The sequence below is a fragment of the Momordica charantia genome (genome assembly GCF_013281855.1).
Source record: "Momordica charantia cultivar OHB3-1 chromosome 1 unlocalized genomic scaffold, Mcharantia_2.0 BLBB01000001.1, whole genome shotgun sequence".
NCBI classification, from domain to species: Eukaryota; Viridiplantae; Streptophyta; class Magnoliopsida; order Cucurbitales; family Cucurbitaceae; genus Momordica; species Momordica charantia.
Window position 1 is genome coordinate 17,150,665 of NW_028275157.1, and position 118,612 is coordinate 17,269,276.

A 118,612-nucleotide genomic window follows, 5' to 3' on the forward strand; every position below is an offset into this window, starting at 1 on the left:
GTTAATTGGTTTATAAACGAGAAAGATTTTTAATTTCTAGTTGACAATGCTGGTTACATTGTCCATTGGATGCGATGTTTTACAATGCTTATATGGTTCTGTTCTTTTCGCCCCATCTGGGTATGCAATGCCTATAGAAAAGAAAGTATTCCGATTAGAGGCCTAGAAATGGCGGCGGAGGTCCGAGGAGTTAACGACCGGACATACTACAACCTAGTTTTTGCTCATCATATAAACCTGCCATATAGCTTAGAATTTCCGAGCAATTGGAAGCATTAGGCATTGGAAAGGTGCTTAATTCTGAGGGCGCTTTGAAGAGTAGGAAAGGGAAGCATACATAGTACAATAGGTCAGAAAGCTGCTATAAGGAACTTGAAGCAAGCATGACAGATTTAATTTCCATTTTTGATGATAATATGGACAATAGCTGCCAACAAATATAGCAATCATGAACTTCCCATTATTTCATTTTAAACTACGATCACAAATTTAGTAATTACTACATGTAAGTTGGAATGTGACATCGATCAATCTAGAACTTCTTTCATTAGCTTTCTTCGTTCACTTATGTAGATTTTCCTGTGTCATTTGTTACTTTAGTTGACTTTTCTTAATTTTCAAGGTTGCTTTCTTCGGCTGCTTATCTTCATGTCTTAATTTCAAATTGAAGGTCATATGTATTGATGTAAAGCTACATATGCAATTTCTTATTTGATTTGATTGCTAGTCGAAGTTTTCTAGTAACTTGTTGTAGAATTCAGCATCTTCAGGTCACTTTCAGTCTCTGTCAGATTTGTCTGTTCAGTGGAAAAAAAAAGGCATGATATCATCATTCAACCAAAATAAAAGAAGGTCAAGTTTCAGCATTTCTTGTCTCTTCGTTGTAGGTAGTTGAAAATTTCAGCACATCCATGACGACCAATTATGATTCCCATTGAAAGAAACAGACTCTAAAGCCAAATAAAAAGAAATGAGTGTATCGGAATTACCAACTAAGGAGGCTAACGTCCTCAAGGGGCATGAAGGTGCAGTTCTAGCCGCGAGGTTCAATGCAGATGGCAATTATTGCCTCAGCTGTGGCAAGGACCGCACTATTCGCCTTTGGAATCCTCACCGTGGTATCCACATTAAGACCTACAAATCACATGGCCGTGAAGTCCGTGATGTCCATGTCACCCTGTATTTTCTCTATCTTCTTGCTCTTTGTATAATTAAGCCATTTTGAGCTTAGAGAGTTCTCATAGATTTAAATTTTAGGGCTATGTTGCACTGTGGCTGATCACTGTTATATGTGCTCCCCTATTTGCTTTAGAGACAACTCCAAGTTATGTTCTTGCGGTGGTGATCGGCAAGTCTTCTATTGGGATGTAGCTACAGGTCGTGTAATTCGAAAGTTCCGTGGTCATGATGGCGAGGTTCACTGCTTCCCCTAATGATATAACTTTTCAGCAAATTTGGTGTCACGATGTTGGGTAGTTGTTATGTCATGCAACTTGTATTTTTTTTTTTTTTTACTTTGTTTACTCTATTTAGCTCAGTTATAATTAATGTCAACATTCTGTCAAAGCATCTAGATAAAGAATTAGTGATTTAATTCCTCATACTCCAATTACAAAAAGAAAAAAAAAAATCTCCGTCCACAATTTTTATTTCCTTTTACTGTAAGCAAAATGCCTTTGAAAGGATTCATCTAATTTCATTTCATTTATTGTTGTAATATCTTGTAATTATCTACATTCCTCTATTTTAGGTGAATGCTGTGAAATTTAATGAGTATTCTTCTGTAGTAGTCTCAGCAGGCTATGATCAATCATTGCGTGCTTGGGATTGCAGATCCCACAGCACTGAGCCAATTCAGGTTTGACGTTCTACTTCTTACTTCACTCATCAAAAAGGTCCATTAGCTGTCAGTCTAGCTGATTGTTTATCTGATCTACTTATTCTTCAGATCATTGATACATTTTCAGACAGTGTAATGTCTGTTTGCTTAACAAAAAGTGAAATTATTGGAGGAAGTGTTGATGGCACAGTTCGAACATTTGACATACGAATCGGCAGGTAAGGGGTCATGTAGTTTGGGAAGGAAAAAACACCACGAACATGAATATTCTAATTGAATTTCAATTGCTATGACAATATTTCGAGAATTTTCCAATGAAGATCAATTGAGTTTTTTCCACTTCTTACAGACCATAATTTCAGCCATGATAATATTTTAGATGATTTTATTAATAAGATGGTTTTGTTCTTTCTGATTCCCTCAAAGGATTCTTGTTCAATAATTTGGCTGTGTGCAGCGGGGGAGGATATCTTCTGTTCCCACTTTCTTTCATATATGATTCTGGTTTAATACATTATTTCTCATCCAAGAAAAATGATTTTGAATATTAGTTATTAAACAATGCAAAAGTGAGAAGCCACATGCCTTCACTAATGATGACTCTTCTTTTGTTTTACAAATAGAGAAATATCAGATAACTTGGGGCAGCCTGTAAACTGTATCTCCATGTCCAATGATGCTAATTGCATATTAGCTAGTTGCTTAGATTCCACTCTCCGTCTATTGGACAGGTACGTCCAACTTTTGTAATAATGATGTAAATGGTTCTTCATCACAGTGTTTTATTTAGTTCTCAAAATTCTCAAACTGGTTTTTTCGTGTTTTAAGGTATTCTGGCGAGCTATTACAGGAATATAAAGGCCATACTTGTAAGGTTAGCATGATTTGAATCTTGGCAATGCCATACTCATTTAATTTCATCTGTTTAACAATCAATTTTCTAACGACAATGGGTATGTCTTCATCATGATTTTAATGTACTTTTTTATTCTTGTTGTGCTCTAGTAGATTTAAAAATATATATATATATATATATTAGACGCCTTCAATTCTTTTCTAAATCTTGACTTTCATACTTTATAAGTCATTACATCTCTTGTATTTTCACTACAGTCTTACAAGCTGGATTGCTGCCTTACCAATAATGATGCACATGTAACTGGCGGATCTGAAGATGGATACATTTATTTTTGGGATTTAGTAGATGCATCTGTTGTCTCCAGTTTCCGAGCCCATTCCTCTGTTGTAAGTTTGTATTCCTTCAACTTCTCAGCCTTATGTGATTCAGGTTAATACATTATTGTAGTGAGTTTTTCTCTCTCTCTTAGGTATTCTTGGTGTTTATTGATAAAGTGCATAGGTTCAAAAAGATGCATATTCATTGCATAATTGTTATTCTAAACCTTTGTTTTTTGGACGAGTAGAATGGGGCTAGAAAATGAGCTCCTGCTTAGCTAAGTGACTCCAGTAACAGCATCTCTCCCACCAGGCATTCGATTTGTTCTTCTACACCTTAGTAATGTTGATGATGTCTAAGGTTAACTGGGAGCGGTGTCCCTTCCTTTTTTGACTTTTTTTTCCCTTTATCAAGGGGTGTTCCTTCCTTCAACACTATGCGTCATTTGATTTGATCTGAGTTCCGGTAGCTTCCTTCAACTCTGTCCTAAAAGAAACTTCCCGTGCAATTGATTTTCAAAAAGTTGGAAAAGATAAGAAGATGCTTAATCAGAAAGAAACTTTGCCAATCAGTATAAGTTATTAGTGGAGTCTCAAGTAGTTTCTTGGGTTCGCTGACACTTTAGAAGACCTTGGGCTAACACCCTCCAACTTAAAGTTCTTCAGATTGGTGATATTGATAGGATTGTTATCCATAGGATAGATTAGGGTTATTGTTATGGTATCAAGGGTATATTAGTAATCGGGTTTGGGTTTGGTTATAAATACAATGAGGGGGTAAGAATGAAGGTAGACAATTGGTAGTATGGTTTAGGCTTGAGATCGGGTTTGGGTTTGATTATAAATACAGGAGGGGGTAAGAATGAAGGTAGACAATTGGTAGTATGGTTTAGGCTTGAGTAAGAGTATACCTAGTGTTCGGGTTCAAGTACCTCGAATTACTTGGTAGTTATTGTAGTTATTCTATCTTTTATATTTCAATATACAACTAGTGTTCGGGAGCAACCAGTTCCATGGGGTAATGCTTTTCAATGGGTCTTTCTTGAGTAGGTTGGAAATATACAACTAGTGTTCGGGTTCTACCAAATAAAATAGACAACTTTGCAAAAGTAACTATTTTCTCAACAATGGAAAGGAGAACATTGTTATTCCTTTCAATGGTTAAAAAACTTGAGATAAGCATACCTATAAGGCTTGGCTTTTTAAATCCAGTTGACACAAGTCTAATTCGTGAGAGGAATATTGCCTCGGATTTTGGAATAATTTGTTGGAAGAGGGTATTATGATCACTTGGAGGTGTTTTCAAAACAATTCTCTTCATTGTTAGCAGCAAAAAGAACTTCTTTATTAACTCTTACCAACTGGATAAAGCATTGTTAAAATATCCCGAATAAGCTCAGTTATTAGTTAAAAATGAGGAGTGTGCGAGAGCCCTAATAGAGGTAGTTTGGGAATAGTATTAATATTGTAGTTAAGGGTGTTATGGTTATTAGTTAAGGGTGAATTGGGTATGAATAGAAGTATTAGGGAGAGAGATGAGGTATCTTGGAGAATAGTATTTTGGTAAAGAACTTGAGAGAGTTCTTTGGGAGAGAGATAGCCCTCTCGAAAGGCTATCGGTTCTTGTAATTACTCTTTGGTATTGCAATATAGTGTTCTTGTTAGGTTCTTGTATTCGGGTACCTAACAGAGTGGTTGACCGATGGATGTCTCTCTCTAAAGTTTGAATAATGGGATGAAAAGTTGCATGGCAGAATGAATGTTGTTCCCTTGTATGGGGGATGATTTAAATTTCGTAAATTCTTTTGAGTCAATTGAGCATTGAAACATCCGCTTGTTCATTAATCTTAGATGCCCATGCACCTGAAAGTCTGTTTTTTTTTCCATATATTTTTTTTAAATGAAAAGTCGAGCTTTCATAGAGAAAAATGAAAGAATACAAAAGGACATATATAAAAACAGCCCAACAAAAGGAGCAAAACTAAAGGAACGGGCTCCAATCTAGTAAGATCAAACTTAAGGAGCAATTGCAAAAAACTTTGGACACCGATGCCCAAAGGAAAATGTTAAAACGAGCAAGGGCCCACACCTCCTCTCAAGATTTCTCCACCCTTCAAAAGATCTTGTTGTTTCTCTCATTCCACAAATCCCATAGAATGACTAAGAAACCCAAAAGTATGCTAGTGCAAGAATATAGGACGGCTATACGGGGACATTCAAAGTTTATCATCTTATAACATTTTTGTTGTTCATTTTTTCTTCCTTACATATTTTCTCCCATTGATTCTCTTTATTCCTTGTTTTCAATTTCATATTTCTTTTAACTGACTATATGCAAGTAACTTATATTTGTAAACCAAATTTATATATAAAATGAAATTATGTAAATTTAAATTTAAACTAAATGAGTTTATAATTTACTTATTGATTAAATATGAAAATTTGTTATAAAATGTTTAGTATGAATTAATTAGCATAGAAAATTAATTGAACATTGAGTATAATGCAGCATAATTAGGGTATTACTTTTGTCGAAGAAACAAGAATATTATGAAAATTGCATGTATCTATATATTCTCGTATTCAATGAAATGATGGTGATGGCTCCAAAATACAAATATTTACAGAGAGCTCATGTCCTTTTCACAGGTGACAAGTGTGAGTTACCACCCGAAAGATAAATGTATGATAACTGCATCGGTAGATGGGACGATTCGGGTTTGGAAGACATGAGAGGAAGAACACGAATTTCTTCCTCAGCTTATAATGCACATTATGCTCTGAGGTATTGAATTCTTCACTTCTTGATACAATTTAATGCAGTTATTGGAATCTTGAATTATTAGTGAGTTGAGTTCGAAACTTGTGGTGTTTAAGGATCTTGATAATGGTGGTGAACATTAATTTGTCAGTCAATATCAAATTGACATAGACTGGTGGATCATGCTCCAACAATAAGAGTCCTTACCAGTACAATAATTCAGAATTTTGAATGAAGTTGCTTGATAAAGTTGAATAACTTGATAGAAAAGTAGTTTCTTATTCTTTGGGTCTCAATCTTGAATTTTGTTTACTCTACAAGTCCTAGCTGTACAAGATCAATCAGATTTCCTTTTTTTCTCTATTATTATATTATTATTTTTGTGTCAGGTTAGCTTACACACCTCAACTAATCTCACGAACAACTAAACAATTGCAAAACCCTACAACATGCGTTGCTAAGAACCCCCCGCAATTTATTGTTCTTACCTTCACCAACGCAATCCCGTCATGTGAACTTCTTAGGGTAACCAGCCTATATTGTCTAGAGTTGGCTAGTATAGGAACCACACGGGGTTGAAAGTTCAATCTCGAAACTAAACGTTTTAAATGGAATAAGTTGAAGGTCCTTCCATTCTCCGAAAGATTGCAAATGGTAACTTTGGAATTATTGACATTGATCTCTTTTATGCTTGTTTCAGGTTCTGCAGAATGCCAATCAAAACTCAAATATAATATCTGGTTGGTTTTTGACTAATCCAAAGCCTCTCTATATTCCAACCTTGTCTTTGATGATGAGTTTCAACTAAAGCTCATAAAGTTGTTTGTTGTCGATATGAATTTCAAGCTCCGATTATGAATCCGTAATTTGTAAATTAGACGACGTCTTTTTTGCACATTCATTGACCCTTCAAGTTGAAGTTTTCATCTTTCATATCAGTCTCAGAATCAACAATCAGATCATTTGATATCCTTTGCAAAGTCAAATACATGGTTGATTCCTTAAATCTGGTGTACCAAATTTACAAGAATGGAGTGGGCGTTGCATTGGCCAACACTGACAAAAAGAAGTAAATGCAAAATTGTGTTGAACAGAAGTCAGTAGTTGGACCTGCCTTCTAAATTCAATAAATTTCCATCATAATTTCATCTGGAAATTCATTTCTTCATTTGACATCATTTCCCATGTCCTCTTCTGCCTTTACCCAACCCACCATTATTGATTATAATCTCACTTAGCTTACTCATCTTCATCTGTTTTTGGATTTTTTCACTCTCTAACTTAAAAGATGGTAGTTATGCTTGCTCGATACTATATTTATTTATTATTAGGACAGTTGCAAATATATCACAAACATTTAGTAAAATTAGCAAAGTGGTCACTACATTTAGTTTTTTCAAATATAGTACTTAAAAAAAATGAAGGTTCAATATTAAAATGATAACTTTATCCAAATGATATGCATCTATAATAATATATATGTATATATATGACTACTAATATATATATATATATATGTAATATACATCTAATATTGTACTAATATGAGTGTCTGATAAACGTGTAGTATTTATATAATATACATTTGATATACCACTGATGTGAGTGCTTGGGCAATATATATGTGATATACATCTAATATACTATGAGTGTTTGATATATTATTGATATAAGTGAAAATTTTGCTATATTTGAAAATTTAAACAACAGGTGACATATTTTGAAATATATAAAATATTTTTTCTACCCACCGCAATTTTCCTATATATTATGAATGAGAAATAAAAAGTAGGACAAAATATACTTTTGGCCTCTAGATTTGGATTTAGTTTCTAGTTGGTCTTTACAATTTAAGAAATGACACTTCAAACCCTTAGGTTTAGGGAAAAGAGGGAGAAAAAGAGCCCCCAAATAAAATTTTAATATAAAGTTGCAAAATTTTGTCCAATCATTTAAAATTGTACATGTCAGCAAGTTCTATTAGGTTAATTTATCTAAACTATTTTTCTAAACCACAACGACTAAAGTGTCACTTTTGAAGCTAAAACAAACACAGTTCAGCGGTATATATCTCTATTAAGAGGTTGTGAGTTCGATCCCCCACCCCATATATTGTACTTAAAAAAAAGTGTCACTTTTGAAATTTTCAAAAGACTAAATGGAAATAAATTGCAATTTGTCCTAAAAAAAATTTTTAATAGTATATATATTAAAATAAAAAATAAGAATCAAAAGAGGTGTGTTATAAATAGCTTTGTTTACTAACGTTTGGAATGAGAATCAATTCAAAATTAAATATGGGCCCATAATATCTATATCTATATCTATACTATATTATCTATACTATATTAAAATGGGAGGATCTCGGAAAAACATTTTTGGACGCTTTTGTCCCTTCCTTAATTTATTAATTTACAAATTATGTCATTAATAATTTATTATAAATATTAAATTAGTTATTGATTATTAATTATCAATAATAATAAATGTACATGCTCTAAACAAGGTTAGAATGCAAAATGTTAGAATACAAAAGGTTTTCTACACCATTAAATTAAATGATTTTCATTAATTACAATTTATAATAGAGTTACAAAACTACAAAAGTTTTGTAACGTTTTATCTCCTAATGCTATAAAAACATACTTTCTTTCACTATTTTTTCACAACACTTTAATCTCTCAAAACATTGCTCTCAAATATTACTCAATCTCAAAAACATCTCAAAATCATGTTGGCGACATATTCATTAAGTTGTAGAGAATACATGTGTCGACACTATATCTTGAATCTAAGGCTTGCGAGATCATCGTTCCATAATTTATGAGGTAAAATAATAGTGATTGTTAAGCATCAACATATTTTAGATTAGTGTATTGATAAACTTTGATTTTTTTTTTTTTTGTTACTATTGTTTTTGTATTGTTCTTTTATATTTAGTATTTCATGTATTTAGAATGTTTTTTTAGAAAATAATAATAATGTATTGATCTATTACAAGCTCATGTTGATTTTGTTGAAAAAAAATGTGTGTAAGGACATAAAATTTTAATTAATTGTAAATAGTAAATTAATAAATTAATTATGTACAATAATTTGTATGAAATCTAAAAAATTGGAATATATAACTTTTTGTCTCTCCCTTTTCTAATAATATAATATAATTTAAAGATTTTTTTTAATAATTTTAATTATAATATGAATTTAAATCAGTATAAACTAAAATGTTTAATATCTAACGAAATGTTAAGCTTGAAATTTTTTTAGAATTTTTAATAAACAAACAAAATATTTTTAGAAAATAATGGACCAAATTAGATAAAATAACATTGTTAAAATAAAAAATTAAAGTGCTTATACATTTCTTAATCAATATATTAAAAATATGAAATGTAGCATAAAATTCTTTAAGAAGAAGGGTACGAAACAATGCAATTTAAATACACTCAAAGATTAAATGATTAAATTAGTAAATTACATATATTTTAATGAAGTTTGTATATATACATCTTAATTTTTTTCTTTTTTTGTTTATTATTATTATTATACTATTAATGGTATTGTTTTTTCTCATTTATTTATGTTATTATAAAATTAAGTTAAATAGAAAATATTCGTGCATTTGCAGGAGGTATCGAACTAGTAGAAATAAAAAGATGGTATTAAATGAATAGATCAAGGGGAAGTTATGAAATTTGAAGTCAAAATAAGTGTGAAAGTAGGATCAACCATTATAATTTACACTATAGATTTGGTTCACTGACTATTGAGTCGGGATCCTTGTTACACTATCTCAGTGATTAAAGACTTGTTTGTGAATGATTTTAAAATAAGTGATTTCAGCAAAATAGAAGACGTAATTGATTTTAAGAAAGATTAAAATCACTTTAAATTGATTTTTAAGGGATGATTTTGAAAAATCAATTATATCTCTCTTCTCAACATCACTTCCAAACACATCATTAATTAATCTCATCTTTTATTTTTTTTATACAACAATATGAGGTGAGGAATTGAACCTCATCGCTAAAAGAGCAAGATATAGTTTTAACCCTAAATTATATTTATGTTGGTCTCTTGATGTTTTCTAATATAAAACTAAATTTCAATTATAATGTTTTTCAGAGGGAATCTCTTTTAACTTTATCTAGATGGATAACCAAAACCATTCTTCCTTTCAAAATCATAAACTTATAAATAATCATTTCAAAGTGTCCAAGAATTGTTGTGAATCCATTTCATATAAAGAAGTAAAAAAGAAAGATTAAATATAAAAGTATAAATTATAGTTAGGTAAATAGTTTCTTATTAACTGTTCGTGTGACAGTCGTGTAGTACAAAAGTTAATCTTTATTATAAATTAATAATAATTACGGATTGGTTCATTTGTCTAAATGATATGTTTATTTGGTAATAAAAAATAATAAGGTCAGGCGTAGTTGTCTCATGAGATTAATCGTCGAAATGCATTCAACGGGACTCGAAAACTCAATGATATAAAAAAATGGTTTTTTTTTATTTTATCTTATTCGAAAATTCAATTTGTCCTATTGATAAGATATTAATGTAGACTGTAGTTCATACCCCCACCAATTAAAGTAAAACTGACATGCTAAGTCTTTTTTTTTCTCTCTCTCTCTCTCTTTTTAAGTACAGCAAAGGACATGGTAAGATATTATTATCACAAAATATTTCAAGAGAAATATGGCCAGTTCATTATTCAATTTCCAAAGTTGTTATTGACAAGGGATTTTGATTAATAATTTTCAAACAATGGAAAAAAAATCGAAAAATAATGTACACTTTTTTATTTTTTAAATAATGTACGCTTTCACCAAATATTTTTTTAGTACACCAAGTGATTTATTTAATCTATAAAAAGAATGAAATAGTCGGATAATCGAAACAAATAATGTCAAATTGGACAAAATATACTTTTGCCCCTTTGTAATTTTGTAGTTTTCCACTTGGTCCTTTTCCAAAACAACATTTTGATTTCTGCATATATAGTTTATGAAATATACATTTTTGATCCCTAGTATTTTAATTTTCTTGATTGTTACATTACATTGTAGTTAACTATTGATGTAATTGTTATAAATTCTATTTAGGTTTAATCCACTTCTCAATTTTTTGTCCAGTTTAGTTCACTTACTTTCAAGAGGGACAAAACTTTTTTAGTTTACATACTTTCAAAACATTCAATCTTAAGAGACGGTTTTGTATATTTATTTCTAATACGGATTTTATATCCAATGAAAATAATTTGATACAAAATTGCATAATATTTCTAAAAGTTGTGGTATCGGCTCATTCACATACCTCTCCTCTCTAGTTGGGCGTTACACGTTCGCAGTGTCTGCTTTCCACCACCCCGCTTCTTGCTCCATGATATTTGGAGTATGCCACAATCTGGGGAGAAGATATTGAGGACAGTTATTACCTGGCTATGAAATGCCTATAAATGCTGAACGTAAACTCGTTTACAGGTACCCGTGAATCTCAACTCATCTTAGAGATTAATCAGTTCGGACATCTACTAACTTGAGCGTTTTAGTACTCATCCGTTTTTTGCATGTCCTTTTCTCCATTAGGATTCATGAGACGTTTGAGTGCTTATTTCGTGTCCAAACAAAGTTTATTGAGTATGTTATTGTGCTAAAGCTATAGTTGAAATGAAACAAAAAAAAAATTATTAGAACAGACACTTTTTTTTAATGTACATGGACCAAAATAAACATGTTCAAAACACAAAGTTGGAAATAAAAGACAAAATGAATGTTTTGAACCTAAGAACGAGCGTGTGAGGCGAGAGTCCTTTATGCTATACTCACAGGAGAGAAAGAATCAACTCGAATCTAATTGGTTGATCTTGTCCCTCGGTGTAGGCCGTGCAATCTTAGATCAATATCAAACCTTCCAATTTACAGATATAGCCTATAAAAATCATGAATTGCCAACAAAATTGTAGAAAGAGGGTCTGGTGCTAGGCTGGAACCCTCAAAATCAAACACATGGGGCTGCCCCTGCCCCTCCCCCTCCAGCTTTCTCTCTCTCTCTCTCTACAATCCAGTGGTTTTCAATTTCACTTTCCACCCAAGCAACAGCGCTCTCCCCTGACAGCTGTCTTCTCATGGCCAGGCTCCCCTACGCCCGCCCCCCCACTGTAACAAATATGTTCCCGTGGTCCATCCACGTGGCCTGCTCCCATTGGGAAACCTCTCTTGGTCTTTATCTATGATGCCTAAATCACGAATTAAGTATGATTACGATTATGATTACTGTAATGGTTTGGTGTTGGTGGGGCCCACTTGAAGCACTTTTCATGAGTGGCGTCCGGTGATTGGTTTGAAACCTAAACCTTGTAATTTTTAACTCTCCCCCTTTTCTCCTACTAGATTACACTTTCATTGCAATTTTCATATTAAATCTTCTTTTTATTTCTCTCTCTCTTTACTTTAATTTATAATAGTTTTGAGTTTTGACATCATCGAGTCCTACTTAATATGCGGTGAAGTGTTGGATTATTTTTGGTACACTTTCTAATTTAATCCCCTTCATTTTTTAAAAAGTATACTTTTTCTTAAAACAATTTCAATAGTGTTTGGTTACAGTTTATTCACATTACAAGACATTTACAAATAATTCTACAAATGCTAAATTATCATAAAATGAGTCTAATATATTTTATGTGATTATTCAAAAAATTATTATAAACCAAATTCATTTTAATTTGTTACTCAAACCTTCTAGATTTAATATATATAGAAGGTTTGATTCCAAGTGTGCAAAGGAGCTGCACCAAATCAATCCCACATAAAATATTTATTCAACTACACATCTTAAATTATTTATTTTTTTTAAAGTAAAGTAAAAATGACATTATTTAGGGACAAGAAAGATGATGGAGTATAAATTGAAGTGAGTTGGTATATATTAGGAAAAAAAAAAAAAAATGAACATTGATTTGGAAGTTCCAAGTGACTGAATGTTGAAGAAAAGTGAAGAGAAAAGAATGGGGGGGCCAAAAACTTCACATGGATTGTTTTGTTATTGTTGTACAGAGAGTGGACGGTCTTTGCTTCCTTTGGGGTCACGTCCTCCTAAAAAAGCAAAACCCCCCATTTTCATTTCTTTCACCTTCCTTACACGTGTGAGCCCCTAATCATTTCTCACCCCCAATTACCATTTCCCACCTCCCCATTTTTCTTTATAACATTTTCGTATCTCTTTGAAAATTTGAATCCCCAACCCCAACGAAGAAGTATGCATTATCATGTAAATAACTAACTCTTTCTCTAAAATTACGAGGTCAATCTCACATCATGTTGTGACTTATAATACAAGTTTAACTATTTGTAGTTAATTTGAGCTTATATCGACTTGTTAATATATTATTGACTACGATGCATAACCAATCAATAAATTGCATTTGTTTTCTAAATATTAGGTTATTGGAGCACATCCGATCATTATCTCCTCGTGGCTCCGTCATCGTTCCTAGGATTCATCAATGCCTCCCGTCAAAGTACTTTTCTTTTCACAGAGATTGCATCCACAAATCGGGTGGAAAGGACATAAGCATATAAGCATCTTAAACCTCGCATTCAATGGATAATGGAAGCATTTCCATGAAGATTTAAGTTTTGTCATCCGTGGCATAACTCGAGTGGTAAAATATTTATTTTTTCTGTTTCACCTTTATTTGTAACCTAATATTATTTATGTTAAATTATAAAATTAAGATTGTGTCTAGAATATCTCTGCAATAGATTCATGAACTTTAAATATGCCTAATAAATTCATAAATTTTCAAGTTTATTTCTAATATAATCTTAATCTATTAGACATTTTAAAATGTTGCGACTTATTAGACACAGACTTATTAGACACAAATTTAGAAATATATGAATTTATTAGATACTCTTAAAATTCAAAAATCTATCCAATTCATTACAAAATTCATTGTTTAGCTTCAATTTACACAATTATACTAAAAAAAAAGCCTTAAATTAACACAATTGAAATGTTTTTTCCTTTTCCAAAGAAAGCACAGGGGCAAAACGATAATATAATAAAGTGACCTTGATACAGTAATCATTCAGGTTGCAAGGCCCAAAACTTTACATAAAAAGGAAACCTTTTGCACGTAAATTGTTTTTTTTTAATAATATAATATAAATAACAAAAAGCTACGTGTCTAATCTAATTAAACGTACGTTTCGCTTATTTGATCCACCGACAGCGGTTGGTACCACGTGGCATTTTACTAATTCAATAATAATATATCATTGCGTTAATTTTAATTGGGAAGAAATGAAATATAATAATAATACTAAATAGCTCGGGGAAAAAAAAAATGATTTATTAAATTCCTCCCCTCACCAGTTTCTCTTATTTGTAAACAAACAGTTTAGTATTTTGTAATAAATAATAATAAACAGTGGTGGGGCCCACCTGATATCGTAATCTGACACCTATCGGTGTCATTTCTGGTCGACTCCGTGACTTCCCCTCGTCTTTCGGTCAATTCAATTTAATTAATTTATATACTTAATTACGCTTCTCGCATCTGCGGCTTCGTTAATTTCCGCGCTACCATTTCTTTTAGGGTAAATTTAAATAACGCGATAAGGTTTTTATTTTATTTTAATAAAATAAGACAATTTTATTGACATATATACTTTTTAAGTATTTCGATCTCCCAATTTTTTTTAGTTGCCTTATTTTGTTGTTCTATGCTCTAGCTAATTATTAATATTTTGATTTCGTTTATTATAAGTTCGATTTTTTTTTATATATTGCCACTAAAAATTTAACAATTCATTGCTCTTTTAAAATATAAAGAATATTTTTATTCTTACATCTTTCTCTCTTATTCGTCAATAATTTAACAATGATCAACAAAAAATGATGTTGACTCACCATAATCTAAATATTTCCTTTTATTTTCTAACTCAAACATAGCATTTGTTTTTTTTTTTATTTAACAGTTGAAAGATTTGGAGGCTGAACTATTGAATAATAGAAGACTTAGATATCTATTTCTCTGCTAAAGAAAAAGCATCTTCTAACAAGCTGCAGGTTGAAACCTATAATTAATAAAAAAAATTAACATATATATATATATATATATATATATTTCTACGTTTACAGTAAATTCTATGATTAAATTTTAACAACTAGCATGAGCGTAACTTAACTAATTAAGACATATTATGGACTAAAAGATTGGAAGTTCCGGCACATATTGTTAAGCTAAAAAAATATATTATATTTTAAAGTTTATTTAATTGATCATAATTTTGTTTCAAGAAAAAATTGAATCATAATTTAATTGAATTAAAAATTGCTCTATATCACACCAAAATCGTTTAGTAAAAAAAGCTTAAAATTCAACAAATATCTAAATCCAACAATAAAATATTTAAACAAAGTCACGAAACAAATTTAAGTACAAAGAGTGTCCAAACTCAATAATAATATATATTAGAACTCGCTCTAGCTACAAGAATGCTCACAAAAATTCACAAGGCTCTGTAACAAATCAACATTTAAATTAATTGATCTTATTAATTTCTACATTATTTTAAAGTTAAATTGAAATTTAAAATTATGTACAAATGTGAATTAACTCAACTAATTAAGAAATACATTTATGACTAAAAAGTGGGGAGTCAATCTCCACCCCAAACTAATAAAAACCTTAATCCATTAATTTTGTAAATAAGAAATCTCAAAATATTATTCAACTCAAAATCTCACATCATCAATTAATAAATGGAAAAATGTTGAAAGCGCACCTTTGAAATTGTATTTGACAACACATATTCTCAAATATCATGCATGCCAATATATAAATAATATCAATCAATTTCTTATGATATACATGGCAAGTCAAACAACATATCTTTAGAATATTTGTTTCCCATTTCATTCCAAATACTAAAGTATTACATTCTAAAAAAGGCAGTGACGAAATCATAACATATAAAAAATACCAATACTAAAATATCACAATTAACTTATATTTTAATAAATAAGAAAAATACAATAGTCAAAGAGTAATATCGAGTTTTTAAATTAAAATAAATCTTATATAAAATGAATTTTTGAGGTGCAAAATTAAATGTTAATATATTGGCTTAGGGAATTATTGGTGGGGATCGTCATAATAATTGTTGATTAAGAAAGGTTTAGAACTTAGGTGGAATGAGTTATTTCTATGGAGACTAAACTTTAATTCACTCAACAAAGTGCCCTAAATCATTAAACTTATGACCCTTCCCTTTAATTAATTTGGTTGTTCTTCACATATACAATCCTTTGACAAAATTAGTTGCAAGTCCCTCCCCTTTCCAAATCCATTATTTTGGTTGTTTGATGTAGGATTCTTACTAAAGTTATACGTTAGTAAGATACTCAACTTCGAAGTATAATATGATGTGAGCTAATAAGCAACTAACGACATAACTTTGTATCAATGTAGTGCTCGGCCACGTATACTCTAAAGATAAAGTTAATACTTAGTATGAGCCTGTATCAAGTCGAACTTAATTGAATGCAAAGAGATTGTGTACTTTTGAGAAGGTGAGACTCTGTTTTTTATAGGAGTATTAGAAAACGTGGCTCTAAAATTACGATGTTCATGTTCATCATCTAGTGGATCTTCCATCTAGAATTATAATCATCTACCAGTGGAATTGACATTCTATCTGCTATCAGTGAATTTCTCTTTATCGATCAAAATCTTCTTTTTAAGTTGGAGCAGAGCTAAGCTTTACTTTTAAGCACGTTTCCTGCTTACTCTATGTCTTTAACACGTCTAAGTTGAAGTCGAACACACGTGTCTTAGCAGGAACGAACCATGTATTTACACTTGATTTTACCTCTAACATCAGGTAATAATCTTCTAAAGATGAAAATTTGCTATAATTCTAATGAAACGCTACTTTTTAATAATCAAACTTCCAACAATGAGATTGAATAGAGTTGATAAATCAAAACCAAAACTTCGTGAAATTTTAAACGAAACGAGATAAATAAAAATCGCTTAAGAAACTTGTAAAAAAAAACACACACCTGAAACGATAGAACGCTATTTATGTCATTATTATTATTTTGGAAATTACCTTAACAAAGAAAAATTATATAAATAAGCGGGTGTCAGGTTTGACCCAAATCCGAGAATCGGATGAGAAACTGAACTGAAAACATGTAAAATGTAATGTAATAGAAAGAACCATATGGTCAAATAAAATTAAATAGTCAACTCAACTCCGTGGGCTCGGTAACGCTCCATTCGCTTTTAGCCCTAAATTTTCCAATCCGCTCGCGGTTCGTTTAGCCCTAAATTTTCTAATCCGAAGAACAAGAACAAAAAAAAGAACAAGAACAAGAATCCGGGAAAAACATGGAGAGAGAAAAAATTTACAACAAACAATTACACCCAAAAAGTTAAGAAACGCGTATGCCAGCAAGCACCACCACTTCTAAGTATTCTCTCTCACACAGCACAGAAGAAAAAGGACATAATCTACGCCGCGTGAGCAGATCCTACTTCCCCTCTCTCTCTAAAGCATTTTCATTTCTCCTAATCCATTGATTTGCATTTGGGTTTCTGATGATTCTTCTTCCTCGCACCCACCGGAACTTTGCGAGTGAGATAAAGCAACCCAGTTAAAGCCAAAATCAAAACAAACCCACAGCTCTCTTTCTTTCTCTGATCGACCCCTTTTGTTCCGTTCCCATTAGAACTCCCAGTTTTTGTTTGTGGGTTTCGTTTCTATACTTTTCTTCTCTCTTCCCCTTTCGCCACCAACTCCGGTGGTGGGCTCTGCCTTGCCCCTGCGCCACCACCACACTTCTGGGCCCACCTCCTCTCTCTCTTTTTCCATCTCTTATTATCTCCTTCTTCTCTTCTACGCCTTCTCATTTCCACACAAAAATACAATCTCTCTCTTTCTTCTTCGCTTCCTCTCCTCTCCTCTCTCCCCTTTTTCTTGTTTATCCCTTTGGCACTGGCGCGGATTGAGACAGCCCAGCCAGTTTTGCTAAGGGGGACTCACTTGCTCTGTGCCGGAATCCACATTCCAACCCGACCCATCCAAGGAAAAACATGGATTTCTAGTCGATTGCCGTATGGTGGGGGCTGAAAAATGAGTTTTTTGAGGCAAAGATGAGTTTTTTTTTTTTGAGTGATTTGTGAGAGGCGGACTCGTTCGCTGCGAGATCGGCTTCTAATTGGGATTTCCCTCTTTCGGTAATCTGGGTTTGTTTCAGTCGAGGAGCTGAAATTTGGCACTGCTTTTTTTTGTTTTTTTTTTTATTTTGTGGTAAGCGATGGACACCGCTGGTAGACTCATCGCCGGGTCTCACAATAGAAATGAGTTTGTTCTGATCAATGCAGATGAGACTGCACGGGTAAGATCAAGACTCCTCAACGCCCTCGTGTTGGGGCACATTGATTTATGTTATGAATTTTCCGACTTTGCTGCGAGTTTGATTTCCGTTTAACTTTGGGGTTTTCTCTGGAAATGGAACAATTTGGGGGTTACGATTCTTCGTCTTGCGAGGATTTCTTCTGTAGGTGTTTGCTTTGCTTTCTCCCGAAGGAAAGACGACTGCTTTCTATCATCTCATTTTCCTTTTTCCGTTATTTTTCCACTCATAGGAAAGCAACAGAAAAAGAAAGCAAAAGACCAAGTCTTTCCCGGATTTCTGTGCATGTCAAGTTGGAGAAACTTAGTTATGTTCTTAGTTCATCTTGAATTTTGATCATCCAATTTTTTTTTTCAAATGCTTTCTAGAAATCTGTGAGCTTTCTTGCTGCTTTGTGTTACAAAATTTCACCTTTTTAACATGTTTGGATAGTCTTTCAGATCTACTCTGATTATATCTACAGCAAAATCCGTCTCTCGGCTCAATTTGATTATACTATTTTAGTTTTATTGGTCCAGTTTAATAATTAGAAGTGATTTTACGGGAAGGTGATTAGTACTGGTCTCTTTTAGCCGCCACTGCTCAGTTTAAGTCCTTATTCTATTGTTTCCATTTTTGTTTGGTGTTTCCAGATCAAGTCTGTGAAGGAATTGAGTGGGCAAATATGTCAGATTTGCGGAGATGAGGTAGAGATAACTGTTGAAGGAGAGCTCTTTGTTGCCTGTAATGAGTGTGCTTTCCCAGTTTGTAGACCTTGCTACGAGTATGAGAGAAGAGAGGGAAATCAAGCTTGTCCACAGTGTAAAACCAGATACAAACGCATTAAGGGTGGGGATTTTATTAAAAAATAAAATCATTCTTCAATTGTCACGTCTTTTTTGGGTGCCATATGTAATCAGTGGTGCAAATTGCAGGTAGTCCTAGAGTTGAAGGTGATGAGGATGAAGATGATATTGATGATTTGGATAATGAGTTCGACTATGGAAACCTCGATTCTTTGGGCCCTCATTATGCTGCAGAGGCAGCATTTGCTTCACGCCTTAATGCTGGCCGTGGTTCCCACCCTAATGCATCTCAAATCCCTGGACAGTCAGAGCACGAACCTTCTCCTCTTGGTTCCGAGATTCCTCTCCTGACATATGGCGAGGAGGTAATTGGAATTCTTCGACGCTCTCTCTCGTTCTTGTAACATTAAATGTCGATCAATAATCATGATCAAGCCCACATAGTGATGCCTTTTCATTTGCTAGGATTATGAGATTTCTTCTGATCAACATGCTCTTGTACCCCATTTTATGGGTCATGGAAACAGAGTCCATCCAATGCCATTCCCTGATCCATCTATACCCTGTAAGTCATAAAGGCATTGAGATGCTTATTTCTATTATGTATGTGGTTATATAATCTTTATGGTTAACATTACAATTTCCATGGCATAGCTCAACCTAGACCAATGGTTCCCCAAAAAGACATTGCAGTGTACGGTTACGGGAGTGTGGCATGGAAGGACAGAATGGAAGATTGGAAGAAGAAGCAAAATGATAAACTTCAAGTGGTGAAGCATCAAGGGGCCGATGATGATGGAAATGATATTGACGATCCTGATTTGCCCATGTAAGCTGCCGTTTGAAGCGTTTTGTCATTTGTGCATGTTGTTTGCATGCATTTTTGTTACACTATCTATTTTCGAATTTTTATTGTCTGTTGTTCTAAACTCGTCACATAGCTTTCATGTATAGTTTGATGTGAACAATTTGACATGTAATACAAACTAAATCCATGTTTTCTTTCTCTCTTGTTGTACCTCTATTTCTTAGTTTCTTCTTTAATCCATGTAATAACCAACCAACCATCTATTTGTGTACCATTCAACAGGATGGATGAAGCTAGGCAGCCGCTATCAAGGAAATTGCCCATCGCCTCAAGCAGAATAAATCCATACAGATTAATCATCTTGCTTCGTCTTGTTATTCTTGGCTTATTCTTCCATTACAGAATTCTTCATCCAGTTAAAGATGCCTATGGTTTGTGGTTGACTTCAGTCATATGTGAAATATGGTTTGCTGTATCATGGATTCTGGATCAGTTCCCAAAATGGTATCCAATTGAAAGGGAGACTTATCTTGATAGGCTGTCACTGAGGTGATGCAGACTCAATCTTCTTAATGCCTCATTTGAACACATTTCAAATTTTTTTTTTTATCAAATGATTGATAACTCTTTTCTGGTAATTCGTAGATTTTTTCCCTTGCTTTGGGAAGCTTTGACTGATTATTTGGTTTTCATATTTTCAGGTATGAAAAAGAAGGGAAGCCTTCTGAATTAGCCAGCGTGGACATATTTGTCAGTACTGTCGATCCATTGAAAGAACCTCCATTGATCACTGCAAACACAGTACTTTCCATTCTTGCAGTTGACTATCCGGTAGATAAAGTTGCATGCTATGTATCAGATGATGGTGCAGCCATGTTAACATTTGAAGCACTCTCTGAGACATCTGAATTTGCTAGGAAATGGGTCCCTTTCTGTAAGAAATTCAATATTGAGCCCCGTGCCCCTGAATTTTATTTCTCTCAAAAGATTGATTATTTGAAGAACAAGGTCCACCCTGCATTTGTCAGGGAAAGGCGAGCAATGAAGGTATGTTACGAGTGCAGTCTCTTGTTTACATTTGATGCAAGTTATTGTAACCTCATTTACAACTCTGGTTAAATTTAGGATGCTGATCTTAATTCTTAAGTATCGTTACATTTCACTGTAAGAATGTTACTGACTTCCTGTTCATTTTGCTTGGAACAGAGAGAATATGAAGAATTTAAGGTTAGGATAAATGCTTTGGTCTCCATGGCTCAAAAGGTTCCTGAGGATGGCTGGACGATGCAAGATGGTACTCCATGGCCTGGGAACAATGTTCGAGACCACCCTGGCATGATTCAGGTAATTTTTGTGTCTTTGTTAACCTCGGCATTGTGTCAATAAGATTGGCTTCCTTGTCTCTTCATCATGTACATTCCTAAGCAAGCTTTTGCCTACATGTTGATCAATGAAGAAGCCTTTTTCTGATAGAACTCATTTTTGCATATACTTGTGTATATTATAGGTCTTCCTTGGCCAGAGTGGAGTTTGCGATGTTGAAGGAAATGAGCTACCGCGTTTGGTTTATGTTTCTCGTGAAAAGCGGCCAGGGTTTGAACATCACAAGAAGGCTGGGGCCATGAATGCACTGGTATGTTTAAGCTTAAATCTTCATCCCCTAAATTTTTAGCTGATTGGCAATCCTGGAAAACTCTTTATGATATTTGTGATGCATCTTGTTACATTTGCTGCACTTAAACCTTACCCTTTTTTGTCTTATTCTTTGAAGGTTCGGGTCTCGGCAATTCTGTCTAATGCTCCTTATCTTCTTAATGTTGACTGTGATCACTACATTAACAATAGTAAGGCGCTTAGAGAAGCTATGTGTTTCATGATGGACCCTACATCAGGGAAGAAAGTTTGTTATGTGCAGTTTCCTCAAAGATTTGATGGGATTGATCGTCACGATCGGTATTCCAATCGGAATGTCGTTTTCTTTGATGTATGTATATGCTTTCTTGGTTGGGCGGTGTACTTTGAATTTGTATATCGTATGCTATTCAAAAGGCTAATGTAAAAAACTTAATGCAGATTAACATGAAAGGATTAGATGGGCTACAAGGGCCAATATATGTTGGTACAGGATGTGTTTTCCGGAGGGTTGCCCTTTATGGATATGATGCTCCTACCAAGAAGAAACCCCCAAGCAAAACATGCAATTGCTTGCCAAAATGGTGTTGTCTTTGTTGTGGGTCTAGAAGGACCAAGAAGGGAAAGGCCAAGAATGAGAAGAAGAAGAAGACAAAGCACAGAGAAGCATCGAAGCAGATCCATGCACTTGAGAATATCGAGGAGGGAATTGAAGGTAATGTATCGATTCAGCAAGAAGTTGTGTTCCTATCATATTAAATTTTTGTAATTTCTGTAGAAATGAGAAATCCAACCTGACTTTCCATGTGTTGATTTTTGCAGAACTAAGCATAGAGAAGTTGAATGTGTCTCAAATAAAATTGGCAAAAAAATTCGGGCAATCTCCCGTGTTTGTGAGCTCGACCCTGTTGGAAAATGGAGGAGTTCCTCATGATGTGAGTGCTGCATCACTCCTAAGAGAAGCCATTCAAGTCATCAGTTGTGGTTATGAAGATAAAACAGAATGGGGGAAAGAGGTCAGTCATAAATGAAATTTTTTTTTTTGTAAAGCTCTATAAGTTGTTTGAATCTTGGATTCTTTTCAGTTTTGGTTTCTGAAATCTTTTGACATGACTTCAGGTGGGGTGGATTTACGGTTCGGTGACTGAAGATATCTTGACTGGATTTAAAATGCACTGTCACGGCTGGCGGTCTGTGTACTGTATTCCTAAGAGACCTGCATTTAAAGGATCGGCTCCTATCAACCTCTCAGATCGTTTACACCAAGTTTTGCGGTGGGCTTTAGGATCTGTTGAGATATTCTTGAGCAGACACTGTCCTATCTGGTACGGCTATGGAGGCGGGTTGAAATGGTTGGAGCGTTTTTCGTACATAAACTCCGTGGTCTATCCTTGGACCTCGATTCCATTGCTTGTTTACTGTAGTCTACCAGCTATCTGTCTCCTCACTGGAAAATTTATCGTTCCTGAGGTAATCCCTTTTCTTCTTCCTTCAATTAAAGGATCCGTATAATGGCTTCTGCTGTGGCTACTCATTTCAGCAGCTAGAACTGACAAGAATTTGTTTTCTTCATTTTGGGCCCTTTGCCTTAAATTTGAGTAAAAATTTGTTCCATTTACTGGTTGACTTAGCCTGGTTTATCTACCATTTCCCCCTTCTAATAGCCAACATATTTCTGAACATTTGCAGATTAGCAACTATGCTAGTCTTATTTTCATGGCACTCTTCATTTCGATTGCTGCGACCGGTATCCTTGAGATGCAGTGGGGTGGTGTTGGAATTGACGACTGGTGGAGAAACGAGCAGTTCTGGGTAATTGGAGGCGTTTCGTCGCATCTTTTTGCTCTCTTCCAAGGTCTACTCAAGGTTTTAGCTGGTGTTAGCACCAACTTCACAGTGACATCCAAAGCAGCCGACGATGGGGAATTTTCAGAACTCTATGTCTTCAAGTGGACATCATTGTTAATACCCCCCACAACCTTGTTGATCATAAACATTGTCGGTGTAATTGTCGGGATCTCGGACGCCATCAATAATGGGTACGACTCCTGGGGTCCTCTCTTCGGAAGGCTATTTTTTGCCCTTTGGGTGATTATCCACCTCTACCCCTTCTTGAAGGGATTGTTAGGGAAACAAGATCGGTTACCGACGATCATTGTTGTCTGGTCAATTCTTTTAGCCTCAATCTTAACATTACTGTGGGTAAGGATCAACCCGTTTGTATCGAAAGACGGTCCTGTTTTAGAAGTTTGCGGGTTGAATTGCGATTAGGAAACAAGCAGGTCGGGACGAGATGAGACGGGTTGGTTATGGTTTTTGCAGAAAAATTTGACTAATTTTTGTTGGAAGAAAGTTAATGCAGCAGTATGATGTAGATAGAGGGGTTGGAGGGTGAGGAATTGTTATTTGTTCTATAGATTTCTTTGATTCTTTTATTAAAATTACTCTGGTCTCTGGGTGCCTGCTTAATTAGCCTTTTACTAAATTGTTCCCTATTTTTGTCCCATGGAAAAACATGAACTTATATAATTTATTCCCTTGTCAAACTTTAGGGGATATGTAAAATTTGTCTCAAACTCTCATTTTTTCTGTGTTCTAATGTAAACCCTTGACATTCTTCATCTGTTCCTCCTTTTCAATGTTGAATTGAATGCCTTTTTAATGACTTTCCATTAGAATTTGAACCTTGAAAGTCATTGTTTTTCTCCTGAAAATTGTGGGTGCCAACTGTACCATATCGGTATTGTTATCGTTAATGCTGATTGGAGGGAGGGTATTTTTGTAAACTTTCCCGACACCGGTCGAAAGAATTCTGTGGTTTTTTTTGTTTTTTTATGGAGAATTTGCAGTGACAAGTTTTGATATGAGTGAATAAATTCTTAAAATTTGACTTTAGAAATGGAGGCATTCTAGTCTCTTAAGAATGTCAAATCAAACGAAAAAACAGCAAAAGAAAATAAGTTTAGAGGCTGGAGCAGGTCAAATTACACCAAGTTTGGGTTGGTTTTGGTTGAACTTGAGGTCCACTTTCTTTCTCCAAGTTAGACTTCTTTCTCTGTTTTTTTTTTCCTTTGCATTTTAAGTTTCAACAACCTCTGTCCAGTTGAATAATGTTCGTGTTGTTGGCGACTATTCACCAAAGATTTGAATCAGTATTTTCATGTCAAAGAGACGAGTTGAATTACGCTTGTGTTAGTCGCAATAGAGAATTTTTGGAAAAAGAAAATTACACTTCTGATCTATGAGTTTTCACTTTGATTTAGAAGTTGAGTTTTCAAAGATACTGAGAAATTGAAGAAGATGTAGGAATGAGTTCGAAACAAACAAAATAGAGGAGGAAAAAGGGGTTAGAAGAAGGGGTCAAAGAAACTAGACAAGGAGAAGAAGGGCTTAAATTAAATCTAATCAAAACAAATTATAAATAATTAAAAGTTTAATTCTTTTGCCATGCCATCATAATAACAAAGTATAAAAGTAATTGTTTAAATATATTTTCAGTTTTTGTTTATTTTAGTTCATCTACTTCAACATTCATTTTGATCATTATAGGCTCATTTTCGTTAGGGGAATGGGGATTCGAATTCACAACTTCTTGTTTAGAATATATATATATATATATATATATATATATATATATATATATATATATATATTTAGTATAACATGTTGAGGAGAGGATTCGAACTCAAGACCTCTTAGTTTGAGGTATATGTCAATTACTACTAAATTATGTTTGCTCCTAACACAAAAGTTAAAAGCATATGAATTGAAGGATAACAAAATTGAAATACCAAAATAATATTTAAACTAAAGTAAATTTTTGCCATCTCAGCACAATTAATATCGTAAAAGTAATCATGAAAATTTCAATTAATCTTCCGGTGTAATAAATCTAATAAAAGGCTAGCATAACAACTCCAACTTACAAGCAACTCATTTTTATATGTACGTCTAAAAAAAATTAAAAAAAAAAGAAAACTAATTTTTAGATGTAGATGTCAATATGTTTTTTTTTTTTGTCATTAGTTAGATGCACACTAAAGACAATAAAAAGAAAACAAAGAAAAAAAAACTACATTACTTATATTTTTTTATTAAAGATTTTAATGACGATGGCTAAATTCAAAGGACCTAAACAGAATTTTTAATCTCTAGGGACAGAATTTCCTTTAAAAAAGAAAACTTTAAGGTTGAAAGGTATGAATTAAAGTAACCAAGTTAAAGAAATTGAATAGTAATTTCCATTTGATGAATATTTTAAAAACAAATTGCAATCTAAAAACAAGAAAAGTAATTTTTTTTTTTTATTTGTTCAAAGCAATTAGTCTTTTACACGCTTAATCTCATTTTGCCAAAGCCCAACCCATAAGAAGGTCAAAAGTCAAAAGTCATCATCCATCTATTTTTCCCGATTAAGCCTTCTTGGAAAAATAGCACACACGAGTTTGACGATTTCCACTCCCTACCCCTATCCAATCAGATTCGTCCGATTTCAAACTTGATCCATCGGACGGCTTAAACCTTCTCCAATTTCCTCGTATAGTTGTTGCTTGTTGGTGGGGTATGATCCTACAATGAGACTGGATGCAGGGGATCCTGTCTCGTGTGAAGAGAGATGCCTTCTTCATTTTTTATTTTAATAATTGTGTGTTTTGTTTTCCTAATACAGAAAAATAAATTTTAATGAGTTTAATTAAGTGAAAATTGATAGAATATGATTTAATTTTATATTCATCTTTTATATATTAGATAGATTCTCATTAATGAAATGATGAATCTAAGGTTGATTATTATCACAGCATTTATAAATGATTTTGTTTGAAAAACTAAAAGACTTCCTAATTTTTAACGACTAAATATATATTACCACATTATTTAAAAATATAAATAATTTGAATATATATTCATTCCATCAAAATTATGATGACTTTATCGAAAAATTAGACTATTTCAAGCTTTTTTAGTCTTAAAAGGGGAAAAATAGTCTTTCAATTTAGTAAATAAATGATGAAAAATAGTACGTAAATAAAGGATAAATTGAGAATATAAATTTATATTTATAATATCATATGTTTTTTTAAGAAAAACTAACATAGACATTTTAAATAAGTGTCTACTAATAAAATGAGATGTTTAAAGTTATTTGAAAACTATACTAAACTAACTATTAAAATTTTTTATAAGATAAGTATTTCGTTTGTAATTACATTTTCGAATCTAAACATAATCCTAAACATATATTCTTAATAAAAAAAAGTCAAAGGTTTGACATAAAACTAGAATGTGAGACTTACTAACTATTTATTAAAATACTTGTTATCCAAGTAACGGCAAAAGATTAAAAAAAAAACCAAAACCAAAATGTGATCAACCACATTGATTATCTTAAGCAAAATTTAATCCATTCTCAAATTTTAATATTGAAAAGAAATCCGACCTAAGAATCAAAAAAATGATATTTGTTCAAAAAAAAAAAAATTAGATACGTTGGATCTTGTAAAGACATAGGTCAACAAAGTCGAGGGACGTTTTAATTTAATCGTAAAAATCCAACGGTGGAGGAACCCACAGCATGATAGTTTAAAATAGAATCGGATGTAGAGAATAAATCCGTGCGGCCTATATCAGAAAATAAAAACAAATAATAATATATCATCATCGTCATCATCTTCCACCCAGCTTCTTCGAACCAACGTTGCATTTCTCTCTCCTCTGTAAACTGCTTTCTCTCTCTAGAAATCTGGAACTGCAACACGTACCCTCATAAAACGCGCTCTTTCAATTTGCCAAATACCCATAAAACCCAAAACAGATCACACACCGAAACCCAAGAGAAAACTCAGAAATTTTATCTCTCTCTCTCTCTCTCTCTCTCTCTCTCTCTCTCTCTCTCTCTCTCTCTAAAGTGAGATTTAAAAAAAAAAAGAAAAAAATGGAAGAAGAATCGTCGTGTTCGCGAAATATGGAGGAGGTATTGGGTGCGGCGCAGCAGTTGATGCAGCTGAGCAACGAGGACGACAGTAGTAGCAATGTCGTCACAGCGGAGAAGAAGAAGAATAATAAGAAGCGCGGCGGCGGCGACGGCGGCGAGGAGGAGGTTGATCAGAAGAGATGCCAAATCGAAGCCTCAATTTGGTCTAAAATTGAAGAGATTTTCGGGAAAGAAGAAGAAGAATTAGAAGAAGACCGTAATTCGATTTGTCGGCCCAAGAAGAGACGATCGCGATTTCGATCCATTCAAAGTATTTACATGACCACCAAGCCCATCATTAATGCAAGATTCTCCGGCAACAGAATCATCCCCACTTTAACGCCCTCATAATTCTAAAATAAATATTGTAGCTTCGAATTTTCACTCTCGTTTTTTTCTTAGAATAGTTTATTGGAAAGGAAAAAAAAAAGAGTGTTCTTGGCTGAGTTTGTGTATTTGCTTCCTGCTGCTTTCATATGGATGGCCATTGGAAAGTTTAGACAAGAGATGCAAATTGTTATTAATTGAATGAAATCCTCCCATGTTTTAATTGTATCTATTATCTTTGTTTTGATTATCTTTGATCACGTAAAAACTTGTAATTATCAATTAGTAGGCTGAGTTTAAGCTGGAATGATTATGATTTGATCTATTTTGGACTGGGATAAAGATTTTAATCAAACCCTGATATTTTTCATGATATTATTAGTGCAAATTCGTGGTTTGATATGATTATTATGTAAAGTAATTAATATCACATGCTGTGAATATACGTACTCATCCCTTTCGTCAATTCTCATAGTTTTTCTGTAAGCTGTTTTTCTTATGTATTTCGAACAAGGAAGAACTTTGTTTCAATGTTAGATATTTGGTATAAGGGATTCTATCCTAGGTAACTGCAGCATGCTCCATTTACATATGGGTTATGGCGGATTGTCAAAGGACATTCTTGGCGCGTGGTCTCACCCTCCGTCACCTACATTCTTGGCACTGCATGGCAAGATGTGCCGCATAATCGAACGGCTCTACTGTAAATCCTAGCGTTGTTCCTTCTGTTGGTCATACATCCGTTGTGGAGTATGACAATCTTATTTTTTAGACTGCATACTAATATTTTATAAATAATAAACTCATCAAATTGAAATATATGGTGAATTTGAAGTTAGCTTAATTGATTGAGACACTGTTGCATTATAAAAAAAATTAAAATATATGGAAATTGCATCAAACTTATTAAAACCAGCTTTTATAAATCCTTGGATGTGTGTTACTATATAAAGTTATATCTAAAAAGAAATTCCTTGATTTTTCTTTTAATTATAAACCCTTCATGCATGTACTGTAGGTTATTGTTATTTTTTATAAATCAAAACAATATCTCAAGTTCTTACCACCAGTTCTCAACAACACACAATACCTAGTTTGAGTACACCTTGATTATGAAATACTTATGAGTAATTTGTTCGAAAAGATGGTGTGCTAGTTTCTAGAAAATTAAGCCAAATTAAGTTTGTTTAATTTCGTTTGATTCCAAACACACCAGAAAACCAGTAAATTTTGAAAAATCAAATCAAGTTAAATTAGTTTAGCTTGTCAACTATTGGTTTGACAAGATCATACAAACTTTAAATGAGAACATTAACCCAATATACAAAGATAAAAATAAAGAGACAAATATAAAAAGAATTAAACATAAAAAACTGAAGTAAAAAGATCGAAGAGATGAACATGAAGCTTAGGGTTTGTTTGCAAAAATTGAATGAAAACATGTATCATTTAATGAAGGCGTGTTGGCATTTTGGTGTTGTGTAACAGTATTATGGGCTTTAGATGGTGTTTCTTAGACTTGATTTACACATTCTCCACATGTTTTTAATTTGGATAACACATTATTAGACAACTGCTAGGCACTTTCGCTCTTGGGGCCTGCTTTAGCCAATCCAAGTATATAGATCCATAAATCGTTTTCTTGAGCTTGCATACCAAGTTAGGATTCCTAGGAGAAGATCAGCCTGGAGTTGGAGGAGGCTGAATAGAAACAGATTCTTGCGGATCCCCGCTTCCCTTATGTTGTTGAAAGGCATTCTTCATGTCAATTTGATTGAAATAAGGGCAACTTTTTGATTGCAACCAAGGCAAGAATGCCACGAATGGTGGTCATTTTAGCGGGCAAATGTTTCCCCTATCTTTTAAGGGGGTCGACTCAAGATTTTGGAAGGAATCCTTTAGCTATCTTTTCTTTAATTTTCAGAACAAATAACACATTTCTTCGAATGTTTTGACAAAATGAGCTCAAGTTATTCATAGAACGATTATCTAAAATTTTTTAGAGGTCGAAAAATACAGATGTCTGGTATCTTTAAATAGTTATGTTTTCTTTTTTCACGAGAATGTCAAAGTTATATATTTTTTTTCAAAAAATAACTTACAGTCATAATTTATAAGTTGCCTTTTGCCAATTTAGTTTATATTGAATTTAAATGTATTTTATAGATCAATTTATATTAATTTGAAATTATTTAAAAATATTTATAGCTATTAATTTCAATTTTGACTTTGAATTTACAATCGGTAGATTTCTGTTCGATTATTTTTTTTACATTATCAAATAAGGAAAAAAATTAAGAGGGACGTATAATATTGGTCTCCAATTAATATAATTTTAAGAGAATCAATAAACCAAATAAATAGATATTATTATTTTATACGAATGTAATACATAAATATTTGCGAAGAATTTTTTTGTAGTATTTAATAGCATAGAATTTTCTATTATTAACGAATGCGTACATTAATCTTTTTAGTTATAAAATTAAAATATCAAAAATTAATTTAAAAAAACATATGAAAAAAGAATAAAAAACAAAAGAATATAATGAGTAAATACGCTCAACTTAGAATGAGCATCCTAGATGTTCGAGTATCCTTGAGAATCTTGAACTCCTACGAAACAAACAAACCTTTGAGGTAAAAAATATCAAAGACATCATTTTGCATTATTTTACATTAAAATAAATGCTCATTAATATGTTTAGTAATATTTAATTAGTTCAAATTTATAAAACAACTAAAAATAAAAGAGCAAATAATTTTTCTATTGATTTCTTCAACTTATATACCTCCTGTTTTTCATGACCCTTTAACTTGAAAATCCTTGGGGTTAAATTATATTATATCCAATTGATGCAACTCTACATAATGATTTTTATTGTCATAAAATAAGAGCAAAAGTTGTAAATCCACTTAAGAATGAAAGAATGTACTGCTACACTACTTCCTATGGAAAAGAGAATATAAGAAAAATAATTTACAGCCATTTGCCTCGGACGTACGTACTTGAAGTTAAAATTAGGAGCTATGGAAAATCTTCCTACCTCAAACTACAGAAACTAAAACTCCTACCTCCATGGCGGCAATTTACCAACTTGAAAATAAAAAAGGGCATCCAAACTATAAAATATCGAGGCCATCGGCAAAATGCAACCACGTTGATCGGCATTCGCTTCTCAAGCAGCGGCTGCTTGCACCGGTCCATCTGATCGATAATAACCACCACGACCACGAGCCCTCCCCCTGCCACGACCACGCCCCGCTGCAAAGCCTTCAGAATAACAAAATATAAGTCCAATTCTAACAATGGGAATAAATGAATGGTGTGCACAGGTTTGAAACGAGAATATTAATGGACAGTTCGATAACGGTGAAGATATCACAAACGAGCTTTTCTACTTGAGACTTTTGAATAACTGATTGACCTGAAAACTTAAGTTATAAGGTCTAAATTTGATCTATTCTCTTGGGTTAAAGTCTCACAGTCAAGTTTTACATCATTTTATAAGCAGCAGAACAAAACTAAGTAAACCAAGAGAAACACAATCACCTTTCTCTTTTGAGTTTAATTATATCACAAATTCTACAACTCACCTCGGCCAGGGACTGGTGGTGCCATAGGTTCACCATAATCATAATATCCACCTGATTGACGACCATAACCACGTCCCCTTCCACGAAATGCACGACCTCTTCCACGTCCTCGACCTCTAGCACCAAAACCTCGCCCACCATCCCATCCATCTCCCTGATACTCAGATGGACCATTGTAGTTCCCTACAGAAACCAGTTTAGTAGCAGTTGGCACAGATAATTAATTTCAATTTTAGGATCATGAAAAGATTTACCTCTCATTAATTCTAAAAAAAATTGCATCATGTACATCAAACGTCTTATTCCTCATTCACAATTGCTGCCATGTATGTGTAACGTGAATTTGTCTTTCAGTTCTGTACTTTAATGTACTTTGGTATAAGTTGCAAGTTATTTGTGTCAATATATTCAGGATTAACTCTGTTCCCAGGGCCCAGGGGCGCTAGCAACGCTAAAACCATATTTACTCTATATAACAATCAAAGAAGTAATATACAGTTGCACTAAAAAAGTTCAAACCAAATATGCCTGAAAATATATGCATACATTATATAATGCATTCTAAGGGAAGAATATTACCTCTACCCCTGCCTCTACCCCTACCACGTCCCCTGCCTCGTATCCTAGGTGATCCCTCTAAATCAAAGTAAATGATGCAAATATAATTCAAAACCAGTTCAATATTATAAGTAAATGAGAACATAAAAACCAGTTTATATCCGTTCACCTCCTTCATCTTCAAATTCATTCCATGGTTTCACTTGGTCAACTGGAAGCGGAGGCTGGTATCTACATAGAAGTAAAACAAATGAAATTAGTGGTCAAGAAACATATTCATTTAAATACTGAGTGCATAGAGCTTGAATATTGAATTCCAACGAAAAAATTAATCAGAAAACCTCAAATAAGACCAAAAAACTACTTCAGAGTTCAAATCACAATGATTAATTGAAAATTACACCCTCATGGCTTTCCTATTTTACAAATCAATCCACAGTATATAATTTGAAAATCGTACTATTAATTAAGTTTTATAAGTGGCATTATTTTATTTCATTAAAGTTAATGATAATCTTAAACAAAATATCACAATTCTTAGATTTGAACCCAGTTTAAATATAGAGGTACAATTTGCAAATTAGACAAACCACATGGGTGTAATTTGTAACTACTATTCCTAAAAACTGTTATAGGTTGAAATCAAACTGAAAATATACAATCCTAAAGAGAATATTTCTTGTAACTAGAAGTTGACATCAAACCTAAAATATTTACCCTGTCGAAGATGTATCTAGCTCCTTCTTGGACAAGGTAATTGACACCATAGAAACATGTCGAGTAGTCTCTAGACTGCACAACAGTAGAGAAAATCAGCTTTCATAAATCAGAACAACTGTCCTACAGAGCTAATATTGGAAAAATTTCGGAAGCATATGGGAGAGTATGAATTCATACGGAAGAAGGCCTTCTTCGAGTGGCTCCCACATGTCAGTTATATCAGTGGATCCAATTGCAGTGTTCTGATGGAGACCAGCAATCCTTCTCTGAACAAAGAAAAGGTAGATAATATGGAGGATATTGCAAGCACACCAAAAAGAAAAACAAGCACAGTGAAAAGAATAACCCCACCTTAATTAGTTCAGCTATCATTACAGTCTTATTGATAGCTCTGCCCATTCCCTTGACAACAATCTCGTTTGACCCTTTCTCCTATGGAAGATACAAGAATCATAAACAACGAAATCAGAAAAAGAATCTTTTGCAAGACTCCACACATGAAAAGAAAGGCCCTGATGCGGACCAGAAAAAGGAAAGCAAATGAGAGAGAAAAGGCTATCTACAGCAATAGGAGAAAGTATCAAGAGTAATATGGTCAAACAACCACGAGTCAGTAGGTGAAACAGAGACAAGCACGGGCAGGAAAAAAGAGTTAGAATTACTAAAAATGAGAACAAAAATAGAAACAAGTTCTGCCCACGTTTAGTACCACCATACAGAAAAAGTGCAAAAGTGTAACAATCAGATTCCGGTATTGATATCAAAAGCAAGTTTTCTATAGTGGACGCAGACAAGGACACGGTTTTCTCTGACCCTTTCAAAGCAAATCGAAAGCATTAACAAATATAGAAAATTCGTAAAACAGAAGTTCTAATTGGCCTCAAATCAGGCATTTGGAGTATTAAAAGCAAAACCACCATGAAATTAGAAGTACCCAGTTCAGCATTCACGCCATTAATTATTACCCACCAAGAATTCAAAAGAAGCAACACATAAGATTATGTAAAAACACCCATCAAACGCAAAGCCGAGAGAAGAGAAGAGATAAACCTGGAGAAGAGTGGTGGCATAAGTAATGTAGTTCCTCATCCTTCCTTGGGTAGTAATGCGAATCTCATTCTCGTTTATAGGAGTATTCTCTGACTTGGGCTTCTCCACTCTCTGGTACCTATCCATATCTGCAAAGGCAAGCAAAGCCGAGCAGAGAGATGATGAATCTCGACAGCCTCGGAAAGGAAGGAAACACAAGTAAAAGAGAAATGAAAGACGAGTGGCATGGTGTACTGGAAAATCAAAGGAGTGAGTGAATCTGGAGAAGCTCAGAATGATAATGTGAAGAACCCCAATCCCACTCCGACTGGCCACTCCCTCCGTTGGCGTGAATCGGAATCGATGGCTGGTTTGAAAAATTAAGCCCCCTCCGAACTCCGAAGGCCCCGTGGGTTTAAAGATTGAAGGAAGATTTTATACGAAAAGAGAGGGAGAAGAAAAGGGATGGCCGAGAGAGAGTAGGGCTTTGAGGTCCCGGTCTTATCGCCGCCGTGACCGCACGAAATCCTCCCCGATCACTGCCACCTCCGCCATCTTCACCATCTCTCTGTTGGGCCCCAATTTCGGCCCATTCAGATTTTACAATTTCTAAATAGTTTAATACTGAATCCAATCAATGATTTAAATGCAATTAATTTTTTTCAAATTAAACATTCAAAATTTTTGTGCTTTTCTTTATGCAGTCAAAAAATGATAAAATAATGTCCCAAAATTTTTACACAACTTTAGAAATGCTTCTAAAAATGGAAGAGAAGAAATACAAACAATTACCAAATTTACTTCTCATAAATTAGAATTTGAAAACAAGTCAGCTCTTAAATACTCTTGCATAACTTTTAAATATTAAATATAGTTTTCGTGGTTAATGGATGATAATGACTAATAGTTAGAAAATAATTAAAGTGAAATCTACTTTCATTTCAACATTATGTAGAAATAATTTCCACGACCTAAAAACATTGATATCATCCATGGTGAACAAAGAAAATGTATTAAATGATATAAATCACGTCCATAAGAAAATATGGTTTTATATTGTATTATTGTTACTCTTGTTAGTGATTAGCAAGGATATTCTTTTAACATTAGCCTCATACTTGTAGTTAAAATTTTTTTGTTTTTTAGTATAATTCAAATATTCTTTTAAAAGTGTCAGTACATTAAACAAATAATTTTGTTAACTAAATAAGTAATCCCGAAAGGCAAATTTAACAACTTATTAAAAATTAGTTTGGATTTGCTTCTTTCTATGATTTTAGTCTTAAACTACTTTTGCTTATCTAAATATTCATAAAAAAAAAACAAAAAAAACAACTTTTAGTTAACATTATCCAACAAACTTTAAAACTAAAATCAAACACCACCCATTTTTATCCTTCATAAACACTTTCTGTGATTTTTTAATAAAGTATTTTTTTATATACACTTTTGGAAGGATTACTAGTCTAAAGTATGTTTAGTACAGATTACTAAATGATTTTCAATGAATAAATTTCTTTTAAGCTTTACTGTTTGATAATAAATGGATAAAATATTTAAAATAAATAGATTGATTAAAAACTCTTTTTGAAAAAATATTTGCAAGATGGATTGTCTGAAAAAATAACTTTAAAATGATTGCTACTATTATAATTTAAGCATTAAAAAATACTTAAAAACTAAAAATAGAATTTCTAAAAATCATGCGCTAACCAAAAATATAATAATCCTACTCAAATTTTCCAAACCATTTCAGTTTATAGAACTCACTCTACAACATAAACAAAATCGTTATAAATTATTAAACTATAGATTTTGTGACAAAAACAAACCATTACAACCGGTTAATAGGGCCTGCTCCAAGAAGAATTTGGAAAACCTGGATATTATTATCATCAGCAATGTAAATGGAGGAAAATCAAATTCTTATAAGAGAAATGAAAGCAACCCATTGATCTACAAAGTGTGAATGCTAATATCTTTAAAAATAAAGCAGCTCCATAAGTTGACACCAAGAGCCTGGTACTGATGTTATAGCGCAGAAACTACAAATAGGTAACCAACATCCACCACAAAGAACACCATTTACTCTTGCTAGTAACATATTTGACTCTCTTTTTACCTCTACTTCTATAAGCACCTGTTACACATAAGAGGGAGACAAAGCAGGGATGGCTACAGAAATCTTCTGATTGCTACTCAATGGTGAGAGCCACGAACGGTACTACTCAAGCTCCTTTAAACTTTGCTTCATATACCTGCGATTGCTGCAACACACACCAAGATGACATTGAGAAGAAGTCGAAACTGAGAAATGTTAAGACTTTCTAAAGGGATAAAAAGTTAAATAACAGACCATGAACAAGACTGATATCTGTCTGCCTGCAAACCATCTCAGGTGCATTGCACGTTGAGCATTTATAGCAGCTTCCACAGCATCATATTGCAGATACACACATCCTGCGCTATTTCTGCACAGAGCAAAGTAATTGGAAAACGATGAAGAAAGTGGCAAATTCTACATAAATAAACATCTATTGAATCACATAATAATAATGCAAATTTTGAAGTTTCATCCTCGGATATAAGGTGGAGTTAACATTACCCTTACCTATAAGAAAATAGGAAAATGAAATGGCACTATGGTTTTGGCTATGCTCATTGGATGTTGAAAACCTTCCAACGGTTTTGTGTAATTAGAGATTAAACGAGACATGTAAGGTTTACTATCGTCATTATCCTTATCATAGATTCAGAAATTGCTTTTAATACAGATTTCAGAATAACGAAAGAACAAGAGGTAAATTACTAAAAAGGGGCCCAAAGATCACCCGGGGGCAGCAGAAAGCAAGAGTCCCAAAAGTAATAATTAATTTGCACACATAAATGGAAAAGGTTGTCAGTCAAGTATAGTTATTAATTTATAATATTGCTAAAATAATTCAGGGCTAGTGTTAGGGTAGGGAATTCCTTTCTGTAACCGTCCTAAAATAAAAGTGGGGAACCAAAAAAAAAAAAAACAAGAATCTCCCATCCATGGAGCCACGAAGGAGTTAGTAATTTTTTTCCATCCCTATTCCGGAAGTATCTGCAAATGAGGATCAAAGATCCAAGTCAATGCCCCAACACGGAGTGAAACATATTTGAGAAAGACGTCAACAGGAGACAGCATCCTGTACGTTATAGCCATAAGTATGACTAAGACTTGAAAAGAAAGCAGAAATATAAATTTTAACCAAAAAAATCTTTAAAAAAAATCACTTGACAATATGACCTGAAATGGCTTATATGATTTATTATGGGGACCAAGGAAAAGAAAGTACTCACTTATCCACATATATATGTTTAACGCGACCATATTTGGAACACTCCTCTTCAACGTCTTCTTTGATTTCCATGTCAAAGTCCGGTGCCGTCTGCAACATAACTTATCTTATAAATAATCCACCTTGAAAGATGAGAACAGAAATACAGGTATCCAGTACCTCCGTCGATGGATCAAACATATTTTTCAGTAGTAGACATTCACTAGGGCTTCCAACAGATTGTAAAACAGGTGGAGTAAAATTAGCTGGAAGTACTGCTGGTGCAGCTACTGCAGCTTGACCATTTAGAGGCAAGCTGGAAGATCTCTGATTTGGGGCTGACCCATTCAACACTGGTGCTCCAAGAGACCCTGCAATACTGAAACCATGAAGCAATAACCATGCAGCAGTTAACTCACATTGATCTGATCTCGCTTGCTTAAGGAAACAAAAGTCCATTTAAAAAGATGGCAGTAGAAAAGAGGGAAGATAACACATCTGCCAATTTAATCACACCAAAGGGAGACAAACCTAGTTGCAATGCCAGTGCGGTCAAGCTTCTGCATAAGCAGAGCTCTTGATTGAGCATTCAATGCCTGCAATTTGACAATACAATTAGCAGACGTTTTTTCTGATAATAAACAAATATTTTATTGAATGATATGAAGTATACAAAAGCTATAGCTAAGGAGTGACCAAAAAGCATTCCAGTTAGTAGTAATCAAAGAGGAAAAAGTAGCAACCAGCATAGTTCAACAGTCCTCAAGTGAATGATATGACACAACCAATATGTCTCATTTTCTTTTCTTTTATCCTCCTTTTTCCTCTATGTATGTGAGAGGAAGAAGAATCTTAAGCAAAGTGTCAGAAATTTGCAATCAATATGTCTGAAAAACTCGGGGTGGTCAACCCCAAGGGAAGAATCATTCTCCCTTAGTGACACCAACGTGTGTCATCAACAGACAATATCAATGTATTCCTTCCATGTGTCGTAATCAGGTACAAGAAAATAAGATAATAATCAATGTATCATGGCTATATCTACAACTTGCGGATGTCAATTCAATATGCTACCCAATCGGTTCCTTCACAGGTGAACAGTTTCAATTTTCTCCAACTTTTTGGCATGTGAAGTCATCCATCTTTCTAGTTTTCAAGGTCAGCCCATGACGCTGAAGAATCCAAGAATGTGCAAGAATTCTACAAGAATCTACAATTTTCCAATGCGCCTTCTAGAGAATGTTGTTCAATTCTATAACTATTCAATTATTTCTATATCACACACTCCAAACTTATTCAAAGGCTCAATACTTTGCCAACTCTGGACTCAATGTGTGTAGCCTCCAACTCTGGATTTTCTAAAAGACTCCATCCAATCTTCAGTAGCTAAGAATCAATCTTTATAAGGAGAAGGTTCAACCTCATTTGGCCATGCATGTCTTCCATTATCATTGAGACATCAAATGAAGAGAGATCATTAATCAAAAAAAAGTCAAATTATAACATACTTTTTGCTGTGTTTCCTCTTGAGAATTTCTCCTTGGACTTCTAACCAAGTTGAAATCACCCCACATAGCCTCAGCACCCTGATATATCCCATAAAGGTCGCCTAACTACTCCCACAACTCATTTAAAGAGGGGCCAACCACAGGCAATTGCATATGTTGCCATGAACACACGCTCATGGTGAGTGCTCAGGCAAGAGAGACTCACCTAATCTCACACATGCCATAATTGAAAGCACAGATATGTATTGAAATCACAACTTTCTATGTCATTTTATCAAGAAAAATAAACTTAAACACATGATCATCATTCATGAGACAGACTGGCACATTAAATTATTGTAAACATCAGCTATAGTAAAAGCCAAGTTCTTGGGTGATATTTGAAGCAAAAGTCCAATTGATTAAGCGATCAATAAAAGGTAGCTCAACTCGAGCCTTAGCATAAGAAAACCGAGAAGAGAAACATGCTAAAATAATTATAACAAGATAGTTATTTATTTCCTAATAATATAGGAAAATTATACACCAACCAGACCGCCCCCTTCATCATCATCAAGGTCATTTGATTTAGCAACACTCTCTTGTGCTCCAATATGATCTGTTACAGATGAAACCTGCACAAACAGTATTATTTTTAAATGCCCAAAACCAAGAATGTCATCATTTTCGAGAGACGTGATAATAAGTAATAACAAACAGATACAAGTACTAGACACAAATCAAAATCTTAAAGGTTCTAGTAGAAGACAACCTTGATGGTTCGGCCAGCAAGTTCTAATTTTCCATTCAAGCTTTGAGCTGACTTAGCATGTTCCAGATGAGCAAACTGGAAACGACTCAAAAATTAGTACAGATAATTATGATGCATATCATATCAAAAGCTTGCAAAAGTTGATCATAAATAAACTACCCACTTGAACAAATCCAAAACCCTTGCAGTGACCAGACTCAAGGTCAAGAGGTAGTTGCACAAGTTCCACAGGACCAAATGCTTCAAAAATCTAATCAGAAAAAGAAGTGATAATCAAAAAAATATTATGGTATAATTATTTAAAATTGAAGAAACCAACTCTGAATCCAAAGACAAGGCATCAATTATCCATTAACTATAATTTTACAACAGTAAAACCATATTCACTGCATATACTTTCGTAATTGATATTGGCGCATAAAATTGTTTCTTGTTCAATGACGGTCTACATTTTTCACTTGTATAGAAAATAACTCCATATGAGAGGAATCAAATGTGAATGGCTTTAGATAAAACTGTATAGATTAGTTGGCCTTAATACCTCTCTAAGGTGAGTCTCAGTCATGTTGAAATGTAAATTTCCAACATAAAGTTTCCTGTCTACTGCACCATATGGCCCTGCACCAGAGGCGCCTGACGTATTTGATTGAACAAGATTCTTTTCAGCCTCTGAAGGTTTAACCATAACAGGTTGGCCAAGAAGTAGTTGACCAGAGAGGGCGATAGCCATGGGCACAGACATTGCATCATAAAATTCAACATACCTGCAGTTTCACCAACGCCTCAAAGTAAACTTATTAGAAAATGAGACAATAAAGATAAGAAACAAAACTTAAAAAGCCTCAGAGAAACAAAATACACAAAGTGCAGAGACCTCTGGGTTTCTTCTGACTGATTAGACAAACAGTTCAGTTCATCAAATAAAGAGGCAACACAGAGCCAAATGGCAGATGACCAGTGTAGACCAGAACTAGAAGAGGGAGGGGATCATACGGTGACTATTCACCCACCTTACTAATCTTTTCAATGAGCACATTTGCATACCGAAATCAATCCCCAAACAAAGTCATTATTGAAAATCATCAGACAATAAGTACTGTGAGGAAGTCTAAATACCATAGAAGACCAATTTCCCTTTTTTTTAATTTTTATAAAAAAGCAAGATGATAGAGGAAAAAACAAGCAAGAGCCCTTGATGCATTCTTCCAAGGAAAAAACAGAAGAAAATAGGGAAGAGAAGCAATGATTGAAGATGATACAAGACCAAGCATGATTATTTTAATAAAGCGTCACAAATCAAGGTCAGAAAGTTAATTTGAACTAGGATATTTTATAGTAGAGTGAGATGAATCTAAAACCAAGACCAGAGATAACAGAGTCATAGGAGTTAGGACTGTTTCTTATCTGCACAAAAACATAGAGGAGCAAAATTAGGAGTACGATGGGGAAAACATCAAAGGAAACCTCAGGTTTATGTTATCTACCTTGAACAAGCAGCATGAATTGATTAAACATGACTGCATTGTATTCCCACCATCCCTCATCATTATCGCATTGCTAGTTCTAGTTCATTTAAAAATACAGTTAAATTTGATACTTGAAAACTATTATGTTAATAAACCATATTAACAAGATTACAAGCATAGGATACAAAAATTACTCATCCCAAAACCACATACCCAACTCCTTTTGACCGTCTAGAATTCCTGTCCATAATCAGCCGTACATCTCTCACCTGAAAATAGAAAGAACGACAAGTGCAGGTTATTAGGAAGCCAGCAAAGAGAAAAAGCAATAAAGGTTCCCATTCTTTACACTCGAGGCAAAGCACCATCCGGCCATCAATGAGATCACGACAGAACTCATATATACATTTTCACTCACCCCATATAAACAGAATGTTGAGATAGAAGAAATTGATTATAGTTTCGAAACTGAAGGCAGAGGAACAGTAACTGCAATACGAAGCAAATCTATCTCAATATGTATGCAATCATAACGTTTGTAGCAATAACATTGCAACAAAAATGTATCTATTCTGCTCCATGTTACAGAGGTGAACATGTGCAGGGGGCATGGCACACAGAAGTTATAGATGAAAGCATGACTGCTCGTATCTTTAATTGTTAAATTTCAACAAAAATTAAAAATAAACACTCAAATGCTTCTCTTCAGTAATAAGTTTCAAATACCTTTCCTGCTTTTGAAAAGAATTCGTAAACATCTCTCTCAGTGGCCTTCAAAGGCATCTGTACGAAGAATATAAAGGATAACGAAAATAATCAGCACAATATAATACGTAAAAGGTGAGGAAATTTACAGAAGAGGACATCAACCTGATAAGCAAATACAGTTCTTTGATCCCTCTCTGGATCAGCTTCAGGCTCCACCATGTCTTTCTTTTCCTTCATTCTCCTGCCATTGGCACATCCAAAACATCAGGGAAAAGATGAAAGACAACATAACAATTTAAACAAAAAAATCTTTAAGAAATTAAAAACGACTCGGCTTTTCTTATTCCCATTAAAAGTTAAAACATTTTTTTATTCCCTTAAATCTATCCCATTCCAAACAAAATTATTATCAAGAAACAGAAGCTTTCACCAGACGAGAAAAAAGAACTTAATGTCCTAGGAGATGAGGAATCCCCTTGCGTAAAAGAGGTAACCAAACACAAGTTGATATTGGAATCAGAGAAGTTATACAAGTGTTGTGTAGCCTGTAGAGCACTCCAAGTTGATGCAGTACACTGTATAATCTCACAAAAATCACAAAAATCAACAAAACTCGTGTTTATCAATGAAAATCCTAATGTTTATTTCTTTTCAACCGAAGCAAACAAAAATAATAATAATCTACTGCCGTTGCCAAGTTTGAAAATGAACCTAATTTCAATCAAATATCTAGTCCTATCAATGTCAGCCCAATGGCCTGGGAATTAGCTCTAATATTTACCCGTTTCAAATCCCAGAGCATAAAACGGATTCTAATCTAACTAGATACAATGCCACGTTGTTTAATATGACAATTTCAAGTTTAAAGAAGATATCAACTAGCAATTACCAAAGTTTACACACCACACTTTTCAAGAATAACGAGTAACAAGCAAACCAATAAATCTATACAAGCAACACCCAACAGTCAACGGATAGCTTTCAAGATCACAGTCAACAAAGAACACAGGATCGAACTGGTACCTGTTCTCTCTGACATCAACTTCACGTTCTCGCTCCCGAACAGACCGACTCCTGCTTCGCCGCGATCTCTCCTCTTCTCTTTCCCGCTCCCTCCTCTCCCTATCTCTCCTTTCTCTCTCTTTCTCCTTCTCCTTCTCCTTCTCCTTCTCCTTCTCCTTATCCTTGTCCCTCTCCTTGTCCCTTCTATCCTTGTCTCTCTCCCTCTCCTTCTCCTTGTGTCTCTCTCTATCTCTATCCTTATCCCTTCTGTCCCTGTCTCTCTCCCTCTCCTTCTCCTTGTGTCTCTCTCTATCTCTATCCTCTCTGTTCCTGTCTCTATCCCTCTCCTTCTCACTGCTACCCCTCTCTCTCGTACGGTTCCTCTCTTTTCCCGCATCTGTTTCTTCCTCTCTATCTCTCCGATGCCGATCCCTCCCTCGGCCCGACTGATCCCTGTCCTCCTTCCCATTTTCATGCTCGCTTCTCGACCTCTTGACCTTCACCTCCTCATCCTCGCGGCCACCGGAACCATCTTCCTCGTCTACCTCTCTCTTTCTGCTGCTTTTCTCATTCCTCTCACTCTCATTCTTCTTCGCCTTCTTGGAGTCCCTATTGTCCTGGTCCTCCACAGCTTTCTCCAAGTAATCATACTCGTCGAAGTCCATCGAATCTTCGGAAATTCACCGGCCCGATTGAAGACCCGCGAAATGGAACCTTGAGATCTCGCCGGAACTTGGATTGGAACAGAATCAGCTGAGCCAGGAGGGTCGAAATTTCGATAAAATTGAAAATTCTAGGGTTTTTTAAGGGGTTTCCAGGAGAAGAACGATTGGTTGGCTTGGAGTTGTCAATAATCCGGCCGCGAGTGAAAGACTTAAGGGGGTTTTTTATACGGATGGGAACAGATCAGATTCTATAATTGAAAATTAGCGTTCACTTAAGAATTGTTTCCGCACAAAAAAAATGTTGGAAGATAACCATTAATATGCTTTGCATTTGTCAGCTTAATAATTATAATTAATTATATCTTTATCCAACAAAAAAAATTATAATTAATTATATTGAAAGTATGTTGGCAAAAGGATTTCGTATATTTCTTTTAAAAACTAATTGCTAACAATAACAACATCTTTTAATAATATATATATTATGTTTCTATTTTTTTTATTAATATAGTTAAATCAAAATGCTATTTTGTAATGCTCTTGAAAAATTGGGAAGTGAGGGAGTTACTTGTTTAGGCTAGTTTAGTAATTATTAGACCGTTCAAAATTTACTAGAAGGGTAACATAAATATATACTCAGCTCAACTAGAAATATAAATCAAATTTCGATTGATTAAGTATGATTATTTTTATAATATATTCATATGCTGATATGTTTGTTTATTGTTTGTTGTTTTCCATTTCATATTTTTGTTTACCATTTCTTAATTTTCAAAACAACAAAACTACGTTTTAACTGTTTAGTTATTTATTGTGAGTCACCACTTCAACAGGAGATCGAACAAAGGAACATGTAATGACATGTTTGAAAACTATTTATTATTGATTGTTATCTACCATTTTAGATTTTAAAAGAGTAAAAATCTAAAAATGAGGGTGAACTGGTAAAAGATTAGGAATAAGCACACATAAAACAGAACTTCATTTGTTATTTTTATAATTTTTAAACAAATATGGAAATGTTTATCAAATTGAGAGACGATAAATAAGAACAGTCACCAAGACTTATATTTTTTATTTATTGAGAATGAGATATAAAAAAAAAAATAAACGAAATGTCACCAAACGAGTCTAAATTAAACTTTACCATTTTGTAGTTTTGACAGATTGAAAATGTTATCGTTGTGAATTAGCTTATTAATTTTTTCTTTTAACTTCTCATTCGAAAAATGTTCTTAAAAACGTTATTATACTGATTCAGTTGCTTCAAAAGAAACCCGTCTAAGCTACAAATACATAATAGAGCCGAGTTATTGATGTGAGATAGATTAAAAGAAAAATAATATAAGGCGCCAGAATGGCATTCTTCACCGAACACAACCTATGGTTTAATTTGAGAGAATTACAATTTAAAGAGTGTTTAGTATAATTTTCTTAATAGTATTGGATAATTAAAGTATTTATTAAAAAAAAATTTACATCAATGGGTAATCAATTAAAAATATTTTGTAAAAATTAAATTGCTTTGAAATACCTATCTGAAGAAACACTTTAGAGATGATTGTCCAAAACATTAATTCAAGAACTTAGGAGATGATTAAAAAACAAAACAAAACAAAACAAGATGCTTAAATTAAAAGATATACCAAATTCACCCTTAGCTGACCATCAAAATGGAGAAGACCCATTTCCATTATTGGTATGCCAAAAGAGGTCCTTAGGTGGTCGATTAGAAACAAAATAATAAATCCTTCCTTATGGGTTCATTTGATAACTGTTTCGTTTCTTGTTTTGTTTCAACCTTTTTCATTTGAGAAACAGTAACCAATATCAAAGAGATCTTGTGTCTTCCATCAAAGGCTTTCTATCATTACTATGAGGATACTACAACAAACACACCCAATCAGCACCTGATTCTACAAGCACATCAATAAACGTACTAACAAATCAAGAACCACCATTTATGACTCACACTTGAACACAAAAATTCAAGATAGGCAAAATGGTTCACCTCCCCAACAAGCCTTTCTTCCCTGTCACATAAGGCTACTACTACAACTTCCTTACTATTTATAGGATAAGAAACTGCCTCCTATAATTACCAGGGATCTCTCATTTTCTCCATGCCCTTTACTTCAGTCTGTTCAAAGTTATTCTCTCAGCCTGTCTATCAACTCTCTCCAATGGAGTAATAACTTGTGGCATCGTCATGCCACCGGAAACGATAATCTCTGCACAAATGCCAGAAATGAGATGAAAATGAATGAGAATTGAAGTTTGACTTAGTTTTGGGTTAAGCGACAGTTTCTCATTCCTCTCACAGTCTCACTTCTCTTACTGAGGTTTTTAGATTTAAATGCAGAATACGTGCAGATGCTAGAAGAAAAATCCAAGTAATCTGTCACATTAGATTAACATTGGGCCTTGGCAAACGCCAAACCTTTCTAGTTTCTGACTTATATGAAAATATAGCACAACTTATGTGGGGCTAAATATAAATAAACAAGCAGTTCAATGCATCAAAACAAACGACTACTTTATGGAATCAAAATTTACAGAGAATATGAAAAACTGAGTGGTAAGTATTGATATGAAAACAGACGAACAAACCTTTTTTAGTGCAGTGTTACATATAACATGACGAAAGCAATAGGTTACAGTGAGCTTTAAATTAAAGAGAAATAACATACCTATTCCTTCCCGTATAGATAAGTTTGGTCTTATGATGTCCTTTGAATTAACGAGGAATATATCCCCAATGTATAGATGATTTGTTGGGACAAAAACACTACATAACTCTTCATCTTCATTCTCTCTCTGCGAGTGAAAATCAATAAGCAATTGTAACATTTCCAAAAAGGCAAAGAAACATTCGTAGAGTAAATTTCCAAAAGTTGACGGGAAAAAGCATACAGTCAATGTTCAGAACAAATAATATATAATCCCCAACTTTGGAACGCACAGCTACCAGTGCCAAAGAAAAAGATGATAACTGAGATCTAAGAAACATGTTAGATGAATCTACCATTTGCCATTTGTGGAGGAAAGAGAAAAAGAAAAAAGAAGAATTCTCATATCCATATTTGGGCTAACTCTGTTTACAATCTCAGCTCCCACCTAAAATCCTGGATGGCTTAAGTATCCAAGAGCTTTAATTTAAGCCCCATCGTCAACATGATATTAGCCTCACTCAAAAGCCTAGTTCCTCTTTAGTATCAAAATATTTGGGGGCCATTCATGATTTTTTTATTTATTAATTTTTTTATTACAAATCTCCTAAGTTAATAAATAAAATTCCTCCCTTTCAATATTCCTCCTAAACCTTTGCATCACACAACCAGGCAAATCATCAATCTGAAAAGATTTTCCCCCAATTTCTTTTATAATGTCTTCTTCAAAAACAGGGTGGGAGAGCCATATTTAAAATTTGAAGGGCATGGGATCCCAAGTCCAACATTCCACGGAGAGAATATTTGTGCACTCTATGGATAGTTTTTGCAGAAGAAATGGAGCGTATCAAAGGTAAATGACAGGAATGCTTTTGGGGTAATTGGTGTAATTAGGACTATTAATAGAATAATAAGGGTATATTAGTAATTAGTTAAGGAATTGGTTTGAAGGGATTTGTTATAAAAACAGTGAGGGGGGCATGGATGAAGACGGGTAATTGTTTAATGTGGTTTAGACTTGAAATAAGAATGTTCAAGAGAAGGGAGGGTGCAAATACCTCGAATTACATGCGAGTTTTGTAGTTCTTATATATTTTATATTTCAATATATTATAGTATTTGGTTCCATCAATAACATACAAAGAATTTTTAGCAAATAAAATATATAGTGCATAAATAGAAGTACCTGAAGATCAGGTTTCTTATTTTAGAAAAAAAAAAGTACCTGAAGGGTAACGGTAGAAGTAATAAAGCCAAATGCATATTCACCGACACGGGGGTGACGAATAATTGCAACTTCTTTGAAAGCTGTAGTGTTTTGATCTGCATAGGAGATAAAGCTGTTAGACTTATTACATTAACGGACATTTGAATTTTGAAACGATAATACACAAAAAGTTACTCATCGGATAATAAAATTGCCATGCAACATTACATAATAGAATATGAGTGCTTTAACAAAATTACCAGGAGAAATTGCTGCACTTATTTGTTTGGAGGCTGAATATAAATGCCTGACAAAAGGCATTCGCTGGATGAACCATTCTCCAAGCCAGAAGAGTGTAGCACCCAACCATGATGAGACAAATATACCAACGAAGAATACAAAGAGTAGAGATGTTATGAACCCAAGTCCTGCATCAAAAACCTGCCTCATGAGACACTTTCAGAAAATGATAAACTTATATGCAAGGCAACAACAACAATATTATGCATGGCAGACTTACAACCATAGGAATTCTAGAAAAGGAAAATTCCAATTTAACTTAAATGTCTACATAGTGCCTTGACTGCCTTCTATTGATGGTAGGCGCCATGCTAACACCATGAAAGCATTGGGTGTTACATAAATTGGATATCGAGTGGTTATAAGAGAAATAGCCAACAGAACTAGTCAACTGGAACCATCCAAGTAAGGTGAGTCTCCTCTTGGCTGGTGTGTTCCGGCAAATAGAAACTCATGGAAGTATTTTACCTTTTTAAACCGTTGGGAACAAATTGTAACTTTCCGGCTTGCAAATTGGAAAAAAACCTTATTTTATAAGGACAGGAGGATGGGTAATAAGTCCCTCAAGGAGACTTTTCCTAGCCTCTAAGACCTCTCAAATCACAAAATAAGAAACATTGAAGAAGCTGGGAACACTATTGTTTCCTGTTAAAATTTGGAGAATAGAAGGTCTCTTGGTGATTTATTAATTAAGGAATGGCATCCCATCTTTGGCAGTTTCACAACCCATGGATATGGAGGATGAAAGAATTTGGAGCAATCGACATGGAAGAGCTCCAAGAAAGTTTTGAGTTTTTTTTCTTCTCTCCTTTTTTTTTTTTTGGGATGGGGAACTTTATCCATCTCAAGGTCAATACTTAAGATAGAAGACAAAAAAAAAAAAAGAATCCAAACTTCACTTCATTCTGTTATTTGTGCATTATTTATCAAAGCAAAGAAGAGACTTGGATCACCTTGGTTTTGAGCTCTTTTGCGGTACTCATGGCACCTTGAGTTTCAAATTTCAACCAATGATTGGGGCCACCCCTGCACAGTTGGAGATTTATTATTTGGTATAGCTGTTTGGGTTTTTAGATAAGAGGAAAACCTTAGGACTTAATCGGATGGAAAGGAATTGATGTAGTCTGAAGACATCTATTTCAACCCCGCAAGATACTTTTCAACAAAAATCATTCTGTATTTCTAAATGGTGTGTCCTTATTAGTTTTTCTCTTTCAAAAGTATTCCTCTTTTGACATCCAAGTCGAATGGGAGTTTTTCTAGAGGGGAAAAACTCATTTGGATTGGTAGTTCATCGGGTGAGTTGGAGGTCCCCTATTCTTCCCCTTGTATTACTCTTGACTTGTAAAATTTTATTTTCTACACACACAAAGGATGAGGAGGAGAAGAGAGGAATCATCCAATTAGAAGAAATATTCTAAAACTCCATTACCCAGCAAAAGGAAATACATGCTCATGTATTCTTATGCTTCAAACACAACTGTCAAGGAACTAACCATATTTGTAAGTGATGCTTCATCTTCTAAACCATAATCTGAAAATTGCTGTTCATTCCTCTTCAGAATGCAAAAACATTCTCGTGTTATTTGCACCAAGGCCAACGTGAAGTTTTAAGATATGTATATCCAAATAAGCATTTTTGTACATAGATCTTCTAAACACTTGGAAGTTAAACCTTACCAAATATGTCAACTCCAAGCCGCTCATAAAGTGGACTAAAGAAACCATCAACAAATTGAATGAACCACCATGTAACAAAAAAGGTAACAGCAACAGGGAAGAGAACCACACTGCAAGATGAACAATTGAACAAAATGTTGGAAATTGTTAGACAGCAAGAGCCACAACACAAAGAAATGTAAGATGATGGGCAGCTCAATTACCATCCAGTCATAAACTTCTTTGACACCCAACTTTGGAGAACATAATAGCAAGCCTGGAAAGGATAGAGGGAATTTAAACGTCAGATGCAAATGAAAGAGAAGAAGAAAATCTAGTATTCACACAATGACAACAACAAAAATAATAATAAATCTAATAAAACAGAAAGAAGAAGAAGAAAGAAAGAAAAGAGAAGACGAAATTAAAAGATATATTATATTCAATATTCAACATACAACCACCAAAAAAAAAAAAGGAAGGAACAGAATGAATTTTACTGTCCAATACTTCTTGCTTCCTACATACTAACTGAACGAGTATATCTCTAAACCCCATACTATGACTTCAAGGATGAGATATCTATTGAAAGTTGAAGCTTTCATAATAAATTCCTTTGACGTGCTTCTTTAAAGTTTTCAATTTATGATAACCTTGTAAGAAACTGAATACAGGTGCAGAATAGCTGGTAATACCGGAGAAGGGAGTGCCAGAGCATTCAACCTAAAAGAAGATATCTTGGATGGGTTTGTAGCTACAAAATTCTAAAGCTTGAGCTGCATAAGAATAAATTAGTGTCGACATTTGTTTTTCATTCTGCAAGAGATCAATCCTGCAGGTTATAGAATGGACATTCCTCGAGACTTTCAGGCCTTCAACAAAAGTTGTCACCAATAAATTGCACTTCTATATTCTGGTTTAAATTGTATCATCAAATTTGTAGAATCGCCATATCAGTTTTCATATTTTGACCCAGTAAAATGTTGTCAAAATCCAAACCAGTCAAATTCGCCTACACCACAAATGTCATGGCCAGCGATTGTTCTACTAATTGTTGCCTGGTGCTGACACTTCTTATGCTAGATTCTACAATTATAGTCTACTTTACAACATGATGAATAATATATTTAACAACAAATCTTCTAGTGAGCTCAATTTTATATATATGGCCCGACTATCATCTGAAGGAAATAATAACTTAACATAATCGAGCCCACATTTTAATTGAGCACCAGAGCGGTGCATGCTTCTGCATTTCCTTCGATCACTTCCTACCATGCATTTTATATCTTTAGAATTAACTCGACCATTTCCCACTTATCTGATAAGCATCGATTCCTAAAACCCGATTCTCGGTTCGATTCGGATATTTCCAGATAATACTCAGAATTTTCAATTATCGATCCGAAACTGATATTTTCAAAGTGAATTTTCCACCAGATCAAACATAGAAAACCTAACATCCTTTTGACCATTCAAGGGCAAAAATTAGAAGAAAATCGTCAACGAAAAAAAAACAGGCCGCGTCCAAGCACCGGGATCCAATTAATCCGGCCAAATGGATCCGAAATCCGAGCACATTTCGGAGCAGCATATGCAAATAATGCAACAGCCAATAAATAGAAAACAAAAAATAGACGGCAGAGATAGAAGAGCGTAAATAAGATCCAGACCTTACGAGTGGAGGAGTTGGGAGAACTTGGAGGAGATTTGACAGGATCCTCGGGATCCTGACCACCATTATCAACTTGACTAAGAGGAACCGAGGTCGATTCCTTTTCTTCAGCCATAACTTTCTTAGAATCAGTTAGAATCTACTCGTATCTCCGACGAATCGGTAATTAGCACCTCTATAGGAGAAAAAGAGAGAGGATGATGCAAAATCCGAATCCGAGTTCACAGCAATGATCGGCTGATAAAAGGGGGAGAAATCGGTGAGCAGTTGCAGTAATGAAAAAGACATAGAACACCAAAATGGGGTTAGTTGAAACCGCAAGCGATGCCAGACGCATAACCACGTGATTAGGAAGTGGAGATGTACTTTAGAGCAACCATCGCTGGACCTTATCCTCGTAATAATCGCTTGTTGCTGCTGTTAATGGCGTCTCGACTACTCCAAAACTCTGCCCGGCCTCACTCTGTGGATATTGTCATGGAAAACATGACGAAGATCAGCAGCGGATAATTCTATCTTCGGTTCATAGCCTAAACCATCTGATTAAATTTTGTCTAAATTTGTCGCTTAATTGTTTTTTTCTTTTTTTCTTTTGGTTTGATTAGCAAATCTTTAGGAATTTCCACGATTATACACTTTTTCCCGGATCATATTTTAACCTATGTTTTTTGATGAGTCGAATTACATTTTTAATACATGACTTTGAAGTTTTGAATTTTAATTTTATCTTCCATCAATCCTAAAATATATTGTTTCAGGTTCATAAATCTTAAAAAAAATTTAGTGGTGATTTGAATTTTCTAAAGCATCTCCTTCTTCATATCATCCAATCTTTCATTCCTACATTTTGTTTTACCGAATAAAATTTAGTAAGCATTTAAAAATTTATTACACTCAAATTAAAAATACAAAAGTATTTTTACTACACGTATTACATGCGAGATATAATTTAACATTTTTTCTTTTAATACTTTATTTGATTCCACACAAAACATGTATATACACACACTTTATTCGATGATAATTTCTATATATTATTTATTTTTTCAAAGTATACATTTTAGACTGTCACTTTAAAAAACAAAGTCTACTTTGTCTAAATTTTATTTGTTTGTGCTTTCAAGACCTTTTAATTCGGAATGATTGGCTAACCAAATTATCTATCACATATAGTTAAGTTTGAAAATTTAAAAGTATTTACGACTGAAAAGATATTCACAATTATATTTTCATTTAAAATAATAAAATTAAATTTTAACTATGGATAAAATTGTCTAAACATGATCTATAACGTAGTACATTTAATACATTAATAATTTTCATATTTCAATGTCCATATCAAATGAACAAATATTTAAGACAGATGTATCCTTGAGTCGGATTTGACGTTATAAATGGCTTGTTTTTGTTCTAAACAAAATATATATACATATATAATAATAAACAAAATTGCTTGTTTATTTAAATAATAATAATAATAATTGTTCATTTAACTGATTGACTACATAATCCTATTTATAGCATTAATGTATTAACACTGGTTATGACATTTGCAGATTCTTTGCATTAAAAAATAACCTTTTAATATATATATATATATATATATATATATATATATGTATATATGTATATTATACTAGCTATTTGTTGTAATTTATTTATATTTTGATATTTGCTACTTGTGGGTTATATTACGCAATATTCATAAATCCAATATCTCACCCCCAACCCACTATATTCGAAAATATTATATTATGTGTTGAAGTACAATCCAGAAGAAATTAAGTTCTTTTTTTTTTATTTGTCAAACACGATGATCCCGAAAACACTCCTAATCGAATTACACAAAGTTATTAGAGACATAAATAAATATTTGAAAGTTTAAAATATTAAAGACCACAAAAGTGTGTGTCTATAACGTGTAGATCGTTTGAGTTTGAATCACTACCTCAAAATAAAATGAGTACCCACATTTATGACTAAGTCTCTACTAATTAAGATATATATTACTTATCAAAATGTTAGAAACGAATAAATATTCACATATTACTAAAATAAATATTGTCCTAAAATTAGTTTACTTTTTTATTTTTCAACTGACTTAATAATGTCATTGCCATTATCCATGGATCTAAGATGACTTGGACAAATAAATAATAAATAACCAATACATTTACGATATTAATTATGGATAATAATACAATTAGACATTTATAGGTATCTAATTACATAAATGTCTAATAATTATAATATTTACATATTTGTCGAAGTTTGTTCACGATGAGCTCATGTGAAAATTACCAAGTTACCCATATCATATATATCTTAATAAATAAATAATATCCTATAGTATAGACCAACCAGAAATAATTTATATTTTTAATAAATAAATAAAATTATATTCTATAAACAAATAATATGTACCGAATAAGTACATTAATCAATTACTATTAATTATTTATTAAAACATTACCATTTAATTATGAATGTAAATCTTATATTATTATTATTTTTGAGTACTGAATGTAAATATTTTAATTAAACGACGATCCATTCAATTTAATGATATCTTAAAGACAAATTGGGAAAAAGAAGCTTATTTAAATCCTGAAAATATAAATTTGTAAATATTTTTAAAAGCAGATATGTGTGAAATACCATGTATAGTATAATTTTGTTTAAAAAAAAATGTATAGTATAATTAATTCACCCAACACATTTTTCGATTAATTATATACGTGTGCGTTCGTGTGACAGTGTTTATTTGTTCAGAAAAAAATAAATAATAACAGTTGAGAAGTCAATTTATAGGAGCGCAAAAAAAGGGCTTGTGTGGGACCCACCACAGCCCAAAATACGGAACGCGCGCCAAACTCGAAATGCGCGCTAATTACAACTTATTTGGCGCCGGCTTCTCCCGCAAGCCGCCGCGAAATAAAGCTTCTCCAGCAATTTTCATTTTACGAGGCTTCCGGGGGAAGTTTTCAATTTCTCGTGCCATATTTGATTTTGTTTTCTTATTTTCTTTATTTCTCAACGCAGAATTTATGGAGAATTAACATAAAGTAAGTAGACTAATCAAACCTTTCAAAAACTGTCCCTAATAGCTCTCAACTATACCCGTAACTATATTTGACATCTGATAAAGATTTACACCAAATTAAATTTTATAACCTTACAAACGGCTGTGAAATTTCAATTTTGATGTCTAATAAATCTGTAAATTTAAAAGAGTTTTCAAATTTATTTTTACGATTTTTTGATGTCTAATATATTAGACACAAAATTAAAATTTAAAACATCTATCGGATCAATTCCAAGATTCTGGGAAGATCTTGAAAGATTTTAGATTTGTTTACTATTCTTTTGTAGTTTATGAAAAATAATCCAATTATAATGATAAAATTCACACATTTTAAAATTATAATAGTCAAATTGAGAATTGATTCCTACCATGGAAACCAAATTAATAATCTAACAAAAATAATTAAATGCACAACACACAGCATCAATCCACGGATTCTTATTTTATTAAATTGCTTTTACACGAAGCGTAGATAAAATATATAAAATATTTATTTTCTTCAATGCATTTTTAACCGACCCGACCCGACAAATATACAAGTCTAAAACGAACCGAAAACACATCAAGAAATGCACCCACCGATTTTTCCCCACTAAAAAATCCAGTGTTTTGCGCGGGAAAATTTCGAACTTTTCTGGAATTTCCACCTCCAAATTTTGTAAATTTCTCTCTGTTTCTCGCCCTACCGCATTCGTGTTCTTATATAACCCAATTGTTGTCCCTGCCGTCTCTGCACGGATCCCGTTCGACGAAATTCCTTCGTTAGATTATTCTTGTAAAGATGTATGTGGTGAAGAGAGATGGGCGGCAGGAGGCGGTGCATTTTGACAAGATCACTGCCCGTTTGAAGAAGCTTAGTTATGGCCTCAGTATTGACCACTGTGATCCGGTTCTGGTGTCCCAGAAGGTCTGTGCCGGCGTTTACAAGGGCGTTACCACTAGCCAGCTCGATGAATTGGCCGCTGAAACCGCCGCTGCCATGACCGCCAATCATCCTGACTATGCCTCCGTGAGTTCTCACTCTTCTCTCCCTCAATTTCGCAATCCGTACTTTGATTCACTTTCAATTATCAATTTATTGTATGATACATGGGTCGATCTATGGTTGTAGATATAAACATATGGCATATCTAGTTTTCTTTTGTGTGATAATGGTTTGTTGATGGTTATGACTGGTAGTTGTGGGCAGAGGAATGCGTTTTAATTTGCTAATTTTCTGTCTGTTTGTTTAACCCAGTTGGCTGCTAGAATTGCTGTTTCAAATCTGCATAAGAACACGAAAAAGTTATTCTCAGAGACGTAAGTTTTGTGTATGCCTCTCTTCTACCACTCTATATGAATGCATTATAGTATTCAATTGAGGGACTGTATTATTCTATGATGAACTTGAAATTAATTTTCAATCTTCTTTGGTGTTTAGCATCAAAGATATGTACAGCCATGTCAGTGAAAGATCAGGACAGAAGGCTTCTCTCATAGCAGATGATGTTTATGAAGCAATCATGAAGGTAGTATTGTAGTCTTTATTGAATTTTAAGTGCCTTTGTTTTTAAATGAAATTCTTCCGGGGATTTGTTGATTTGTTATGACATTTGTTCTTTCCTTCTTTTTTTTTTAATTAAAAAAAATAGAATTTGGTTGTTGATGATGAATTTTTTTTCATCAAATTTTAAGTTGCAAATGAGTACGTTTGTAGATTTTTAAGCGTTGGGATATCTGTCGGATGCTTCTTCTAACACACACTGCTTATTTAACGGATTTATCTTCCCTTTGTTTTAATTGTCCAGAATGCTGCTCGGTTGGATAGTGAAATCATATATGACCGAGACTTTGATTATGACTATTTTGGTTTCAAAACTCTGGAAAGGTCATACCTTTTGAAGGTTCAGGGTAAGGTTGTGGAGAGACCTCAACACATGCTAATGAGGGTTGCTGTTGGTATTCACAAGGATGATATTGAATCTGCTATCAAAACATACCACACTATGTCTCAACGGTGGTTTACTCATGCATCTCCCACCCTTTTCAACTCTGGAACCCCAAGGCCCCAAGTATGTTTTGAGTTTATTGATGCCTAATTTTAAAATATGCTAATATGGCTGATGTTTTTTCATATTAGATATTTGGCCGTTAAAGAATGATTTTCATGGTTTTGCTCATTGACATGACAGCTTAGCAGCTGTTTCCTTGTATGTATGAAAGATGACAGTATAGAAGGGATATATGATACCTTAAAGGAGTGTGCTGTTATTAGCAAATCAGCTGGTGGTATTGGTGTTTCCATCCACAACATTCGTGCCATGGGCAGTTACATTCGTGGAACAAATGGGACCTCTAATGGAATTGTGCCCATGCTGCGGGTTTTCAATGATACTGCTCGATATGTTGATCAAGGAGGAGGCAAGAGGAAAGGTACTGTACTTCTGATCTGGTCTCATTTGGTTTTTATGATCAATGATCTTATTCTCACATTATAACTCCCAACTGCAGGTGCTTTTGCTGTATACTTGGAGCCATGGCATGCTGATATATTTGAGTTTTTGGATCTCAGAAAAAACCATGGAAAAGTAATTACTATTTGCTCTGATTTATTGAGTGGAAATTATCAACATTTTATTCAGTTTATTCTTAAATGGCTCTTCAATATTAAGTACGCAGTTCTATCATGTAAATACTCATCTTTTAATTTATTGCAACTGTTTTTTTCACATAGGAGGAGCATCGGGCTCGAGATCTATTTTATGCACTTTGGGTACCTGATCTATTCATGGAAAGAGTCCAAAGTAATGGAGAATGGTCAATGTTTTGTCCAAATGAGGCGCCAGGTTTGGCTGATTGCTGGGGTGAGGAATTTGAGAAGCTATACACTAGATATGAACAACTGGTAAATATGATTTAGTTTCCTTGGAGTCAACTTTTGCAAGTATATAGGTGATTTTGGTCGGCTATTTTATTAATTGTGCTTTTGTTTTGTTTTGTTTTTGTTTTTGTTTTTTTGTTTTTGTTTTTTTTTTTTTGTAGGGAAAAGCCAAGAAGGTTGTTAAAGCACAGAATCTTTGGTTTGAAATCTTGAAATCTCAGATCGAGACTGGAACCCCTTACATGCTATTTAAGGTGTTTAAACCACCATGGCTTGCTGACAGTTTTGATGTTTGTTTGCTGTGTAACTTATTTTATTTCCCTTTCTCCATTCTCCAGGATACTTGTAACCGAAAAAGTAACCAGCAGAATCTTGGGACCATTAAGGCCTCTAATTTATGTACAGAGATAATTGAATATTCAAGCCCAACAGAGACGGCTGTGTGTAATCTTTCTTCAATTGCTCTACCTCGCTTTGTCAGAGAGAAGGTGAACTATCCCAAGCATGTTTTATGCAGCATAACACTCCCTTCTATTCTTTTCCTCCATTTCCTAATTTCATACCATTTTTAAACTGCAGGGTGTTCCAATGGAGTCTCACCCATCTAAACTTGTTGGTAGCAGAGGTTCCAAAAATAGATACTTTGATTTTGACAAATTAGCTGAGGTTTGAATTCTTATTCAGGACTATGTTTTGTTTTACTAATTATTTTGAAGATGTGTGCACTCTTTAATTTTTAATCAATTAACTTGTTTATTTATTCTTTGTCTAACCAGATAACTACTCTAGTTACAACAAATCTGAACAAGATAATTGATGTCAATTACTATCCTGTTGAGACTGCCAAAAGATCAAATCTAAGACACAGACCTATTGGTATTGGGGTTCAAGGTCTTGCGGATACTTTCATTCTCCTGGGCATGCCGTTTGATTCACATGAGGTAATTGTCTTACAGCTCTACCTTCTTCTCTTAGCCTCTTCCATTCAACTAAAGTAGTCCACATGGTCAATGAATTGCAGGCTCAACAATTGAACAAGGATATATTTGAAGCCATATACTACCATGCTCTTAAAGCTTCTTGTGAGATTGCTGCAGTAGAAGGCCCCTATGAAACTTATGCTGGCAGTCCTGTCAGCAAGGTATGTAATATGGAAAAACTTGGCTCTGGTCTTCTGGATTTTAATCTAACAAATCCTATTCTGATTTGCACGTTTACTTATGTGACCAATATGTTTTTTAGGGAATCCTTCAACCTGACATGTGGGGGGTAACACCTTCAAATCGATGGGATTGGAATGCTCTCAGGGATCAGATTGCGAAAAATGGGGTAAGAAATTCACTTCTTGTGGCCCCAATGCCAACTGCTTCTACCAGCCAGATTCTTGGAAACAACGAGTGCTTTGAGCCGTACACTTCGAACATCTACAGCCGCAGAGTTCTAAGGTCTGGTTTACAGTTTGAACTTCTAGAGCCTTTCATAACAATAATGTATATTCTCTACTTGTCTTTTAAAATCTCTCCTTCCATTCTTTCAGTGGTGAATTTGTTGTTGTGAACAAGCATCTCCTGCACGATTTGACAGAGATGGGCATGTGGTCTCCTGCTTTGAAGAACAAGATCATCTATGAGAATGGTTCTGTTCAGACGATTCAAGAAATCCCTGATGATCTAAGAGCTATTTACAAGTATGGCTAGTTTTCCCTGCATTTTCCTTCCCCTGCCCTTAATCTTGATTTATCCTTCTGATTTGTTCTTGATTTAACTCAGGACTGTTTGGGAGATCAAGCAAAAGACTTTGGTCGACATGGCTGTTGATCGAGGCTGTTACATTGATCAGAGTCAGAGCCTCAATATCCACATGGACCAACCAAATTTCGGAAAACTTACTTCCTTGCACTTCTATGCGTGGTCAAAGGTATTTCATAGGACCCATTTACATGTGATGTTCAAGAGATTTCCCTTCTCATACTTAGATTGATTTTGATTACTTTTTTTTTTTGTTATACGAAGGGTCTAAAAACAGGAATGTATTATCTTCGATCACGAGCTGCAGCCGATGCCATCAAATTTACAGTTGATACTTCAATGCTAAAGGTAGTGTATAGTTAAATTCTTTACTTCACACAGTGTCTTAGTTTATAGATTCATCACATAATCAAATGGCTTCGTTGGTTTATGTAGGAAAAGGCCAATGATGAAGATGATAGTACGAAAATGGCACAAATGGTATGTTCTTTAACAAATCGTGAGGAGTGCTTGGCCTGTGGAAGTTAAGATACGACGACTTTAGAAATTGGAGAGGTGCTCTCTCTACATTTCTCCCCTTGGGAAAAAAACACTTGCTCCACTGGGCTGATTGAATTTCTTTATACTCTAGTCAAATATTTATCTAACTGTATATAATGTAAAATTTCTGTACAGTTTTTTTTTTCTTTCTTTTTTTGAATTTTTCCTCGTGAGTGTGGGAGGGGGATTTACTTGTTTTGTTGATGCTAAGATACTCTCGTATTTTGTTTTGAATCCTTCTATCCTATTATGTTAGTGTTAACTCATTATCACTATTTTGGATTGGAATCATTATTTTCTTTTTATACTATTTTGGATTGGAATCATTATTTTCTTTTTACTCAATGTATTAAGTTCTCAATAGATTTAAACTTATTGTTATTAACATTTTTTTAAGATTAAACGTAGTGTTCTAAAAATATTTAAATTTTATCCATTGCTTATTATTTTTTTAGTAGCACAAAGGTAAGGTGGGTGGATTTAAATTACAATCTTAAAATAAGTACACATTTTTAATGTTGAGCCACAAACTTATATAATTGGCTCATCTAAATGAATTTTGGATTATCTTGCATACGATATAATATATTGACATTTGTATGTTTATTGATGTATTTGAAATATCAATATGTTACAACTTCGATATAAGTCAACTAATAAAAGAATATTATTGATTAAAATGTTGGAAGTACAAATACATCCTCGCATATTGTTGACTAATTTTTATATTTGAATAAAGGCAATGATGGATCCACAACTTCTATTCATGTGGCTTTGTACATAAGTTACTATACAGTTAATCTTTACTTTTTTTTTAATATAATATGTTGGAGAGTAGATTCGAACTCACAACATCTTAATTGAAGATATATGTCAATTATTGAATTATGTTCGTTTTGACACAATTAATCTTCACTTTGTTGACCTATTTAGACTCAAAATTCAAAATAAAAACTATATATATAAAAACAAACTGACTCTTAAAAATTTAATAATATTAACTATACATAATGACAATATATAAATGGAAAAGAACATTAAGCTATAGCTAGGGCTTGCTTTAGATTGCCGATTAGTTTGTGCAATAAAATTAACTCAATCTATGCAAAGTTTTGGTGAAGCTGGAAACAACTGTGTGTTAGCAAATGATAAGGGGGAAAAAGTCTTGGAGATCTTCGTCCTTTAAACTGGCAATGTTTGCAAAGTATGCCAGTTCCTCCAGAGCGCGGACCGCCGATTCCTTGAGTGCCGAGGTATAACATTCGCAGGATGTTTTCTACTCCCCTCGAATCATGTCGACCCCATTGATTGTGGAATATTTCCTGACTTGGTGCAGAGTTGAAGGAATGATCCGAAGTGAGTGGATAATAGATTTGGAGGATGGTTGGGAGGCGTTGTTTGCCCCAACTACGCAGGTATTCGAGGCTTTAGTCAAGAGTTTTAACACTCACTATGGTTTGTTGGATGTCTTTAATTCCATAGGTAATGAGGTTTTAGTGCATCCATTAGACGAGCAAGTAGAGGAGGCGCGTAGGCTTATTTGTAGACCACACAATACATGGACTGTCTCAATCACAGGGAAGATTTCCTTAAAGCCCCTTGACATCAATGAGCAAGCGACGGGTTGGACGTATGTGGTGAAGAACCAGTTGATCCCCACTTCTCATGACTCCTCTATTAAGCGCAATAGGGCGATGATAGTGTACATCCTCATAAAAGGTATTGAGTTCAACTTTGAGGAGCTCATAAGGAACGAGATTCGAAGTTGCTCGGAGTGGTAGGTCCATTTGTTTTTCCTGGACTAATAACTAAGCTATGCTTGCATGCGGGAGTAGAAGTCAATGATGCAAAGTAAAGTTGGCGAATTCTCATTAATCCTAATAGCCTATTAACTAAAATCCTTAGAGGAAGATATTTTCAATGTGGCAATTTTATGAAAGCAAAGCTAGGATGAAATCTATCTTTTGTGTGGAGAAGCATTTTGCGGGGAATGAGCTCTTTGATAAAGGATGTTGTTGGCGAGTTGGATTGGAAATGGGTATAATATCACAATTGCGGCAATAAATCTTTGAAAAACTTTTTTTTAGTATAACATATTGGATGAGAGATCTAACTCACCACCAATGAGATATATACCAATTAAAGTTGAACTATATTAGTTGAAAAACTTATTTTATATAAGGTAAAAAGTAAATATTTCTTTATTTAATTTAATTGACTACTACTTTTAAACCTTTGTTTTATACTTAAATTATATAAATTTGAGTAGATAGTATAAAATTTGCTACGAGAGTTTTTTCTTCTTATCTAATATTTTATATTAGATTTGAATTATATTATTCTAATAAAATTTCACACTTTATACCACGTTTAAAAATACATATTTATTTTATACTATTACGTAAATATATTTTTTTAATAAATATGATTAATTCGATGATCACTTGGAAAATTTTCGTTTGCACGTTTTTTATTGCTAACATGATTATAGTTGAGGAAATAAAAAAAAAGAATATATTTTTTAATAAGTTGAGACTAAACAAACAGATATGATTTGACTTTTCGAAGTTCTTAAAAAAAATGTCAAGCTATAGACAACGTTTTGCATACTTACCACGCTTTTTCGCCAATATATACACATATATGAAAAAAAAAAAAAAAAGAAAAGGCGTCCGGATCGATAGCACCTGGTTCGATCAGCGATAAGAGAGGACGGATTCTGAGATTGCAGCGAATTCCTTCACATTGGTTCTTCTAATTCTTCTTATTCTCTCCGAAAATCTAGCTTCCAATCACCTTGCATTTCTCTTTTATTATTCAGCGTTTTCATTTTTTCAAGCCGCTCCTCCTGGCTCCGCGAGATGAGGTGCCGTTTTTTTCGCCGTCTATGGGTGTTTCTACTGATATTATCAAAATTTCGGAGCTTGACGGGCGAATCAAGAACATTCCAGAATTCGGAATTATCCCAATTGGGTTCCCACCAGGATAATTCTGAAGGATTAGCTCAAATTGGTGGCAAATCCCTTCTTCCCCTTCCTCTGTGAGTTGCTTTCCTCCATTTCCTAGTCTGCAAGCTTGGGGTTTTGCGTAATTACACTATTTGAAATTTTCTCTTTCCTGGGTGTTGCAGAAAAAGTAAGGACAATACTGCTCTTATTGCTGCTTCGGGTGGGGAATTTTATTTGATAGATAGTAGCTCTATGAAGATAATTTGGTCATTTACTTCCGGTACGCCAATCTACTCCTCATATCAGGCTCCTATCAAACATGGTTACAAAAAGGAAAATGCTTCCGGTTCAAGCAGTAGGCCCTTTTTTTTTGATTTTGGAGATGACTGGGAGTTATACATGCACACAGAGCATGGTCGAACGGTATGATTTAGTGAATTAATAACATCCACCAGATGCTTTGAAGAAAAAGAAAAAGTTTTTTGGTTCCATAACTCTTTTCTTTTTGTTTTTTGATCTTGCTGTCCTAGTTGTGAAAATTTCCCCATATATTAGTTTCAACTTTGATTTTTCTTGGGTCACTTAACACTGCAGAAACTACCCCGCACCATTGATGAGGTTGTTAGAAGTACACCATACATATTCGAGGATGGTGCAGTGATGACTGGTTCTAAGAAAACTACTGTGTTTGAGATTGACCCTGTTACTGGAAAGTCGATTCGTAACCATTCATCTGATTTCTCATCATCTGGGATAAGCAATGAAGAACATGGTGTTTTAAATGGTTATAATTCCAAGAATAATATGGACAATAAGGATCTGATACAACCTGGTTTGATGAACCCTATTCAGCAACGGCTGTACATTACAAGAACAGATTATTCCCTGAAATCATCTTTCCCGGGTTCAGAAGAAGTTTCCTGGAGTTTGAGTTTTGCTGAAATTGGAGCTACTTTATTCTTTCCAGACGTCGAGAATCCAACAAAGAGTGCTCCTTGGAATCTTCAAAATAATGGTAATTCTGAGGCCGACTTTGATTTTGCTGCGCCATTGTCTTGCCAATCAGAAATACTAGTCTTTCGTGAACGGAACCATGTTTTGACAGAATCGTCTGGGCATAGAATACTTTCTGAGGCTCATAATAATATGCTTTCGGTGCCTGCTTCAAGTTTAATGCTTCCTATACAGCCAAATGTTAAACATTCAAATATTCGTCCTGAAAGATTGATGCTTCCTGGACCTGCAGCAAACATTATAGGAACTAATGCAAGTAATCACCTAAACAACGATAGTAAGGCATTAGTGCCTCTGATGGAGATTAATGATTCAAGGATAGTTCAGGGACATAAAAAAGGAAATCTTAATGTTGACCTCATAGGCATGGTTTTTAATGGACCAGTAGGATTGTCTATTTTAATTTTTGTAACCATGTTTTTGGGATTGATTAACCATTGTAGAGCACTGGTTGTAAAGGGAAAACAATTTTTTCTGAAGGAGAAGACGGCTAGTACTGTTAATTCAAAAATTGTCTCTTCCAAAAAAAAGAAAGCTCGGAAGTCAGGAAGAAATGGAAATTTAGAGAAAAAGGATGCATCTGCTTCATCAGAAAATGAAGATATACTACAAAGCGAGGGTGATTTTAAATGGTTTCACCACAATAATCTTACTGATTATGGCCGTTGGATTGGTAAATTATTTGTAACCAATACGGAGATAGCTAAGGGTAGCAATGGCACTATTGTTCTTGAGGGGGTCTATGAAGGTCGATTAGTTGCTGTGAAACGTCTTGTTAAAACTCACCACGATGTTGCCTTTAAAGAGGTTCAAAATCTAATTGCTTCCGATCGTCACCAAAATATTGTTCGATGGTACGGGGTGGAGTATGATCAAGATTTTGTGTATCTTTCACTGGAACGGTGTACCTGCAGCCTAGATGATTTGATTCAGATTTACTCTGATTCATCCCTTGACTCTTTGTTTCGCTTGGATGAAGATACAGGACCTATGGTTGATTATAAACTGCATTTGGAATCTGTCAAGAATGTCATGTCAGATCTGAATTTGTGGAAAAAAAATAGCCGTCCGTCGCCACTTCTTTTAAAACTCATGAGGTTTATACATGCTCAATATCCTTATTACATTAAAATTGACTCCCATTCATATAAGTCCCAGATTTCCATATTTGATAGATCTATCTAAGAGCATTCATTCATCTTTACTTTTTCATAATTTCATAATGAAGACTTGAGAAAAATTAAGAATCATTTTGTGGTTCTTTCGCATGTATATAAAGATATATATTCAAGCACAGACTGGATCCCTTGACCTTCACCTATCTTACTACAAATATAGCTATTTAACAATAATAGAAGCGTTCTTCCTTTATTCGGATAAGTTTCATGTCAGCTTTTCTTATTTTGAAGTTGTATAACGCAGGGATATGGTTGCTGGGCTAGAGCATTTGCATGAATTAGGGATAATTCACAGGGACTTAAAGCCACAAAATGTGTTGATAAGTAAGCAAAAGTCTATGTGCGCAAAGCTCTCTGATATGGGTATTAGCAAGCGCCTTCTGAAAGATATGTCTTCCTTGGGACATCATGCTACTGGTAAATATTCTTGAATTACTATAAACTTACAGTAATGATTTATATACACATTATATTTATTATATCTTATAAGGTATAAGTCTTTACCAATAGAATCTTAATTCTCTATAGTTTAAAACTTTAGCAATGAATATGTAATGAAAACTCGAGAACCTTGATGTAGGTTGTGGGAGTTCTGGTTGGCAAGCCCCTGAACAACTTCTTCATGGACGACAAACACGTGCAGTTGATTTATTTAGCTTAGGCTGTGTTCTTTTTTTCTGCCTCACTGGTGGTAGACATCCATTTGGAGATCGTTTTGAGCGTGATGCCAATATCGTGAAGAACCAAATGGATCTGTTCTTGGTGGAGTGCATCCCAGAAGCTGTAGATCTTATTTCTCGATTGTTGAACCCTAATTCTGATTTGAGGTAAGAAATGTCGGTTCAAGAACTCTAAAAAAAATCCTTAAACATTAGTTTTCATTCACATATACCAAAACCAAACAAAATAAATGTTTTTGTAGTTCATCTATACATTTTTTGACTGAATATGTGTTACTTTTGTGTAGCTTTCTGAAAATAAGAATTATTTATACATATAATATTAATAAATATTTTTTTTTGATTGTTTTATATTCACGGTTGTCAGGCCAAAAGCATCAGAGGTATTGCAACATCCTCTGTTTTGGAGTTCTGAGACCCGGCTTTCTTTTCTTCGTGATACTAGTGATAGAGTGGAATTGGAAGATAGAGAGACTTACTCTGAACTCTTGGAAGCATTAGAGAGTACTGCACCATTAGCTTTAGGTGCTAAATGGGATGAAAAGTTGGATCCAGCTTTCATCACAAATATTGGTCAGTATAGACGTTACAAGTACGATAGTGTTCGGGACCTGTTGCGAGTCATGCGCAACAAGTTGAATCATTACAGAGAACTCCCCAGAGAAATTCAGGTTTCCTTCTATCTATATGCTGCTCCTTTCCTCCTTTAATTTTTCCTTTTTTGTATGTGTTTGTGAGAGAGATTGGGTCGTGAATAGTTGGTAAAACTATACAGCTGTTTTGGCTTAAATATTTTCCAAAGCATAGTTTCAGCTTTAATTATTGCATATCTTGAATCCGAATTTAACTATCTTGTTTCAACTTTCCACTTGAAGGCTCGACACTCGTCCAGAACTTGAAAATAAATATTCAATAGCTATAACTATCTTGGAAGACAAATATAATCATCTTATAGAGAAGTATATGGTTGTCATAATTCATAAATTGTATGGTTGTCTCTACTATCTTTAAAGAAAAACCCAGTTACCATGTTCTTCCTACCTCTCTCGACCCGCCTCACCAACCTTGCATTTCTTGCCAATGGAACCACCTCTCCCTCCCTAGCTGGTGATCATCCCTTTGCCTTCTTCCTTGCCCCCACACCACACCACCTTGACGACCCTCTTGGAATGTAAATGCGATATTGAACAGAGATACTTAAACTGTGGCTTTTGCTGGAGGCCACAACAGACTCAGACTTACAGAGGGAAAACATCTCTTCTACGAAATTCTCCCAGAGCTTTCTAGTCTGGATCCTTGATACAGTAAACGAACTTTGCTCATCACCCCCCTCAACCATCAATTTCTTCATTAAAACCAGAACAGTTTGTGGTTTCTTTGGGCTCCAAAAACTAATGGCAAGCCCGTCTTCTTTATGGAAATGAAACATTTTCAGCAATGGAAAGAAGAGGAACCTTATTATCCCTGCTGGAAAGGCTACGCTAACCTTATTCAAGCCTCTATAGGCTCCTGGTTAGAAATGTTTACCATAATAAGAGGAGGATGAAATGGGCCGAGAGATGAGTAAATATGCGAGTGTCTGAGTCTGTTATGAGGAGAGCCCACCTAGTTAATTTGCTATGTGTGAAGTGCAGGCAGTAGGGGGTAGAAGTATATATGCTAGTGAGTGACGTCGGGGGTATATTTTGACTTGTTTGGTTGCTTGGTTTCGGGAGAGATGGGAGCTCTCAAATACTCTCTTGGCTCATATCACTTTGACTACGAATTAATAGATTGGGTTCTATCACCGTCCTTCTCTTCCAACAGATCATCTAATATCCCCAAATCCAAGTTTGGCTGTGAAAATGAGGAAAGCTACTTATTAATTGGAGAGAACTATTGTAACAAGGCAAAAGTTCCATGGCGATTGTAGTAAGATCATAAATGATGCTATTGGCGAACCTACCAATATACTTAGAAAGAATGTATTAGCGCTATTTATATTAATTGATTGAAGAAATCCGAAATATCTTTTGTTCTTTCTCTGCAAAGATTTGGTGATGGTTCTTTGTCAATTTGATTGTGTATTTCAGGAGCTTGTAGGATCCGTTCCCGAGGGATTTGACAGCTACTTTGCTAGTCGGTTTCCAAGGCTGTTGACTGAAGTATACAAAGTAATAAGCCAGTACTGTAAGGAAGAGGAAAGTTTTCAAAAATACTTCAAAGGCCACGTTGAGTAGACTGGGACACTGCTTATAAATGTCACCAATTATTTCGTTGACTTATTTAGAACACAATGTTTATGTATAGAAAAGTGTAAATATTGTTGTAGTAAAACATAGATTTGTAACTGTATCATTATGTCCCAAAGATCTTCCGTGTATGGTTTTTGGTCCTCAAAACTTCATTTTCTCTTTGTACTGAATAAGAACAATGAATCTAATGAAAATGAACGATACTTTGTAAAGGACAATACTTGCCTACACACTCGGTAGTATGAATTCCTATTTTCTACAGGCTTTGTAAAATATGTCTTATTAGAAAATCATGAAGCTTTTATTGACTGCAAATGTTGGTCTTTTGTAAATACTGCAGACCAATACATGTTTTCTTCAGGAAGCACACATTGTCAATAGCAGCCATACAACAATGCTAAAGTGGTAAAGACAACCAAAGTTTGGAACTTTTAAAATTGTAGTTTCAATTGATCTAATTTAATCTATGGGTGGATCATTGGTTCAAAGGATTAGTATTTCAAATCTAAGTATTAATAATTCCCATGTATTTTCTGATCTCAAATGCTGCTAAATTGCAAGTGAGCGAACTTCCATCCCTTTTCAACTAATTTAGGACAGCGTAGAAGTATTCTAGAAATTGTCAAAAATTGTATTGCGAGAAATTGATAAATTGAACTGAAGCATACAATTGGCGGAAGACGAAATCCCGTAGGCTTGGCCAGTCGGCCATGGGCCATCACTCCCCGCCACTGCCACCCTCTGCTCCCACTTTCTCATGAAATATGTTATCCTGTCTCACCAGATGGTGCCTATTCATCCCCTCTGTAGATACAACTATGGCAGCAAGAGTTTGGATTAGACCCACCTCCAGTTTTCGACCCTCATTCACAACTACAAAGGTAAGCTCTCTCTCTCTCTCTCTCTCTCTCTCTCTCTATCTCTATCTCTATCTCTCGCTCTCTGTTCTACCTTTTGGCCGGCCAGTTCATTTGGTTTCAATTTTAACATTTGGAACTGTGGGCGCAGTGCATTGGTTGGATTGGTAAAAGCTATAATTTAGTTCGTGTCAATGGCGCCACAAATTCTCATGTAGAACGAGGTAAATCAGAGATTATTCAGTTGATGACTTTGATGGAAGAACGTGGCATTCGTGCCAACTATCAGACCTATCTTTGGCTATTAGAAGGGTGCTTGACTTCTGGGTCTTTACTTGAAACTAAGAGGCTCCACTCTAAGATTTTGAAATCAGGTTTTGACGGGGAGCCTTTACTAATCGATAGTCTTCTTGATAATTATCTTCAACATGGGGATCTAAATGGGGCAGTTAAAGTGTTTGATGATAATCCTAACAGAAATGTACTTTTTTGGAATAAGATGATTCACGGCCTCGTTGCGCGGAAGTTGCATTCCCAGGTGTTTGGTCTCTTCCGACGAATGATAGCTGAAAAAATTGCTCCCAATGAATATACTTTCGCTGGGATTTTAAAGGCTTGTGGTGGTTGCAACATTGAGTTCAACCATGTAGAACAGGTACATTCTAGGATAATCTATTATGGTTTTGATAGTAGTCCACTTGTTGCTAATCTATTGATTGATTTGTATTCAAAGAATGGGTACATAGGGTCAGCTAAAAAAGTTTTCAATTACATATATATGAAGGATATTGTTACTTGGGTAGCTATGATCTCAGGTTTATCTCAAAATGGACTTGAAGAAGAGGCCATTCTCCTTTTCTGTGATATGCATGCATCAGAAATCTTTCCTACTCCTTATGTACTGTCTAGTGTGTTAAGTGCTTCTACCAAGACTCAATTATTTGGTTTGGGAGAGCAGCTTCACTGTCTAATTATTAAGTGGGGATTTCATTCTGAAACGTATGTCTGCAATGCTCTTGTGGCGTTGTATACCCGGTCTGGGAAATTGATATCTGCTGAGCAGATATTCAGCAAAATGCAATTTAGGGATGGTGTTTCGTATAACTCACTAATATCTGGCCTAGTTCAGCAAGGATTTAGTGACAGAGCCCTGGAGTTGTTTAATAAAATGCAACGAGATTGCTTGAAACCCGACTGTATTACAGTTGCTAGTCTGTTGAGTGCTTGCGCATCAGTTGGGGCTCTTCATAAGGGAATGCAACTCCACTCATTTGCAATAAAAGCTGGAATGTCTGCAGATATTATTCTTGAAGGTTCTCTTCTTGATCTTTATTCAAAGTGTGCTGATGTAGAGACTGCACATAAATTTTTCCTTACAACAGAGACAGAAAATATAGTGTTGTGGAATGTGATGCTAGTTGCTTATGGGCAATTGAATAATCTCCGTGATTCATTTGAAATATTTAGACAAATGCAGATTGAGGGCATGATACCCAATCAGTTCACCTACCCAAGTATTTTGAGAACTTGTACTTCTTTAGGAGCCTTGTATTTAGGAGAGCAAATTCATACCCATGTAATAAAGACTGGGTTTCAGTTGAATGTCTATGTTTGTAGTGTGCTTATAGACATGTATGCTAAACATGGACAATTAGACATTGCCCTTGGGATCCTTAGACGGCTGCCAGAGAACGATGTTGTCTCCTGGACTGCAATGATTGCTGGTTATGTACAACATGATATGTTTTCAGAAGCACTTAAACTTTTTGAAGAAATGGAGTACCGAGGAATTCGATCCGATAATATTGGATTTTCCAGTGCTATTAGTGCATGTGCAGGTCTCCGGGCCCTCCATCAAGGACAACAAATTCATGCTCAGTCACATGTGTCTGGTTTCGGAGATGATATTTCAATCAACAATGCTCTAATTAGTCTATATGCCAGATGCGGTAGAATTCAAGAGGCATACTTAGCATTTGAGAAAATTGATGGTAAAAATAATATCTCCTGGAATTCATTGGTTTCAGGATATGCACAGAGTGGGTATTTTGAAGAAGCATTGCAGGTATTTGTACGAATGCTACGGACTGAAGCAGAGGTTAATATGTTCACATATGGATCTGCCATCAGTGCTGCAGCCAGTCTTGCGAACATAAAGCAGGGGCAACAACTCCATGCCATGATTTTGAAAACGGGATATGATTCCGAAATGGAAGCTTCTAATTCTTTAATTACATTGTATGCAAAATGTGGTAGCATAAGTGATGCCTGGAGAGAATTTAATGACATGTCAGAAAAAAATGTGATTTCTTGGAATGCCATGATCACTGGCTATTCCCAGCATGGTTGTGGTATGGAAGCACTTCACCTTTTTGAAGAGATGAAGAAGTGTGGGATCATGCCAAACCACGTTACTTTTGTGGGAGTTTTGTCAGCATGTAGCCATGTTGGACTTGTGAAAGAAGGTCTCGGTTACTTCGAATCCATGTCTAAAGTGCACGGTTTAGTTCCCAAGTCCGAACACTATGTGAATGTGGTGGATCTCCTTGGTCGGACTGGTCTTTTGAACCAAGCAATGGAATTTATAGAAGAGATGCCTATCTCTGCAGATGCAATGATCTGGAGAACACTTTTAAGTTCTTGTGTTATCCACAAAAATATGGAAATAGGAGAGCGTGCTGCTCAACATCTCCTAGAATTGGAACCTGAAGACTCAGCCACCTATGTGCTACTGTCAAATATATATGCAGTGTCTAGAAAATGGGTTCATAGGGATTGGTCAAGGAAATTGATGAAAGACAGGGGGGTAAAGAAAGAGCCGGGTCGTAGTTGGATTGAAGTTAAAAATACAGTTCATGCATTCTATGCTGGAGATAAGCTCCATCCATTTACGAATCAGATATACGAGTATATAGGAGATTTAAATAGACGAACATCTGAAATTGGATATGTGCAAGATAGCTTTAACCTTTTGAATGAGTCAGAGCAAGGCCAGAAGGATCCAACAATGTGTGTTCATAGTGAGAAATTAGCAATTGCTTTTGGACTACTTAGCTTGTGTAATAATATTCCCATACGAGTAATGAAGAATCTTCGTGTCTGTAATGATTGCCATAGTTGGATTAAGTACGTATCAAAGATTTCACACCGGTCGATTATAGTTAGAGATGCACATCGCTTTCATCATTTTGATGACGGTGTCTGCTCATGTAGAGATTTTTGGTAACTGCCAGTAAAAACACTCACCTTTTTGATTCTCGACTTCCATGCTTCTGAGGTTCTCAGGCTTCTTGACGTCAACAAATAGCACGTATAAGGGTATAGCCATGGGCGTACATTTGAAGAATCCTATCTACCCTTCCAAGAAGCGTGTTTGTGCCCCATTTTTAAAAACAGATTTGATGTGTTTCAGCCTTTTAAGAAATGGATTGGAAAAGGCTGAGGAGGGGATTTAATAAACGAAAAAATTGGATCCTACCAAACAAGTTTGGACAGGAAAATCTTATGGCAGAAGATGATAATTTGCCTCGAGACTACCGTAGGGGGGTAATTAAGTATAGCTCAGTGGACGGGTCACTTCCTCCTTCCTCCTCGAAGGTTGATAGTTCAATTCTCCATCCTCCATCCCACATTTGAATTAAAAAGAAAAAAAAAAAGAGCTACCATAGGAGGAGGACCAAGTTCTTCAATATTCTTTTGAACCTTGGTATGGCATCAGGAATTTGTTTTTGTCTCAATTAATCTGCAAATGTTCTATATTACAATCTGACGTTCACAGATGCTTCCTTTTTCTTTCCAGATTTCAGATTTTGGATTGCCCAAATGGCTCCCAAATCAATGGTCTCAGCACTCAATTGCTTCCACTCGCAAAATCTACCGAAACAAGCTGATCAAATATCTTCATTGAGGTAAATATAGCTTCAAACTAATGGTTAGTTTAATTAAATCATTCACCATAGCAAATTTTCTGTATAGCAAAAAACAATAAAAGAAGTGAATGTGAGGCTTTGGCTAAGTTTCAATTAGAGCAATCAATGGGTACTTTCTATTTAGTTTTTGTATCGAACCAGTTGAATCGATTAGTTCGGTCCAATGTTTTTAGACCGAACCGACTTGAGATAGGCTTGTTCGGTTCCAAGGTCCTGAGATGTAACTATTTTTTTTTTTTCCTTGGGGAGTTAGAACCAAATCAATCCCATTTAATATAGGTTATTTCGGTTTGATTCGATTCGGTTCAATTTTGTTGACTTTGTCAACCTTGTATAGATATTAGATAGTATAGTTGTTCCATTCTATTGACTGCTCCTCTTTCCATTTCTAGAAGTAAGACAGTTTCCTTTAATCCTCTTGAAGAAGAAGATTCATCAAATAGAAAATGAAATTTTATCCCATTTGCTTAATAATCAAATGTCTATTTGTTATCTGATAGGTAAGCCTCTAAAAGTGACCCGTTCAATCCAACCTTGCCTAACTAAGGGTGTTGGGACCTGTCCCGTCCCCGTTTGGAGAAATTTTTCCTGTGACCGAAACAGGGTTCCCGCCCCCACTCCATATATATATATATATATGAAAGTTAAAATTTTATTGTGGTTGACAAGTGAAAAATTAAATGAGAAGTAGAGGTTGAATTGAATGGGCGTCTCCGAAATTGAACGTAGAAAAAGAATTCAAAAAGGAAAACGGAATTTTGGGAGACGAAGGAGTCCTTACAACTACAATTTACAACCATTTCCTCAAAACTCAAAACTCTGCCGAATTTAACTCTCTTCTCCTTGTCGCATTCAAATTCATTAATCTCTCTCCAAATTGCCATCGTCCAGCATTCCTCGGTAAAGATATTTATTTATTTTCTTGAAGTTGGAGGTTCAATTATGATGTGGAGATTGAAATAAAATGTTCGCTTCGGTCAACTATATGGTTTCAACGTATGTAAATACACCTATTTAATGATGAGCTAAGGAATCCTTGACTAGTCAGGTGTCGAATCTCAAACTCCACTTGTTGTACTTAAAGAAAATGACGAGGACCAAAATGTTTATTTTGTTAGAATTTGAAGGTTAAAATATGATTTCTTAAGTTTATAGGCTCAAGTAGAGTAATTCCTCAAAATTTCCCAACCTTTTTTTAGAGATAATGGGTTTTTTTTTTTTTTTTTTGAGTTTGTCGAATAATGATTTATGAGCACTCGAATTTTCTCATTTTTGATATGTTCTATTTTCGTGAAAGTTCATTTTTACTATTGCTTCTAAGTTTTTATATTGATGTAACATGAGATTTCATTTCAATTTTTATTTGAAATTTTAATTCTATGAATTTATTATTATTATTTTTTTATCAGAATTATAATACTATGATTAAAGGCGTGGAGAATCAAAATAAAATAAAGGTAACAATCCTAACAAACTTAATTTATATCACGTTTATTTTAGAAAGTGGAAAAATAATAATAAAAGGAAGAAAATGTGACGTGTTTGACTGACAGTCTAACAAGAGTTGACTGTAGTGTGAAAGTCAACTATCTTCCCTCTTGGTCCCGTCGGTACGTGCTTTTGTTTGCCACCCAATTCCTCTATGAACCACAATTTTTCTCTCAATTTTTTTAATATTACGAATTAGTTTGATTTAGATTTAGTTTTGTAATTAAAAATCTGATAGCTATTTAGTTGGTAAACTTAAGTATATAACAATTTAGTCTAACGATAATCTAGTCTTTAGCTTTGAAAATATTGTTAAATTGTAATGAAATTTCTTACCTAAATAGATCTACAAATTGCTCGACTGAATGAATTTTTAAATTATAGGTACTAAATTGTTTGTCTACTAAATTTGATACTACGTGTCAATTGGATTGATTTTTCACAGTAAAGACTAAATTATTTTAATTTTAAACCACAAAGACTACATCGTTACAAAATGGCCAATGACTGTTCATAATTTAAATCGTTACTTTTCTATAAAAGTAGAGAGACTAAAAGTATATAAGATTTTTTGAGAGTTTAAACCATGACCACAAGAAGAGAGACATATATATTTAATTTACGGTTGAATTATGTTTACGTTGGCAAGAAAATTTTTGATATAAATAATGATATTTTGATGTATTTTATTTTAGTAAAATACATGTGGGGGTGAGGATCGAGAGGAGAAATAAAGATTGAAAATGAGAAGGCACGGCTGATGAGTGTGTCGGCCGTGGGAACCACAATATCCACAAAACCATGTTGTTTCACACTTGTTTCCCCACTTTGACTTCGTCTAAGTTATAAGCTATTTGCTATTGACATTTATTTCTCACAATTCTCTACTACGTGGATGTATTACTTTACTTGCCCGAAATTAATTGAAACAAAATTTTTATTTTTATTTTTTTTTAATACAACGTACGAACGAGATTGAATTCACAACCTCTTAGTTGGAGATATATGTCAATTACTGTTGAGCTATGTTTGCTTTGACTAAACTGACACAAATCCATTAGATATAAAATTAAAAGTTTAAGAATCTAGTTAAAATTTTTAATATGGTATAGGAGATAGATATCCTAAAAATTAATGTATCGAATTTGTAATTTAAACTTAAAGAAAAGGTATAAAAATTGAAATGGAGGAAGATTGGTAAGAACAATTTTACCGTCTATATTCATTACATTTTTAAAAAAATTGGTAGTTGCAAATACGACAAAATATTTAGTAGAATTAACAAAATAGCAATTAAATTTAGTTTTTTCAAATATTGTACTTAAAAAAATGGAGGTCTAATTTTAAAATAACAACTTTACTAAAATGAAATATATATATATATATAAAACATATGTATGTGATATACATTTGATACGTTATTAATATGAGTGTCTGATATACTTGCAATATATATGTGATATACATCTAATATACTATTGATATGAATGTTTAATATACTATTAATATAAGTATCTAATATACTACTGATATAATCAGTAGAAACTTCGTATTTTGCCTGCACACTAATCATGAGAGTTCGTACTTACGTTTTGATTTAACTTATTTAAGTTATTTTTGGTTGAAAGCTCGTGAGTCGATTAAACTCAGACTTTGATTTTGAATTTGAGGTGGAAGGCAAAGGGAACTAATACTTTTCTGGATTTGGTATTAAATTCAAATTAGGTTTTTGTTCTAAAAAAATCCAAAAGAAAACTTCAACTCGAAGAATTCTCAAACTCACATTGGGGAGAGAGAGAGACAGAGAGCAACCGACCTCCTTTCAATGGCGGCGTGCGGCCATTCAAATGAAAACTCCCAAAATAAATTAAGATTAAATCCTGCACACTTCTTCCACACTTCTCCCACCTTTCAATTTCTATTTCATATATATCTCTCCGTAATCAAATCAAAAATTTCAACCCAATTTTTCAACTTCTCTTCTTTTCTCCTAAAAGAAAAAGAAATTCAAGCTTTTTAATAGCCTTTGCATGGCGGATAATCCAAACGACGCCACATCTGATCCCGATATGTCGTTTTTGGGTCTCAGTAGAGAAATGGAGATGTCGGCCATCGTCTCCGCTTTGACCCACGTCGTCGCCGGCGACGTGCCGGAGACACACCCTTATCACTCTGCTTCAGCTTCAGCCCCTTACGGCGGCGGAGGATTCAAGAGAGGACGTGCCCCGCCGCTGGACGACGGCGCCTCCGTTTCGACGCTGTTTCCACCTTTTGGCGGCTTCTCCCATGGCGGTTCACCATCCTCTGCAATTGCAAAATTTGCTAAATTTTTCCACAGTGACTTTAAATTTTCCTGTAGATTTCAAACGAATTCTAATCCTTTGAAAATCTACGCCATTTCAAATCCTTGTTCTTACTCTTAAGAATTTTACAAATTATAGATAGTCCGTTGAGCAAGATTTTACAGAATTTTAGATATTTTTAAAATTTATAGACTCCGTCATATATAAGATTGCATATGTGGAGAACTTCTAAAGTTCAGGAATTAGGCATAAAAGTTTAGACACTTTTAATAAATTAATTTGATTTTTTTAGTCTTTCAAATAAAATTAATGAGCTATCAATGTATATTAAATTTAACTCTTGAATTGAGTGGAAGTTTATTGGATTCGGTTCTTGGATTGAGCGGTGGTAGCGGTGGTTTATTAGTCTGGACCATTTTCTTAGTCGAAAGGATTAATGAATTAATTCTGATTGTGTTGCAGGAGATTCAAGCAATGCAGTGATTATAAGACCCCAAATAGGGACGGCGGCGGGGGCGAATTCTGTGTATGAGTACGGCGGAGAGATTCCAAGCACGGCGGAGCAAGCACCGGCGAGGAGAAAATACAGGGGAGTGAGACAGAGGCCATGGGGGAAATGGGCCGCCGAGATCAGAGACCCGTACAAGGCGGCCAGAGTTTGGTTAGGTACTTTCGACACGGCGGAATCCGCCGCCCGAGCTTACGACGAAGCCGCCCTCCGCTTCCGTGGCAGTAAAGCCAAACTTAATTTCCCGGAAAATGTCCGGCTCCGGCCGCTTCCGGCCACCGAATCACCGGCGACCCATTTAAGCAATCCCGATTCCACGAACACCCTTTTCGCAATTCCGACCAATTCCGAACCGATCGTCCATTCTGAGCAAATTCATAGCTTGCAGAGATTTTCCGATGCCTCGTCGGTGAACTTCCTCCATTACTCCGGCGTTCAATTGCAGCCGCCGATGGACGTGTACAGTGAAATTAACCTGTCATCTTCATCAATGGCTTCTCCTTTTCATTCTTCTTCCGCCGGACTGTCGAATTCTCAGCTCTCGTCGGCGTCTTCTTCCTCGCCAGTAGTTTCTCTCCCGCCTCAGTGCTTTACCAGTCGTCGGAGCGGCGGCGACGAAGACGGTGAACATTATTCGATTTCAGAGTGGTCTGAATTTTTGAATCGTGCTGCTTCATCGGGATGATTGCGTTATTTGTTTTTGGTTTTCAGGTAGAATAGAATTAGGAAATTGAATCTGGCAGGGTTGATAATTGTTGATTTTTTTTTTGTCTACCTAATTTTTGGTGTGGAAAACTATTGCTCTACGGTATAATTTGATGAGAATTGGTTTTGAGATACAGTTTCAAACTAGCATTCCATCAGAAAATAGGATTTATTGGCCTTAGTACTTTTTGACTTTGTTTCATATAATATTTGTTTTTGTTGTATGTTTTAGAAAAAAAAAAGCACCATTTCGGTCTTTATTTTTTAAATTTTAACACCATATCATACCTATAACGAAATCTTTTAACATGAAATATTTTAAGAAATACATTAAATGTAGTATTGTTGTTTGTTAAAATTGTGATAGAAAAAATGAGACTCAAAATAAAATTAAGGGATTGAAATGATCACTTTATAAAAGCACAAGGACCAAAACGAAGATTTTGAAAGGATACAACTAAGTTGAAGCAAAGTAAACAAAGCTACATGGATTAAAATAACATTTTAATCTAAAACTAGCTAAAAATAATATTTTAATATAGAATTAGCTACCGACACAAAATTCAAAGTTAATATATTATAAATTTTATATATTAAATTACATACAAATTTAAAAGTTTTAAGGATTTGTTAAAATATATAAATTTAATAGACATCATTCTAGAAGTTTAATGACAAGACGTGTAGTTTTTTATTTAAAAATATTTCTCTCTTGTACATTTACTCCTATAAGTGCAATGTCATGTGTTCTTATTTTGATGTTTTTATAATTCTTTATAATTCTATTGATATTAAATTTCTCTCTTCTTTACAATGATCCTCATTCACAAAAAATGGTTCACATGTGTAATGTGAAAATAACTCATAATATAGCTATAAAGTTCAAGTCGAAAAAGTTCGTATTCTTTTAAACAACTAATCGGTTAACTTTTTAATAGATGAACCGTGATAAAAATGAAAATTTTTAATCAAAGAGAAGTTTGCTGGTGAGAATGTTACATTTGGGATTAATATATTTGCTTAAAAAAGATCCCTTAAAGATTTTATATTGAATACATGATGAATAAAAAAATGTCTTATGATTAGGAGAGATTTTTTTAAGAATTGTGAACGTTGAGTTGAGATCATCACATGATTTATTAAAGTGGGCAAGAGTGTAGTTACACTGAACCAATTTCATAAAAAATATATATAAATATATATAATTTTTTGTTAAAAACTCATAAATTGATTTAAAAGGCATAGTATGAAATCATTTGGTGGATATCCATGAAAAGTTTGAATTTATAAGTCCACTAGGTAGGTTGGTCGGGCACCTATTTTTTTTTCATTTTGAAAAAGAATAAGAACATATATGATCCAAATAAATGTATATTAAATATTAGATATAACAACAAAGAAAACATAATTTAATATTGTTAGTTACAAAAAGAACGAGGATTTAAATATTTGTTTTTTTCATTATTCATTCCTATTATTCTGATGAAAGTTTGCCACTATTAGGGATTAAGATATTTTCAATCTCTTTAGTCTTAGACCAAAAAAAACGAAATAATTAGGTTGACTTAAAACCGACCAATTTAATGGTATTTGGTCAAAGTATGAAAAAGGTGATTTTTGTATGGATTGGTTAAGTCGGCTGTGGCTATCATTTTCATTACCATACAATAAGTAGAAAGTTTCACACCATACCATATCAAAAACTTTTCAAAAAAGTGTTTGACTGAACAAATGAACTGTAGAAAGGAACATGTGTTGCAATTTGCAAATGGGTCACTGACACAAAATTCTTCTTCTACAATGGACACGACGACGAGAGATTGGAAACGGAGAAAACGACTTTGTTTTGGACAATTGGGTTAGAATTATCGTATTCGTCGAAATGTCTGTTGTATTAATATTTATGAGATTTCATCTCAAAATTAATTGAGACTCTTTTCTCTTTTCAACGTAGAGTTCGACAAAAATGGCGGTGAAGAACGTCCTAGAGCAGTGGAAACTTGCCCTTTTGAATTATCTGTTTTTTCTCTTTTTCATATATATTTTTTTTTGTCTGGTCATTTGATGTCCAGTGCAGATGAAGACTGGCAAAAACTGTTCTGGAAATTGATTTAAGCGAGGGAGAAAGAGTACGGAAATTTAAGTATTCCGATAATTATTTATGTTTCTAATTCCTGTTTTGAATTTGTTCTGGAATATAAATAAAAAAATTGTTTTATCGTTTCTTAATTTACAGGGAAAAAGAAGAAAATGGAGGGGAACGTTGCCTAAAAGATCTAACAACGAAGCTTTTGGGTTTGGGTAGAATTGACCAAGGAAGAAGATGGGTAAATATTTGGAAGGGAGAATTGATTAAGGGCAATTTAGCAAATAAGAGGGTATTTTGACCCAAAATTTAATTTATTGGACAAACTTTTAACCAAATATGCATTTCCATAAGGGTATTTTGCCCAATCGCCCTTCTATTCGTTTGATTTAAATGCCCTTATTAGTTATTACTAACTAATTGTCAGAGTGAGCATAACTCAATATAATTTACATATACTTTCAACCAAAAGGTCGTGAGTTTAAATCCCCTCCCCACCATGTTGTACTAAAAAAAACTAATTACCTCTTCCTTCAGTTAAATTTGAACTCTACGATTTCTTTAGTTAACCCATAATCTCAAAGGAAAAAGTATAATTATTAATGCCAATATGAGTATAGACTCAACTTCGATGGGAGATGTAACTTATAACTTTTACCGTTGATGCAAGAAAATTCGCACTTTAAACTTTAGCCAAATCAAATAAAACAAACCCAAAGAGTGTTTAAAATTTAAGCACCACAGTTGCTCCCACAGCTGCAAAAAGAAGCCTCTTTAGGAGCTATGTGTAGTCGGGGATAATTAGACTGTATCTTTACATAACACATAACAGTTACAAGAAGCAGACCAAAGACCTATAATTTTCACCAAATGCCACAACAATCAGATCATCAATGCCCAACCAAACAGCAAGAAATGGTGAGCCAATATTTTTTTATTATGGTTATAATTCTCATCAAGCTTCTAAAGCAACTTTATGTACCATGGTTTCTTTGTGAACTTGCTGACAACTCTTCACGACGAGATCGAGTAGTTTCTCCAAGTTCATCGTCCATGTATTAAGAATGTCGTTGCTGTCCTTTGTCGCTCCAAAACAGACTCTTCCAGTCGGCCGGTCTATCTTAGCAGCCAGGGCTTTGGATACAACCATGTCAGAGAGATGTTTCTCAGCTTCCTGAATTAGATAAGAGAGAGAATAAAGACTTCCATATGGATATAAGCAACTTCAAGAGAGAGAATAAAGACTTCCATATGGATATAAGCAACTTTGTTAAGCCTTGATTTACACGTTTATATCAAAAACCAAATATACCAAAATACTTTCAGTTCTTCTCAATCAAAATGGAACATACCTGAAGACTGAGACACAACAAGTCTGCAAATCTGCTTAAATTAATCCTTGTATAATACTTCGATACAACTATTATGTTCTGAAAAAGAATCAGAAACAAATGAGGCCGGCTCCCGTGATATAACATTAACATAATAAGATTCAGTTAGGCCAACAAGTTCATCAGGATCAAAGTTTAGTCGATGTCTAGGGATCACTTACATGTTCAATTATTCTGTGTCTTAGATCTTCCGCAGCTTTATCACCCAAAGCGCCACCAAGGAAATTCTTCTCGTTATCGAATTCGTCCTTGAAGGTATTCCATAGACATGTCCACTGAATAACCTCCATTGTGACTAGCTGTTTTAACAACAATCTATAATAGAATTGTTGGAATAAAAACCACATCAAACAAATGAACATAAAGTTTATAGAGGAATGTAGCAAAAGATTGCTTTTATTAGTAATTTCATAAATAAATAAAAAAAAAACCTAAGGTAATGAATCTCATAAAGATTATTTCTTTTTATTTTGTTCCAAAAACTAATGAACATGGAGTTTTTGAATAAAACTAGCAAAAAAAATTGCTGATTACATGAAAAATCTACCTAAAATCTGGAATCTCATAAAGATTCTTATCTTCCAAGGTGCAGTTGAGGAGACTAGACTGCATCGGACCATGTGGTGATAAAACTAGATACCAACAGATTTTTCTGAGGACCTGAAAGTAGACAAGTAGTAAAATATGAGAGAATTTCGACATTAAAGAAAACATGGAACAGAAAGAAGCTTCACCGGTATGCATTCTGCTGGATTATCTTTGACGGAAGGAATCTCATATATGGCCTTATAGCTACGGCAAATCTCGAAATATTCATTATGATGAGAGTGGTACCTACACAAATTGTGAAAGCCAGTATAAAATGGTAAGTTTACTTTCAAATGAAGATTCTTGAGGAATCAAGACACCCAAAGCCAGTACAATGAAGAAAATTCCAGAGGATTCATGATTAGCTCTTTTAAAGTCTAAGATTATGCTGTACTCAGATCTTCACATAGTGGAGTTAACTAAACAAATTATGGATGAGGAAGAGTGGGGGGAAACCAAAAGGAATGAAGCATCAGAATCAAGGAAGAATATTGTCCCACGTTTTATTAGCTAGAATACAGCTTCCCTCATTCTCAGAAACAAAATTACAAGACGATGATGTAAAGAAAAACTAGTAATGACTCTGTGCACATATGCCCTTAAGGCTGCTAGTGGGTACTGCAGAAAAAATATAGAAGAGCAAACATGGTGGCATTTCCACAAGTGCTAAAAAATTATTAGAAGAAGATCGATTTAAAATTAGATTATCATAGCAAGTACAGTGTAAATCCAAACATGATACAATCAATTGCAAACAAGATTCGCTTACCGTATCATTAGTTCATGGTAGATTCGCTTCAATTCCAACAGCGATGGAGTATCAGCTGGGGCGTCCTCAACTACACTGTCACCTTCCTTGGGTTTTTTCTTCTCCTTTGAATCATCTACGTCAAAAACTCTAGTACTAATTTTCCTTGACAGAATTTGAGCCCGAACGTAATCCTGACCGTCTAAGCACAAGCGAACCTGCAAATTAGATCAAATACCATCATTTTATGACCTTTGACCTCAAAATCTACAGCATTTAAGATCCCCTTCATAAATTTTTATTGGCAGTAATAAAAGACTTAAGATTCACGTACTTGTTCCAGAATGAATGCAATTTTCTCGGTTTTTGCCATGGCACCAAAAGTCTCCACCTGCGGAGACCCACAAAGATTAGACAACCCAGAAGCCAAGAGAATGGTTCATCTTGAAATTGCCACTAAATTTTACAAATACTGACCGCAATTTCTTGCATCAAATCTGCAGCTTCCGCTATGAGACCCTGCTCTTCTTTAATCTTTGCTAATTTCTTTATCAGCCGAGATCTCTCAATTTCCACATATATCTACAAATAGCATAATCGAAAATAACTAACCAAACTATACTTTTTGGGGCGAGAATGAGAGGTTATTTATTTGCATTAATTTACCTTTCCTGCAGAAACATTATTTAGCGTCTTGATGAGCTCTATACGAGTTTCAAGGTCTGGAGTCTCATCAACATATTGCATTCCTTGCTGGACAATTGCAGTTACAGCCTAAGAACAAACAGATTCTCCATATTAAAAAAAATGCTCATCACTTCATTTTTTAAACACAATATAATTACTTGAATTTCAATGTAATTTAAGCGTAGCAAGTACATCTTCAGCAACACAGAATCCAAAATTTTCCATGACACAATTCAATTGCAACTTTCAAAGATTCCACAAATGAAATTACCGAACTCAAGAAACCAATTCCCAGAATGCATAAACCGAAACAATCGGTTGCCAAGGTTGATTACCAAAAATTAATCGACAAACCTGCTTAAGTTGACCGCGGCGTTTCACTAGGAGCACAATTTGGTCGTTGAACGTACTCCATGCCCGCGCTTCAAAACAGAGCTTTAGAATGTCGATTGCGGCCTTCTTGGTGCCGGCGACGTCCCCGGCGACCCTCATCTGCTTCTCAACGAGTAGTAGCTCCTCTATAGCGGCCTCCAAGCTCTGTTTACCTTCCTGAAGTTCGTAAAGTGGAGAATGGGGGGGAAAATCAATGCATTCACTTCAGAAACATAGCAAGAGCAAATTCAAGTATCGAAATGAGAGATCAGAACAAGACAATGAAAGTGGTACAACAAAATTACCATTTGGAAACTCGATTGAGCGTAAATCGGAGCGGGAAAACTGAAATCTGGGGAGAGAGAAGTTGAAGATGGGAGAGCAATGGCAGCTGAAGCTCTGTGGTTGATGAAGGTGAAGGCATAAATCGTTAAGAGTATCGAAGCTGTCCCCTCCTGCACGAAAGGTCTTGCATGAAAGTTTTGCAGTTCAGTCCTTTGGGAATCATAAAATTGTTAAAAGTAAAGTCCACGTGTTTTTATTTTTGTTTGTTTTGCTTTTTTTTTCCCTCAACAATAGTAAAACCACTCAAAAAGTGGACTCTCAATTTCATTAACTAATTTTGATCAATTGGTCAAGACATTAATTTTTACTGTCGTGTTAATGAGAATTAATTTTTTCATTTCAGGTTGGTATTGGAATTAAAATTAAACAGTGGGATTCACACAATTTTTTTCGTTCTTATTCGACAATCATATTTCTCTGTATCCTAATAATCTCATTCCTAAATCCTATTTCTTATTTCATGGATCCCACATATTTATTGCAATTACTTTCATATTTTACTCTCTCTACGAGACCTATAACATTTTTAATTAATTGTTTTACTCTTATTATTTATTTTTTCATTTCTACAACTATTGCTTTTTATTCTAATAAAAAATTATACCATCTTTTATTAGGGGATGTGATTTGTATTATTATAAAATATTATAAATTTATATTTTTAAATTTTATTTTGTTATATTAATTAATATGAATAATTTTTTTAAATAAAAGTTCATTCTTCGTAAATATTATAATAATAAAAGTAAAAATAATAAAAATTAAAACTATTTTTATATTAAATAATTATGTTTCTAATAAAAAGGTATTTTAGTTGGTGTAATTTTATTTTAATTATTAATTATTTATTAATATTAAATAAATTGTTATAATAAAAAATATTTATTATAAATAATTTAGTAATAAAATAAATTATTATTGTAATTAAAAATATATTAACACAACAATATATTTCTAATTAACTAGGAAGAAAAATGTATATTAATAATTGTCATATATCTGATTCCGATTCAAATTCCAGACAATTTTAGTAAACAACATATTCTGATTCCAACAAATTTCTCGTAAACTGCATCGAAGGAATAACATTCCCACTATTTAATTTTGACTAAAGAGTCGTGAGTTCGGATTTGCACACTCTCATATGCTGAACTAAACTATAAAATTTGAAAACTACAACATTAATCAGGAAAAAAAAGTTTTCATACAATATGGAGCAAATATCTATCCAATATGAACCAGCTCAACTGTGAAGACACCTACATATACTACAAAAACATTGAGCAAATACCTTGATTTAAGAAAATAAGAAGTTGGTTTAAAAATTTTAATTACAGACAAGAATTGCAATAATAATTAAATAATTCAGAAGCATTCTATAATATTTGAGAGTTTAATTATAAACGTTGAGGAGATTCAATAAAATCAAAAGTTGGAAAGAAAATTGAGGAGGAAATAAAAAATAGCATAATAAAAAAGAGAAACACAAGACATGTCTAATCGGTTGAGACACGATAAAAGAACCCTAATAATACACTAATTAATGATGTCTGGAAAAATAGTTTTTATAGGCAAACATTTGAAACTCTTTTGCCAAACATGACTTCACATGCTCATGTCCATTTCATCCTCCTGAACTCTTCAACCATACGATCCCTAAAAGTGTTTTTTATAATTTTCTTATATTTTGTAAAAAAACTTATAGGCGAACGCTTGAGATATCTTCTTAAAATTTTACAACGTTAATCCTTTGAGGATCAAACTTTATAGTGACACTTTTTTTAATTCTTAAAGATAATTTGAACGATTGTTTTATCTGTTATGGATTGTTACGATAAAAATGTAATCCCACCAATATGAGGTTTATTGTGTAATTTAAAAGTACAAATGTGCAAACTTATATTGGATAATATCACACTACGCCGTGAAGATGTGAAAAATACTCTTTTGTCATGTTAAATTATATTCAAAATCACACTTTAGACTTTACAATGCTAAGAAGACGAAATCATCAAGTGTCAAATAAAAAATGACGAACATTACATACATATTCATGTGGAATTGTGAGTGAATCCTCAAATGCTAAACGAAAGTAACTGAGTATCGTTAGTAATGCATTATGCACATTAGAACTCAATTACATAGATCCATGTATTATGCAGAATGATGGTTGAGAGAGACTGATTAATGGATCTAATCTTTGTCCAATTGAAGAGTTGTGTTCGTTAAGGATTATCCTACAATATCTTGTTTCTCGGTTGAATTCTATCAAATATGTAAAATATGATAAACAAAAGAGAAAGAAAAAGAGTTCTCAAATTACTGGACAGTGGACGATTTTTAGTTCTTAAATAGATAATTGTTGGAAATGAGAACATAATCATAAATCAAAATATAAAATATCTTAATGATATATTCATTTTTTTATGGTGGAAGAGGGGTGAGATTTGAACATATACTTAAAAAGGAATAAGTTATATACTTTTATTGATCTATACTCATGGCAACTGTATGATATTTTTCAAATATAATTCAAAGGTAAAATACACGGACTCAAGAGATAATATTAGAAGGTAAAAGGTTTATTACCCTAATCCAATGAACATATCTAATCCAATAAACACTCACACATTATTATAAATCCTAATTAAAATGAAATATTGCAATAGATAGTAAAGACGAGAGACAGAAATAGAATAACACAATGAGAAAGAATCTCTAAAGTATTGTGTAAAGATACGAAGAATAAAAATAAAAAGTAACTGCAATAGAAAAATCTTGCTATTTTATTATCATTCGATATACTAGACATCGATTTGAACATGTTAAAGCGAACGCGTATCAAATGTTTCTTTTGATTATAGGTTTAAATTTTATATTTTTAAAGTAACTCCGATTTGGATTGATTATGCAAGCATCAATAGTGATTATGATTTGTTGAAAAAAAATAGTGATTATGATATACTTATAATTATTTGAGTGTTCCGAACAATGGAATAACAAGTAAAATCACAATTTAAATTACATAGAAAAAATATAGTGGCGTGTTCATGTAATTTCCTTTAAAAAAAATTGAAAATTTAATTTGTTTATCTTTTATTTTTTATATTTAAATTAGAAATTTATCAAACAACAAATAAAGTATACGATATTATTTTGTCAGTTGCATGAAGTCATAATATTCTTAAAATTAAAAGGATTTACGTCATAAAGGAAAAATATTAGTTAGTTTCATTTATTTATTAATATTTAGATGGAGATGACCTACTAGAACTAAATTGTTTGAATATATATATATTTATTTATTTTTCTCTTTTTAAATAAAGAGCCATCAAATTTTCAATAATTGTAAACATAAAATAGGATCCCCACCATGATCTAAAATGTTCTCTTTCTCTCTCTCTTTTTTTAATTCAGAAAACTACTATATGCTTTAATTATTCAAATTTTAATATTTTAAATACTTTAAAAACATTAATTAAAATTCACAAGTAAAAACCAAAAATTTGAAACGAACCTCTGCATGTATGACCAAATAAACTAAATTTAATTAATGTAAAGACTTTGAATAATTTTAAAACGGACTAAAGTTTCTTTCTTCGTTTCAATTTCAACCCCACACAGATACATACGCCTTCAAACAAACAAACAAACAAATGTCTTTGTTTTATTTTATTTTTATCCAAAAGATATACGAGTAAAAAAGAAATTACATGAAAATGATTAAATCGGAGTAAAGAAAATTAAAATTGTTGAATCAGAAAATCGTTCAACTTCGCGAACGTCAGTTCGGACTGGATGATCTAGACAGTGAGTTCAGGATGTCACGTCGAAGACCTGCAAAACAGGGTGAACACTCTGATGCCAAAGTTAGTGAAAATCTCAACAAAATCGAGAGAGAATCGAAATGTTCACATATCTCTAAATGAACGAAATGATTCTATTTATATGCAAAGACTTTGACAGCGTTCTCGACAAGGTCTCAACGACTCTTTAAAGTTATCGTGAAACACGACGTGTTGTCGTGGAGTGTGTCAAAGGTGTAACCGAGTTGGGGTAAGCTAATTTGTTTGGGAACGCGATTATGAGCAAGCTTGTTCGACTTGGCCACAAGGGTTCAGCTCAATCAGACGGATGAGCCGAGAGGTGCACACTTGGATGATTTCTTATGGCATCTATAAGTCACGTGTCACATTTTTGCATCCACTCCTCTCCTACCAATCATAATTTTGTTAGTATAAATACAATAATGTCAATCATCACACATTAAAATTTTTCATTCTAAAAATTATTATTATTTTTTATAATTATAATGTTTGATTTGTTAAATTAAAATTTAAAATTTGATTCAGAATACGATATTTTCTTAAAATTATATTAGAAAGCAATAAAAAAATGTTAGCAAGCAAGGATGAATTTTTTATTTTTTATTTTTAATATTTAAAACAAAAAACAGTTACATTACTGATTTTATAAATTAAGAGATAAATTAAACAAATTTGGAGATTTCTCGATTGTTCGATACGGCCATTGGATCACAGATGTTATGGCCGTCATCTTGGAAACCCTAATTCCCTCCAAACCCTAATTTACTCTATAAAACCATACACGCTCGTCTCTTCCATAGAAGTGGTTGCTCCTCTTGCCTCTCCGCTTGTGGTGATGTTGAAGACTTCGCTCATTTAGTTTTCACGAGCACTATTCTGTTCTTTCGGATCTGTTCTTTTGAAAATTCTCTTTCGGTTTTGTCAAACTTTACGATCGTCGAATCTTCTTTATTTTCTTCTTTGTGTTGTGGAAGGATTACATTTTTTTAGTGTAATTTGTGGGCTTGTTTGATTTGTGTTCTAGATTAGCTTGTAATTCACTTACGGATCTGTGGGGATAAATCGCAAAGCTCTCTCAACATTTGCAGTGCCGCCTGAGAACTTTCGCCTTCGCCGGGCTTGAGGGTTTCTGCTGTTTGTATCCTTCCTTCGATGTCGGAATACTAATTCATGTTTTCGACTCTTTTATTTAAATGTAAGGCTTTTAAAGCATCCATTTTTTTGAAATCGTTCGCTATTCATTTGATATCGTGTACTTGTTTCACAAAATTGTCCCAGAAAGTGACTAATTGGGGACTTTTCGTCTGCCCCTTTAGCAGTGTTCTGTGTGCTTCAGGGATGAATAAGGACCCTCATATTCATTCCCATCCCTTTCACTTTGTCAGCTTTCTCTTGCATGTCTTGCTGATCATTGTCGGATGGAAGATTTATACTTTCATTGTCGATTGTATCCAGCTTCTTCATGCTCAAATTGTTATGTCATTTTTCATTTGAATTCCCTTTTTACAATGATGATATCCTTAAGGCTTGTTTCTCAAAACATTCGCAGTGGCCGCCTGAGAGCTTTCGCCTTCGCCAGGCTTGAGAGCTGATGCTGCTCTTATCCTTCCTTGGATGTCTGAGTTTCCTTTGTGCTTATGAAATTAACCTCACTTTCCTTTTTACTGTCTGCACTTAATTGCTTATTGCATTCATCATTTGAAATTGTGTTTAACGATGATGATATCTCTAAGGCTTGTTTCTCAAAACATTCGCAGTGGCCGCCTGAGAGCTTTCGCCTTCGCCAGGCTTGAGAGCTAATGCTGCTTTTATCCTTCCTTGGATGTCTGAGTCTCCTCTATACTAATGAAATTAACCTCACTAGCCTTCGTTTTTTTAATGTACTTAATTGCTTCTATTCGTGATTTTTGTAGCATTCACCCTCTGAAATTGTGTTAAACGATGATGATATCTTAAAGGCTTGTTTCTCAAAACATTCGCAGTGGCCGCCTAAGAGCTTTCGCCTTCGCCAGGCTTGAGAGCTAATGCTGCTTTTATCCTTCCTTGGATGTCTGAGTTTACTCTTTGCTTATGAAATTAACATCGCGAGTATTTATTTTCCCTCTGTAGTTAATTGATTTTATTCCTGATGTTTATATCATTATCTATTTGGAGTTGTGTTGAACGATGATGATATCCTGAAGGCTTGTTTCTCAAAACATTCGCAGTGGCCGCCTAAGAGCTTTCGCCTTCGCCAGGCTCGAGAGCTAGTGCTGCTATATCCTTCCTTGGATGTCTGAGTCTTTTTTGCACTTTCTTTTCTTAACAGATTATTTTTGAACTTGTTTTGGTCACTAATCCGATTTTCCTCTGTGAATTTGTATTCGAATCATTAAGTTGGTCGTGTCTTGTTCTGTGTTTTGCTTTCTGTCCAACATAAATTTTTTATTATTACACTTCCAAAGGCTTCTCTCCTTCTTGGGATGTCTGAAACCCTTATAATTTGAAATTCATATCATAAATTCATTTTCTCAATTGTGGGTACCTTATTTTCCTGTGTCGTTTCTTGAGTTTGCCTTCTATATATTATATTAGTTGTTATCACACCAAAATCAGTTTTCTTAATGAAATGATTCTTGAGCTCGAGGGACTTCACAGTATCGAAGCATGGTGTTTCTTAATCATATTCATCTATTTAATTTGCAGAACATTTTCCCGCAGGTATTATATTCTTTCTAGAAGTCTGCGTGCATAACTTAGATTTTTTCTATTGCTCTTTTTATGTTCTTTATCTCCAGAGCAGAATAAAGTCCAGCATTGGGACTTGGATCTCCATTGTTTGCGAGAAGATCAAATTTCATTCATTGAACCAAGAAGCTTGTTGGAGGAAATCAAATGTAATTTGCAGACTGTTCAATTGTTTATGTTTTAGATTTATTTTATTTTTTGTGGAAGTTTAATTTGTCATTGGAATATTGTATTATATCTTGTTCATTTTATGATTCTTATAATTAAGGTCTATATAAATAATCTTGTTCTGTAATTTCGCTTCATTACGTTTGCACAGAATAACCCGTAAAATTAGATTACAGGCTCATGGACTTGTAAGATTAAAACCAACAAAAAGTGTAGACACTTTGAAGCTTTACCAGAAAACTGAACAATATATACTATTTTGAATATAGTATGATAGAGGAGGGTTTTTAATATCTACTGTCGCAAGAAACAAGTTTATATGTTCTGCGATGGGCATGTTTAGATTTATAGTATTGTTTTTCTAAATAATGCTGTTTAGGTTGTGGATTGGAGGCTTCCCTGATGCAGGATTGTAATCCATTGCCAACTCTTCGCTGCCTTGGAACTTCTTGTCTTTACTTTGATTCAATATGAGGTCTTTTGGCCTTTCCTCTTCTTCCTTCATCATATGCACAACTCTCATGCTTCTCCCTGCAAACCATGACGGCAAGACCTAACCTTCTCAAATTAAAAACTGTCATTTTTCTATTGCTTTAAAAATCATGCCTTCTCTTTTGTTTTCAAATTAATAACTTTTTTGATGTATGTTTCTAGAAGTGGATTACAAGTTTTGAGAGAAAAAAGAGATGCCTTGCCTAAAATCAGGCATTATTTTACACGAATAAAGGGTCCATTCATAAATAAAAAGAACACAATATGGGGGTTCTTGAGTTTGAAACTTGCATTGTTTGTCCAAAACAGCCGCAAGAAATTGTTGAGATGAGGTTACCTTTTGATGTGGTTGAGGCAAAACAAAGTAGAAGGAAAAGCCACAAACACAAGGAATCTGCAGTGGGCATCCATCTCAAACTCTCTTCAGTTAGAAGAGGAACCCTATTTTGGATTGATTGGGCTATGAATTCTATTGCAGATTGAAGCTTTGTAGACATGTGGAGCAATGGACTGTGATATAATTACTACTTGAAGAGATAATAGTGTGTTGAGTCCTTATCAGTGCTCTCTTTGCTGTCTGGGTGAAAAAGATGGTCTCTTGCTTCCAAACAAGGCCCTGCAATTAAAGATCTGATATATTATCCCACCTTTTCCCTTCTTGATCAGAATCATTGAGCCTTATACTGGATTGATTCTAATTTTCACTTGTTTGTGTGATTATTACTATAAATGTGGGTGAACTTACATGTATTTAGACTAATCTCTTAGGGAATCACCTTAATTCATGTTTGAGCGTAAAACTCTTATGGCATGTAATAGGTAGCTACATGATTTGGATGTAGAACCAACATTCATTTTACGGGTTTAAGATTCGTAATCAATAACCTATTTAGCCTATGAATTGGGTTTCAAAAGTTGCCTAGAGACCAGATGCTTTCAAAACATGTGAGATGAATACTTCTTAAGACATCTTCATATATAATTCGCCCTTTACGGCTTTCTTATTTCAATTGAAGATCTTCTTCATAGGTCAAATTTTTGGTCTATCAATCTTCAATGAAGAAGTACCAACCGTGAAAAAATAATTGGAAAAAGACCAACAGAGTTAGGTCTACAATCATTGTTAGAAAAGGCATCTCATCAACTTTGCTTGAATTGTGTAGGAAGCTCGTGTGGGGGAGATGCTCATCATCTCTATGGTGGGCTTCTTCGGCCCCTAAATCACTTGTATTTACTTTTCAATTCAGAGAATCAAATAGTAATAACAATATGACAATGTAGATACTGATGGGCATGTGAGGCTGTCACTTTCTACTCTTGAATTTGCTGCATAACAGCAAGGAGATAACCAAGTAGGGCCTTTGAATGTATGAGAATTTATCAGTAATTTTCAGGACAAGTAGATGGTCCAAAGGAGAGGCTATTTCTTGTACTAAGTGACAAGCATTGATCAATTAGGAATTATTGCAACAGTTAGTTTTAGTTGACAAGCCACCAAATTTTAAAACTCTAAACTAAATGTAACATTTGAAGTTCTTTAACAGTTTCAATTCACTTATCTTAGAAGAATTCGAGATGAAGAAGCTGAACTTAAAAAGAGTGAATTTGTTCCTTAAGTATTTTCAAAGTGAAAAGTCAAGATTCACTTCTACTAGCCAAGGACAAGTTAACTTCGAGCACTATAAAAATTTGGAGTCATTCTATATTATCTTTATTCATGTCTTCCATTTAGACGGCCTACTTTATTTTGTATGTTCCACATAAAGTACTGGAATTAGTGAATGTGATAGGAAAGATCTTCTTTCTACGGTGAATAATTACTAATAAATCTACTGATCTATGTTTATATTGACTTGTTAAAATATATTAGTGATCAAGAACATGCGAATAACATGAGCCAAGTTGAGGTTCAGATTTTAATTATGAATTAAAAGGTTTCTACGGACAATGCCAAGCAACAGTATCCTCTATACATGGAGGTAAGAATACTTATCAATCATCACAGATAAAAACATCATCAAAGCTAGATTGATTGTGACATATGACAAGAGAATCAGTGTTGTTCCATCTTGTTTTTACAATAAATTATTTTCTAAGAAAATGACACACACATGATAAGCCTCCTCTCATTATCTCTGCCTAGAACGATGCCACCTGTTCAAAATTAATGATAAACCCTCTTTATTTTCTCAAATCTAGTTCTTGACTGTTACAAAGGTATCTAACAAATCTTCCTGAAAATGCAAAGAATTGGAGAACTGCCAATTCGGAACAATCAGGACAAGCCACTGCAGCGGAATCACACAACACTTCACTAGTTATCTGCCAAAATTTTCCTAAAAATTTCCTTAGGTGCTGCAATTTACCATGAAACAAGAAATTCAGAAGAAGTAAGATAATACTTGATTCAGACATATTCAAATAACAGGTTATTTGACTTCCTTACCAGGCAGCCCAGTGAACCTTTCATATTGTCCATATGCTTGCCTGATGAACATCTCCAATCCAGGAACAATGGCTGCTCCACACTCTTGAGCTTCCCTCAAGAGTCTGGTCATCCTGGGTGTGTAAACCGCGTCGAAAACCAGTGAGTAGTATTTCAGAGCATGCTGCAAAACACAGAAAGTCACTTCCTTTCCCATTCGGTATTTACAACAACTATTTAAGTACAAGAATGTGTAAATTGTTAGAGTATCTAATGGTTCTTATGGAATTTCGTCTAATTTATCTCAACTATCCAGATCTAAACAAACAGCTTAGTTGTCTTTAATTGTTTTCAAACAAATATTCTTGTCCGAGTTTATGATTTGTTCACATTGTTCAAGTACTCTTTTAAAATACACCACCAAATTCCGGACACTTTCATGAGTGAACATGTGGACATTAGATCTTGATCTAGTGGGCTTATTCCAGATATAATAATGATATAGCAGTTTCATTGAATAAAACAATAGCTAAAATAGATGTAAACCTTTGGAACTGGAGTTTCATCAACTTTGGGCTGCATTCCAATTGATGTTGAGTTGGCAAGAATCATACCATCTTCTGGGTGAAAATTTTCTAAGTCGGCAAGAGACACGGCCTGTCCCCCAACAGAGTCTGCAAGTTCTCTAGCCCGATCTTCATGAAAATTACAGAAAAGTGTCATATCCTACTCAAACATTTGATATAATCAATAACCCAGAGTCATGGGGGAAGGGAAAGAAAAAGGGGCATCCAGCTAATATGTTAGTTCATCAAAAGGCAAAGGCAGGGAAGCCTGATGTAAAAATGCAATGTATAATATATCGTGCATAAGCTGGGAAGAACTCTAATCCGAAGCAACTCCCTTTGAGTGTTTGTGACCAAAGAGTTCTGATCTTCTCCGTTTTTTTGTTTTGTTTAGTTTTGTTTTGTATTGGCTCTTTTTGTGTTGTTTCTTCACTGGCCGCTTGCAATACTATATTTTTTTTAATGGTTTCTTAGAAAAAGAACAATTTTTGAGTCGGTCAATTTACCTAAATAAGAAATATGTAACAGGAAAATGCTAAGGACCTATCATACGAGGAAACTAAGAGAGAAGGAAATCAAAAGATTTAAGGAAAGAATCACAAAACTTAATAGAGGACGAGCTGAAAACTTCAACAATTATAAGATGGCAGGGAAGCAAGTGATACATTAAAAATGAGTGTTTGAAAAACATGCTGACGAAAGGGAGTATTCTCATGGCAACTTTTATGTTTATGATGGTTGACAATTCTATTTTCTACTATATAATAGTGATAATTGTCAACCAATTTAGCAAAAAAAATTAGATTCCCCAGCTCTGACACCAATTTGGCCAAAAAAAAAAACATAAAAGATAGAGATGCCTTTTAACCGAAGAGAACACTGTATTCTCACCATATGTGCGATTAGCAATTACAATCCTGGCACCCTTCTCTTTTGCACCATAAGCAAGAGCCTTGGCAGCTCCACCAGCACCAATGACAACAAAGAGCTTACCAGATAAGCGTGAACCAATTGTAGAGCTATCATTGTGCAAGTCTGCAAAAAAAAAAAAAGAAGGCATTGGTACCAAGCTTCTGGGTTGATAATTGTATTCATGGAAAAAAACAAAAGGACAATGTGCATCTAGAGAAGTTTCACAAACCAAGTAATTGATCTTCAATGGCTGAAATAGCACCATAACAATCTGTATTATAGCCACATAATTTTCCATCAGTTTGTCTTCTAACAACAAGATTAACAGCTCCAATCGACTGCAAAAATTTAAAACTCTTTCCCCTGTCATGCATGTTACTTTAAACCAAAAGGGAGGGGGGAACCAGCTTATCAACCATTCAACTGAAGATTGTCCAACTGGCAGAGAACCACAAAAAAAAAAAAAAAAAACTCATTATTTACCTTTGCAAGTGGATCAACCTCATCACAACATTTTAATACCGCTTCCTTGTGTGGGATTGTGACACTGTGATTTAAAAGAATAAATAAGTGAATAAAAATAAATTAAAGTGTCGATAATACGTTCAAGGTACTTCATAGATAAGATCGCTTGTTAAACATCATAAACCCATTTGGGCAATTTGAGAGACATGAGAAGTAAAGAGAAAAATCATCATTTCATCAATGGAAAACAAGAAACGGCAAAGAAACATGAAGCTAGTTGAAGTTGAAACCTGAATCCTGCAAAATCGCTGGATGAATAAGTATCGAGAAACTTTACAGGATCATCCACCAACAACGGTACATAAACACCATTGAATCCAACTGACTTGAAAAGCTCATTGAATAATACGGGTGATTTGCTGTGGCCTACAGGGTTTCCAATAATGCCAAATACCTTAGTATCGGTCCCTATTTGTCTGAAATTGTATAGATCCAGTAGATCTTCAACGGTTGGTTGACCAGGAGCTGAAACTATTCCCTTCTCAAGGGTACCAAATGTAAGATAGCCACCAAATTTTGGACAAAGTATCCGTGAAATAAACCCCCTGTCACTCATAACCAGTCCAATTATTGGAACCTGAGGAGTTGAACAGGAAAAATTAAAACTAATTTAAACAAATGGAAAAACTTTAAAATTCAAAATTTACAAGATGTTCTCTAGTGATCAGTTACTTCTCATCAGTAGATCAAAATCCCACTTATGACACCAAAGTAATTGATCCTAAATAAGAAGATTAAAAATTAACAAATTTAATTTTCAAGATCTGAAATAAAACTTAAAACCCAATTGTAATCAAGATGAACTTAGTTGGATTCCTTTTGATCTTCATTTTGTAGGGATCAGGGAAGGGCATTTGCCAAGAAGGTCTAGCTACAATTCACTTGTGCTACTTACTTGTGAATGGACAAGTATTTGAAGCATGCGAGCAACATCAGTGATATCCAGTGCGGTTGTTGCAATCTTCACAATGTCAGCTCCACTTGCTTGGATATCTGCTACAAGACTCCCTAAATCCTCTAAAGATGGGGTCTTCCTATAATTGTGGGAAGAAACGATGACTTTAAAATTTTCTGGCTTCTCTTGACGTATAGAGTCAATGAACTCCTTGGCCACCTTCAGAAAGAGATAGTGGAACAATAAACAAAATTTGGTGATTCAGATCCTGCTCAAAGTTGGTGTGACTTATTAGTAGTCAAAAACCTATGTAAACCTTTTCTCTCATCAAATCTTCAAGTGTCAAGCCATTTTGGATATTTTGGAGCAGAATTTAGTGGCAACACATAAATTTCCAACTATTTATTTCCAAATAGCTAGCTTTATTCCTAGTTCTAGGGCAGTGAGGAAAATTATAATTATTTTGGATCATCATCCAATTATTCTAGAAAGTAGGTTTGGGGACCTTGTCTATTTTGATTAGAGAATTAGTGGATAAATCATCTAGATTTTCACAAATCTATTGAAACATGATGGAAAGCAAAATTGTGTTAATAGCTAAAAGTGTTTTATGTGGTACACTACATTCCTGATTGATATGATTGAATGTAATATTTCACTCTCTCTCTCCTTTGGACATGGTTTGTTTCTCTGAATAAATGTAACTTATGAACTCCACATACTATAATGATGTTATTATTGTAATCTGCAACTTGTTTTCATTATGTATTCACAATGAAACAACCTGAAGTTCAACATCAATATAATCTGCTCCCAACTTCATGGCTAATCGAAGAGCATCCCGCCGCTGGTTCTCGTCACCATCATACTGACCACCTTCCCATTTTGGTCTGGGAGATTAATGGAATATGTGGTAAGATCATCTTATCAAAAAATCACACAGTAACTGAAATTTGTGCAAAAGGTAGCTTGACGAAATTATTTGTATTGCCTTATAAATTGATTAAACATAGTTATTCAATGCCTGGGGTTAAAATAAGAGGGGGTGAAGGCAAATTTCAGCTCAACATGGAGAATGCATCCCAATGCCATGTTTCAAAAGAAAAGGAGAGACTTTGAGCATCGACCAACATGGAAACACAATTCAGAGTTTATCAATCAAATGCACATTCAAATAAAGGAAAATGTCAATTAACATGGTAAATGCATCTAGTTCCAGGATTTGAAAGAATAAGAGGGAAAATGGGTATTGACCAACATGAAATCACAATGCAAAATTGTCCTAATTTCAGTATTTCAGCTTATACTCATAAGAAGTTGTCGCAACAACTTCAAAGCAATCATACGCTCACAAAGGTGGAATCAGGAATGCAGGGGGGAAAAATTCGAGGATGATACCTATAAGTGAATAAGGTGGGCACATGAGACTCTTTAATTAGAGTTTTAAGATCTTCATGGGGATTGAAAATCTTCAGTGAATCCAATCTTATCTCCACAAGGTCAGCACCATTCAGTCCTGCCTTCCTAACATCGATAACCATCTTATCTATTGATTCTGCCATGATTGGCACACAAATAAGGGTTGAATTCTTTGTAATCCCTTCAACTCCCACACCCAAGCCAGAATACGCCAGCTGAAACGCAAACCACGGGAAAGGGGAAAACACAATGTTGAAGTTAAAATAGTAATGTCAGATCACAAAGGCTTAAATAAACTGCAATCAGGCATTCCAAGTTTCCTCGTAGTAGTCAATCATTTATCACAGTCTGGCAGAATCAATAAGATCCAAGACATAAAATCAAGTTAATCTCAATCAGCCAGCAGTTTACGATCATTCAATCATATCCAAGAGGTGGCCAATCCCATAAAACCAAGTAAATTACGACAGTTTCATTTCATCAGAATTGCATTTTCTCCGCAATTTTCTCAGCATTCGAGCAAAAGAAGAAAATTAAAACTTAAAGAGCGAGAAATAGAACATGGGTATGTGAGATTCAGTTAGGAGTTACCCCAAAATCCATTTTTCTGCGGCGTGCGTCACGAATCGGACAATTGGCCGGCGTTTTGAAGGGGAAAATGTGATTCAGTGCCCAAGAGAAAGAAATTAGAAGAAGGGGAAGCGGAGGAGGCCGAAATGGAGGTAGGTAAGTCGTCAGAGCGGTTGGTGGGGCACCAACTAATACAAAAAAATTCGAGGGGCATCCATTTTTGACTGCCCTTGAAAATCAGATGAATGTTTGATGGTTTAATTGAATAATTGAACTACAAACATTGGAATCTAAGCCCGAAGTCATTAAATCCTAGAACAATGGAGTTGGAGCTCAAACTGAATTTTGTCGATCCCTGGTTGGTAAATGGTAATTGGTATCCACACTTTTGTCTAACTTGAAAGGATTTTTTTTTTCTACTCCGTCTTCGAATATTTGAGCCATATATTTTCGGAAAAAATGTTTGTTCTTTTTCTTTCCCTTTATTTTTTGATAAACAACGTTATTCACCGTATTTATTTTTATGAACTAGAGCCAAAATTATATAAGAAACCAATATTCAATATAATAGGTAGATTTAAAAACTGTTAGACTTGCAATAATCATTTGATAAAAATTATTGGGAATAAGATCGTTTCATTGGAAGAAAAGTTTATGGTATATAAATTAGGGAGCCTTTTGGATGATAACAAAATAAAATTGTAATGGTTTTTTTAGTACAATGTATATCTATACTATATTAAAAAGGTAGGAGGTAGGAAAAACATTTTTGAACACTTTTGCCCTTTACTAAATTTACAAATTATGCCATTAATATATTATTACAAATATTAAATTAATTATTAATTATTAATTATTAATTATCAATACTATAAATGCATGCAATATAAAGGGTTAGAATGCAAAAAGTTTTCCAACAACATAAAATTAATTTTTTCTTTAATTAAAATTCATACTAGAATTTCAAGAGTTTTAGAATTTGAAAAGCTTTCGTAACGTTATATCCTCTACTACTATAAAAATAGACTTTCTTCTACATGTTTTTCACAAGTTTCAATACTTTTTTATTCTTAGTTCCTTGAAACATCTCTGATTCAATCTTGAAAACATCTCGAGATATTTGTGACATATTCATCAAGTTGCAAGGGAGACATATGTTGAATCTACATATCTCGAATACTAGGTTTGTGACATTACCATTCCACAATTTTACAAAGGTGAATAATAGTATCTGTCAAGCAATCTGAGCATATTTACTCCAAAAGATTAGTGTATAGTAAGTACTTGGTTTTTTTGTTACTATTGTTATTTTTCTAATTATTGTGTTTTTTATTTGGAATGTTTCTTTTTTTAGCAATTTTATTTAGTTTAGGATTTGGATTTTTTTTTGTTACTAATGTTTTTATTGTTTAGTGTATTTTTTTTATTTGGAATGTTTTTTTTGAGCAATTTTATTTAGAATATTTGTTTAAAATATAGATAATTACAAGCTCATGTTCTTCTTGTTGAAAAAAAAAAACAATCATAGAAGTCAATATATAAAAAAATGTTTAATTAATAAATTAATTATAAACAATAATTTGTATAGAATCGTAAAAGGTGGAATATAAAACTTTTGGTTATTTTATTTTCTAATAATAATTTGAAGAATTTTTCTTTAATAATTTTAATTATAATATAAAATTAAATCAATAAAATAATTTATATTTAGTTAAAAAATTCAACATATATATGACATTTGCCCTAAACAAATATTTAATAAACAAACAAAATATTAAAAAAATAAAATAAAGGACTCATATTAGGTTGAAATAATTCAAAAATAAAAATATTAAAATACCTATTTACTTTTTTATTAATATATACTTTTTTCCTTTACTTTTAATTTATTTATTTACAAAATATATCATTAACAATTAATTATAAATATCATATTTAAAAAATAATTATAAATAGTACATTTTATTATTAGTAATTAGTTGCCAATAATAATAAATATATATAAAAATTAATCTTAATTATTTTTTAAAATAATTATACTTAAAATATTTCACGTGAAACTATATAAAATTTAAGTTACCTTATAATTAAAAAAAGTTTATACGTGCATTGCACGTGGTAATACACTAGTATCGTAAAGGCTTACCTATAAAATATATAATATCTTATTAACGGAGATCAAAGTAGTCTCTTATTTAAAAAAAAAAAAAGAAAAAAAATCTGAAACTGCCCATTTTCATAGCGACTAAAAAATGTATGTCAAAACATTTTCCTTTTTACCAAAAATTTCAAACAAGACGACAATTAATTTGAAAATAAACTCCAAATTTGATTTTGAACAAAATATATTGTGAACCCAAAACTGACCAAACAACATGTCAATTTCTTTCTTTGTTTTTTTTTTAACAAACCCATCATCTTTTATATTATAAAATATGTCACGTCATTTTTTAGATAGATCGACAGATAAATGACTAAAATTAGGTATCTTTTAAATCTTAGAGATAGAAGGATTAAATTTTGAAATGCCATATACGTGTGAAATACTTCCTATTCTAAGTTCCGATCAACCAAATATGTTCTACACAAATTTCCATTCTTTCAATTTTAAAAGTTTCAAATTCCTATTTTCAAACCTAAGGCATTCACATAAGTAACATATCCACGAATCTTTGACAAGAGAAACCTCATTCTTCCTAACCTTGAGGTAGTAGTATCCAAAAAAAAAATATATATATATATATAGTAAATAGAACACCAAAAAAGTGAGTTACCTCAAACAAAAGTCATTTATTTATTTTTAAGTTAATACATACCCACTTGAAGTGAATATGAAAAACATATAAGATAGTAAGAAGTTGACTAGCCGACAACGTCGTCTAGTCATGAATTGGTGGATACAATTTCACTGGAGCATAGTCAAGATGATACTTCAAATCATCATGGATTGAAATAGGTAGATTTCGAGCTGCAAAGATTTTCAAATAAAAATCAGGTCCCAAATTGTTGCCTTCAACTCCATGTTCATTGAATTATGAGATAAACATGAACCGCCATGATTTATGCAAGATTTAGATCCTCAGTTTGAAGTTCCAAATTATGAAAGTACTTCCATTTTAGTCAATATATTTCCATTGATCCTTAATCTTACTTTCAATATTAGATTGGTGGAGAGACATGAAACTTAAAATAATAGTTAATTTACTAAAAGAAAAATGATATTGAATAACAACCCCATTGAAAAATAAACTTTACCCCTAAACTTGTCAAATTGTATCAATTCCATACCAAAACTCAACCTAGAAGGGAAAAAAAAAAAACTCTAATGTCACCATTTTTCTTCTTTTAAATGGTATTATATTTCAAACTAGATCTATATACATAATAATAATTTTGTTTAACAATTCTTCAAACGAAAACAACTTATGAAAGGTAATAATTAACTACCTTTAACTTACCATACTTTTATAAGTTTAAGGTGAAACTTGATGAAATTAAAATCGGTAAACATGATACACCAACGTCAAACGTCAAATTTATTGTGGTTATTTTTGGTTACCTTGAGTTGGGATGGAAATGAAGCAGAAGAAGAGAAGCAACATGAGAAGGAGAAAGCGTTTGCTTATGATTTTAGCTGCCATATCTAATCTCTCCCTTCAATATCTCCTTGATGATTCTTTTAACAAAATTTGGAGCTTCTTAAATTGATACAAAAAAAAATAGCTAATAAAACCAAGAAGACCCACCTGAAATTTCATTCGGTCACTTTTAATTTGTAACTCAAAAAGAAAGTAAAATTATATTCCATGTATTTTAAAAAATGTATTTGGTATCATATTAAAAATTGAATCTTACAGTTTAGCATTATGTTTATATGATATTAAAAACCCAATCTTAAAGTTTTAGCATCATATTTAATATCATATTGAAAACTTAATCTTACAGTTTAGCATCATATTTAGAAATTATTTATGATTTTAAAAAAGCTGTTGCACTAAATCTTAAAATTTATTAATACATATCATGTTAGTATATTTTTTAATGTAATATCACAATATTATTGTTATATTGTGAAAAAGAAATTAGGAAATTATAATAAAAAACCTTTTAATTATTGTTGGAGACTTTCTTGGAATCAACCTTCTCACTTAGCTCCTCGTTGCTCAAATCCCCAACCCTCCTTTCTCTCTGTCATCCCTTATTAGTTCCACCATCAACGAGCAAGACGAGAGGAAAATCGAGATTTCAGTAGAGGGAAATATGTAAGTGATAGAGAGAGGAGAAATAAATCGAGATCGTAGCGAGAGGGGGAAACTAGTTTAACATGCAGAATAACAGAGAAAATTTAACACCCGACACAACCTCTACATAACTCCATTAGATAATAAAAGAAACAAAAGCATCGCTAATCTTAAATAAATTGGAAGAAATCACACAACTTGAACGAGCTAATTTCTTGTTCATCGATAACAAGAACAAAATCCTCTCCACACTACCAAACGCGGTGCAACCATGGAAGTAGAAGATTAACTTTCATTCTTAAGAGGCTTTTTGAGTTTAACCACATGGGTGGAAAATTTAAATTTTCGATATTTTTTAGTCGATGATATATGCCTTAATCATTTAAGTTGTTGTTGGTCCGAGCTCATTTTAAAGTTGATGAGTATGGCCATGTGACGTGGTTTAGTTGTGGACTGAACGATTCTTCCTTGGTGGAGCATAGTCAAGATGAGATATTATATCGTCATTTGGTGGACTCAGTTCTTCATCTCTCACTCCATTTTCAGCTTCCATTTCACTCTGTAAAGGTGGATTTCGAGCTGAAAAATAGCCCAAAAGAAAATTCCATTAAAAATTCAATTCCCAAATTGTTGTTTTACAACGAATTATAATAAGGATGACGTCAAGAAAAAAATTCTTTTGAGATGTATTATATTTATGAGAAATTTTTTAGTATTAATTGGAGTATCTACTCAATTTGTTCACACCATAACTCTATAAATAATTATTTAAATGACAATCTAGCCAAGTTCAAATTTCTACCCACTTATTATTGATGAATTAAAAAAAAATTAATATTAATGAATACACATCATTTTTAAACAATGCTAACATGGCTTACGGTGCTATCCTATTAGCATTGAAAACTTTACTCATATTTACGTTAAATTATAGGTGAGTTTGACATTTTTTTCAATAAGGGTAACTAGTTCCTTGCAAGAAATTATTTTATTTTAATTATTACTTTTACTATTGTATAGCATTTTAATTAAACATATAAAAATTTGAGAAATTAGTATTTTGTTTATTTATTAGCTTAAATAATAATTTCTTTAACATTTTTAGTAGCTCGATGGATGAACCAACACCACCAATATTAGATTGATTAAGCGGCACATAAGTTATATACAATGATCAATGTTATTAATTGAAGCGATACTAAATGTTTAACTCTAATTTAGGAATACCATTAAAAGAATACAAAAAAGAATATATATAATGATTTACCTTGGGGTTTGAGGGAAATGAAGCACAAGAGAAGCAAAAAGATAAGGAGAAAGTGGTTGCATGTGATTTTAGGTGCCATGCCTGATCTCTCGCTCATTCTTCTCCCCAAATTTGGAGCTTTTTATAGATACATTTACACTGTTAATTTTAAATTGGATTAAATTATGGCTCGGTTTCAAGACATTTCCGTTTCTTCATTTTTAATAAAGAAAAATAAATCGCATGACGCTAACATCTATAAATTCAAGTATGATAAAATAACCTTATGAGAATAAGAAAAAATAAACTTGTTTTGATTATTTCCAAAATTTTATACAAATTTGAGAATGTTAAAAAAAAAAAACTTTCAGTTAGTTGCAAAAAACGTAAATTTCTTAAGAAAATTGCAAACGAATATTAAGAAACGGAAACATTATCAAACGAGCTCTTACAAATTTAGTCCTTAATAGCTTAAGATATAGTTTCATTTTGGTTCCTATAATCTTAAAAGTTTTAATTTAGTTCCTATAATTTGAATATGTATGGCTAGACCTCACAAGTTGAAAATGCCACATATTTCATTTTATTTTTTATTTTTACTTTGCCAAAATATAAATACCACTAATGTGTTATCAAATAAAAATTATTAGTTCATTGTCGTGTAAAAACAATGTGTCAATATAGTAACAATATATAAATATTGTGAGGTTGGATTAAATTATAGTGACCAAATTTAATCTAATTTTAAAATCATATGGACTAAATTACAACAAAAATTCAAAGGAGAAAGACTAAATTAAAAATTTTTAAATAATGGGATCCAATTGAAACCATTCACCAATTATGGACCAAATTTATAATTTAACTTTCAAATTTGCAATAAAATTGATACCCACACATGTAACAGAAAAAAAATATATATATATATATAAAAGTTGTAACTTTTGTAAATTTTTACCAACAAAGACATATTCGAAACTATTTTTTAAAAATAAGCATATGATTTAAAAAATAAGTAAAAATTTGATGATACTAGATGATGTCACCTGATTCTCAACTTAAAAAGAGAGTTATTTATAAAATAGTTATTGAAATTAAACTAAATCAAGATTTTATATATATAGCTAAAAATATAGTTTAATCAACTGTTAATTTAATATTAAGTTTTACAAGAGAGCCTAAGATAGAAAGGAAGTGACTCACTAATTTTACCAATAAAGGAAATTCATGTGAAACAGTGGATTTAAATTATTTTATTTTTTTGCAAAAGGCTATTTCAGTTATATTTTATTGGCTGAGCATTGTGGAGAAAGATAAAAGCATATATTATTTGAAACTATAAAACTAATATATATATTATATTTTATCGATTGAGGACTCTTAAAATTTAATATCCTACGAGTTATCTTGTCAATCAAATGTAGTAAGGTCAGGCGGTTGACCCGTGATTAGTCAAGGTGCGCGCAAACTGACCCGGACACATAGATTAAAAAAAAAAAGATAATTAGGTTCCATCAATTTTCTATGATACAATTTTACTGTGTTATGATTACTGATTTCTTTATGTATACATCAAAGTGGGAATGGGCTGACCTTACATTTTGTTAGCCATTCCCTGTGTGGTGTCTCCAAAATGCTTACACTTTACATCAATTTTGTAGGAAAATGGCATTGAAAAAGTTTGAATGTATGTCGTTGAACTTTCACACTTATTTATGCTATTTTATTTTTATACTTTCATTGTTCATTTTAATCTTCATTTATAGCATGAATATATGTTAGATTTTGAAAATGAGTGGTATTGAGCTAATGTTAAATATACCCAGAAAACTAAACCAAGAGATTAAAAAAATTTCATACAAGTTTGAGAAAAGAAAACGATCATTTAAAGTATAAAAATAAATAAATATAGAGATCAAAATAGAATTTAAACTTAAAAAATTGAAAATGTTTCTGCGAGGAGTTTTAAGAATATATGTACTAAATACCTTCCTTAAATAATGTACAAATATAGTTTTAGATATATATTTTTTTTTGGCATTTTTGTTTGCCTTCAACTAATATTGAAAAAAAACAAAATATTTGAATAATCAAAATACAATTTAAATTACACGCTTTTATGATAGTAATTAGAGAAATATTATTCAACGAAAGTACTCCATTAAGACACTTATCCTACCACGAGTGATATGAAATACATGTAACCATCAACGGCCAAATGTCGAAGTTTCAAGAGACAAAATGAAAAATTTTTCAACATTAATTAATAATTTAATTATGTTTTTTCCTGGTAAGAAATCAACAAATATCTTATCAAATGTATATGGATTATATTAAAAGGGCTTAAATCAAATTACAGATACATTATATTGATGTTGAAAGACAAGAAAGGAAAAAAAAAAAAACAGACAATGCATAGCATAATCCCACAAACAAAATCATGGCCTCCCCCATTTTAATTTATACCGTATCGTACTTTTTCTTTATTTGTTTATTTTACTTACAGTTTGTAAATATATTTTTTACGTAATTGTATATTTTTAAAATTTGAGATTTAGGATTTTGATACAATGAAAACAGCCAAAATACATTTATAGAAATATTGAAGAGTTAATTGGAATCTATTTTTCAGGAATTGTTTGCCACCAAACAATTATTCATTATATCTCGTATTTTCGAAAACATAAGATCACAGTGAAATTAAATACTAATTATCTCCAGGACTTTATACGTGACTCCCTAAATTATTTCTCACCATAACATTATATTTATTAATTTTTTTTATCTCATTTACTATTTTTTTTATTTTCTGATTTCTATTTTTAAGAAAGAAAATCAAGATTGCTTATGTGATAGAGAAACTTATTTGGTAATAATTTTTGTTCTTCGTTCAAATATGATATAAGATCTTTAAATTTTTTATTTTAAACATTAATTTTCATCTAAACTTTTTATTTTTTAAATTTAATACTTGAGAGAACGAAGAAAAAAATTATTGCTCATACGTTTCTCTATCTTTTTAATAGAAAATGAAAAATAAATTAAATTAATAATAAGATATTGTGATATTGCAATATAAAATATAAAATATACTAACATAACATATGTATTGATAAAATTTTGAGATTAAACACTTATTTTGATACACATTTTTCATTTTTTGTAACAAGTTTTTAAATTCATAAATAATTTATTAAATATAGTACTAAATGGTAAGACTCAGTTTTTGATACGATACTAAATACGTTGAAAGTGCAAGGATATGCGTGAGAGAGAATTTCAGGTGGGCCCTCTTGCTTTTATTATTATTATTACTTTTTTTTATCTCTTTTTGTATCAATTTAAAAAGCTCCAATTTTTATGTTAAGAATCATCCACCGAAAAAACAAAAAGAAAGAGATTAGATATGGCAGCTAAAATCGTGTCCAAAAGCTTTCTCCGTCTCATGTTGCTTCTCTTCTGCTTCATTACCATCACAACTCAAGGTAAAAATATTTTTAAAATAAAATTTCAAAGTTCAATTAACACGGAGTTGAAGCCAATCCTTTGGGACTTGATATTTATTTGGAACTATTTTGCAGCTCGAAACCTACGTAATTTAGGTGATACTGATATATCTACTGAATATAAAGTGACATATGAAGATCAATTAATTTCAACTCATGATGATTTGAAGTATCATCTCGACTATGCTCCAGTGAGGAAGAGTCCTCCAATTCATAACCCTCCTCCAATTGATGACTAAACAACATCATCCGGCCAATCAACTCCTTACTATCTTATATGTTTACCTTACTATCTGATATATTTTACATATTTACGTGAAGTGTGTACGTATTACCTCAAAAATGAATAAATGACTTGGTTGGCCAACAGTTCTATTTAATATTTCTATGAATACTACTCTACCTAAATTTGAAAGCTATTTCTCTGATATATTAGTCACGTGGATGTTGAGGCTTGAAAATAAGAACTTAAGACCTTTAGAAATTAAAAGAATTGAAATTTATGTAAAACTAGAATAGGAAAGATTACATAAGTGTATGGCATTTCAAAATCTAACACTTTCAACCTCTTAAGTTTTAGAAAATCTAACATTTGAAATCACTTATTTTTTTTATTTTGGCTATTTCAATTATTTTGTTAAACCATGGGTGAGGACTGTGGAGAAAGATAAAGCATATATTATTTGAAACCTTGAACTAGGCTAAGTTCCATCAATTTCCTATGATACAATTTGACTGTGTCATGATTACTGATTTATTTATGTATATATCAAAGTGGGAATGGGCTGATCTTACATTTTGCTAGCCATTCCCTATGTGGTGTCTCCAAGATGCTTACACTTCACATCAATTTTTTAGGAAAATAGCTTTCGAAAAAGGTTCAAATATTATTATGTTGTTGAACATTCAAACTTATTATTATGCTCTTTTATTTTTATACTTTCACTGCTCATCTTAATCTTCACTTTTACCATGAATATATATATATATATATATATATATATATAAAAGATATGACGTCGGATTTTGAAAATAAGTGGTATTGAGTTAATGTTAAATATACTCAGAAAAATAAATTATGAGATTAATTTTTTTTCATAAAAGTTTGGGAATCTGCGGAAATAAATATAAAGATGTAAATAGAATCTAAATTAACAAAATAAAAGTAGGGATAAAAGATTTAAAATATTATGAACAAAGAAGAATATCTAACAACAATTACCTGAAAATGTTTCTGTAAATAGTTTAAGAATATACTTTTTAAAATATGTTTCTTAAATAACGTAGGAATATAATTTTAGGGTTTTCTTATTTCGTCTTTCCACAAATATTGAAAAAGAAAACAAGATATTTAATTATCAAAATACAATTCAATCTAAACCTTTTTTATTATAATTACAATTTGAAAAATGTTGTTCAATCAAAAGGAGTTCAAGACACTTATCCTACTACGAGTGATATGAAATACATGTAAACATCAACGACCAAATGTCGAAGTTTTAAAAGACAAAATGAAAAAGTTTTCAACATTAATTAATAATTTAATTATGTTTTTTCCGTGTAAGAAATCAACAAAAATCTTATCAAATATATATGGATTATATTAAAAGGGCTTAAATCAAATTAGGATACATTATATTGATGTTGAAAGACAAGAAAGGGGGAAAAAAGAACGGAGAATGCATAGCATAATCCCACAAGCAAATCATGGCCTCCCCCATTGGCCATTTAGAAAGAAGGCCACAAAATGGCAAAATGCGGCGCCATTTGGGCCTCCCTAATGCCTTAGCATTGTCAAGAGGGGCAACCCAACACTTCCCACTCTAACCTTAATGGATTAGTCAAAGTGATAGCATTGCATTAGGCACATCAAAACTCAAATCAAATCCTATATTTTATTACATCAAATTTAGAGGATTACAAATAATTTATTATATACATTTAGGGTTGAATTAGATTTTTGGTGGTCCAATACGAAGTAATTGGGTTAGGGTTCAACAATTATGGGCTAAAGGATTGAACCATCAACTTTTGAAATGGTAATAACGTACCTTATCCACGGAGAGTTATGCTTAAATTGACGAGTCGGATAGATTAAAAATGTTGAGGTTATTAATAAATTTTAAAAGAACCACTCTTCACGAGTAGATAACATTCTTTTCTAAAAAACGCAACTTTATAAAAATAAATGTCATGTCCTTATTCAATATACGACATAACCTTACATTAAGAGATGAATATGTTTCTTTTTTAACTCTTAGGGATGAATTTTTACTAAAAGTTTTCTTCTCTTCCACGTACTATTACTTTATATGGTTGAGTTCGTTAAGTCATTTGGTTGAAGTAATGTATTCTTAAGCTAGTAATATATCATATCTCTGTGATAAGGGGACGAGAGAAAGAGGCAATGGAGGGAAGCGCCTCGAAAACCGAGTTAAAAAAAGAAAAAGAAAAAAAAACCTACCACATCATTTTCTATTTTCCCCCTAACTATCACATAAGAAATTTTTTAGAAAAAAAAATGCCCCATCAATTTTTTTTATTTTTTTTTTTTTTTTGGTTATATTGATGATCAAATGATTAAAAGAAAGTATTTCCTAATGAAAAATAAGAAAAAAATAGTGCTAGGATATCGACCGATACCATATTAGAAATAAAAATGGAGATAATTTTGATATTTTTCATTAATTGAAACTTGATTACAAACCTTCTTCAAATACAGAGAAGACAAAACTAAAATCTCTTTTATCAGAATCTAACTAATTATAACTTTCCTATAAAAAAATAAAGAAAAAATAATAATTACAATTTTTTTTAATACAAGGGTTGGAGATCGAACTCATCATAACCTCTTTGTTGGAAATATATGTCAATTACTGCTGAGTTAAGCTCGCGTTGACAACTAATTACAATTCTAGATAAACTAACGATAACCAATATCTCTCATATTTGGAAAATATTCTTGATTGGTCATAGCTTGTTTGATTGTTAGCTGACTACGAGAAAAAATGACGTGACATATTTGAAGTGACAACTTATATCAAGTTTCGCTCGTATGACCTTCATTCTTTTTTTCCTCCTTTGACCCTGCCTTTCTTTCTCATCCCTTCTCCTTTCTTTCTTGGATGGCCTTCTCCTTCCTTTCTTTTTCTTCTCATTCTCTTGCGAGAGGCACCGCCAACCTCCTAGATACCATCGACCTTCCAAGTTGCTTAATTATATATAAGATAGTAAAAAGTTGATATCTGGACGACTTGGTTTAGTTATGAATTAGAGGATGCAGTTTTACTGGAGCGTAGTCATGATGATACATCCATTGTTGTCTTAAAATTTGCTCTTCAGTTATCACTTTATTTCCATCGATTGTGAGGCGCAAGTTACGTGAATTTCGAGCTGCAAAATTGTTCCAAAGAAAAATCAAACCCCAAATTATTGCCTTAGACTATAGGTATTTACCCTTTCGTCCATTTTATAAAAAGAAAAAAAATATCATGTTTGCTCCCAAATTAATGATCAAATTACTTCCATTTTCAAACCAAATAGTTGTATATTACTCAATAATGCATATCTCCAAAATAACAAATGATGACAGATATAGAATATTAACTTATCCGAGTAACTAAAACTATGGACTCGAGTTCCCAACTCTCATTTATGCTTTGGTTAAACACACATGCATTTAAAAATTTCTCCATTCAAGTGATCCATCCTTAATCTTACTTTCAATTAGAGACACAAAACTTAAAAATAATGGTAAATTTACTGAATGAAAACGATATTAATCACGACCTCAATTTCAATTACAATAAATAAATAAATAAATCAAAATGTACCCATAAACTTTTGATTTCTTCAAATTGAACCTCGACTTTGCTAGATATAATAAGTGTTTAAATCTTTATTGTTCAAGTTCTACCAATTTACCTATTATCTTTAAAACTTTATTAATTTCAATAGAATAAAGTTATGCATAAAATTAAGTTTGACCATTCATGCATAAGATCAACCACCAATATCAATTTTTTTCTAAAACCCTCCTAACTTCATACTAAACATATGTTGCAGAGTTCATTAAACACATATATGAGAATGTTTTTTAAGAATTCTTCAAACAAAAACTTATAGAAGGTAAAAATTACAATATTTATCAGAATTTAAAGTGTAATTAGATGAAATTAACACTTTTACCCAAATTTAAGATAACAATTAATTTTTCGCCAAAAAAAAAAAAGTAAAATTGTGGTTACCTTGCGTTGTGAGGGAAATGAAGCACAAGAGAAGCAAGGAGAGGAGGAGAAGGAGTTTGCATGTGATTTTAGCTGCCATATGCCTAATCTCTCTCGAGGATTCTTAATATCAAAAGTTCGAGCCTTTTAAGTTGATACCAAAAAAAAAAAAAAAAGAAAGAAAAAAAAGAAGGTACCAACAAAAGAAAAATTGCAGCTCATTCCTTAACTATCTCCCCGACCTATGTGCCTCGCTAAATTTTCTCACCCATTCGATGACGTTTTCGGTTTTTAATTCTTGTTTTTGTTGTTTTCTGTTTAGGAAATCAAATTTTAAAAAGAAAATTGTTTCTAAATTCTCTCAGATATTTAATTTAAGAAATAAAAATTAATTTTAAAAATATTAAAAGATTTGATATTATTTGTAAACTTTTTAATATTTATTTTGCATAAACAAAATAATATTTTTATTCAAGTGAGGTGAAAAATGAAAATGGAAACCAGAAATAAAAGACTTGTTTTTGTTGTTTCAAAATTTGTATATAATTTTAAGAACGTATTTTGAAAATGAGAAATAAGAACATTTATGATGTATACTTTTCTTAAAAATCGAAACAAAAAACTGGAACTTTATCAAATTAAGTTTTTTTCCCCTTACTGTTTTGAGTCTAGTTCAACTGATTAAGATGTTTATTCCCATCAAAAGATTGCGTGTTGTATTAGAAAAAGTTCTTTTTTTTCTTTCTTTTAACTCAAAACGTTTATAAGAAAATACAAAAAGTATTTATGATATTGGCGTTTATTAAAACTATTTTAAAATTAGAATTCATGGGGCAATTAGAATTGCCATTGATGATATATTAATAATACTGAAAATTAAAAAAAAAAAGTTTTAACTGATATGAGACTCCAAACTTTTTTTTCAGGGTGTTTATTAATAAATGGTTAAATTTGGCTTTTTTTAAAAAGAAATATTTTAGTTTCCCATTTTTCAAATAATGTAAAGTTATTTATTGATTTTTTTAACCATTGAAATGGCACGGTTTTTTATTTTTTTATTTTTAGAAATTTTGCTAAATTTTCAAAAAGAAAAAAGAGAGATAAAATTGGAAACAAACCAATATTGCAACTAAAACATCTCTATTTTTCTCAATATTTTGGACTATTAAAAAAACAAACAAAATTATGCTATTTACCTAGAATTTTATATTTGTTGCTGATCTACTTGACAATGTATATTTTAATTCTGTCATTTATGAAATTACCACATTTATTTAAAGGAAATCTAAATAAATAATCCATTCATATATACGTAAAACAAACCTTCATTTTACACGATAGACTAATTAAGTTACCGAAAAAAAAAAAACATTTGCTCATTTTAAAGATAATACATTCACACTCCAAGTAAATACTAAAAAAATATAGAATGATAAGGGGTCGATTGGCCAGCCGACGTGGTTTAATTATGGACCGGAAGATTCTTCCTTGGCGGAGTATAGTCAAGATGAGATATTAAATCGTCACTTGTTGGACTTAGTTGATCTTCATCTCTCTCTCCATTTTCAGCTTCAATTTCACTCCATTTAGGTAAATTTCGAGCTGCAAAATTTCTCAAAAGAAAAATTCGTTAAAATTTGAAATTGTTGTTTTGCACCTAATGACTAATGTTAACTGAATTATTATAGAGATGATGCATTATATATTATACTTACGAGAAATTTAAATTTTTGTTAAGGATAATTTCGGCCTTGACAGAAATTCATTTTCTTTTATAATAATTTACAAAAACTTAATCAAGGCGTGTAAAAAAATAGAGAAATTAGTATTTGTTATTTATGAACTTAATTACATAATAAGTTCCATAGAACTTTTTAGTGTTTTGATACGGATGAATCAATGGAAAAAGTAAATAAATAAAGTTAATAAGAACAAATTAAACAACTTAGAGTCTTAGGATTAGACCCTAACCCTAATCATGTTTTTCTTTACCATGCCTTCCCTAATTTTAACAGGTTAGGAATTATTTTGAAACACCATCAAAATAATAAAATTGAAGGATATATCTAGATAGTCTAAATTGATTAGAAAATCCCAAAGGGGAAAAGAATAATATATATGTTATAGATATTGTGATTACCTTGGGTTGTGAGGGGAATGAAGAAGAAGATCAACACGAGAAGTAGAAGGAGAAAGCGGTTGCTTGTGATTTTAGGTGCCATGGCTAATCTCTTGCCCACTCTTCTCATCAAAGTTGGAGCTTTTTATAGATACACAAATCGATTCAAAATGGGTTTGGTTCGGTTTGGTTTAACAGTTAAAGAATTTTTTATTAGTTAAAGTAGAAGGGTAGATGGTGTCAATTTAGTTCTTATAATCTAAAAATTGTAACTTATTTCTTATCGATTGAGCTTAATTTTAATTTGATTGGTCTTAAAAAAATATACCTAATTTTTTTATTTTTTGCTTAGCCCTATAATCGAGTAACACTAATAGGCAAATAGATAACATTATCTCATTGTCATCTAAAAACATAATGGACAATTTGTGATCAGGGCTAAATCATATTAACCAAAAATGAGAATTTTAAAACCATATAGAGAGTAAATCAAAACTATTTGTAAATTATGGACGCACATTTATAATTTAAACTTTTAATAAATGGATACACATGGCACGCGTAGAATAAGTCACATGAGTTGTAATTTCTTAAAATATTTACAAACAAAGCGGTATATTTGAAACAATTTTTTTTTCTAAATGGAGACGTATGGTTTAATAAAATAGGTAAAGCGTAAGATTTAATTTGTAATTAATGTTGTTGACTAAAAAAAATTACCAAAAAAAAAAAGTTAAAACGAGAAAATTGAGTTGGTGTGATTTCCGACTATAGTATTTTTTGAGTTAATTGGTCCGAGTCTTAATAAACGCCACTCTACGAGAGAAGTCCCCGGGTCGAGTCTTTGCGAGTTCATTCCAAACAAAGCGAACCCCCTCTTTCTGGGTCTTGGTCAGGAAGATGTAGATAAAACGTCAATAACCTGATGTCAGCTTCTACAACATAAACGTTAAAGAAGAGAGCTATCACTAAAATATTAGAGATTCGATCCTCTACGTAATAGATATTTTATCCATTATGTCATGCTGACTCTCAATTTTGAACCTGACTCTTTAATATAATAAAACCGACATTGAGATTAAACTAAATTGAGATTAACTCTATATATAGTTAACTAACAATTAATTGGAGTATTTAAAATTCCAAACATTTCGAGTCTAAAAAACAAACCGTCCTTAAAAGAAATCTTGTTGCCAAACATTGCTATTTCAATTATTTTGTTAAACCATTGTTGAGGACTATGGAGAAAATAAAAACATACATTATTTGAAACCTTGAGTTGGGCTAACTTCCATATCAATTTTCCTATGAATATACAATTTGACTGTGTTATGATTACTGATTTAATATATGTAGCAAAGTGGGAATGGCCGCTCCTCATACATTTTCCTGGCCATCCCTCTCTGTGTCTCCAAAATGCTTACACTTTACATCAATTATTTTAGGAAAACTTCAAATTTTAATATGAATATATGTCAAAGTCTATGTCAGATTTTGGTGGTGATTAGTATTGAGTTGAGTTATGTTAAGTATGTATACTATGGATAAATTAAATGACGAGATCTAAGTATATGTTTTTTTATACAAATTTAATATAGAGACTGAAATAGAATAATTTTAAAATTTAAAATGTTACAAAGAACAAAACAAGACTTGGGGTGCTGATATTCTTCTGCAAAGAGTTTAAGAATATATGTACAGAATAATTTCTCTTTTTTCAACTAATGTTGAAAAATAAAGCAAAATAATGAATTAAAGTAGAATTTAAACAAAACCTATTTTCAATAAAATAACTAGAACAACATTATTTAAATGGAAATCACTTCCTCTCGAGATATTTATCTTATTACACATTACATCATTCAAAATGCTTTGAAACACATTAATGATGTGAAATATACGTTAACATCAACGACCAAATGTCGAAGTTTCAAAAGACAAAATGGAAAAACTTTTCAACATTAACTACGATGGGTTTCTGGTAAGAAATGAATAAATATCTTATCAAAATATATATGCAAATCATGGATGTATTAGGACACATTATAATTGATGTTGAAAAGCAAGAAAGAGAAAAACAGAGAGTGAATAATCCCACAATTGCAAATCATGGCATCACCCATTTACAAAGTTGGCAAAAGAGGGCCACAAAATGCCTTACACTAATGATCTGCAGCAACCAACCCACAACTTGCCCTTGTTCCTTGGCATGGTCAAGAGGGACGAGCCACACTTCCCACTCTAAACCTAATGGAGTAGTCAAAAGTGATATAGCAATTTCACTATGGCACATCAAAAGCCAAATCAAATTCGATATTTTATTACATAAAATTTAGACGAGATGATGTGATTTGTTGTCCAATTGGATTCATTACAAATAAATTATTAAATATATTTAGGGTTTAAATAGATTCAATGTTGGTGATCAAATAAAGCAGTTGTTTTTATTTTATTTTATTGAGTTCAATAATTGTGGGTAGGAGATCGAACCATCAATCTTCCATATAGTAATAGGTATCTTATCTACTCAATAGCTTACATGGATTAAAAATGTTGAAAATTATGAATAAAATTTTAAAATAATTACCTTTGAAGAGTAGATGATGTGTCTTTTTAAAATATACAACCTTATAAAAAAAAATTATATATGCAGAGATGTGATTATTTAAACAATATTTTGGTCAATGACTAATTGTCATCCAATTATTTTCAATAAATGATTAAAGTAAATGTATTAAATTTTGAACCAATGTGTTTTCAAATTAAATTGAATAGACATAAAATTGGCAAATAAAAATTTTCATGTCTTCGTTAATTAGATTGACCCGTGCAACAATTGAGCTCAAATCCACGTAAGCCCATATCCACCTATGAAAAAGTTGGGCCCAATTATATGTAATACAAGCCCACAAAAGATTGGGTTAAACCCAAATAAGTCAAGCCTTGGTACAAAGTCCGCCAAGTTTAAGCCATTCACGAAAGAGAAGTTTAAGCCATTCACGATAGAGAAATTTATGGGGATGGCTAAATTTTGCCCGTACTTTTCCAACAATATCTTTTTCTATGTCTTTTTGTCTTTTTTTTATATTCAACCACATAACAAACTTTGTTTTGAATTCAAAATTGTTTAGTTATTTTAATTACTTTGTTTCGTATTTCAATTAATTTAAACGATTTGTGTACAACGATTCATCTCTCATCTCATCGTTCTGCAATCATTCTACTATATCTTCTTAATGTATGTATACATATTTGCATCAATTAGTATATATACCTAACCACTAAGGAGTATGTGCTGTCACAGATTATTTGTATTCTTGTTTTCCTATTTCTTTATCATTTAATAAATCATTTACAACAAAAGTAAATTAAAAAGTCGAAGACTAACAACCCATAAATCAAAACGATTAGGAAAATAGGTGATGCCTCTTAAATTTGTAGCCTTTGGGCGTGTATCGTCATCAGATTCAGTTTGTTAAACTTCTTTTGATGAGTTATTTTTCTTTGTATCATCCTTTAAAACATTAGAAAATTAATCAAAATTAAAAGGGCAATAAATGTATATACCAATTAAAGAAAAATCAAAATTAGAATTCAATACACGTATATATCACAATGAAACTCAATTATGTCAATACATGTATATACCAATTCAAGAATTAACAAAATACGAAAGTCAATACATGTATATACAACTATACAACTCAAATATCATAAGTAGAATGTATATACCAATAATTACCTCACTAGCACGTTCTTCCTCAACTATCTTGAGACTCTTTCCTTTTCTTTGAAATATATGAGTACAGTTAGCTCAGTAAATCTAATTTGTAAATATTACTGTAAAAATTAACAAACAAGAAATATATAAACTACTGCATCTATACATATTTTTCACTTTCTAAGTTGATTCTGCACATTCTTTTGAACGTTCTGTTATACTAGTAGCTTTTAATCATTGTTGAGATGTTCCTCCTCTAACTTTTATTATATCTATAGATTCTATTTAGAATTTAAGCTATATAGTAAGTCTGTTGCAATTGTAGATATATACTTCTCAAATCTAATTATAAACAAAAGACACATGTTGGTCCTACACTTATATTTTTTTTAAATACCCTAAAATATAGGAAAACCAAAAATATCTTTTTAAATACCCCTAAAATAGGCAAAATCTGAACAAATGGTTTTACCTTCACAAAGAGTTGCTAGAAGATGGAAGTTGGGCGGCAGATCGGAAACATATCGAAGCGCAGTAGGTGGATCTGGTTTGGGGCGGCCAGCGGATTGTATCGACCTTGGGCGGACAGTAGATCTTGTTTGGGACGTGGCGCATCAAGCAGATATGGTACGTGTTGCGGCCAACGGGGAGGTAGCAGCGGTTGGGTGCAGCGGCGACGAGTCTAGTTTTGGTTCGTGGATGGCGGTGAAAAGGTGAGTGATGCACGGATCTGCTTCATGGCAAGACGGGATGGTGGCCTTGAAGGTGAATGGCAGGATGGCGGCTTGCGAATCTGCTTCATGAGGAAGACGATGGCTGTGGGGCGCATGAGGACTCCTAAAACCCTAATTTCTCTAATTCAAGTCAAGTAAATTTTATCATTTACCTAGTAATAATCTTATTTAGAGGGGTAAATTGAAATTTACCCCAACTCATTTTTAATAATTTTTTGTTAAACAGATTATAATTTTAAATTAGATTTAAGTTAATTATTTAAATTTCATTCAATAGAATTGATTCCCTAAAATGAATGCGTATATATTTATTGTAATATTTCCCCGATTACGATCTCGTTGTTAAGGCACAGGCTAGCTAAAGACCCAAATTTTTCTTCAATAAGATGGAAGTCAAAGATAGAACAAGCTCATCCACTCTCGAATCAAATTTTATATATGAGAAAAAATATCAAAAAATTATACCTGAAATCATTTATTTCAAGTTTTACTTCACGAAAATACTTTATGACCGGTTACAAATTATCTAAAATTATGTATTTCTTTACTTCACTTTTAAGAAAGAGTTTTTCCTAAAATTTTATTATGTTCTATATACGATTTTAAATTCATTAAATTTTGGAGTTGAAGTAATACATTCATAGGTTCGTCATCTATTCATATATGCATTCATAAGTTAAAAGCATCTATATATATCCGATCAAAATGTCGTGAATTTAAATCTTCATATTCACAAATTATATTAAAAGAATGAAAGATAATTTTTTTAGTACAACGATTTGGAGATATAAAATCAAAGAAAGGAGTACATGTCAATTACTTAGACTCACGTGGGCAAAAAAAAAAGGTATCGGACTAAATAGCCTTTTTCAAAGGCCTATTATGAAATGTGACATATCTCCTCATTTTTTTATTTTGTAAACATTACATCAATTTTGTGTGAAAATACGTATTTACCTTCTTCATTTTTTCTTCAATTTATTACTTTCTCCTACATTCCTCTCTCCTCTCTCCTCTCTATATACAAATTCTCTCTTTCTTAAAAAATTCAACCAACTTTCTCTCTCTTGTTTACGTATGGGAGACATACGTCGAGAGCGAGAGCGTCGAGAGCGGGAGCGAGAGGGGCGAGAGCGGGAGCGAGAGGAGCAAGAGCGAGAGTGCCGTGAGTTGTGTTCTGTTTTTTTCCTTTTTATGTGGGGGTTTATGTGAATTCTTTGTTCTTGGTGTTCTTTGTTGAGTTTTTACCTCTCTAGGTGTGACTCGTTTTTTTGTGCGTCTATTTGTTATTTTGTTTTTGAATTTTAAGCTCCAACAATGGAGTCAACATTGAGAGGAGATGAATGAAAAATAAGGAAGAGAAATGAGAGAGAAAAGTGCATCCCTTCGAAATCAAAACAAAAAAATCCAAAACCAAATGGAAGAAAGAGAGAGGGAGG

The 118,612-nt window shown here is 33.1% G+C and overlaps 11 protein-coding genes and 5 non-coding genes across 23 annotated transcripts in view; 11 read left to right on the plus strand and 5 right to left on the minus strand.

Annotated features, from left to right (window-relative positions):
- The window catches only part of LOC111005960 (Transducin/WD40 repeat-like superfamily protein), a 7,151-nt gene extending 368 nt beyond the window's left edge, over positions 1-6,783 (plus strand). The window contains exons 2-10 of the mRNA XM_022277680.2: positions 888-1,179; positions 1,313-1,415; positions 1,751-1,858; positions 1,949-2,058; positions 2,464-2,571; positions 2,669-2,714; positions 2,954-3,085; positions 5,666-5,801; positions 6,478-6,783. Of these exons, the coding sequence (XP_022133372.1) occupies positions 971-1,179; positions 1,313-1,415; positions 1,751-1,858; positions 1,949-2,058; positions 2,464-2,571; positions 2,669-2,714; positions 2,954-3,085; positions 5,666-5,749 (900 nt within the window). The 5' untranslated portion in view covers positions 888-970 and the 3' untranslated portion in view covers positions 5,750-5,801; positions 6,478-6,783. The remainder of the gene's footprint in view (positions 1-887; positions 1,180-1,312; positions 1,416-1,750; positions 1,859-1,948; positions 2,059-2,463; positions 2,572-2,668; positions 2,715-2,953; positions 3,086-5,665; positions 5,802-6,477) is intronic.
- Positions 6,784-17,309: 10,526 nt separating this feature from the next.
- On the plus strand, positions 17,310-24,064 carry LOC111005294 (cellulose synthase A catalytic subunit 2 [UDP-forming]). 2 transcript variants are annotated; one of them, XM_022276744.2, is made up of 14 exons: positions 17,310-18,200; positions 18,851-19,046; positions 19,133-19,368; positions 19,469-19,568; positions 19,658-19,832; positions 20,094-20,360; positions 20,513-20,858; positions 21,018-21,155; positions 21,319-21,444; positions 21,583-21,795; positions 21,885-22,158; positions 22,266-22,459; positions 22,563-22,913; positions 23,133-24,064. In XM_022276744.2, exons 1-14 carry the CDS (start codon positions 18,120-18,122, stop codon positions 23,712-23,714), a joined length of 3,279 nt encoding a protein of 1,092 aa, XP_022132436.1. In that variant the 5' UTR covers positions 17,310-18,119; the 3' UTR covers positions 23,715-24,064. The 2 variants fall into 2 exon arrangements, with proteins under 2 accessions (XP_022132436.1, XP_087982870.1); XM_088126744.1 differs by lacking the exon at positions 17,310-18,200 and adding an exon at positions 18,489-18,524.
- A 6,530-nt stretch (positions 24,065-30,594) lies between these two features.
- On the minus strand, positions 30,595-34,238 carry LOC111005246 (uncharacterized). Of its 2 annotated transcripts, XM_022276678.2 has the most exons (9): positions 33,901-34,237; positions 33,667-33,794; positions 32,968-33,048; positions 32,794-32,882; positions 32,614-32,688; positions 32,066-32,127; positions 31,918-31,974; positions 31,339-31,521; positions 30,595-31,015 (listed from the first exon to the last, which is right to left on the minus strand). In XM_022276678.2, exons 2-9 carry the CDS (start codon positions 33,790-33,792, stop codon positions 30,921-30,923), a joined length of 768 nt encoding a protein of 255 aa, XP_022132370.1. In that variant the 5' UTR covers positions 33,793-33,794; positions 33,901-34,237; the 3' UTR covers positions 30,595-30,920. The 2 variants fall into 2 exon arrangements, with proteins under 2 accessions (XP_022132370.1, XP_022132371.1); XM_022276679.2 differs by lacking the exon at positions 31,918-31,974 and having other exon boundaries at positions 33,901-34,238.
- A 1,315-nt stretch (positions 34,239-35,553) lies between these two features.
- LOC111005988 (Splicing factor, CC1-like protein) lies at positions 35,554-43,264 on the minus strand. 4 transcript variants are annotated; one of them, XM_022277723.1, is made up of 13 exons: positions 42,407-43,260; positions 41,546-41,624; positions 41,402-41,458; positions 40,889-40,944; positions 39,751-39,973; positions 39,373-39,459; positions 39,210-39,284; positions 38,983-39,072; positions 37,482-37,546; positions 37,131-37,329; positions 36,973-37,061; positions 36,002-36,116; positions 35,554-35,912 (listed from the first exon to the last, which is right to left on the minus strand). In XM_022277723.1, the coding sequence occupies exons 1-13, from the start codon at positions 43,048-43,050 to the stop codon at positions 35,874-35,876; spliced, it is 1,818 nt and encodes a 605-aa protein (XP_022133415.1). In that variant the 5' UTR covers positions 43,051-43,260; the 3' UTR covers positions 35,554-35,873. The 4 variants fall into 4 exon arrangements, with proteins under 4 accessions (XP_022133415.1, XP_022133416.1, XP_087976564.1 ...); XM_022277724.2 differs by having other exon boundaries at positions 38,989-39,072; positions 42,407-43,259; XM_088120438.1 differs by lacking the exons at positions 35,554-35,912; positions 36,002-36,116 and adding an exon at positions 36,533-36,733 and having other exon boundaries at positions 42,407-43,264.
- A 1,634-nt stretch (positions 43,265-44,898) lies between these two features.
- LOC111005651 (protein LIKE COV 2) lies at positions 44,899-51,086 on the minus strand. Of its 2 annotated transcripts, none has more exons than XM_022277237.2 (8): positions 50,927-51,086; positions 50,559-50,797; positions 49,110-49,162; positions 48,907-49,016; positions 47,187-47,354; positions 46,945-47,042; positions 45,741-45,867; positions 44,899-45,281 (listed from the first exon to the last, which is right to left on the minus strand). In XM_022277237.2, exons 2-8 carry the CDS (start codon positions 50,673-50,675, stop codon positions 45,181-45,183), a joined length of 774 nt encoding a protein of 257 aa, XP_022132929.1. In that variant the 5' UTR covers positions 50,676-50,797; positions 50,927-51,086; the 3' UTR covers positions 44,899-45,180. The 2 variants fall into 2 exon arrangements, with proteins under 2 accessions (XP_022132929.1, XP_022132928.1); XM_022277236.2 differs by having other exon boundaries at positions 50,877-51,082.
- A 3,118-nt stretch (positions 51,087-54,204) lies between these two features.
- On the plus strand, positions 54,205-59,119 carry LOC111005845 (ribonucleoside-diphosphate reductase large subunit). Its single transcript, XM_022277481.2, has 17 exons — positions 54,205-54,654; positions 54,883-54,944; positions 55,066-55,153; positions 55,433-55,696; positions 55,817-56,057; positions 56,136-56,212; positions 56,359-56,529; positions 56,667-56,759; positions 56,844-56,993; positions 57,085-57,171; positions 57,282-57,446; positions 57,527-57,646; positions 57,748-57,950; positions 58,043-58,192; positions 58,275-58,422; positions 58,518-58,601; positions 58,689-59,119. The coding sequence occupies exons 1-17, from the start codon at positions 54,427-54,429 to the stop codon at positions 58,779-58,781; spliced, it is 2,424 nt and encodes an 807-aa protein (XP_022133173.1). The 5' UTR covers positions 54,205-54,426; the 3' UTR covers positions 58,782-59,119.
- Positions 59,120-61,433: 2,314 nt separating this feature from the next.
- On the plus strand, positions 61,434-67,065 carry LOC111005609 (serine/threonine-protein kinase/endoribonuclease IRE1a). The gene is made up of 7 exons (XM_022277176.2): positions 61,434-61,833; positions 61,924-62,164; positions 62,336-63,852; positions 64,178-64,350; positions 64,514-64,760; positions 64,981-65,284; positions 66,686-67,065. Exons 1-7 carry the CDS (start codon positions 61,655-61,657, stop codon positions 66,830-66,832), a joined length of 2,808 nt encoding a protein of 935 aa, XP_022132868.1. The 5' UTR covers positions 61,434-61,654; the 3' UTR covers positions 66,833-67,065.
- Positions 67,066-67,393: 328 nt separating this feature from the next.
- On the plus strand, positions 67,394-71,942 carry LOC111005919 (Pentatricopeptide repeat (PPR) superfamily protein). 2 transcript variants are annotated; one of them, XM_088122630.1, is made up of 4 exons: positions 67,396-67,728; positions 67,856-68,078; positions 68,204-71,410; positions 71,504-71,942. In XM_088122630.1, exon 3 carries the CDS (start codon positions 68,204-68,206, stop codon positions 70,928-70,930), a length of 2,727 nt encoding a protein of 908 aa, XP_087978756.1. In that variant the 5' UTR covers positions 67,396-67,728; positions 67,856-68,078; the 3' UTR covers positions 70,931-71,410; positions 71,504-71,942. The 2 variants fall into 2 exon arrangements, with proteins under 2 accessions (XP_087978752.1, XP_087978756.1); XM_088122626.1 differs by having other exon boundaries at positions 67,394-67,728; positions 67,856-71,410.
- A 3,066-nt stretch (positions 71,943-75,008) lies between these two features.
- LOC111005356 (ethylene-responsive transcription factor ERF110) lies at positions 75,009-76,773 on the plus strand. The gene is made up of 2 exons (XM_022276826.2): positions 75,009-75,413; positions 75,887-76,773. The coding sequence occupies exons 1-2, from the start codon at positions 75,152-75,154 to the stop codon at positions 76,615-76,617; spliced, it is 993 nt and encodes a 330-aa protein (XP_022132518.1). The 5' UTR covers positions 75,009-75,151; the 3' UTR covers positions 76,618-76,773.
- Positions 76,774-79,426: 2,653 nt separating this feature from the next.
- Positions 79,427-82,972, minus strand: LOC111005903 (26S proteasome non-ATPase regulatory subunit 12 homolog B). Its single transcript, XM_022277584.2, has 11 exons — positions 82,815-82,972; positions 82,492-82,686; positions 82,117-82,224; positions 81,928-82,032; positions 81,785-81,841; positions 81,472-81,668; positions 80,849-80,948; positions 80,662-80,774; positions 80,276-80,429; positions 80,076-80,153; positions 79,427-79,897 (listed from the first exon to the last, which is right to left on the minus strand). Exons 1-11 carry the CDS (start codon positions 82,815-82,817, stop codon positions 79,679-79,681), a joined length of 1,329 nt encoding a protein of 442 aa, XP_022133276.1. The 5' UTR covers positions 82,818-82,972; the 3' UTR covers positions 79,427-79,678.
- A 5,036-nt stretch (positions 82,973-88,008) lies between these two features.
- LOC148213357 (small nucleolar RNA snoR99) lies at positions 88,009-88,110 on the plus strand. The gene has a single exon (XR_015793103.1). It is a non-coding gene; the product is annotated as a small nucleolar RNA snoR99 (small nucleolar RNA).
- A 74-nt stretch (positions 88,111-88,184) lies between these two features.
- Positions 88,185-88,307, plus strand: LOC148213358 (small nucleolar RNA SNORD14). Its single transcript, XR_015793133.1, has one exon. It is a non-coding gene; the product is annotated as a small nucleolar RNA SNORD14 (small nucleolar RNA).
- Positions 88,308-88,392: 85 nt separating this feature from the next.
- LOC148213359 (small nucleolar RNA SNORD14) lies at positions 88,393-88,515 on the plus strand. The gene has a single exon (XR_015793180.1). It is a non-coding gene; the product is annotated as a small nucleolar RNA SNORD14 (small nucleolar RNA).
- Positions 88,516-88,617: 102 nt separating this feature from the next.
- Positions 88,618-88,740, plus strand: LOC148213360 (small nucleolar RNA SNORD14). The gene has a single exon (XR_015792996.1). It is a non-coding gene; the product is annotated as a small nucleolar RNA SNORD14 (small nucleolar RNA).
- Positions 88,741-88,842: 102 nt separating this feature from the next.
- On the plus strand, positions 88,843-88,964 carry LOC148213361 (small nucleolar RNA SNORD14). The gene has a single exon (XR_015793126.1). It is a non-coding gene; the product is annotated as a small nucleolar RNA SNORD14 (small nucleolar RNA).
- A 3,108-nt stretch (positions 88,965-92,072) lies between these two features.
- On the minus strand, positions 92,073-97,758 carry MEE32 (dehydroquinate dehydratase, putative / shikimate dehydrogenase). The gene is made up of 11 exons (XM_022277266.2): positions 97,402-97,758; positions 96,790-97,025; positions 96,176-96,281; positions 95,392-95,610; positions 94,727-95,073; positions 94,455-94,518; positions 94,201-94,309; positions 93,951-94,094; positions 93,040-93,188; positions 92,515-92,677; positions 92,073-92,423 (listed from the first exon to the last, which is right to left on the minus strand). The coding sequence occupies exons 1-11, from the start codon at positions 97,411-97,413 to the stop codon at positions 92,383-92,385; spliced, it is 1,590 nt and encodes a 529-aa protein (XP_022132958.1). The 5' UTR covers positions 97,414-97,758; the 3' UTR covers positions 92,073-92,382.
- Positions 97,759-118,612: the final 20,854 nt, after the last annotated feature.

What these genes read in the sequence shown, in the direction of transcription:
- LOC111005294 (XM_022276744.2), top strand. Translation starts at nt 18,120, where the DNA reads ATGGACACCGCTGGTAGACTCATCGCCGGGTCTCACAATAGAAATGAG. An exon ending in GGGAAAGGCGAGCAATGAAG is followed by an intron (nt 20,859 to 21,017) that starts GTATGTTACGAG and finishes TGCTTGGAACAG; the next exon opens with AGAGAATATGAAGAATTTAA. An exon ending in GAAAATTTATCGTTCCTGAG is followed by an intron (nt 22,914 to 23,132) that starts GTAATCCCTTTT and finishes GAACATTTGCAG; the next exon opens with ATTAGCAACTATGCTAGTCT.
- LOC111005246 (XM_022276678.2), bottom strand. Translation starts at nt 33,792, where the DNA reads ATGGATAGGTACCAGAGAGTGGAGAAGCCCAAGTCAGAGAATACTCCT. An exon ending in TGATAGCTGAACTAATTAAG is followed by an intron (nt 32,883 to 32,967) that starts GTGGGGTTATTC and finishes TTCTTTGTTCAG; the next exon opens with AGAAGGATTGCTGGTCTCCA. An exon ending in CTCGAAGAAGGCCTTCTTCC is followed by an intron (nt 32,689 to 32,793) that starts GTATGAATTCAT and finishes ACTGTTGTGCAG; the next exon opens with TCTAGAGACTACTCGACATG.
- LOC111005988 (XM_022277723.1), bottom strand. Translation starts at nt 43,050, where the DNA reads ATGGACTTCGACGAGTATGATTACTTGGAGAAAGCTGTGGAGGACCAG. An exon ending in CTGAGACTCACCTTAGAGAG is followed by an intron (nt 39,460 to 39,750) that starts GTATTAAGGCCA and finishes TTTTCTGATTAG; the next exon opens with ATTTTTGAAGCATTTGGTCC. An exon ending in TTGCTGGCCGAACCATCAAG is followed by an intron (nt 39,073 to 39,209) that starts GTTGTCTTCTAC and finishes CTGTTTGTGCAG; the next exon opens with GTTTCATCTGTAACAGATCA.
- LOC111005651 (XM_022277237.2), bottom strand. Translation starts at nt 50,675, where the DNA reads ATGGCTGAAGAAAAGGAATCGACCTCGGTTCCTCTTAGTCAAGTTGAT. An exon ending in CCAACTCCTCCACTCGTAAG is followed by an intron (nt 49,163 to 50,558) that starts GTCTGGATCTTA and finishes TATCCTTTCCAG; the next exon opens with GCTTGCTATTATGTTCTCCA. An exon ending in AAGAAGTTTATGACTGGATG is followed by an intron (nt 49,017 to 49,109) that starts GTAATTGAGCTG and finishes TTCATCTTGCAG; the next exon opens with TGTGGTTCTCTTCCCTGTTG.
- LOC111005845 (XM_022277481.2), top strand. Translation starts at nt 54,427, where the DNA reads ATGTATGTGGTGAAGAGAGATGGGCGGCAGGAGGCGGTGCATTTTGAC. An exon ending in TTTATGAAGCAATCATGAAG is followed by an intron (nt 55,154 to 55,432) that starts GTAGTATTGTAG and finishes TTAATTGTCCAG; the next exon opens with AATGCTGCTCGGTTGGATAG. An exon ending in ATTTTGACAAATTAGCTGAG is followed by an intron (nt 57,172 to 57,281) that starts GTTTGAATTCTT and finishes TTGTCTAACCAG; the next exon opens with ATAACTACTCTAGTTACAAC.
- LOC111005609 (XM_022277176.2), top strand. Translation starts at nt 61,655, where the DNA reads ATGAGGTGCCGTTTTTTTCGCCGTCTATGGGTGTTTCTACTGATATTA. An exon ending in TCCCTTCTTCCCCTTCCTCT is followed by an intron (nt 61,834 to 61,923) that starts GTGAGTTGCTTT and finishes TGGGTGTTGCAG; the next exon opens with AAAAAGTAAGGACAATACTG. An exon ending in AACCCTAATTCTGATTTGAG is followed by an intron (nt 64,761 to 64,980) that starts GTAAGAAATGTC and finishes CACGGTTGTCAG; the next exon opens with GCCAAAAGCATCAGAGGTAT.
- LOC111005919 (XM_088122626.1), top strand. Translation starts at nt 67,612, where the DNA reads ATGTTATCCTGTCTCACCAGATGGTGCCTATTCATCCCCTCTGTAGAT. An exon ending in CCTCATTCACAACTACAAAG is followed by an intron (nt 67,729 to 67,855) that starts GTAAGCTCTCTC and finishes CTGTGGGCGCAG; the next exon opens with TGCATTGGTTGGATTGGTAA.
- LOC111005356 (XM_022276826.2), top strand. Translation starts at nt 75,152, where the DNA reads ATGGCGGATAATCCAAACGACGCCACATCTGATCCCGATATGTCGTTT. An exon ending in TGGCGGCTTCTCCCATGGCG is followed by an intron (nt 75,414 to 75,886) that starts GTTCACCATCCT and finishes ATTGTGTTGCAG; the next exon opens with GAGATTCAAGCAATGCAGTG.
- LOC111005903 (XM_022277584.2), bottom strand. An exon ending in TTGCATTCATTCTGGAACAA is followed by an intron (nt 81,669 to 81,784) that starts GTACGTGAATCT and finishes TCTAATTTGCAG; the next exon opens with GTTCGCTTGTGCTTAGACGG. An exon ending in ATCCAGCAGAATGCATACCG is followed by an intron (nt 80,775 to 80,848) that starts GTGAAGCTTCTT and finishes GTCTACTTTCAG; the next exon opens with GTCCTCAGAAAAATCTGTTG.
- MEE32 (XM_022277266.2), bottom strand. An exon ending in ATATTGATGTTGAACTTCAG is followed by an intron (nt 95,611 to 96,175) that starts GTTGTTTCATTG and finishes CTCTTTCTGAAG; the next exon opens with GTGGCCAAGGAGTTCATTGA. An exon ending in AATTGCTAATCGCACATATG is followed by an intron (nt 93,189 to 93,950) that starts GTGAGAATACAG and finishes ATTTTCATGAAG; the next exon opens with ATCGGGCTAGAGAACTTGCA.